General features: G+C 54.1%; 6 protein-coding genes across 16 annotated transcripts; 3 read left to right on the plus strand and 3 right to left on the minus strand.

Annotated features, from left to right (window-relative positions):
* Positions 1-945: 945 nt before the first annotated feature.
* LLGL1 (LLGL scribble cell polarity complex component 1) lies at positions 946-17,476 on the plus strand. Its single transcript, XM_028089549.2, has 23 exons — positions 946-1,074; positions 4,161-4,258; positions 6,418-6,499; positions 6,587-6,717; positions 7,737-7,895; positions 7,975-8,137; positions 8,216-8,351; positions 8,654-8,708; positions 8,872-9,026; positions 9,100-9,323; positions 9,514-9,581; positions 10,615-10,768; positions 10,848-10,952; positions 11,548-11,840; positions 12,095-12,242; positions 12,485-12,638; positions 14,100-14,392; positions 14,826-15,090; positions 15,262-15,376; positions 15,559-15,671; positions 15,938-16,058; positions 16,219-16,298; positions 16,877-17,476. Exons 1-22 carry the CDS (start codon positions 994-996, stop codon positions 16,295-16,297), a joined length of 3,192 nt encoding a protein of 1,063 aa, XP_027945350.2. The 5' UTR covers positions 946-993; the 3' UTR covers position 16,298; positions 16,877-17,476.
* FLII (FLII actin remodeling protein) lies at positions 17,436-30,741 on the minus strand. Of its 4 annotated transcripts, none has more exons than XM_028089508.2 (30): positions 30,633-30,741; positions 28,865-28,975; positions 28,492-28,563; positions 27,240-27,320; positions 26,820-26,905; positions 26,522-26,683; positions 26,193-26,296; positions 25,437-25,612; positions 25,184-25,341; positions 24,427-24,511; positions 23,892-24,036; positions 23,565-23,701; positions 23,151-23,363; positions 22,567-22,746; positions 21,744-21,826; positions 21,540-21,614; positions 21,215-21,298; positions 20,946-21,117; positions 20,319-20,423; positions 20,030-20,221; positions 19,662-19,850; positions 19,399-19,538; positions 19,063-19,309; positions 18,769-18,923; positions 18,619-18,679; positions 18,404-18,532; positions 18,214-18,320; positions 18,020-18,125; positions 17,859-17,924; positions 17,436-17,756 (listed from the first exon to the last, which is right to left on the minus strand). In XM_028089508.2, exons 1-30 carry the CDS (start codon positions 30,693-30,695, stop codon positions 17,622-17,624), a joined length of 3,819 nt encoding a protein of 1,272 aa, XP_027945309.1. In that variant the 5' UTR covers positions 30,696-30,741; the 3' UTR covers positions 17,436-17,621. The 4 variants fall into 4 exon arrangements, with proteins under 4 accessions (XP_027945309.1, XP_027945310.1, XP_027945308.1 ...); XM_028089509.2 differs by lacking the exon at positions 30,633-30,741 and adding an exon at positions 30,010-30,092; XM_028089507.2 differs by lacking the exon at positions 30,633-30,741 and adding an exon at positions 29,806-29,977 and having other exon boundaries at positions 23,565-23,698.
* A 1,216-nt stretch (positions 30,742-31,957) lies between these two features.
* MIEF2 (mitochondrial elongation factor 2) lies at positions 31,958-37,610 on the plus strand. Of its 7 annotated transcripts, none has more exons than XM_088027933.1 (5): positions 31,958-32,201; positions 34,538-34,692; positions 34,889-35,069; positions 35,592-37,002; positions 37,095-37,610. In XM_088027933.1, the coding sequence occupies exons 2-4, from the start codon at positions 34,549-34,551 to the stop codon at positions 36,644-36,646; spliced, it is 1,380 nt and encodes a 459-aa protein (XP_087884059.1). In that variant the 5' UTR covers positions 31,958-32,201; positions 34,538-34,548; the 3' UTR covers positions 36,647-37,002; positions 37,095-37,610. The 7 variants fall into 7 exon arrangements, with proteins under 7 accessions (XP_087884059.1, XP_087884061.1, XP_087884062.1 ...); XM_088027935.1 differs by having other exon boundaries at positions 34,542-34,692; XM_088027936.1 differs by having other exon boundaries at positions 32,125-32,420.
* A 4,844-nt stretch (positions 37,611-42,454) lies between these two features.
* Positions 42,455-69,712, minus strand: TOP3A (DNA topoisomerase III alpha). The gene is made up of 19 exons (XM_028089533.2): positions 69,077-69,712; positions 65,567-65,626; positions 64,580-64,653; positions 63,670-63,745; positions 62,609-62,717; positions 61,438-61,581; positions 61,112-61,282; positions 60,741-60,841; positions 58,810-58,884; positions 57,430-57,512; positions 55,377-55,584; positions 53,978-54,163; positions 53,656-53,785; positions 50,885-50,998; positions 50,617-50,782; positions 48,966-49,109; positions 47,349-47,471; positions 45,249-45,904; positions 42,455-43,855 (listed from the first exon to the last, which is right to left on the minus strand). The coding sequence occupies exons 1-19, from the start codon at positions 69,254-69,256 to the stop codon at positions 43,677-43,679; spliced, it is 2,979 nt and encodes a 992-aa protein (XP_027945334.1). The 5' UTR covers positions 69,257-69,712; the 3' UTR covers positions 42,455-43,676.
* On the plus strand, positions 69,568-83,419 carry SMCR8 (SMCR8-C9orf72 complex subunit). The gene is made up of 2 exons (XM_028089534.2): positions 69,568-72,609; positions 78,120-83,419. Exons 1-2 carry the CDS (start codon positions 70,253-70,255, stop codon positions 78,571-78,573), a joined length of 2,811 nt encoding a protein of 936 aa, XP_027945335.1. The 5' UTR covers positions 69,568-70,252; the 3' UTR covers positions 78,574-83,419.
* SHMT1 (serine hydroxymethyltransferase 1) lies at positions 83,232-107,581 on the minus strand. 2 transcript variants are annotated; one of them, XM_028089536.2, is made up of 12 exons: positions 107,415-107,581; positions 101,412-101,526; positions 99,764-99,909; positions 95,598-95,713; positions 95,094-95,254; positions 91,151-91,232; positions 90,437-90,649; positions 88,920-89,036; positions 87,379-87,501; positions 85,452-85,568; positions 84,830-84,940; positions 83,232-84,272 (listed from the first exon to the last, which is right to left on the minus strand). In XM_028089536.2, exons 2-12 carry the CDS (start codon positions 101,505-101,507, stop codon positions 84,100-84,102), a joined length of 1,455 nt encoding a protein of 484 aa, XP_027945337.1. In that variant the 5' UTR covers positions 101,508-101,526; positions 107,415-107,581; the 3' UTR covers positions 83,232-84,099. The 2 variants fall into 2 exon arrangements, with proteins under 2 accessions (XP_027945337.1, XP_027945338.1); XM_028089537.2 differs by lacking the exon at positions 107,415-107,581 and adding an exon at positions 107,294-107,408.
* Positions 107,582-137,205: the final 29,624 nt, after the last annotated feature.

The raw sequence follows: 137,205 nt of genomic DNA on the forward strand, positions 1-137,205 counted from the left end.
TCAGCCTTGGAAGGAAAGGTTCAGCCTTGAGGCCATCGTCCAGATGAGAAAAGACGGCCTTGGAGGTGGGTGGGGACAGGCCCAATTGTCCCCTGGAGACTGGAGGCGGGGTGCGGCTTTGTTTATACACTGTTCCCTGTGAACGGGTGGCCCTTCCCCCATCTTGGAAGGGCCCGAATCCAATCGCAGAATCGTCCCAAATGCCACTTCCTGAGAAAGGGCCCCTTACCTGTCCCTCTCTTTAGCTGATGGCCCTCCTAAGAATCTCGTGCTGCTTACACAGAGCCTTTTACGGTGGACCCTGAAGAATGTGTAGGAGTTGCTGAGGGGCTTAGGACTGAGGAGGGTACTCCTGACTGACCCACCCAGCCAGGGCAAAGCACGGCAGTGGAAGGTGTTCTGGCACACTGGGGAACAAAGCGGTGTCCCGTGAAACTGTAAATATAACTTGGCAATCACTGGACCATAACGTCGGTGGGGAAACTGAGGCTGAAGGGTCAGGGAGCTAGACCAGTCAGAACTCTCCTCGCCTTCGGGACAGGTCTGCCTCACTACCTGAATAAGCACGCCGCTCCTCGTTGGAGGAAGGAAAAGGCCCCTCCTCCAAGTTGGGGAACACCCGCCCGCCCCCTCCAAAGCTAGTCCCCAGTCGCCCACGCAGGAGGCCTGGCTCATGGACTACAACTCCCGGCAGGCCCCGCGGCGCAGCGCATGCTCGGCGGGAGTACTTTCGCGAGCCCGGCCGAGCCCGGGGGCCCAGTCTTCCCCCATTGTCTGGCCGGCAGGGGCGGGGCGGGCAGCGCACGGGCACACCCATTGGTCGGCCTGCACGTCAGTCGCGCTCTGCGCCCGCCCCCGTTCAGGCCCCGCCCCGCGCGCCCGCGCCCGGGCCGCCTGGCGCCCCGCCCGCGCCTCAGGACCGGCGGGGCCGCGCGGCGCATCCTGCGGGCGGCGGCGGCGGCGGCGGGCGCGGCGCCGGCAGCCGGACGCAAGATGATGAAGTTTCGGTTCCGGCGGCAGGGCGCCGACCCGCAGCGCGAGAAGCTCAAGCAGGAGCTCTTCGCCTTCAACAAGGTGCGGCGGCGGCGGTTCGGACAGAGGGCGGGAGGGGGCGGGAGGGGGCGGGCCGGGGGCCCGAGCCGGGGGCTCGGGGGCCGGAGCCACGTCGGGCCCGGGGGGAGGGGGCGGCCAGCTGGGGCGCGGCGCGGGGGCCGGGCCGCGCGCCCCTCGGCGGGCCCCACTTCTCGTCTCCTCCCCTGCTCCACTCTCGGACTCTGGGTGGGTCTGGGTCCCTTGCAGACTTTCCGAGTCAGCTCCTCCGGGTCCCTGTGGGCCTCACTGGCCCTGGCTCTGCGGGTCTCTGTGTACCTGGGTCTGTGTGTCTCTCTGTCTCTGTGCGACTCTTTGCACGTCTCTGGGTCTTTGCCCCTGTCTCTGTCCGTGATCACCTCCCTATCAGCCTGTGCCTGTGTGTTTGGGGTCTGCCTCTGTCCCTGTGCGCCTCTTGCGTTCCCTTCTCTGTCTTCCTTCATCTCTTTCTGTCTCTTCATCTCTGAGTCTTTGCCTGTCTCTCCCTGCGTGTCTCTCCGCCTACATGTGTCTCTGTGCAGTCTCTGGAACTCTCACTCTGGCTCTCGCTCTCTGTCTCTTTTATCTCTCTTCCTTTGGGGGCCCTCAGAGTCCCTGCTCAGCCCTTGGGGCAGCCCAGGGCCCCAGTTTGTTTTGCTTTCGCACCCAGGCCAGTGGGGAGGGGTGAGGAATGGAGGCAGATGTTGGGGGGTGGGGCTGGGAAATCCCTTCCCATGTTCCTTTCCTCCCCTCCCCTCCCCCAAGGCCCTAGGCTTTGCCTTGGGGGCTCTGACCTGCCCTGCTCTGCTGGGGGTTCCAGGCAACTACCCTTCAACTCCTGGGGCCTCAGTGTCCCTTGCTATGAAATGGGGCCACCTTTTTCCCTGCTGTGGACTCTGGCCACTGTATGGGGCCAGCTGACCTATCCTTTGGGCCAAGGTGGAGGTGGTTGCTCCTTCCTTTCTTTTCCTGGGTAGGGCAAGAGAGGCCACGGGAAAGGGGCTGCCTTCAGCTCCCTCCTTCCCCCAACCTTTGCGCTGATGTGTGGTAGATCCAGGCCCCAGCCTTTCCCTTGCTAACTTCTGGGGTGTTGCTTCTGGCCTCAGTTTTACTCTGAACCTCTGATTGCACAGTCCCTCACTGCTCTTGGGGATTAGAGTTATTATCCCCGTCATATGGGTGAGAAAATTGAGGTTCAGAGAGGGATGACGACTTGCCCAAAGTCACAGAGCACCCTGGGGCACTCTGTCCTTGCGGCCCCTTGTCGATGAGATTTGACTTGAGCCTTGAGGGGCGGGGATTTTCGGAAGGGCTGCTGTGGGCCTGAGCCAGACATGAGGAGACTCTTGTTCAGGAGAAAGCTCTGGGATGGCCGGAGCTGAAGTGGCCCCTCTGGGGCCCAGAAGGGTGGCTGGTGCCCAGGGTCTCCCAGCTGGTCCCCTGCGTGCGCTGGGTGGCTGTGAGCGGGAGCCTCTGTGAGGTTAGAGGAGAAGGGCGGTGGGGGCAGGTGAGTCAGCCAGTGAGTCGGGGTGTGGAGTGGAGACCTGAGATAGATGGTGGGGAGGCCTGGCTCCTCCTGGCTGGCCCTGGGTCGGCAGAAGCCGAGGGCTCCCTGCTCAGGAGAGTGATGGCCCATTCTGAGTGGGCAGCACTGGTGTAGTTTGGGGCAAGGGGCTTGGTCACAACAGGAGATAGGTGATCACTAGAGAACAGATATGTCCCAGATTCCCGAGTGGTGGGAAGGGTCAGGAACAAGCGTGGACTTGGGACTGTCTTGCATCCAGATCCCTGTCCTGCCCACAGCTTGCCCGTGGGCTATCCACTTTATGTCAGTTTAACAGTCCTGAGCTCCTTCTGTGTGAGGGGCCCCTTCTACGCATTGGGGACATCACGGTGACCAAGAGGGACAAACGCCTCTTCACTCGGGGTGCTGATATACTCGTGGGGGAGACAGTGAAAAGCCAAAGCGAAAGAGTGAAATGTGCCGCAGTTTGGATGATGGCCAGTGCTGGGGTTACGATAAACTATGGTGAGGGTAGGGAGTGTGGGGGACAGGGAGACTGCTAGAGCAGAGTGGTTTAGGGAGGGCTTTGAGGACGCCACTCCTGAGCTGAGACCCGAGTGGATGGGGAGGAGTCCTCCTTGAGCAATGCTGGGTGAAGCACGTTTCAGTTAAAGGGACAGATCTAGATGCAAAGGCCCTGAGGCAGGAGCCTGCCTAGTAAATTGGAGGAGAGCAGAAGGCCACTGGGCCTGGAGTCGAGTAAGCTGGGGCAGAGAGGGAGCAGGAGGGCAGAGAGGGGCCAGGTGGTGAGGTGGGAGCTCCGAGAGGGCCCTGAGCAGAGGATGGGACCGGCTAGGCCTGGGCAGCTCTAGTATGGGCACGGCGGGGCTGGTGCGAAACGGACGCTGTCCCCGCCCCCCCCCCCCCAGCCAAATGGGCGGCTCTGTCCTCAGGTGGGCTCACCGCCCCTAGTGCCCACATGGGAAACTGAGGCTTGGAGAATGTTGTGATCAGCCTGAGTCCAAGCAGGCTGCACTGAGGGCTCAGTCCCTGCTGGGACTGGTTGAAGCAGGAGGGAGGCTGCGGCAAGAGGCCCGGGACCAGGGTTTCTTTTGAAATGTGTGTCTTGCAGAGGCACTGGGTCAGGAGATGCTGGGCCCACTTGTGGCGTCCCGCGTTGGTGTGGGGGATGGGGCAGGAGCCCCTCCAGGCCGGCCTCTGGGGATGAGTAGGAGTTCCGTGGTGGATGTGGGAAAATGGACGAAAGCACGAGCCGGTGGAAGGAAGGAGCGAGAACCTGGCAAGCAGGGGTCTGCCCTGGGACTGGCCCTGCCAGGAGGAGAGGCCCTGGGGGAGCGGGAGGGTCAAGAGCCTCCATCGAGCTGATCCTGGGTGTTGCCCTCCGATCTCCACGTGGGGCCTGTGGGGGAGTGCCATGCCCTTCCCGGGATCTCAGACAGAATGGCACCTCACCTCCAGGAGTGGGGTCGACTTCTGTGCCTGCACTCGTCTGGAGGCTGCCCTGGGGTAGGTCTCAGGTGGGCCGGGGACCGCGCGTTGCTGCCAATGCCCTCCCCTTCCCCCACAGACTGTGGAGCATGGCTTCCCCAACCAGCCCAGCGCCCTGGCCTTCGACCCGGAGCTTCGCATCATGGCCATCGGCACCAGGTCTGGGGCCGTCAAGATGTATCCTTTGTGAACCGAGGCGTTCGGGGCCCGTCGGGACGTCCTGCTCGCAGCACTCCCAACCCCCCACCCCCCACCCCTGCCCCCTGTGCGGGCTCTTTGGGCCCGGCCCGGCCCGGGAGGCCACTGTCGGTGCCCCGGTCCTGGTGGAGGTTGGTGCGGCCTCCTGCCCCGGAGACTCTTCCTTACAGAAATGGTTGTGGGGGAGGGGTCAGCTTGCAGTGGTCACAGCTGTCCCTCGCTGCATTTCAGCCAGCCAGTTACCTAGGCGACCCTGCCACCGTTCCAGCAACTGACCGGGGACATGGGGCCGGGAGGCCGGCCAGGCGCGGTACCCAGCGAGGGTGGTGAGTGGGCCAGGGTCGGCCAGCGGGCCTTGCCCTGGTGACCAGGCACACACGAGTGTGTGAATGTGAAGACACATGTGCTTGGCCGAGGGGCCGGGGGCCGTGCCAGGCTCAGCATGGTGAGTGCGGCGCGGCCCCCACCTGGATGCTGGTGGCTGCACAATGGGCCGTGTGAGCCGCACAAAGCGGGCATTTTCCTGCCAGCGCGGGGTGGGGGTGGGGTGGGGGCAAGCAGACAGCTGAATGCCTCCCTGCCTGCCACGGAGAACCCCACCCCTCCTGCTCTCCCTGAAGCCCCTTGGGTGGGGAAACCGAGGTGGAGGGCCCAGTGGAGGCTGCCCACCCCCACCCCTGCTCCCGTGATCCTCTGGCTTCTTAGTACCCTCACTGGGGACGTTGGTTGGCAGAAAAATGAGTCAATGTCTGGAAAGGGGCGGGGTGGGCATGGGGGTCTTCCCACCCCAGGGCCGGGTGGCCAGGCAGGGGTGGGCGTCTGGGCCTGTGGCTTGTGAGTCTGCCTTCTCTAAGGAGTGTGGCTGGGCTGGGGTGCCCCTCCTCTCCCATGGGCTCCTGGGGCACCGTGGGGCAGGGATTGGGGTGGGGAGGGGACAGTAGCTGGTCCCCCTGCCCTGAACCCCCCCCCACAGGCCCTGGGGGCAGTTGTACTTCCTGGCCTGCTCCCGCCCCTTGGGGTGGTGTCCTGCCCCACATGTATATCGTGTTCCTGCAGCCCCTTGCTCAGTGCCCTGCGCCGTGCGACTCCGGTAGCCACTTTCTTGTGCACGGGCTCCGCATGCTCACAAAGAACCTGATACACTGGCAAGGAGACAGCCCCGGAGGAGGCGTCTGGGGCCCTCCTCTTTCTCCTCGTTCCTTCCCCCAAACTACCCTAGCCCGGCACCCTGGGTTGGGAAACTGAGGCTGGCCACGGAAGCCACCCCTCCCCCTCAAGGGCAGCCCGTCTCCTTGGCAACCCTGGTTCCCGCCCAGCAGCTCCTGCCCTCGCTTTTGTCCCCTCTTCTGTGTTCTCCTGGTTCCTGCAGGGAATCCCAGCTCTAGCTCCAAAGCAACGGGCTCCTGTGTTGTTGCTGGGCAACGCTGACCCCTCCCTGGCCCTCCCTCCTGGGGCCCCCTGTCCGACCCCCGTTGAACCTGGAGCTGCTGTGCCTCTGGCACTGACCCCAGGCACTTGAGGCAGCTCACCCAACCTTCCCAAACCTCTGTGCATTGTCTGTGAAATGGGCCGGCTGGGGCCTCTCCCCGCGCAGTGGGGGGCCGCTGGCTGCCGGCCCAAGGGGGAGGTTGGTTTCCTTGCCCGCAGCTGGAGGTCGGTCTGCGGCTGTGGGAAGAGGCAGCCTGGGCTCTCCTCTGCCCCAGGCTTCCGTGCCCAGGCCCGGCCTGGCCTCGCTGCCGGTGTGATCCCAACCTGCGGGGCCCAGCTCTTACGTACACGGACGCACACTGAGGCTGACAGAATGGGCCCGTGGCCACGTGCCAGGCCTGGGCCAAGTGTGCTGGGCGAGTTTGTATTCTCACTTGCCCTGCATCAGCCCTACAAGGAGGGGGTGAGACTCACTAGCCCATCTTACAGATGAGGAAGTAAAGGTCATACAACAGCACCAACTTGCAGGAGCAGAGTGAAGCCTGCACTCTGAGCCTGGGGATATTTTGGGGGGGTACAGGACAGTGCTTCTTCGAGGAGGGCTGTCCCTCCTTGGACCTTAAAGGGCAGGCCTGGCTGGGGCCCGTTGGAAGGGTTCTCGGAAAGGAGGATCTCCCGTGCCTGCTTCTGCCCTTGACCTTTCTATGTAGCTACGGTGCACCCGGTGTGGAGTTCACTGGCCTGCACCGAGACACGGCCACTGTCACCCAGATGCACTTCCTGCCCGGCCAGGTGAGCCTCTCCCCTCCCCGGCTCCCCCGGCCCCCACGCCCTGCCCGGCCCGGACCCGCCCAGTCTCTGTCTCTGCTCATCCACCAGGGCCGCCTCCTGACCCTGTTGGACGACAGCAGCCTGCACCTCTGGGAGATCGTCCACCACAACGGCTGCGCCCATCTGGAGGAGGCACTCAACTTCCAGCCACCGAGTCGGCCGGGCTTTGATGGGGCCGGGTACTGGAGGACTTGTCCGGGGAAAAGCGGCTGGGCCTGGGGCAGGGGGAGCCTGGTGGAGGTGGTGGGAGCCAGTTTTGCCGAGGCGCTGTGGGCATGGGACCCCTGCTCCGGGGTTCAGGGTGGCAGGGTCCACCGAGCTATGCCCGGGTCCTGGAGAGATGTGCCATGTGGATTTTGCGGGTGTTAAATAGGGGGTTCTGGCCGAGTCTGAGCTGAGCAGGTAGTGTCCATGCTCTAGCGACGACTAGGGCCTTTCACGGTTGGGGGTGGGGGGCAGCGGGCCATAAAGTGCATGGATGAAAGGGCAGGTTTGGGGGCAAGGAGGGTCCCACCAGGCTGTGTGAGGTGCCAGCAGCACGCTCTGGGGGGCAACGGAGTGGGCCTGGATCCCCGGTGAGAGTGTAATGGGCCTCTTGGTCCCTGGCCCTGCTGGCCCTTCCCGAAACGGTCAGAGTGGGCAAGTCCTTCACCCTTCAGGGTTCCTGTAGTGCCTCAGTGGGAGGCTTGTCCTGTTCCTGCTGGTGGCTGGGTGATACCCCCACACATCCAGCCCTCACCCAGGGGTGGACTCCCCCAGGGGTGGTCTCCCATATTCTGCAGGCAGGGTCAGTCTGGGGCACCTCCTGCAAAGTCAGGGAGCCATCCATGGGCTGGTGACTGGGGTTCCCGCGTTGGGCTCAGGAGGGTCGTGTGTGTCCTGGAGGCCTTGGTCCTGGCCCAGGCGCTGGCCTGGCTCCTGCCTTCCCCTCCTAGTGAGTGGGAGGGGCTCGGGAGCCTGTCTCCAAGACCTGGGGAGCCTATTTTTATCCCTCTCCTTCCCAACATCCTGATGAATAATTGAGTGAGCTAATTACAATGCCCGTAGCCGCCACTGTCGCCTTCCCGGCACGCCAGCCCACTCGATAATTGGGCCTCTGTGAGCGCAGAGGGGCCGGTAGCAGCCCAGCCCCCTCCACACCCCTCCTCAGCAGGTGTACGGGCTTGCGCCCTCACCTGCCTCCCCTCGTTCTGTGCAGTGGCCCGCTCAGCCTTGCCCGTGTCACGGTGGTCCTGCTGGTGGCAGCTGGTGACATGGCAGCCCTGGGCACCGAGGGCGGCAGCGTCTTCTTCCTGGATGTTCCCACCTTAACACTGCTCGAGGGGCAGACTCTTGCCCCGGACGAGGTTCTGCGAAGGTGAGAGGCAGGCGGACCTCCTGGCAGCCAGTCTGTGCCTGGGTGGTGCCCCCGCCAGCTCACACGTGCCCCTCCGCAGCGTGCCGGACGACTACCGGTGTGGGAAGGCGCTGGGCCCCGTGGAGTCACTCCAGGGACACCTGCGGGACCCCACCAAGATCCTCATCGGCTACAGCCGGGGCCTTCTGGTCATCTGGAACCAGGCGGCGCAGTGTGCAGACCGTGTCTTCCTGGGCAACCAGGTACGTGGGGGAGGTCGGCTCCCGCCGCCGAGGCCCGCGCCTGCGGCCCTGCTCACACTCAGCCGCTCTGGCCTGCAGCAGCTGGAGAGCCTGTGCTGGGAACGCAGCGGCAGCACGCTGGTCAGCTCCCACAGTGACGGCAGCTACGCAGTCTGGGCGGCCGACGCCGGCCACTCCCCAATGACCCAGCCCACGGCAGCCACCACGCCGTATGGTGAGTGCCGGCAGGCTGCCTGAGCATGGGGGGGACCAGTGACCCGAAGCTCAGGCACGTGGGGCCGCCTGGCCTTGGGAGGGGTGTCTGGGAGGACCTGTGCCGAGCGCAGTCCTCCAAGGTGAGACCGCTGTGGGGTGGGGGTCGGTGGGGCAGTGGGCCTTCCCCTCGGGGAGTCCGGAAGCAGCTGCAAGGTGGGGAGTGATGGAGGCAGAATAGGAATGGGAGAAGCTTGGAGAAATGATCTGGGGCCCCTCTGGTCCCGGCGAGCGAGTGAGCCCGACACTGTCCCACCCCTCCAGGCCCCTTCCCCTGCAAAGCCATTAACAAGATTCTGTGGCGAAACTGTGAATCTGGGTAGGTGGGGAGCCGGTTCTCCGATGTGGGTTGGGGGCTGTGTCTGCAGCGGGGAGGGCGGTGGGCTCTGGGGCACAGGGGTGGCCTGCATCGCTCTCCCTGGGTTGGGCAGTGCACACCTGGGGCCCAGGTGGCTCACGTGGCTCCCTCGCCGGCCCTGCAGGGACCACTTCATCATCTTCAGTGGCGGCATGCCCCGTGCCAGCTACGGCGACCGCCATTGTGTGAGTGTGCTCCGGGCCGACACCCTGGTGACGCTGGACTTCACCTCCCGCATCATCGACTTCTTCACGGTGCACAGCACTCGGCCCGAGGACGGTGTGTGCCCTGCCTTCCCCGCCCTGTGCCCCGTGCCCCCTGCCACTGGGCTCACCCAGCCCTGGTCCCACAGAGTTCGACGAGCCCCAGGCCCTGGCAGTGCTGCTCGAGGAGGAGCTGGTGGTGCTTGACCTGCAGACGCCTGGCTGGCCTGCCGTGCCCTCTCCGTACCTGGCCCCACTGCACTCGTCTGCTATCACCTGCTCCGCACACGTCGCCAACGTCCCCGCCAAGCTGTGGGCCCGCATCGTGAGCGCTGGCGAGCAGCAGAGCCCGCAGCCTGCCTCCAGCGCCTTGGTATGTGCCCAGGCCCCCGCCGCAGGGCTGGTGTTTGGGGAGGGAGGGTGTTCCGGGCCCGTGCGGGGGAATGGCAGACATCCACAAGGGGACTCAGAGGCAGTTCGTTTGGGCCCTGGGTGCCAAGCCCAGGGAGAGAAGGCATTTGTCCTGACCTTCCACATCCCGTATGTCTGCCCCCCTCTCCCAGAGCTGGCCCATCACGGGGGGCCGGAACCTGGCCCAGGAGCCATCGCAGCGGGGGCTGCTGCTGACCGGGTAGGCACACACGTGTGTTCGGTGGCCGAGCACAGGTGTGACGTGTGTATGCGTGTGTATGTGGGCAGATGGGGCCTGGTACAGCCCCCGCAGGTACGGGAGAGCCTGTCCAGGGCCTGATGGCTGCTGACCTGCCTGATGAGTCAGGCCCCACCGCTGGTGGGACCAGGCCATCCCCTCTCCTGCAGGGTGGATTGGGATGAAGCCTCCCTAGGCCCTGGTTTAATGCCCCGCCCTGCCCTGCCTTTCGGTCTGGCACTGAGCTCCACCCACCCAGCCTGCCCTGGGACCGGAAAATCTGGGCTGGCCCACGCTGATCTGCCCTGGGCAGGTGCTAGAGAGCCCAGCCTGGGCCTGGCGGGCGCTGACGTGCCCAGTGACTCAGGCCCCAACTTCCTGCCCTGCCCCTGCCGCCCGCCTGTGCTGGGACCCTCGGGCCTCTGGATCCAGGGTCCCCTTCCCTGCCGGAGAACTCCTAATCGTGGCTTTGGAAGTGTCCCAACCAGCCCCAGAGACCCAGGCACCTTTTCACACCCTGGCTCTGGGCTCGCACCACTGCGCAGAGGCCCCTGACCTGGGCCCCTGCAGCTGTGTCCTGAGGCTGCACCCCAGATTTGTCTGCTCCTGCCCCCTGCTTCCTCCCAGCCTCCCCCGGCTTCCTGCTGCTCTGCCTGCATGGCTGCCTCATGGCCCAGCTGATCCTTCTGCCCTGTGCTAACCCCGATCACTTCTCCGGACGCGCCTGTAGTCCTCTCTCTTCTGCATTATCCACTCTGCTGCTCGTCACACTGGTGATTATTTCCACACCTTTTCACCCTGTTGGAGAGGCCTAGGTGCGTGGGGTTTGGCATACAGTAGGCGCTCAGTATGTGTTTGCTCTCTACAGTAGATGTCTCCCGTTTGCTGCGTGCAGTGCGAGTCTGGTCAGTGCTCGGCATCTACAGTAGGTGCTCCGTGAGTGGTCACTGGCTGAGTGGCCGGGGAGATGCAGGGGGACCCGGGGCAGGCCTGACGTCGCCTTCCTTCCCCGCAGCCATGAGGACGGCACCGTGCGGTTCTGGGATGCCTCTGGCGTGGCCCTGCGGCCGCTGTACAAGCTCAGCACGGCTGGCCTCTTCCAGACAGACTGCGAGCACGCCGACAGCCTGGCCCAGGCCGCCGAGGATGACTGGCCCCCCTTTCGCAAGGTGGGCCCCTCTCCCCGAGCCCTGGGGACCTGGTCCCAGCCCTGCAGCGAGTCCTCACTCCATCTTGCCCATTCCCCAGGTGGGCTGCTTCGACCCCTACAGTGATGACCCTCGGCTTGGGGTGCAGAAGGTGGCACTGTGCAAGTACACGGCCCAGATGGTGGTGGCTGGCACCGCAGGCCAGGTGAGGCGGAGCTGCCCTCTGGGTTGCGGTCTCCGAGGGCTTCCTGGAGGAAGTGGGTCTGAGCTAGAGTGGGGCTCCAGGTGGGCATGGCTGCGGTGAGGCCGGCCAGGAGGGTGGAACCCGCTGGGGGCCTTGAGTCTGGATGCTGGCCCCTAGGGAACCACGGAGGGTTGGGGCCGGCGGTGCTCGGTCGCTGCAGCGGCCCCGGCACTCACGCGGCATATCTGTGCTCTGTGGGGACTTCCTGTTAAACGGGAGACCAGCTTAGTGGGGAGGACTTTGCTCCAAAGGCCGGTGGCACCCATGTAGCATACACAGGGTGCTCAGTGTGTGTTTATGACTGAGTGGAGACCGGCTTGTGAGGGGTGGGATATTTGGCTCCTAGAAGGCAAGGCAGTGGATTTTGGTCACCACTGTGTTCCCCCGTGCTCAGTGAAGGCCTTGGTACACAGTAGGCATTCAGTAAGTGCTTATTAAGTAGACAAAACTAGAGACAATACCGGGAGCACTGTGGCAGGGGCTTTGCAGGCTCCCGACGGGGCCAGTCCCATCCTCCTCCATGCTGATCCCTGCCCCACCCCGGCTGTGGGCTCAGGTGCTGGTGCTGGAGCTAAGTGACGTGCCCTCGGAGCAGGCGGTCAGTGTGGCCAGCGTGGACCTCCTCCAGGACCGAGAGGGCTTCACGTGGAAGGGCCATGAGCGGCTGAGTCCGCGCACGGGGCCGCTGCCGTGGCCTGCTGGCTTCCAGCCCCGAGTGCTGGTTCAGTGCCTGCCACCAGCTGCCGTCACCGCTGTCACGCTCCACGCCGAGTGGAGCCTCGTGGCCTTTGGCACCAGTCATGGCTTCGGCCTGTTCGACTATCAGCGCAGGAGCCCGGTGCTGGCCAGGTGTGTTGGGGAGTGGGCCGGCCCGGAGCCCAGGGAGGCAGGCGGGATTCCTGCATTCCCCGCCCCTACCTCCCGGGCCTTGGTTTCCCCTTCTGAGATCTGACCTGGCGAAGGTAGGGTGACCTGAAAGCCCCCAGCTGCTGGATTGGCGCGGCAGCTTCACTGGGCCTCCGGTCCTGAGCCCCGGGGCCAGCGGGAGCAGGGGGCCGCTCCGGGAGTCTGCGGTGGCACAGCTGTCGTCTGCTGGCCCGCAGGTGCACGCTTCACCCCAACGACTCCCTGGCCATGGAGGGGCCGCTGTCCCGGGTGAAGTCCCTCAAGAAGTCTCTGCGCCAGTCTTTCAGGCGCATCCGCAAGAGCCGAGTCTCGGGCAAGAAGCGGGCCACTAATGCCGCCAGCAAGGTGAGCTGGGACTGGGCCGCCTGAGTGCCGCCTGTCTGCCCCTCTGGGCCGGGCCTAGCAACGGAGCCCACCCTGGCCTCGGCCTCGGACCCCAAGCCCGGTGTCTGCTCACCGCAGTCGCCCCGGCCAGGATGATCAGGGCGGGCCAGGGAGGGTGCTGGGCTGTTGGGCGCCAGGCTGGGCGGGGGCGGCACCGGCAGGGTGCGGGGAAGGCGGCGTCCTGGAAGCTGCTGCCCCTCCAGTTGCAGGAGGCCAACGCGCAGCTGGCTGAGCAGGCCTGCCCCCACGACGTGGACATGACCCCGGTGCAGCGCCGCATCGAGCCACGCTCCGCCGACGACTCCCTCTCCGGCGTCGTCCGCTGCCTCTACTTCGCCGACACGTTCCTTCGAGATGGTGAGACCTGGGGCACGGGCCAGGGAGTTGGGCCTCAGTTGGCCATCTAGGCCATGGGAGGGGGCGGGACCGCGCCTTCCGGGAGGTGGGGAAGCCTACTGCATGCCGGACGAGCTGCTCCCCCGAACGGTCCCCTCCTGGAATTCCCGCCTGTGTATGGGGTTGGTGAGTGAGCCAGGCCGGCCTCTGAGGCCTGAACGGGGAGAAGAGAGCCCAAGATCTAGGGGAGGAGGGTGCGGGGGTCGGCCAGTGCTGACAGCTGTGGTGGCACGTGTCTGGGAGGCTGCTGGGCGGCGAGGGGGTGGGGGGGGCCGGGAGCGTCCTCTACAGGGTGACGCGGTTGGCTTTCGGGACTGCTTCACGGATTGATTTGTAACTCGTGTAATGGAGAATTTCAACCGTACACAGAACTAGAGAGGAGTCCGGTCACCCCGACATCCAGCCTGGTGCTACCAGCCATCTGCGGCTGCCACACCCATCCCCACCCCACACTCGTTTAAGTGAGGACTTATGTGTGTGTCCAACGGGTGTAACCCACAGCTGGGGTCCCCGCATCACACCCCGTGGAACCGATGCTGGTCCCGGTCACACTTGGTTCATGGTGCCTTTCTCCACTCGTTTCAAAATCGCCTTCTCTAGTTGATGTCGGGTCAGCACCTAGTCGGGCTGCGCTTGGCATCTCACTGAGGCGACTTCCGGTCCCCGAGTCTGAGAGGGGAGCACCCCCCCCAGTGTCATTTATATGTCGGGGATCCTCTGTCCGGTGGGTCTTCTCAGCATCTGGACATGGTAGCCCCCGTGGCCTTTCCCGTGTTCCTCTGTCCCCATGAGAAGGCTGATGGGGCGCGGCTTCCCAGCCGCTGGGTGTCATGGGTCGGGGCAGCGTGTTGAGTCGCTGACTTTTCCCTGGGGTTTGGCTCCCCCTGACGGTTGCTGCTGAGCCACCCGTTCATCAAGGGCACACAGCAGTGACTGCGGGCTCCTGCGGGCTCCCGCGCGCATTCAGCTCCGATTCTGCACGGAGGGACCGTCCCTAGAGTTTCAGCTCACACGGGGAAAGCTGGCCAGACGGTGGCCCCGGGGGCCTCGGTTCCTTTCTGCCCAGGCCCGAGGGCTCCGCGTGTGGCTTTGAGGCAGAAAGCGCCCCGAAGCGGGTGGGCCATGGCCTGCTGGAGCACGTCTGCAGGCTGAGGGTGGTTGTGAGGCTGTCGGTAGGCCTCGGGGGCCGGGGGTGCGGCGGGACGGGGTTGGAGAGGTCCGGGCGTAGTCGGGGTGCCTGTTGACGTCTTCGAGGCCATTCCCACGCTGCAGGGGGGCTGTATCCCAGGCCCCGCGTTTTGTCAGCAGTGTAGAGAAGGGGCCTTGGGCCCCCCCCCCGGGGGAGGCGGACAGGAGAGAAGCGGTGCTGGGGCCTCGGGAGAGGAGGGCAGGAGCCCGCCTCACCGGCCCGTCGTTCCACAGCGGCCCACCACGGACCCACCATGTGGGCAGGCACCAACTCGGGCTCTGTGTTCGCCTATGCGCTGGAAGTGCCGCCGGCGGCGGGCGGCGAGAAGCGGCCCGAGCGGGCAGTGGAGGCCGTGCTGGGCAAGGAGGTGCAGCTGATGCACCGCGCGCCCGTGGTGGCCATCGCCGTGCTGGATGGGCGCGGCCGCCCGCTGCCCGAGCCCTACGAGGCCTCCCGGGACCTGGCCCAGGCCCCCGACATGCAGGGCGGCCACGCCGTGCTCATCGCGTCTGAGGAGCAGTTCAAGGTAAGCGCCGTGGAGACCCTCCAGGCTCCCGCCCACACACCGCTGGACCCTCTAGAAACTGCCCTCCCCGTCCCTCCGCCCCCCCCCGCCCCAAGACACCCCTTAGCTAGCACAGAGGCTCCCTTGGCTGGCCGCAGCCCCTCAGGACCCTCCCGCCTCCCTGAGTCCCCGCCAGGACGCTCTGAGTGCTCCTCGGGGCTCTGCCGGCGGGGGGTCGTGATCCGAGTGGATCCACCTTGACGCTTACCGCCCGGTGTGGCTGGTTTGGCTGCAGATGGCGGGGCCCCGGGTGGTTTCCGGGAGCGGCGTGAAGCCTGCGTGCAGTGTGAGGAGAGGGCAGCTTGCAGGGGGCGGGCGGGTGCCTGGGCAGAGGCAGCCCTGTGGCCAGGGGTGACAGGCCCTGCTCACCGGCCACCCGCCCGCCCGCCGCCAGGTATTCACGCTACCTAAGGTGAGTGCCAAAACCAAGTTCAAGCTGACGGCCCATGAGGGCTGCCGCGTGCGCAAAGTGGCACTTGCCACATTTGCCAGCGTGGCCTGTGAGGACTACGCGGAGACCTGCCTGGCCTGCCTCACCAACCTGGGCGACGTGCACGTGTTCTCGGTGCCTGGTCTGCGGCCCCAGGTGCATTACTCCTGCATCCGGAAGGAGGACATCAGTGGCATCGCTTCCTGCGTCTTCACGCGCCACGGCCAGGGTAAGGGGAAGGCTTTCTGGGCCGGGCGGCCTGAGTGCGGCTGGGAGGGTCGCTGGGGAGTGGCGGCAGAGGGGGGATCCTGGGGCCGGGGTGGGGGGGGCAGGCCCCTGGGGGGGCTGTGGTCGGAAGTCCCGCCCCTGACCGCACCCCACTCCTCGCCTGCCCACCCAGGTTTTTACCTGATTTCTCCGTCGGAGTTTGAACGCTTCTCTCTGAGCGCCCGGAACATCACAGAGCCGCTCTGCTCTCTGGACATCAGCTGGCCCCGAGATACGACCCGCGCCAGGTGCATGGAGGGCCCAGCCCAGGAGGCCTGTCACCACAGCTGGTCTCATCCCCGTGCCCTGATTCTGCACGGAACAAGGGTGGCCCTCCGTGGTGGCACCCCTCTCTGGTCCTGGGGCCCGGGAGAGGGAGGGCAGGGTCTGGCACTCCCGGGGCCCCCCCATCACGGCTCCGTCTCTGCAGTTGCAGGCTCCGAGAATCACCCAAGTTGAGCCAGGCTAATGGGACTCCGGGCATCGTCCTGGCCTCACGGAGCCGTGATGGAAGCCCCGATCCTGGCCGCAGCAAGGGAGCCGGTAAGGGGGACTGAGTGGGAAATGAAGGTGGCAGGACCCCCGTCCCCACAGCTCGGGCAGGCCTCTGTGGGAGGCGGCAGCCTGGCTGCGGCTGGAAGCCCAGGGTGGAGCAGGCCGGGCAGGAGAGGGCTGGAGGTCAGCCTGCGGTCCCAAGTCTCACTGTGAGCTGGGGCTGGGGCTGGGTCCTCAGGTCCCCAGGGGTGGAAGGTGGAGGGCCACGGGTGTCCAGGGCCCCAGGCACAGGCCTGATCCCTTCCTCCCTGCAGACACCCCAGAGCCGCCTGAGGCCATGCTCTCGCCCATGTCCGTTGACTCGGCCACCAGTGCGGACACCACCCTGGACACGACGGGGGACGTCACAGTGGAGGATGTGAAGGATTTCCTGGGGTGAGGCAGGTGGGCGGGCGGGTCCACGTTGGGAGGGCCTCCCCTGGCTCCCCAGCCTCCCTCGCGCACCCTTCGGCCTCCCTTCTGTCGGAGCTGGGCACGGAGGCCCGAGGAACGGCCGGGTCCCAGGCTCTTCTGATCACCGCCCCCCTCCCCCCAGCTCTTCGGAGGAATCTGAGAAGAACCTGAGGAACCTGGCGGAAGACGAGGCTCGAGCCTGCGCCATCCTGATCAAATGAGGTGCTGCAGGCTCAGGGCCCTGGCTCTACCTGCTCCTTACCGTTTGACAGCCCTGATTTTCATACCGGAGTCTTAGAAAAACACGGCCGGCCTGTCAGCCCCTGGATGTCGCAGGTGGTGTTTGGAACCGGGCCAGAGCAAACCACTTCGGAGCAGTGGCAGCTGGGGGCTCGGGGGCTGGTTCGGCCAGCCCATTTTGCGGCTGAGATGTCCCCAGGCTCACGTGGTCGGGTTAGGCCCGGCCTAGAGCCCGGGGAGCGGGTCCTGGATCTGGGGTCCACATCTGGGACCCATAGGTCTGCCCCACCTATTGGCTGCCTGGTGCTCCCACCCACACAGCCTGGCCTTGTGCCCCAACTCCCTCCTCCTCTGTTGTTGGGGTCACCGCTGCCAACCCTCGCCTCAGTGGGCCGAACGTGGGCTGCGCTCAGGCTCAGCAAGCCCCCCCTCCGGCCGTCACTGCAGGACCCTTGCCCCTGAGTGGGTGGGGAGGCAGCGTGGTGGCCCCCTGCACCGAGGCCATCTGCCCCTCCGGGCCTCCCTGGCTTTCTCTGATCCCTCTTCTCTTCTTTTACCAGGAAGGCCAAAACTGTTTGGCTACCGACTGCCCTGCTCAGAGCTGGGATCCAGGAAGGACCCCCTGGCCCCTTCGCACAGACCCACACCTGCTCACCTGTGGTCTCCAGCTGGGGCCGGGACGGCGCTGTGGGCCTGGGGCAGACTCGCAGCGGCCCCTCCTCTGGGCCGCTGGTGACCTGGGGGCCAGGTGCCACGGGGAGAAGACAGCTGGGGCTGGCAAGCCCCCGCCACCTCCCACTCCACACACCGTCCTTCCCCATTCCCTTTGCAAAGAATATTTTTCTAACGCCTGTGCCAGGCTGGACAGGCATTTCTAAAACTATTTTGGTACTTGCTCCTGGGCCAGCACCCACCCCCACCCCCCAGTCTGTGCACGAGTGCACGTGTGTGTGCGTATGTGACGGGTCCAGTCAGGAGTGTGCGTGTGTGCGTGTGTGTGCGCACGTGTGCGCGTGTTGGGAGGGCCGGTCAGGATGGGTTTTCCTGTAGATTGTACCTTGGGGGTTTTTTCCTGTTATTTTGTTAAGATTAGCGCTGTTTTAATATTAAAAATACTGATTTTTAATATTGAAAATAAAAGCATTTAATATCTCTTAAAAGGCAACCACGCTGCTTTGTCTCCAGTAGGGAGGGGGCGTCACGCGGGAGCTCCCACCGGAGGGACTCCGGCTGCCCAGAGCCCGGTGCTGCTGGGGACTGCGGCGCGGGGCGGGGGGGGGGGTGCTGCAGGCAGGGGACGCCGCCCTAGGCCAGAGCCTTGCGGAAGGTGCTCCAGGCGTGGAAGCAGCGGGTGAAGGCGTGCTGCTCGTTGCCCTTGCGGACCAGGCGCAGGCGGCGCGGCTGCTCGTGCTCTTTGGATCGCATGTGCTGGATGTACACCTGGTGGCCGACGGGTCAGGGTGTGAGCTGTGGGTGGTCCTCGTGGCCCACCCCCCCACCCCGGCCCGGCCCGGCCTTGGCCCTCCCCACCACCTGGCGCACCTGGCAGGCCTTCAGACTCAGTTTGATCTCCACCTGGCTTGTCTGGGTCCCCACCCACATGTAGACCTGTGGGCACAGTAGGGTAGGGGGTCTCAGCTTCCCATCTAGCGGTGGGTGGGCTCCCCGAGGGGGCAGGGTCCGCGGGAGGGGAGGGGCTGCACCTCATGGCCATTGTCCAGCAGCATGATGTCGTCATCAGCCAGGTCATCCTGGCAGAAGTCCGAGCACTTCTCCGTCACTGCGAAGTAGCCCTTCTCGTTGGAGCACCTGGGGGTCGGGGAGGGACTGTGAGGTGAGGGTGGCAGGCGCAGGCCCCGGGAGGAAGCTGGGGAGGGGTCTGGGCCCCCGGCCTCACCGGAAGAGCCTGGTGTGCTTCATATATTCGGCGTCATCATCGTAAGGCTTCTGGGCCCCGATGCCCACCCAAAAGAAGTTCTCGGGCTCCTCGCCTTCGTTGATGACCTGTGGGAAGGGGTCTGTCTGGCCCAGGGGCTCCGCTCTGCTCCCACGCCACTGCCCACCCGCCCACCACCTGCCCTTGTCACCTGCTTGCTGTAGGCCGTGTCAAACATGGTGTTCAGGATATCTTCCGAGAGCTTGGCCTCGTCTGGGTCCGACGCCCGGCCCACCCACGCATATACGATGCCCTGGTTGTCCTCGCTCTCAAAGGGAACCTGAGGAGTGTGCAGGGGGTTCAAGTCCCGGCCAGCCCACAGCCCATCACCCTGCTCCACAGTCCCAGCCACACCCGCGACCCCACCTTGAGGATGAAGCAGAACTCGGAGTTGAGGAGGCTGGAGTCAGTGTTGATCTGGATGCACCTGGGGGGTGGGAGGTGTCAGCAAGGGGTCCCTGCTGGCCACTGACCCCCCGCCTGCCCACCACACGCTCCCTCTCCACAGGCGGGCACCGGGTGCAGAGGGCGCTGCCATTGGTGCGAATCTGGTAGAGGCTGGGTTGCTGGGCACCCTGAGCTGCCTTCCTCTTGCCCCGATGGATGATGAACTTTCTCTTGAAATGAGACAGGAACTTGGGGTTCTCCTGCTGCTGTGTCATGCGTACCACCTGGGGGTATTATGGAAGCGTTAGGGGCAGCTCCCGCCCCCGCCCCCCCCTCCCGCCCCCGCACCACACCTCCCCCGGTCTGTGCCCTTCTCCAGAGGCTACGGGGGCGTGGCCTGGGGCGGGGGCGCGGCAGGCACACCTCTAGCTTGCCAGGGAAGAGGCTCTCGAACTTCTTCTGCAGGCTGAAGGTGAAGGTGAGCCAGCCCATGTTGGAGGCTTCCCGGCCCTGCCAGAAGTACACGATGCACTGGAAGTCCTCCTCGGGCTGCTTCTCCTCTGCCTCGGCCGCTGCCTCCTCGCCTTCTTTGCTTTCCGCTCCCGCTTTTTCCTCTTCCTTCTCTTCCTTCTTCTCCTCCTCCTCTTCGTACTCCACGGGGACCCAGTACCTGGGGGGTCAGAGGGTGATGAGCGGGGGGGTTCGAGCCCCCAAGCCTCAGGAGAGGGGCCGGGCGACGGAGGCGCATCGCGGTGGCACCTGCAGAGGAAGACGTAGCAGTCCTGCGTGTAGAAGTGGCCGAACTCCTCCTCGGGCAGCCTCGCGAACTTCTTGCCCTCGAGCACAAAGCCCTCCATGCCGTCCAGGTCCTCATTCCACTCCTCCATCAGCTGCTCCGCCTGCATGCGACAGCCGCCAGTCACAGGGCACGGTCCCGCCCGGAGCCCCCGCCCCCCCCGCAGCCCCTCCCACTGCCGCGGGGACTCCCGCCGAGCCCTCCCTGCCCCGGGCCCCGCCCCCACCTCCGCCAACGCCATGGGCGGTTGCCGTGGCAGGAACAGCGCGGTGAGATCAGCCTTCATCTGATCTTTCTTCTCCGCATCACGCTTCACTTTCCCGGTGAGTCCCGGGCCCTGCAGCACGGCCTCTGCGTTGCGCGTGTAGTCCACTGTCAGCACGTCGTCCCAGTTCTTGAACTTGGCCTTGAACACCTGCCGAGAGGGCGAAAAGACCAGCTGGAGTGGGTGGGGGTCTGGTCGCGCGAAGCTGGGGGGGCGGGGTCCAGAATGAGGGAGGGAGGAGCCTCGTTGTGGAGGGGGCGTGGCCTGTCGGGTCGTGGGGAGGAGCCAGGGGCGTGGCCTGCGCGGGCCGGCCGGGCTGCACTCCGCACCTGTGCCTCGGTGCCCTCCAGGCTGCGGCTGACCGTGGCGTGGCGCGGCCTATGCAACATCCCGCACAGCTCCTGGCCCAGCTTGAGGGCGGCGGCGCGCACCAGGCGCGGGGATTTGCGGCCCAGCCAGATGAACACGTCGGACCAACAGTCCAGAATGTATACGCAGCGCGTGTCCAGCAGGCTCTGCAGCTGCAGGGCAAAAGCTGGAGGTCAACGCCGATGCTGGGCCGCCAGCGAGGGATCCCGGGCCCCGGGCCCCGCGCCCTCCTCCCTCCGTGTGTCTCACCAGCCGCATCCTGGGCAACAGTTCCACCTTGGGCCGGGTCTTATGTTCCACAGAGAGCTTGTAGTTGATCTGCGGCAGCTCCAGATAGCCCAGGCCCAGGCCCACCTGGCAGCAGGAAGGGGTGGGCATGGCAGAGGCGGGGTCTGGGGCATAGGAGCCTCCCCCCACCCCGGCCAGCAGCCCCCTGCTTTGGAGTCTGGCCCCTGCTCACTCCTCTCTGGACCTCAGCTTCCTCCCTCCACCGATGTCTGAAGGACATTCTATCAGTGGAAGGGCTTTCAAATGATGCCTTCCCTGCCTGCCCTTTCCAGGTCCTTACTGTCACTCCTAATTCTCTGTCCTCTTCTTGCCTGGCACCTAGAGAATTAAGGCCAGGCTCTCAGGCCCGGCACCCAGGCACGCTGCAGCCTCCCTCTCCGGCCCCACCTTCCTGGAAAGGCACACTCCAGCACTACTGCTCAGGGCCTCACTCAGAGCCAGCCTCTAGACCTTTGCTCCGGTTCTTTCCTGTCCAGAAGGTGGCACCCTCTCCCCACCAAAGTCCAGATGAAAACCAGAGCCACCACAGTGGTGCCGGGCTGACAAAGTCAGGCCAGCACTGCCCCCTCCCCCCGCACCAGGGCTCACCTTATACAGCTTGGGCTGAGGTGGCCAGAAGTCATCGGGCACATGCTTCTTGATCTCAGAGGGCTCCCCGCCCAGTGCCTCCCAGAACTCTGGAGGCTCCTGACCTTGCACCAGCAGTGTGATCTCTGCCTTCCCTTTCCGCTCGTTCTTGTTAATTTTCTCCGCAAAGAGTCTGGGGGGGGGGAGTGTGCAAAGCCCTTAGTGAGTCCCATGCCCCTTCTTAGGTGACAATCTGTCTTTGCAGAAAATACCCCACCATGTCCTCATACCTGGCCTTGGTAGTGCTACTCAGTGTGGCCTGGGCCCCCCGCCACACGTAAATGTCCAGCCCTCGATCCAGCAGGAAAACAAACCTGGATAGGAGGGGCAGAAGGGGCAGTGATGGACAGGGGCAGCAACTGCCCTCATGCCCTTGACCCTGCCCCAAATCCCTTGTGGTGGGGTTTAGCACCCTTACTGGTCCAGCCAAGCTCAATGAGACAGGGGTTAAAAGGGTTGCTGGAAGGTCTTTTTTTTCTAGAACCCAAAACTGTGCCCCACTAGTGGGGGGGAGGATGGGCTCAAGCACTCCCCCCTGGAGGCATGGGGGCCTACCTTGGGTCCAGAGAGACCCCCTTGAGAGGCACAGGCTCCAACTTGATGTTCTTTTTCCCGTATACGCGGTACATCCTGGGGGCGGGAGCAAGAGTGACTGGGGAGGGGAGGGGCCCGGAGGGGCCGATTCGGCCCTAACCCCCTCTCCTCCGATCCTTCTCAGCCGGGTCCAGGTCAGCGCCAGCCGCCCCCACACCCCCTCACCTGGTGACATAGTGTGTGTCCTCCACAGTGTAGAAGCCACTGGCCGTTCCACCCTCAATGTAGGAGATGTCGTTGTCAAACACCTGTGTGTGTGAGGGTGCAGGCCTTCATCACTGAGCCACCCCCTTCCCCCACCAGACACCACCTGTCAGGAGGACGGACTTGTGTGCAGGTGCATCAAGTGCTACACGTCCGTCACAAAGGTATGAAAAAATAAAAAAAAAAGAGTAAGACCTGTGTCTATAAACGAACACACAAGAGCATCGGGATATACGGAAACACGTGTTCACTCCTGTTAAGGTTTAGATACACACAGCATGAGCTCTGCGCAGTGGCAGTACCTGGCCACTGAGGCTTATCCAAGACACGATTATTGCTAACAGATACACACAGCATGTTTAGATATGCGTGTATCAGGGCACAGGACCAAGCAGGTTGATGCAAGAGGGCAAGGGGTGAATCAGGGTAAAATCTGGTGTGGATGGGTGTCTACACATAACCAGTTGGCCGCGGGGACAGCACAGCTTTGCTCACCGGGCTCTCGGACTCAGGGGCCCGCCCTGGGCCCCACCTCCTTGGTTCCCAGCCCGCAGCCCCACCCCCTCCCCTAAGGGCTATTGGTCCCAGCTCCCCACCTTGGGCCTCACCTAGCTCTCCTGCCCCTGCTGTCTGCCTGAGGTCTCAACAAGCCCCCAGCCCCCCACCTCTGGTCTCAGCAGCGGGAGCCAGAGGTCTTCGCCCCGCCCACCAACCCCGCCCCAGCCACTGGCCACGCCCACCGCCCGGCCCCGCCCCACCCCAGGCCCTCCCCTCCGGCCGGCACCTGCAGGAACTCCTCGCTCTCTTCGCCCATCTCCTCCCGCGCAGTGCGGCACTCGGCACCCAGGTAGTTACGCAGGTTCACGGCATGAATGGCAGAGCAAGCCTTCTTGTCCAGTGTGGCCTCCCCGCCGATCCAGTAGTAGATCTCCCAGTTCAGAGAGCCACTGTCATCCAGAAAGGTCTGGGGGCGGGGCACAGGCCATGTCAGGCCTTGCCAGGGCGTCCTGCACTGATGCACCTCTGCCTGGGCCACCGTCATCCGGCCCCCTTTGCAAAGTCCTCCCCCTCCCACTTTCCCTCAATGAACAAAACTGGAGTTGCAGGGTCCCTGGGTGGCTCAGACGGTTAAGCGTCTGTCTTCGGCTCAGGTCATGATCTCCAGGTCCTGGGATGGAGCCCCATGTCCTCAGCGGGGAGTCTGCTCCTCCCTCTCCCTCTGCCTCTCCCCCTGCTTGTGCGCTCTCTCCCTCTCTCAAATGAATATTAAAAAAAAAAAAAAAAAAAAACTGGAGTTGCAAATTCTGAGCCATCTGAGATAAGGTTCCTGGGGGTCACGTAGCCCCCAGCAACATGCCCAACCCTCACCTTGAGCACAATGTAGCAGTCAGCCTCATAGAACTTGCCGTGGAAGGCTTCCTCCACCAGCACAGGCACGAAGTTCTCGATCTGCCAGATGGTCAGACCAGGCAGCTGGCCCACGTCCTCCGTGAAGAACTCGGAGTAGTCAAGGCGTGGCTTCTCCAGGCCCTGGTCCCAGCGCCGTGCCTTGCCCCCAGGGGCTCGGGTGTCAGTACTTTCCTGGGGTCACAGTCAAAGGCATGGCTTGCCTCTGCACAGCCACTCAGTCTGGCCTCTTTATTTGCTACCCACCTCAGGGCCTTAGCACGGGCTGTCCTCACTACCCAGGACCCACTCTCCCTCTTGGCCAGGGTCACACAGTCTGTCTTAAGCAGAGCCCGGGGTCACCTTGCCCCTGTCGCAGCCCCTGGCCTGGCTTACCTCCTGCTTTTTGTTCTTCTCCTGGGCCACATCGGACATGCCTTTCAGCACCTGCTTAGCCTGGTCATCCTGGGCTGAGTCCTTGCGCCTCCGGAGCCGCATCTTGCGAGCCAGGGGGTCCTTGGGCCCGCTTCCTGCTTGGGGGAGGGGGGAAGTAAACAGCTGGACCCTGGCTGGGCCCGCCCCCTTGGGCATCCAGTCAATCAGGGGCCAACCCAATGCCCCAGGATCCACAAACTGTGTGTATCCCACCCAAGGTACACATAGGTTAAGTCGAGGCCCGGAGAAGCACCCCCTCGGCACCCCGGCCAGGCCTGCTCCGCTTACCAGCTGCTGCAGCTACTGTGGCAGGCGAGGCTCCTGCCAGCCGCAGCTGGTTCTGCAGCGAGAAGTCGATGTTGTACCACTCGGCGGTGCGGTCCGCGGGCTTGGGGGGCATGACCAGGCTGGGATTCTCCCGCACGTCCAGGACCTGCCTCGTGGGGTGAGCAGACGTGGCACTGAGCCTGAAATCTACCTTCCAGTCACCGTGCGCCAGCTTTCTGGCTCTTGGCAACCAGGGGCCTGGGCTCGCATCCCAGCTCTGCAGCTGCACGTCGGGGCTCCGCTTTTCCTGAAATCTGTGGAGTGTGACCTTGCGGGCTAGTAGTGGGGCTTAGAGGATGCTGTCGAGCATGGTATGGACATGGGTGTGGCTCGCCCCTCTCCCTTCCGTGGCACTGGCACCCCTCCAGGGGCCTCTGCCGGGTCCCCCCACTCCAGTGACACCGCCTTGTCCAGTTTTTCCTGCGGGGCTGTCGCACCTCCGGCCTCCCCGTTGGGCCCCTCCTCCCCCTCCGCACCGGCCCCGGCCTGCCCGGACCTCGATCTCCGTCAAGAAGTGGATGGCCTCCGGGAGGGTCACCAGGCGGTTCTTGTTCAGGACGAGCTTCCTCAGCTTTGTGCACCTGTGAGGGCAGAGCCGGAGCCTCAGGGAGGTGACAGATGAGGTGTGGGGGGAGGTGACAGACGAGGTGTGGGGGGAGGAAGGGAAACTTCCGGTCCCGGAGATGGGGAGCCGAGCAGCCCAGCCAGTTAAGACACCAGCGGGTTTAAACAGGCCAAGAACGGTGGGAGAGGCTGAAGCAGCTGAACAGGAGTCTCCTCACAGCTAAGAAACTGGGAAGGACTTTCGGTGACCTCTACAGAACGGCATTTTTCAGAGTCGCCTTCTGCAGAAATGAGGGCCCCTGGATATGAACCACAGGACACTGAAACACGTATTCTGCCCTCATGTTCACTTGGAAGGCACTGAGGGGCCCTCTGTTCTCTCCGAGTCCTGAGGAGGCCATGCTAGTGGACACTGTGACCTCCACAGGGAAATGCAGATGGTGCCGTGTCCCAAACTCACGTGGCAGGGGAACCCGTCCAGCCTCATCCCTGTCAGTGTCCTCCGACACTGTGCCGTGGGGCACCCACATCGGGAATCGCTCACCCAGGACTGGGTGGGCTTTCTCCACAAAGCCGAAATAACCCATCCACTCTGCACGATGCTCAGAGGGCACAGGGTAGGTAGGTTCTGGCTACGATGCTGGGGTCTTCTGTGCCGTAAAGCCCCCCACCCCCACTCGCCCCAGCACCTGCACAGGCTCTCAGGGATCAGCTCCAGGTTGTTGTTGGCAGCCATGAACTCCTCTAGGCTGGTCAGCTTGCCGATGCCCGAGGGCAGGCCGTCAAAATCCAGCTTGTTGGAGTTCAGGTACAGCTTCTTCAGCTTGATGAGCTTGCAAATGGCAGACTGCAGGGGGAGACACGGGTGCGGGCGCAGGAGTCAGGGGCAGGAACCAGGACAGCTCAGCAGCCTTCCCTCTCCCAACCTGGGCCTGCACGTACAGGGAGCGAGGTGAGCTGGTTGCGGGACAGGTTCAAGGTCTCCACGTGCACCCACTGGTCGATGCACAGGGAGAGCTCCGTGATCTGGTTGCTGCTGAGGTTGAGGCGGCGCAGGCTGGGGAGGGTGTACAGGCACTCGGGCACCCGCGTCAGGTCGTTGCAGGACAGGTCCACATCTGGGGTGTGGGGGTGGGGTGGGGGCGCATCAGTGGGGGCCCCCACGGTCAGCTCCAGGGCTAGGAGCCTAATGTGAGCCTCACCTCCACTCCCTCCAGGCTCTGTGGTCTTAAGCAAGTGACTTAATCTCTCTGAGCCCCGGTTTCTCCATTTGGAAAAACCTCACACCGGTGGACCTAGGCATCAAGCCAGTGCTCGTAACTTGGAGTTAGCACTAGTCGTCACAGTAACAAAAAGAAGAATCGTGGGCGCCTGGGTGGCTCAGTTGGTTAAGCGACTGCCTTCGGCTCAGGTCGTGATCCTGGAGTCCCGGGATCGAGTCCCGCATCGCGCTCCCTGCTCGACGAGGGGCCTGCTTCTCCCTCTGACCCTCCCCACTCTCAGGTACTCTTTCTCTCTCTCTCAAACATAAATAAATAAATCTTTAAAAAAAAAAAAAAAAGAAGAATCATGACATCATTGTACCCTTTTCCCTCTGGGAGGTGGCCAGGAAACCAGGATCAATCCCGTTCTCCTACATAAGGAAGTCAGGGACCGGAAGGGACCAGAGCCCACGGGGACCACCCAGGGACTGCCCACCTGCGAGGTTGCTCAGGCCCTCCAGGCTAGTGGGGAGGTTGCTCTGGGTGCGCTGCGTGTTCCTGAGGTGCAGGGTCTGCAGGGCTGTCAGAGCCGGGAGCTGCCTGCAGGGAGAACCAAGAGCACGGGGCTGAGAGGGGCTGAGAAGCCCAGGTCAGGGGTGGCTGTGGCATGGGGGAGACAGAACACGGGACTGAGGTAGGGCCTGATGCTTCGGAAGGACGGGGCCTGAGGGCCCAGCCCCCACAGGAGGGGTGGAGTTGTGGTGGGCCTGGGGCCAGATGGCCCAGGAAGGGCGCTGGAGGGGTGTGGTGTGCGGAGGTGCCCACCGGAGCTGTGCATGCAGCAGTGGGTTCCCGTTGAGCACGAGCGTCTGCAGGTGCACCAGGCGGCGCATCTGTGGGGGCAAGCTCTCCAGGCGGTTCTCACTGAGGTCCAGGTACAGCAGGTCGGTGAGGTTGATGAAGAGCTGGTTGGGGATGGTGTCGATGCTGTGGGCAGGGGGGAGTGAGGCAGGCCGGGGGCCGTCAGTGCCAGACGCATGCCTCCCGGGCCCAGCGCACCCACTGTGTTGCAATCCCACCCCAGAACCCGCCTCCCCCCCGCCCCGCCCCAGCTGGCAGGTACCTGTTGTGGCTGAGGTTCAGCACCAGCATGTTCTTGGCGTTCTCCAGCTCCCGTGGGCACTCCGTCAACTGGTTGTAGCTCAAGTCCTGGGGAGAAGCGGGGCAGCCAAGGCAGGGGTCTCAGGGCCAGTGCCAGGCTGCCGGGCCTCTGCCAGCCTTGAGGATCAGGGGGCGGGGGGCACTGAGGAAGGAGTGGATGAGGGGGTTTCAGAGCCAAAGGGAGAGAGTTGGGACCCTGTGAGAAAGCGTGCCTAAGTTAGGGCTCTGACGCCATGAGTGAGCTCAGATAAGGCACTCTGCGCCTCAGTTTCTCCGTGGGTAAACCCACGTGGGTTTACCAGTGGCTGCAGGGGCCACTCTTAATAGATGAGGACTGACTGGGGGGCCAGCACAGAGGCCAGGTGGGTGGGGAACCACTGACCAGAACCGAGAGGTCATCCAGCTTGAAGATGTCATCAGGGACTCCGGAATTCTTCAGGCTGTTGGCTCGAGCCACGATGGCCTGGGGAGAAACCATGAGAGTCCGTGATTTCCAGCTTCTACCCCCAGGAACCAGCAGAGATCAGGGAAGGACAGCGCCTTGGGAAACCCACCAGGGGCCCAAGTGCTGTCCTAGCCTGGCCTTTGCTCACAGTCCCTTCACCTGGTGAGCTCTTCCTGGCCTCCTGATGAGCTCCTATTCACACCTCAAAGCCCAGCTCATATGTGCCCCAGAGCCCAGCACGGGGTCCTCAGGGAACCCGAGGAAGAGCGTCCCCATTGCAGAGAGCAAGATAAGGGGGGAGCTCTGAGGTAGAGTTTCCAGGACAGAGAGAGAGGGCTGAACCAGAGCAAACTCAGAGTGAGGACCGAGAGCAAGTCTGTTTTCTATCCTCTCAGGGCTGAAACCTCAGAAGGTCTGAGGAGGAGAGAGAACAGGCCAAAGGATGGTGCCATGACTACGAGCACCCACAGGGCTGCTGCCACCTTTCCTTCAGCCCTAGTGTCTGCGCAGGGCCACACTGTGGCTTCGTAGCTGTCACCCGCTGAACCCTCCCCGGAATGCGGAAGGGACTTGTCCAAGGTCGTGCAGCCAGGAAGCGGTGGGGCCCAGATCTGAACTCAGGCCGCCCAGGTCCAGATGCTGTGCTCTTAATATCTGGCCTTGGATGGGAACAACCCTCACTGAGGCCCGAAGGGTCTAGCTAGGGGCCTGAAGTTCTGGGATGTCAGAGGCTCCGTGGAGAGCAGAGGGGCGACAGGACCACCCTGACCACCTTTCTTCAGGGCCAAACCCATTTTCCCACTGCCTGGCCACGTTGACTTCAGCCTCAGGCAAGGGACCGTGGGCAAGTGACTTGGCTCTCTGTGTGTTCGTTCATCTGTGAACTTGGTGAGGGTCAGGATTATATGGAAAAATCCACGAGGAAGAGTTGGAACAGTGCTTGGCTGGTATCAGGTATTTTTATGGTACTTGTCTAAAAATGGGTGGGAGTTTGGGTTTTTTATTTTTTCTCCCCATGTGGTACTGCCTGCAGGGCATTATGGTAACCCTTTGCCTTTAGGAACAGGTCTCTGAGTCTGACACGGGACAGGCAGTGGTGCTGGTCCCCCTGGGGGCTGGCCCCGCCCTCAGTGCACTGGCTGGGCTCCGGCCCCCACCCCCGAGCTCCACGGCCTGTAGCAGCACTCACCCGCAGGGACGGCAGGCTGGACAGCTCCCCGTGAAGCGTGGTCAGGTTGTTGTGGCTCACGGACAAGTGCTCCTGGGCCAGAACAAGGCAGCAGAGGCTCAGCAGTGTGGGTACGGCGCCTACAGAGTCCCCATCCGCCACCAAAACCTTGCACCATCCAGGGGGCCCTCAGCCACACAGGCTCAGGCCACCTCTTGCAGCCTCCCTCCCTCACACAGCCCATCTTTACTTGCACACCTCCTGGGACAGGGTGCTCACTCCCTCCCTGCTGGCTCTGTTCGTGGCTGTCAGCATCTTCCATTCTGCACCGGCTCTGCCTGCCTGGCCCAGCCCCATCCACAGGGACCCTCGGTCACTGCCCAAAGCCCCTTACCAGCTTCTGCAGGGCGGCCAACTCCTCCGGCAGGTAGCAGAGGCCCGTGCGGTTCAGCTTCAGCCAGCGCAGACTGGTCATGGCCTTGACATTCTCAGGGAAGTAGCCGCCCTGGGCGGGGGGTGGGGGGGGTGGGGGGTCATGGTGAGACTGGTCTGGGCCACCCTGCTCTACCACCCTCGGTGGCGCCCCACGCCCATGGGAGCCTTTGGAGAGCAACGGAGGCACCTCTCACCAGCTGTGCAATCCTGAACAGGTCACCTCGCCACTCTGTGCCTCAACTTCTCAATGGAACAGGACGTTTAAAAGGCCCCCATGACAAAAGGACAGACTAATAATCACGGTGGCTGTTGGCCTAAAATCTCTTGTTGGATTCTGAGCCCTGAGCAGGCCACGATGGAACTGGCTTGTCCCCAGTGCAGTTAGCTCGGCTCAAATTCCTCTGCCCGCCATTCCAGGCCCTCGCTAGGCTGCCAGAGATGGGGGTACCCCTGAGCCTCCACCAATGCCCCGCCTATGCCCCCACCCGGCCATCAGCATACAAGCCGTTCTTGGCAAGGTCCAACCCCCTGTGTAAGGCCCCAGGTCCCCATCCGCAGAGGCACAGCCTTGTTCCTGCCTTCGGGAACACTTTAGGGCAGGCAGTCTGAGGCAGCATGTGCCTTCAGGGCCCCTGGCTGGTGTCCCCGGCCCCCTACACCCCCATTCGCGGCTGGTGACTCAGACTCTCCTAGTCTGGAGAGATCAATGAGACCCCAGGTGAGGATGGTGGGGATGGGGGCAGAGGAAAGTGGTGTGTGCACGTGTGGGTAAATGCAGCAAGGCCCCGCTCGCCTCCTCAGCAGTGGCCCAACCCAACCCCAGGGAAAGCCTGGGCCCCCCCACCCCCTGCAGACCCAGGCTGACACAACACTCACCCCAGCCTGAGTCCACTCACTTACCCGCCCTGCCACCCAGGGTGACCCTCCTTGTGCTGGGCCAGCTCTCATTTCCACTCCTGACCAGCCTCCTCTGGTCACCAGTACTGCCCACCTCATTCCTGAGCCTCTAGAACCGCCTCCCCGACCAGGGGCTGGAAGGCGGGGCTCCAGCTCCCTTTGGCTCTAGTCTATCAGTCCTCACCGCCCCCACCCGAGGCCTCACACCTGCCTGAGTGTCTCCACACCAACTAATCCACCGCCCCAAGATGGCTACTTGATTGCCCCTTCGCCGGATGAGAAAACCCAGGCTCTGAGAGGGGAAGTGACTTGCCCAAGACCACACAGGATGGGGTGGCGGTGGCAGGGACAGGGCAGTGATCGGTGTGCTCGGGACCCGCCCCCGACAGCTCGGTAGCAAAGCCGGCCATTAGTCAGGGCCTGGCTTGGGCGTGTGACCTCAGAGGGGCGGGGACCGAGGGCCGGGGAGGCGGGAGCAGGAGCTCACAGACCCCCAGGCCCCTCTCCGGCCCGGGCGGGGCCCAGACCCCCGGACTGGGACACGGGGTGGGGGCCCCCAGCCCAGCCCACCTCCTGGCGTGACTCGGCGTTCCAGTGTCCGCCCGGCCCCGGCCAGTCCTGGGCCTCCCGTGCGGGCCCTGAGCGGAGGCACCGGGGGTCCGTTCCGGGCGGGGTCGCGAGCGCCGGGGGGGAGCCCCACCCTGCGTCATCCGCGCGGTCCCGGACGGCACAGGGCCCGGGGGCGGGCGGGACAGGAAGCGGAGACCGGCGCGGGCCCGAGCGGAAGAGACGGCCTGGAGGGAGGTCGGCCCCACGCCCGGCCGGCTCACCTTGAAGTCGTTGCCGCTGAGGTCCACACCGCGCACGAACGGCAGCACCCCGGTGGCCTCCATGGCGCCGCTCTCGCTGCCGGGCCGGGCCGGGCGCAGGGGGCGGCGGGGCGAGCCGCGGGCTGGGCCAACTCCGGCCCCGCCCCTTTAACCCGCCCCCGCCCGGGCCGGCGGGCAGGCGGAGCCCGGGCCGCGCCCCTAGCCAGCCCGCCCGCCCGCTCGCCGCGAGGAGGCGCCGGGCCCGTCGGGCGCTTTGGGACTCCCTGGGCCTCAGTTTCCCCGTCTGTTCGCTGACCAGAGGGGCCTCGAAAAGTCCGGGCCCCCCCGTGCTTCCGAAGCCTTCGTAGGCTAAGTTCCAGCGACCTATGGGGGGGGGTGTGTATCACAGACCCTGCAGGTCCAAGCACTGTCCCCTGGGCTGCTGCAGCAATGGCCATGACCTCTGGAGAGATTATGGACCGAGGCCTGGGGGCGCACGGACCCGGGAGTCTCTATCCCCTCACTGGGCGCTGCATGGCGGCCAATGGTAGCAGGATGCCTGGGTCCTTGGGTCCTGGGGCTCTGGGAAAACCCCAGGTCTGCTCCTGGCCTCAGTTTCCTCATTTGTGAAATGCTTCCTAAGGTTGTGGCCAAAAACAAACGCAAGTGTAAGTCGCAGCATACAGCAGGCGCTCAATAAGTGGCACGTTATTATTATTCCCGCTTAAAGTCAACATCCACCCTTGTCTCTGCTTATTTCCTTGCTCCCCCACCAGCCGGCACATAGTAGGTCCCCAGTAAATAAATGCCGAGTGAGCCACAGATTATATGCACAATCATCCTTCGTAGGGGAGGAGGGGGCCTTGTGATACCCATTTCATAGGAGAGAAAACTGAGGCCAGAATGGAGAAGTGGCCCGCAAACGGTCACACGGAGCAGGTGGCAGGGGTGACCTCCTGAGTCACGCTGTGTGCCCGGCGTGCCAACAGATAAAATAACGAAGCCCCCTCCTCCCCCCCTCGGCACACTCAGGGTGACGTAAAAGGTCAGGCAAGCGGGCCTTCGGGCCAGGTACCACCTGTTTGCCAGGTCCCGGAAACAATGTAAGCCCAGGCAGCTTTCTCTACACCGCCGCCTCACACGCAAGCACACACGCCTTCACAACCAGCCCTAGGGACCCGCTTCTGAACCCGGTCACCGCCCCGACACCGGCCGGAATGCAGCCCTGCGCCTTTAAATCTGGAGTGCGTCCTAGAGTCCCGCCCCTGAGGGACCGGGTTGCCGACGAGGGGGCGTGGCCTGCTCATCATTGGCTGAGCCCCTCAGTATTTTGGAACGTGGGCGCGGCCTCGGGCGCTCCGATTGGAGCTTGTCTGCGTGCGTCGGGGGTCAGCGGCCACCCCCGGGGCCTCGGTGTTCGGTTCCCGGGTCCTCCGAGTTCCATTCCGAGGCGGGTCTGGGCTCGGGGGCCCAAGCAGACCCGCCGTGTCCTCCGGTCGCTGTGCTGAAGCCGCGACGCACGTACAGCCGGAGTGTGGCTGGGCGGCCCTGGTCACCCAGGCCCGGGCGTGGAGCGTGCGTCGGACGCAGGTCGGGGGCGTGGTCTCCGCCGGGGCCCGCGGTCAAGGCCCGGGAAGGAGGGAAGGGCTTTGGGCCCCAGGCTGGAGTTCGAATGTCTAGCCTGCCGCTTCACGTCTTGGGCGCATCACTGCATTTCTCGGGGCCGGGGTGCCCTCCCCGTGAACCGGGCCCTCACAGGCCCACCAGGGGTTGCTGCGCAGCCCGCTCAGCCCCGGCCGCGGGCAGCAGGTGTGGCGGAGGAGGGGAAGGACGGGAGGCATCTCAGGGCGCTGAGTCGGGTTATTTTTAACCACCCGCGCCCTCTCGCCCTTCCCCGAGTTGGAAGGCTTCGGTTTGGGGCCTGTGCGACCCCGCCAGGGGTTGGGCTGAGTCCAGTTTAGGCAGGAGGTTATTTAAAGTGGTTTACAGTTTGCAAGTGGATTCTTGGTCCCGCCGGAGATGGCTGGCAGTATTGATCAGCGCTGAGGAAACTAAAAGTGGCTGCGGGGCCTTGGTGGGTCGCCCCCCCCGCCTCCTAGCCTTTGACCAACCCAGGCCCCAGAGTCGTCTTGTCCTATTTTTAGTCTGGGCAAATTGGGAGCGGGGGTTGGGGCTGACTCCCGCGGTGATTCAGGCTTCAACTGCTCTAGGCATCTTGTCACCTGGCAACTGAGCCCTGGGCACCCACAGCAGAGCAGAGAGGGCACAAGTCCTTGGTGCCTGAGCTAGTCTGAGCCCGTGGTCATCTGTTCAGGTCATCTGCTCAGGCATCCGCAGACAGACAGTTCTGCCTGGTATCTGACTGGTTCCCTGAGTTTGCATCTGGGAGACACACACAACACACACACACCCCCCACACACCCAAGCTCGCTCACACACACACACACACACACACACACCCCACACACCCAAGCTCGCTCACACACACACACACACACACACACACACACACACACACACACCTAAGCTCTCAGGGCCTGAGGCTAGAACCTGAACCTGGAGCTTGGTGGCCTGGGCCTGGGAAAGATCTCTGCCTCTCCAAGCGCCCAGCCGTACCCAGCCTTACAGTTCTGGGCTCCCCACTTGTAAACCCGTCTTCTCCACAGCTGTGCCATTTTACAGGTGAACAAACAGCTTCGGGCCCTCACCCCTTCTCTGTTGCTTGGGCTTCCAGTCTCTGAGGACACCTGCTCCCCTATCCCCAGTGCCCCTGCCATTGTCCCAAACCTGAGGGACCCAGAGAGGCCCCTGTCCAGAGGCACTGGGCCAGTTCTCTGTTTGGGGAGCGGGGGGAGGGTCCTTTATTATTTATTTTTAAATAATCTCTACACTGAATGTGGGGTTGGAACTCACAACCCCGAGATCAAGAGTCGCATGCTCCACCGACTGAGCCAGCCACGCACCCCTTTTGGGGTCTTTAGAGTTACCTTGCTTGCTGCCCCCACAGCCAGGCTTTCAGCCTTGACTGACGTTTGCCTCCCTGGGAGGCCTGGGCCACCTCGCTCATCCTGTCTTTTGACGTGATTGCTTTCCCTCGGGGGGGGCTACGCTGTTGAGCTCTGGGGGGGAATTGTGGCTCCCTGAGCTTCACTGAAGTCCTCTCAAAGGCCTGAGGGGCCCTCCAGGGCAGGCTGTGTCTTCTTTAGGCCTTGGCTTCCTCCTGGCCATGCCCAGCCCTGGTTAGGAAGCAGGATGAAGCAGCCTTAAGGAGCTGGCTGCAGGCCCCCGGAGACTGATTGGACTCTGGGAGTGGGCCAGAGTCAGGACGCTTTGCACTCATGGGTCTGGGTCCCTAAAATGGGGGTAGCAACGATAAGACTCACCTCACGGTCTTAGGGGATGTCCGGGGTCCTTGAGGGTGGGATGGAGAAGATGGGCCTCCTTTTCTGACCTGCCACAAGTCTCAGGGCCTTTCTACAGGAGCTCCCCTGTCTGGGGCATGGGTGAGCTGTTTGCAGGTTTGGGGGAGGGGGCTTGGGCAGCTCCCCATCTCCTCCCAAGAAACCCCTTCTCCTGAGAAATTCCCAGGAACGCCCCTCACGGGCTCTACTCGTGGCAGCCCCAGCCTGATGGGGTCTGCCCCACTGGGCAGCCTGGCCGCCTGGCCGCCCCCACAGACCTGTCTCTACCCATGGGCTCCTTTTTTCTTTTTTTTAAGATCTTATTTTATTTATTTGACAGAGAGAGACAGTGAGAGAGGGAACACAAGCAGGGGGAGTGGTTGAGGGAGAAGCAGGCTTCCGCAGAGCAGGGAGCCCGATGCGGGGCTTGATCCCGGGACCCTGGGATCATGACCCGAGCCGAAGGCAGTCGCTTAACGACTGAGCCACCCAGGCACCCCGCCCCCCCATGGGCTCTCTTAACAGGCAGACGGACCATGGCAGAGTTCTCCCAGAAGCGGGGGAAGCAGCGTGATGAGGTGCTGGGCGGCACTGTGGACTTCCTCCTGGCCAATGCCCGCCTCGTGCTGGGCGTGGGCGGGGCCGCCGTGCTGGGGATTGCTACCCTGGCTGTGAAGCGGGTAAGGCCAGGCTGAGCCGCTTACACCTGGGGCTCCCAGAGGAGGACAGCAGGGCTGGGCCTGCTGCCGGGGGCAGGGGGTACTGCCCAAGGTGGGCGCCGGCTTCTCTACCCCAGCAACCTGCTTGGTGTTGTCCCTGCCTTTGGCATGGCCACCCAGGCCTCACATGCTCTGATCTGTGTCGCTGTGCCTGCAGCTCATCGACAGGGCCACCAGCCCTCGAGATGAGGATGATGCCAAGGGGGACAGCACATGCCTGGAGGAGAGCTGGAAGGAACTGAGTCTCCTCAAGGCCACGCCACGTCAACAGCCCCGGACCCCACCTGCTGCGCTCAGCCAGCCCCTGTCACTCCCCGGCCCCTCGCCGGCTTCCCCAGGTGAGTGGCACCCCTTCCCCTCTGACCTGGGTGGGTCCCCCTCTGCTGGTCCCATTTGGGAGCTGGAACCCAGGCTCTACGTTGACTAACTGTGTGACCTAAGCAAGTCCCTGCTCCTCCAAGACGGCGGCCTCCCGGCATGTTCAACAGGGACCTGTTTCTCCACCCTGCTAACCTCCTGGGTCTGCCAAGGCTCCTGCCTCCGAGACATGGACTTGGAGGGGGGTCCCAGAGCGTGGCAGCAGTGTTATGGCGGTGAGGGGCCCCGGATGGGGAAACTGGGGCCCAGAACCTGCCTTCCCACTGTACATGAGGCTGTTTGAGGGCACCGGGCATCTGGGGCAATGAGAATTTGTCATCATGTGCTCACTGTATGTGAGAACTTGCGCTAAGCGCTCTCTCAGGTGGTCCTTGCACGGCTGAGAAGAAAGGAGGCCCGGGGTGTCGCGCAGCTTGGGTGGAGTTCTCTTGGCTCCTGACGGGGGTTCTTCTGACATGGTCCCTGACCCGTTCATTCTGCAGAGGGACCCACAGACACCGGTCCTCAGATGTCGCCGCCACCTAGCTCCCCGGCACCGCTGTGCCTGACGTTCCAGGAGAAGCTGCTGGCGTTCGAGCAGGACCATGTGACCATCCCGGCGGCCCAGGTGGCTCTGGCCAAGCAGCTGGCCGCTGACATCGCCCTCCAGCTGCAGGCCTACTTGCGGAACAAGTTCCCGGAACTGCCCTTCGGGGCGCTGGTGCCCAGCGGGCCGCTCTACGACGGGCTGCAGGCGGGGGCGGCCGACCATGTGCGCCTGCTCGTTCCCCTGGCGCTCGAGGGGGGCCTGTGGGACCTGGTGCCCGGGCTGGACACTGTGGCCAGGGACCCTCGCTGCTGGGCCGTGCGCAGGACTCAGCTGGAGTTCCGTCCCCGCGGGAGCAGCCCCTGGGACCGCTTCCTGGTGGGTGGCTACCTGTCTCCGCGCGTCCCGCTGGAGCTGCTCCGCAAGGCCCTGGCCTCCTCCGTCAACTGGCCGGCCATCGGCGGCCTCCTCGGGTGCCTGATCCGGCCCAGCGTGGCCTCGGAGGAGCCGCTGCTCGAGGTGCAGCACGAGTGCCTGGAGCTCACGGTCGTGGTGCTGCTGGCCGTCACGGGCGCCGCCGCCGAAGATCCCGTCCTCCTGGCCTGGCCCCTGGAGGGCCTGGCCGGGAGCCTGTGGCTGCAGGACTGGTACCCCGCGGAGGCCGCCAGGCTGCGGGCCCTGGATGCGCGCGACGCCGGGGCCCGCCGGCGGCTGCTGCGGCTGCTGTGCGGGGTGTGCCGCAGCCACCCGGCCCTGGCGCGGCTGGACCGGTGCCACCTGAGCCAGGTGGTGCTGCGCCTGGGGGAGGCCGAGGCCGACTGGGCTGAGGCGGCCCTGGGGCAGCGCTTCCTGCAGGCCCTGGAGGCGCTCGTCCACAGCCTGGAGCGGGCCAGCCTGCCGTGCCACTTCAACCCCGGCGTGAACCTCTTCGGCGGTCTGCGCGCGGAGGAGATCGACGCGCTGGGCTTCGCGCTGTACCGCGGCCTGCGGGCCCCTGAGCGGCTGCTCTAGCTGGGAGGGGGCGGGGCGGCCGGCGCGGTTCTCACGCGGGGGAGCGGGGAGCGCCCCCCCCCGCCCCCCGCCCCCTGGTCTTTGGAGAGCACTTTTTCTCTTGCTTTAGCCAGAAGGAAAGAGGGCGCTGCGCTCTGTAAGCCCACGGGGCTAGCATGTACGTGGGCAGCTATCACGGGAGCCCCCCCCCACCCCCAGGCCCGGACAGCTCGGAGCGCTGGCCACGCACATGTGCCCCGGCCGCCCCCCGGACCCTGGGCTCGGGACATCGTCACCTGCACTGACCGCGCTGACAGGACACGCCTGCTGCTGTCCTAGGCGGGGGATAAAGGCAGCTCCGTTTTTCTGTCGAGAGGGTGAGTTGGCGCTTTCCTCGGGTGCCAGCTCCAGGCATCTGGAGGCTTCTGGTGCTGGGTGGTAAATACCGTGTGTTTGTTTCATCCCTCAGGGGCCAGAGTCACCCGCTACTCCCCGCACCCCCCTCCCCCCCCCCAGGGATTGCAGCTCTGGGGCGGACTTGAAGGCTGCATCCCCCCGTGTCACCTGCGTGTCTAGTTGGCTTGTCAAGCTCTCCCCTCGAGCCTGGAGCAGGAGTTCAGTGTGACCTGCTGCCCACCTCAGACCTCAGAAGGCCCCTTTCTGTCCACCTGCGCCATTTTCCCTTCGGGATGCAGAGTCCCCTGCGCTGCCCACCTTGCCTGGAGCCAAGGATGCCCCGCTAGCTGCTGCTGGGCCCGGAGAGCAGAGGCCGTTCCCCCCCCGACCCCCGGCCGGCAGAGCAGGCCTGGCCTCCACAGAGCCACTGTGAACTCCCCGCGGCCGCCTGAGTTCTCACTGAAGCCAGCCCCGGTGGGGAGGGGGTTCTGCCTCACCTCCCAGGCATCCCTCCTGGCTTTGGTATCTTTCTTGCTGAAGCAAAGCTGTGCCTCAAAGAACGTGAATAAGAATAAAAGGGAAAACTCAAGACATCTGTGTGATTTGGGCTGGGCTCTTACACAAAGTTCTGGAAGCTTGGCCAGGGGTCTTGGGATCAGCCTGGAGGAGTTAGGGTTTAACTGGAAAAGTAGAGCATGTGGGGAGAATATTACAGGATTCCCAGTGTGATGTTTCACTTTAGTGACGGGAACCGACGAGTGAGGGGCCTCCCCCCCCACCCCGGGGTCTCAACTGTCAAGCCCCCACCGTGCTTTCTGGGGTGGGTAGGGCTGACCCCGAGCCCCTCGGCCAGCACGTCAGTGTTCAGAGAACTGTGATGTCTCTACCCCCCTTGCCTCCTGGTGGCTCCACAAGTGCGGGACAGCCCCCCTCCCCCCGCCTCCCCGGACGGGGAAGTGAGAGCATGTCAGGGTCCCCACAGGAGCCATGGCTGGGGCTCACTTCCTCTGTCACCACAGATGACAAGTGGGGCCTGGGGAGGGCCCTGGGTCATGAGTGTCACTACAGCCGCCGTTGCCATCCCGTTCTATTTCCTGAGGCAACCCTCACGCCTTTGACCAGTGAGTCCGGGACAAGGAGCAGGATCAGTGTCCTCCCTCGTTTGAGGGCCTGCACCTGGGACCCATGAGCTGCGTATGTGCGCCTCTGGAGGCAGGACCGGGGGCTGCCCCTGGAGGTCATGAGGGCTCTGCCTCGGGGGCATTCAGACAGCTGGGTGGCTCCACAGAGAGGCTGTGGTGAGGGTCAGAGGGCGCGGAACTGGCTTAGCCGAGGTCCGTTCGGATCACTTGGCTTGGGGACTGGTGCATGGGGAGCTCTGAGCACCTGTCGTGGTGGTGGCCGAGTGTGGGCAAGGGAACGGCCTGGAGGCAGACTAGGCGGGGCCTTGGTGGTGGTGTCAGGAAAATGGGGGATTGTGTAATAGCAACCTCTCAGGCAGCTGAATGGGATAAATGCGGGTGTGCAGTGTTAGCTCAGCGCCTGGCACAAAGGAAACCACCCCCGAGCCCCACTGTGGGCCCCTGCTGCCTCCCCCACTGACCAGCGTCGCTCATGAAGCCCGAGCTTGGCAAGGGGCGCCCGGTGCCAGGCCTGCGTCTGTCCAAGGTCCGGCTCCTCGGGACCCCTGCTGAAGGGCTGGCTGGGCACGGCCGGGGGGCAGCAGTCTGGAAGCCAGCTGGGTCCACAGCCCCTCTTCTTAGATGACCAAACCCCAACACGCGGTCCCCTCTGTGGAGGCTGCGTGCTTCAGGTGGCTCCGAAGTTCTCACACCACCATTTCGGTAAGACAAAATCAGGATGAATTAAAAGGGAGAGAAAGGAGGCGCTCCTGGTTACGTCATCTACCCAAGGTTAACATCTGGGACTCCAGTTTCTAGCCAGAGAATTGGAAACAAATCATTATTCTGCTAGGAGGCTTTTCGGGGCCTTGTGTGCTGGGCTGGCCCATTCAGCGCCCAGAGTAGCTGCTCTTCAGTTTCATTTGCCCCTTTAATGCAAGGACAGTTCCAAGTCACTTGTATCAGCCCGGGGCCTAAATGTCTTCATACTCGGACTCGGGGCACGGTGGCAGAAGCAGGCCGTGTCCTCGGTTTAGCTTCACCAAGTGACCCAAAGCCAGGAGTTCAGATGACTGTGGTATGGCAGAGATGTCCCCCGCTCAGAACAAAGGGATCGCCGGTGCAGATAAAAGACACCCCTCCCCCCCATGGCAAATAGAAACTTACTGATATAAAATATCCACCGCTATCACTTCTACCCTAACATAACTAATCTTACCATATATAAAACGCTTCCTTTCTGTAAACCCACTTGTAGGCCCTTCTCTTCAGGGACACTTAGCTGTAGGATAATCTCTCAAGTGGGGGTACCGTTCACTCCCTAGAGCCGGCCTGCCCAGTTGTCCAGTCCTTGCTATGATGGCAGTCCCCCTTATCTGCGGTTTCAGTTTATTTTTATTTTTATTTATTTGAGAGAGAGAGAATGAGAGAGAGCACGAGAGGGAAGAGGGTCAGAGGGAGAAGCAGACTCCCCGCCGAGCAGGGAGCCCGATGCGGGACTTGATCCCGGGACTCCAGGATCATGACCTGAGCCGAAGGCAGTCGCTTAACCAACTGAGCCACCCAGGCGCCCTAGTTCCTTTTTTTTTTTTTTTAATGTTTTATTTATTTATTCATGAGAGTCAGAAAGAGAGAGAGGCAGAGGCAGAGGGAGAAGCAGGCTCCCCGCCGAGCAGGGAGCCCGATGCAGGGCTCGATCCCAGGGCCCTGGGATCATGACCTGAGCCGAAGGCAGACGCTTACCCATCCGAGCCACCCAGGCGCCCCTGCGGTTTCAGTTCTGCATGGCCAACTGCAGACCAGAAGCAGATGATCCTCTCATGCCCACAGCAGCCTCACGCTGGGTCACAACGCTCACGTCATTCTCCTGATGTCATCCCATAGGCATTGAACCACCTCACGTCCCCACAAGAAGGGCGGGTACAATAAGGTAGTTTTGAGAGGCAGAGACCACATTTATGTACGTTTTATGACAATATATTGTTACGGTTCTATTAGTTATTGTGAATTTCTTACTGTGCCTAATTTAGAAATTAAACTCTCTCATTCATATGTAGGTATAGGAAAAGACAGAGTAAAACAGTGTATGTAGGGTTCGGTACTATCTGTGGTTTTAGGCATCCACTGGGGATCTCGGGACGTATCCCCCAAAGATAAGCAGGGGGAAAACTACTTAAGCCAACACACCCTGAAGAAAAGTCTTTGCGCATGCACACTGTGGCACAGAACATTCCTGGGAGTGGAAAGTATTCAGTGTTCCGACCCTGAAGGAGCCTGCCAAACTGCATTCTGGAAGGACTTTGGTTAGCAGGCCAGAAAACCGGCCCAGAGCCCCGGGTGGGCAGGAAGGGACAAGCAGGTGCGCCTGGGAAGCGGGAGCCCAGGGGGGCGCACATACACCCCCACCCCGGCCCCACTGCCCCACGGCTGCGGGCTCCTAACCCCCTTTCCGCAGACTTTATGATTTGGAGCGGATAGTGGAAACTGAGGCACACTCCCGGGAGCTGTGCCTGCTGTCTCGGGCTCGCCCAGAGCGCGCCCCGACGGGCTGACTCCCTGGAGTCAGCCGAGGAGCCACCTGGTTGCCTCAGGGGCCAGACTCTACCAGGAGAATAGGTGCCTCTGAGCTGGTGTCTGAGGCGGATGAGGAAAGGACTTCCTGAGTTTTGGCCCTTCCCCTTCAGATGGAGACTTAGGTGGCTGGCCATTTATGTGGCTGCCGGGGCCCAGGAGGGCGCAGGGCCCAGGGGCCAGGGCGGGGACTGGAAGCCTCACCCAGCAGCCTGCAGTCCAAGGCCACTGCTCTACCTCTGTCCTGTTCTCCTTAAAACGAGGGCCCTCAACCTGGTCCATCACCGATGGCTTACACATTGGCATTTTTCAGAAGTATACTTTTGTAATCAGAAAAATAAAGATATTACAATAAAAACAACCCAGCACCATTACAATTTGGAGGCACTCGATCACGGAGGAAGCTAATAAGGCTGCAGCGGACGAGGCCCAGGGTGTATTCCAGAGACCAACAGGAATGGCTCCGGGGAGGCTGTTTGGGGCCCTTTCGGCACGGCTGCCGATTTCCTGAGACGACTTAGTTCATGGGGCCGGGCCTTCAGGCTGGTGGGAAGGCCAGACTCTCGAGCGCGTTCGATTGGGCTCTCACCTCAGCGTGGATACTCCCAGAGCTTCGAGGTGTAGGCTTGGCGGCAGACTCCAATTCCAGCTTGGCCGCTTATAGGGGAAAGCATTTCCCTGTCTGAGCCTCGGTCTCCGCTAGCAGACGGGTCGCAGGCGCTGCCTTGTGGGGAGGCTGGATGAGAAAAGTGGATGACCCACCTGGCCTAGTGCTCAGTAAGTTGGGGTCGTTTTCACCTCGGTCCTGCACTGCACAAGCTGCAGATGGGGGTCATTTCAGGGGTTCACACCTTTCCAGTCACAGTTAGGTGGGGAAAGTTCAATTTCTCATCACCTGAACGCTGCTAGTCTTGAGTGGGCCATCGAGACACCTGGAAAACTCCCTCACGGGTTCTGCTCGGGAAGTTCTCACTGCCATCGGCCTGGCCGTAACCTTCCGCCAAAGAGCCTGTTACAAATGGGGCCGCTCAGGCTCAGCGGTTAAGGCGCAAACCCAGGGAGAGCCAGGACCCGAGCCAGGTCTGACCTTGGTACAATCCACCCGAGTAGCTTTTGGTCTTGGCACACACGGGAGCTACCTGTGGAAAGATTAAAATCCACAAATTCGTCTAAAATCCAGAAACTCTAAGGAGCTCCTATAACTCAACAACGAAACCCACTTGAAAAATGGGCTAAAGACTCAGATATTTCTCCAAAGGTATGCAAGTGGTCCACAGGCACGTGAAAAGATGCTCGGCATCCATTGTCATTAGGAAAATGCGAGTCATGGGGCGCCTGGGTGGCTCAATTGTTGGGCGTCTGCCTTTGGCTCGGGTTGTGATCCCAGGGTCCGGGGATCGAGCCCCACATCAGGCTCCCTGCTCAGTGGGGAGCCTGCTTCTCCCTCTCCCCTGCCTGCCACTCCCCCCGCTTCTGCTCTCTCTCTCATAAATAAAATCTTAAAAAAAAGGAAAATGCGAATCAGAACCACAATGAGAGAACACTTCACACCCCTTAGGATGGCCATTAATAAAAATAAATAAAGGAAAATACGCATGGGCGAGGAGGTGGAGAGCCCTCACGAGTTGCCGGTGGGAACGAGAAATAGGGCAGCTGCTGGGGAAAACAGGTCACCCAGAATTCCCATAAGAGCCGGCAGCCCTGGTCCCAGGTATGTACCCCAAAGAATTGAAGACAGGTGTTCAAATCTTGTACGTGTTTCTATGAGCACCGTTCCCAACAGCCAAAATGTGGGAACAACACAAATGCCCATCAGCTGACCGGATGGACATGATGTGGTTCATCCACGGGATGGAGTATCGGTCACACGGACGAGTCACATGCTGACGCACGCTCGTGCGTGAGCCTTGCAGACGATATGCGAAGGCAGAGAAGCCAGACGGTAGGTCACAGGCTCTGTGATTCCATTTACATGGACTGTTCCAAAGAGGTAAAGCCACCAAGACAGAAAGTAGACTGGTGGTTGCCAAGGGCTGGGGGGCTGGGGATGAAAACACAAAGGCAGGGCCGTGACCCACCCCACCGTTCAGATGCTCCAAGAGCAACTGGTGTAACTGGAGGGTGTGGAGCCAGGAGTCCAAGAGTGAGGACTGTTCGTTTCTTCACCAGCCAACAATGCAACTCCTGGCAACTCACACCCGTTCCTGCTTATCTCCTAAATAAAGGCACGTGGTTACGTATCATTCACAGGGTTTTGTAAAGACACAAGGGACGAGGCCACCCCCACGCAGAGCGGAAGCATTCTGCATCTCGTATGGTCTCTCTGCTCTGCTCTGCGGGGCAAGCTGCTCGTGGGGCTGCGAGGAGAGGCCAAGAGGGCCAGAGGTCAGCGAGAGGTCCCTCGAGCCCTGGCTGGGGTCCGAGCCCGCCGCTTCTGCCACCGGTCACCAGTGCACCACACCCCCCAGAGCAGAGGGACAGGGTTCTTTATGAAGGCACACGAGCCGTGGGGTGTCCCGGCCACAGTGGCGTCTCGATAAAGACAAACAAAGCTTCTTCGATAGACACAATTTTAGAACAAGAGCCACGTTCTTGCATTACAACCTCTTTTCTCAGAATGTCCGCGAGCAGAGCCCCGTCCAGGCTGCCGGGAGCCTGGACCAGGAACGCCGGTCCCTCGAGGGGACTTTCAGAAGCCCCGGACGCCACAGCGCAGGCTGCGCCCACCCCGCTACTAAATGCTCCGTAGCACCAGCAGCGAGAAGCCCCAGGCCGGGGGCACCCGAGATGGCCTTCTCCTGAGAGCAGTGTGGATCCTGACTCCTGAGCCCAGCTAGGCCAGGCGCCAAACGCCACCGCTTTCCTCAAGGCCTCCAGGGCAGGGTAGGTCCTAGTGAAAACAGCTTATTCCCGAGAAGAAAGGGGCAGGTCCGAGGAAGCGGTCCTCCCTCCCCTCCCCTGCCTCATCTGTTCTGGGGACAGAAGGGACGGGTGTGTCCAGGCTGGTGGCAAAGGCTGCATTTCCGGGGTTTCTTGGGCATGGACCCCGTGTCCGTGGAACTGGCCCGGGCTCTTTTGCTTCTGGCCTCTGGCCCCTGGGTTATTTCTTTGCCTCTTGGCCAGGTCAGGGCTCCGAAAGTCCCTGTGGGAAGAATTAGGGAAAGGCTGAGTTCGGAACAGACACACCGAAGAGGCAGGAAGTCCAGGTCCGAGTGTTTGGTGGAGGGTGTCCCCCCAGCCCAGCACGGCCGCGTCCACTGCCAGGCCAGCCTCCCTTCCCTCCTGTCATCTTCCGTGGCCCCAAGGCCACTCCCTGAAGAACCCAGAGCCCTTGAAGGCCTGGGCCCACAATCACTATCCTGATGAAAAGGCCACTGTGGTCACTTCACGCATGTCCTCCTTCCGGAAGCAGAGGTCCAGCCAACGGGCCGGAGGCTGCTGGAGAAGCAGCGAAACCCGGCAGGCCCGTGACCAACCACCTGCTCCCCACCTCCCATGCAAGTTAACTGAGTTCTGGATTCTTCCAGGCCTCAAACAGGCCTCTTAATTCTGACTTCCCTGGCACCCAGGACAAGAGATCAGCTGGCCTGGAGGTCAGACACCGCTTCCTTCCAACAGGGCGACAAGGGGCCTGTGCACGCCTGAAGCGTGTGCAGGGCTGGACCACCGCTCCTCACACACTTCCAGCGTGAGCCTGTTGCTGTAGTGGCTGTCTCCGGCCCCCCTCCGCCACCGGTAGCCAGCCCGGTGCCTTACCGAGCCTTCTGGGTTCTTCCTGTACGTGCGAGCTGGCAACCCCGTGTATCAGAATCATAGGCTGAGACTACCTAACTCTTTTTACAAGACAGGAACCCCAAGAAAGGAGAGCAAGTGCCCATGTTACTGAGGAAACCATGAGGCTGTGAGGCCAAGCCCTCTGCTCAAGGTTCCACAGGCAGGCTCGGGGCCTGGCTCTGCCCGACAACAGAGCTCCCACCAGGCCTTTCGGCCATGCTCGCACATGAGCTAAGCTTCTGCTGTGCACTGGGGCGGCAGGGGCTGTTTCCAGGGGCCTCCGGGGGCATTATCCACCTGGCTCCAATGTCTGGGGGGCAATTCTCAACACACCCGGTTTTGGGGCACCGGGCCCAAGCCGTGTAAGCCTAAGCGGGTTCCTAGACATCCCCGGGGCCAGGCTCCGCGTTTGAAGGAAGGCGGCCAACGACGAGGACCTCGCGAGCCTACGGAGGCTAGAGGAGCCCAGGGCTGTGGGGTCAGGCCGACCTCGGGCCGCGTGGCTGTGTGACCCCGAGCAGGGGCAGCTCCTTTAACCTGGGCCTCCGCGGCCTCACAGGGCTCAGCCGACAGACGCGAAGACAGACGGTGTACTTGGCACAGCGCCGGGCACGCGGCGGGCTGCTCTGAGAGCCGCACCAGCCTTTCCTCTGGAACCTCCAGGCCCCACCACTGCCCTCCTCCCTCCCTCTGCTGCCCGGGTCTCCGAGGTGGAGACCACCCCACAAACCCGAGCCCGGGGCCCGGGTGCCCTGCCTCACCTGGGGCCACGTTCTCGTCCACCCACTGGAAGAAGCCACACTGCTGCTCTCTGGGCTTGGCGCACGTGTGGAACTGGCGGCCCTTGTTGGGCCCGTCCTTCTGCACGGTGCGGGTGACAGCGGGCTGGCTGCAAAGGCAGGACATGCCCCCGCCGCCATCCTCATCTCCGGGTCGGCCGGACCCGCCCCGGTGGTCCCCCGTGGCAGGCGGGCGGCCCAGTGAGCCGCCGGTGGGTCTCGACGTGGAGGAGGGCGGCCCCCCGGCTGCCGAGGGGCTGCTGTCGGCCCACAGGAAGAAGCTGCAGCCGTTGCCGTTGCACTTATAGAACTGGCGGCCCTGGTTGGGGCCCTCCTTCCGCACGGTGAGCAGCACGGCCTCCTGGCCGCAGTTGCAGGTCACCGAGTTGCTGCCCCCGGCGGCGGCGGCGGCAGCGGGTGGGGGAAGCATCTGGGGGGCGCTGGCCATTCTATTCAGGGACTGGCTAGCCTGCAGGTAGTTAGAGGGCTGACTGGCTGGCTGGGAAGGTCTGGGGGGCCCCCGTGAGAACCTCAGGTCCAAGATCTCCCGCAGCATCTCGTCGCATCCACCGATGCAGCCGACAAACTCCAAGGGCATGGTCGGGGGAAGGCTGCCACGTTTAAACTTTAACTTCAACCTAGCGAGGCCAGAAGATGAGAGAAAGCCTTACTACTAGCTGCAAGCATCTCCTCCTCGTCTGCAGAGGGCTACACCCACCCTGGGCCTCCCCTCGGCACCCCCGCACCTCAGGAGCCCGTGCCAGGCACCTGCCAGCCACAAGCCCCTCTGGGTGTCATGAGAGCTCAGAGTGGCAGACAGAAGAAATCTGAAACCCCGATTAATCTCCCAAACACAGAAGCTGCATGGTGCCTGGGTGGCTCAATCGCTTAAGCGTCTGCCTTCCGCTCAGGTCACGATCCCAGGGTCCTGGGATCGAACCCGATGTCGGGCTCCCTGCTCAGTGGGGACCCTGCTTCTCCCTCTTCCTCTGCCCCTCCCCTCTGCTCATGCTCTTGCTCCCTCTCAAATAAATAAATAAAACCTTAAAAAACAAAAACACAGAAACCTCGGAAAGGTTCACCTCTTTTTTTTTTTTTAAGATTTATTTATTTATTTGAGACAGAGAGAATGAGAGAGAGAGAGCACATGAGAGGGGGGAGGGTCAGAGGGAGAAGCAGACTCCCTGCTGAGTGGGGAGCCCGATGCGGGACTCGATCCAGGGACTCCAGGATCATGACCTGAGCCGAAGGCAGTCGCTTAACCAACTGTGCCACCCAGGCGCCCAAGGTTCACCTCTTATAACCAGTGGTTCTTGGGCCCCTGGACGCTGCTGGTGAGGTCAGAACTATTTCGTAACAAGGCTAGGAAGTTACGTCTGTTGTGCTCTCATCCTCCCACGTCGTGTGCGTGAGTTTGCCAGCGGCTACAGCCCACACAACCAGCCCAGCAGATTGACTGGGAGCAGACACCAGAGTCCAGCTCTATCGAGCCGGACGTTAGACTCACAAAAATGGAAAACAACGCGTTTTCTTTCTGTTTTCTGCTTTGCAAATAGGCATTTTCTTCTTACCTTTTTGCTTTACAAATATGTAAAAATATGCTATTTATCTTAGCATGCAGTGTATCTACTGTAAAATTAACAAGTACATTTTTAAAACGTCTCCACTTCAATTCAGAATATGGTAATACTGATAAACTTAACCCACAATGAAAGCTCTTTGGGTGCCTTCCTCAATGATTTTTAAGAGTGTAGGGGTCCTCTGACCAAAAGGTTTGAGGACCAGTTCTACCCAAGGGCTCTGGGCTTTTGGGAGGAGCTTGGAAACGCTATCCGACACTGGAATATTCACTTCCCCACACTCTGCTGGGCAGCAATCTAGTGGGAATGGGAAGGGAAAGGGTGCCTTCATGGTTCTTCAGGTGCATGGAGGGCTCCTCCCAAGCTGCCCCGGAACCTGCCCTCAGGCCCGTGGCTTCTACACCACAAAGGCAAGGGTGGGACACAAGCCGATTCAGGACCACCAACCCAGCTGCTGCTGAGCAGGGCGAGCACGCCCCAGCCTCGCAGGGGCCCAGCTCACCTGTAAACAGGGTGCGGCTGACACACTGGACACACACTCTCGTCCCTGCTGGCCTCCAGCACAGAGTCCGGGAACCACACGGCCGATCGGCATTCTGGGAAGCCCGTGCAGCTGAGGTAGAACCTGGAGAGGGAGCACAGGGAGCAGGGTCGGGCAGAAGCTACCAGACTGCAGGAAATACACATTCCTGGGCTGTCGTCCATCTGGCAAAGAAGATTTTCTCCGGCTGATTAAAGGAGACATTCACTTTTCTGGAGGACACATAAATGGATACACAGTCGCTGGTACTGAATGACTGAGAAAAACTGGCCTGCATTTATTTCTCATCTCCCTAAGAAAAAGAAACTGCTACTGCCGACTCTGCTTTCTACTTAGAAACCACCAACCCACTGACCAACTCCTGGGCCACGGCAAGGACCAGTCCCGAGGGCTCTGCTCAGCCTCCGCTCAGGCTCCGCTCAGGCTCCAGGCTGTGTGCTCTCAGATGCTCCCTGACTTCTCCACACAACAACCCTGATGGGGACAAGCAGCAGCCTCGGTTCACAGTGGGGCAAACAGGCAGGGGGTGGTCTGGAAACCTGCCCAAGGATGCACGTGCAGTGAGTGGGGGTGCTGGGAAGAGAACCCTAGCTGTCTGATGAAAGAGTCTTTACTCCTGACACCTGCACCACGTCGTCGGCCAACAGTTCTTTACGGCTTCCAGTCACGGAACTTTAGAGCCAGAAAAGCCAATGGGAACACAATTTACAACGTCCTCTGAGCATGCCTGGGTATGACTGGATCAGGGGAAAGCCAACCAACCAAACCTCAAACCCCAATTATTCAAATAGCAAATCCACAAACTCAGAAATGGAAACTGTCAGATAACCCTTGGAGTGGTAAATTCCACAGGACGATCTCTAGACCTCCCCGGGTGACCCAAGCACTTGGAGCATTTGAGAGTATCCTGCACTGGGCTAAGCCCACCCTGGCACTGGCTTCTGTGTTTGTGGGCAACCCAAGTCCCAGATCAGGCCCATTAACCTCTGGTTTCTGAGAGCCAGGCTGGCCTTCTCTGTGCCCGGGCCAGGGATGGGTCAGTAGTCGGGGAACCCACGGGGGTCGGAGGAATGAAGGACCTGGGATCAAATTCTGCTTTTCCTGACCCCAGGGCTGGACTTTGGAGACATTTCACCAAATCCTCACCCTTCCCACGGTAGATACCACTGATCTAGGCTTATGGAAAAGAAAACTAGGGCTCAGTAGCTAATGTAACCTGTTTTGGGGCACAAAACTTGTGTATGTGGCAGAAGTGGGATTTGAACTCAGACCCAGCTGGTTCCTCAGCACCTGCTTCTCCACCATCATCCACACGGTGGGTGGGCGATGTCCTATCCACAAGGGACATGGCAGCGCCATCATCCCCCACCTCCTCTGAATCCCAGAGCACTTCACATCTCCAAGGCCAGGTCCCTGTCAGCTACCATTCTATCTCCAATACCTAGTCCAGGGGTCGGCAACAGTAGGACCGCCTTTAAATAATGATGCAGAAATGCAATGACAGGGCCTTGCAGAGAGTGTCCAGCTAACCCAGCAAGTGCTGGGTAAGCAGATGTATGGTGCAAGTAGGGCACTGACCCGCCATTCTTCTTGGTCTTGAGGACCATGTCCTTGTTGCACTGTGGACACTTCTTGATGGGCTCTGGCATGCTCGGGTAGATGGCTTCTTGCTGGGCCACCTCTGCCCCTTCCCCAAAGTACTGGGCTAACGCCTCATCCAATCTGAAGAAAGAGCAAAACATTCACAATATTCTTTGTTGTTTTTTTTTTTTTTTTAAGATTTTATTTATTGGGACGCCTGGGTGGCTCAGTCGGTTAAGCGTCTGCCTTCGGCTCAGGTCACGATCTCAGGGTCCTGGGATTATGACCTGAGGCGAAGGCAGACGCTTAACCGACTAAGCCACCCAGGTATCCCTACAATATTTTAATTTAATTTAATTTATTTATTTGACACAGAGCAAGAGAGACAGAGAGCAAGCACAAGCAGGGGGAACGGCAGGCAGGGGAGAAGCAGGCTCCCTGCTGAGCAAGGAGCCCGATGCGGGATTTGATCCCAGGACCCCGGGATCATGACCCAAGCCGAAGGCAGCCGCCCAACTGACTGAGCCACCCAGGCGCCACCCCCCTACAATATTCTTACGTGCACACAAGGTGAATGTGACCGGGGCACAGGGGGCTGCTCCCCACAGGCCTGATGCAGAGAACAGAGGTTGGCCAAGCAGCCCTGGCTCCTCTCTGGCTCCCAGCAGCTCCCAGGAGGGATCCAGCTACAGGCAGGTACTTCTGCCTTGTCGCTGGCCTCACATCAAACTGCACAGGGTCCCTGCACACACTCCAGAAGTGTCTGTCTGGGTTTGCATTTAAACTAGCTCATCCGTTCCCCTCCCCGGCCTTTTTTTAAAGATTTGGGCACACCTGGGTGGCTCAGTCGGTTGAGCGTCTGACTCTTGATTTCGGCTCAGGTCATGATCTCAGGGTTGTGGGATTGAGCCCCATGTCAGGTTCTGCGCTCAGCATGGAGTCTGCTTAAAATTCTCTCTCTCCTTCTGTCCCTCCCCCAACTTGCATGCACGCTTGAGCACACTCTCTCTCTCTCTAAAAATAAATTTAAGTAATCTCTACACCCAACACGGGGCTTGAACTCAATCCCGAGATCTAGAGTTACATGTTCTACCGACTAAAGCCGGCCAGGCGCCCCAGCTCATCCATTTCTTTCCCGAGTTGGCATGAGGCAGAAAAGGTGTATTTTCCTAACAACATGCCCACACACTGCTTGCTACGTGACCACCTCCAAATACTCCATAGAACAAATGTGTCAGACAGCAGCACTGAATTTACGGACACGGGATTGTGTGCCTGTTAACTTGAGACAGAATTAAAATCCAGAGAATGGCATCTCTAAAGCCAACAGCCTGGAATAACTGGCCCAGATTTTTCTGCTTACTGTTTCCAGGCTGACAAAGCTCTACAGAAGGAACAGAACTCAGGAGGAAAACCCGAAGGGGGAGGAGCTGCATGTGAACATCCCTGCCAAGCACGACACCCCTGCAGAAGGCGAACTGGCCTGGGGGACGTTTAAGCACCCGCGGGCACACGTTACAAGGAACAAGGAGGCACACCCCCTGCTTTCTGCTGAATCTTCCCCCGCTCTCACTGCTCAGGGAAAGGTCACAGCGCAGGAGGCAGAACTAAATGACCTCACATGCAGGCAAGCAGGGTCTGGACTCACTTCTTAGCCTTGGCCACTGCTTCAATGAAAACCTGCTTGTATTTCTGGACTTGCTGCCTTAGAACCACCCACTTGTCCTTCTTGCCTTCACAGATCAGCTTCAGGTCAGCTTCCAGCTCGGCCCGGAGGTCAGGCTTGGACATCTCATAGCCCATGGAGTCATAACCTGCAGGGAGAAGAGCAGTGTTCCGAGGGGCCCCACACGGCACCCCCGGGGGCTTCAGCCGCTCGGCTCTGCAACCACCCACCTCGAACTCCTCCCGCTTACCTTCCACGAGCCCCATGCCCAGATGCCCTGGGAGAAACCGCTTGTCTGCCGTGAGCCCGACATACATCCGGGCTTTGATTGTCTCGATGTGCTCCGCGTGAGTGGCATCGGTCCCTGAAAGCCACTTCCGGTTACTCAGCGTGATGCAGACATCCCCCCGCTCTCCCACAGGCACCTTCCCCTGCCTGGACTCCTCATTCTCGGTAAGACACCTGCACTTGCATCAGGCCCACACCAGCTTTGAGACCCCTCCAAGTCTTTCTCCTCTGCTCCACGTGGCAGAGCCACAGCTGGAGCCCACATCACAAACTCTGCATCAGGGCAAAGTGCTCAGTCTCCACCTTTCTGGTCGCGTCCTCCACCCAACCCATTTCTCATGCTGTGGCCAAAGGGATCTTTGCAAATGGAGCTCTGTCATCAAGGAGATGCAACTCAAAACCACAAAGAAATACCACACTTCACACCCACTTGGTGTGAAGCATCACCAAAAAGCAAAGAACAAATGTTGGTGAGAACTCGGAGAAACCTGAACCCTCACACGTGGCCGGTGGAACGTGAAATGCGGCAGCCGCCGTGGAGATCAGTCCGGAGGTTCCTCAAAAGGTAAACACAAGAGTGACCACAGGACCCAGCAATTCTCCTAGGTATCTACGCAGGGGAACCGCAAACCCGTCCGCCCACAAACCTGTGTACAAATGTGCGCTGCAACATTATTCACAATTGCCCCAAACCAGAAATGCCCTGAATTCCACCAACTGATGAATGGATAAACTGTGGTCTCTGCACACAATGGAACAGTACAGGGAACGGAAAGGACGCAAGTACTGACTCGCGCTACAATGTGGACGAGCCTTGAGAACTCGCGAAGTGACAGAATCCGTTACAAAAGGCCACTCGCTTTATCATTCTACGTATTCAAACTGTGTAAAACATGCCAATCTACTGAGTCAGAGAGGTTAGTGAGTGCCCAGGGCTGGAGGGATGGAGGGGAGCGGGAATGGGGTGAGACTGCTAAGGGGTATGGCATTTCTTTCTGAGGCGGTGAAAACGTTCTAGAATTGAGTAAGGTGATAGCTGCGTGATTTTGTGACTATACTAAACATCTTAAATCAGTTCGTGAATTATGTCTCAACAGTGCCGCTAACGTTTTTAAGAAATGCAGCTCTTTGCTCCTTTCCTCAGAAATCTTAAATGGCTCTCTGCGAGCCACAGGCCCACACCCAAGCCCCTCAGGCCAGCGTGCCAGGCCCTGCAGTTGGGCTCCAATCACCTTTCCGGCCTCACCTTCCGTGACCACCCCGTCTGCTCCCCGCCACAGGGCCACGTGCTTCCCAGGCGCTTTGTGCTCCCTCATGCTCCGCCTGTGCTAGCCTTGTCTCGCTCCCTGGGAACTCTTACTGTAAGGTTTTAAGGCCCCTGCCCGATCTCTGCAGAACCAGCAGGCTGTGTTTATGTGTTGCTTTGATTTGTTTCTCCTGCTAGATGAGCCCTCGACGGGCACGATGGATGCCTAGGCCTTATTCCTCGCTGTGTCCCCAGGGCCAAGACCGAGGTCTGGCTCCCGTGAGCGTCACATTTGTAATGAGTACATCCTGAGCGGTGCACAAACTCTAATTTGACTTAAGCCGACAGGCTTTCTGGATAGCACGACAACGGCCAGTGGACTCCAGGAGGGGCCCTTCTTCAGAAGTCACGGAACTACAAAAGCCACTGGGTAGTGAGGTGGCCGTCCGTGCCCCCCGGGGAATGGCCTGCTGCTGGAACACGCCCAGGGAGCTCTACTTCTTCTTCCTGCCACTTCTCTCTCCATCACGCCACTGCCCTTCTGAACTGGGTTTGCCAGAGACGATCCTCAGAGTCGTGATGAAATGGACGAGGGGGCAGCAGACCTGCCTGTAAACCCAGGGCCACGGAACCTATCGGGAAAACCAATTCTGGCCCAATCTCTTGTTTAAACTCATTTCGGTGCCTAAACAATTAGGGGAAACGCTGTAACGAAAACTCAGAGCACGGCCACCTGTGGCTGGCTGCAGGGTGGCCAACCCAGATGCCGCCGGGGCCTGGCATGGAATGAGTGGTGAGCAAAGCCAAATGAGAAGAGACAGCTGCCTCCCAGTTCAAACGACTGCTTCGTTTGAAGCAGGGAAGGCTTGGGCTGCTAGACCGCCCGACACTTCGCAAGACGAAGACACAGACGTTCATGTGGAATCTCTCAAGTTTTGAATGTTGGTACCTTATTCAAAATAAAAACAAACCCCTGTGTGGGCCAAAAATCCTGAGTCCACGGCCAGGACCTGGCCAGGGTGCTCCCAGTCTAGACGCCCCTGAGTTCTGGGACACATCTATGTCCTGATCCGGCTGGGGTGGAGCAGAGGTTAAGAGCCTAAGTGTGGACTTATTCAGACCAAGGCTTTAATCACTCGCGCAATGGAGCACCTGGGTGGCTCAGTGGGTTGTCCGACTCTTGATTTTGGCTCAGGTCATGATCTCTGGGTCATGGGATAGAGCCCCACGTCGGGCTCCGCGCTGAGTGGAGTCTGCTTGGGATTCTCTCCCTCTGCCCCCTGCCCCCACTCTCTCTAAAATACATAAAGTAAATCTTAAAAAAAAAAAACAAAAAAAACCTCACACACCTCATGGCCTCGGGCAAGTTCTGAACTTCTCTATGCCTCCCTTCAGCTATACAGGGGGTCAGGAGGACACCCACGGCACAGCTGTCCCGAGACCAGAAGAGGTACGAGAGCTGGTTACCACGACGACAGGCTACTGACCAATGCCGTGCTTTTCCATGAGGGCGATGAGGTCGGCTTCAGTGAGCAGCTGGGGTGGGCTGGTCTCCCCGTCCACCATCTCCACAGTGCTGGGCTGGAAGCAGGCGCCTCTCTCGTAGACAGGGAGGGTCTACACGGAGAAGCAGAGGCACTGGTCCGATCATTCCGCGCGGCACTGGGGCAAAAGACAACTGCCATTTTGAAGCGCGTGGCCCTGTTCCGGCGGGTGGCATGAGGTTCGGGAACATGACTGTCTTCCCCTCTCCCCAAGGCCCACGGAGAACGTGAACTCTGACCTCTGACTGGGCCTGCGCTTTATTACCTTGTCACTCCAGTGGTCATACGGGTACACGTCCAGATAGTTTCGGGCCAAAATCATGAGGCCGTGGGCCACGAAGCGTTCCTGAGCAATGTCGATCTCCACGGTGGTCTCCTGCCCCTGAGCATCCTGGGAGCAGCAAGCCAGGAAATGCCGCACGATGAACTCATATAGTCGCTGCTCATCTCCCTAGGAAGACAAGAGAAGAGTCTGCAACTCCCTGCAGAATATTACTGCCCAAGGACCACAGCCTCACCGGAAGTCTGACCTGGTTTAGGCCACCTTTCAGCCTCGAGTTCTGCACAGAAGAGGGCACGTGGCTCCTGTAGGTTCTGCACCCACACGGAGTGCCAGGCAAACATGTTTTTTGACGTAAACCCAGGCAAAGGAGAAAACGAGGTAAAAGCATAACAGCTAACAAGAGACCCCTTGTATACAAGACACAGGGAAGTTGTAGCCGGCAGCCCCGGCTCCCAGGGTTTGTGGTGATTTTCTACCAAGTAAGTAATCAAGGATCTAGTGAGCCTCGATCTGTCAAAAGCCCCTAAGACACTCATACTCATAGCCAGTAATTCTCCTTCTAAGAACGGATCCCAAGGAAATAGTGGGAGGCGCACACAAACACTGACACAAACGTTAACTGTCATCATGTGTCAGAAAGTTGGGGGCAATTTATTCTTAAAAAACACATTTGGCAAAATAAATTATGGTATATCTACGCAGTCATTAGGTGTCGTACTTGAAAATATTTCAGCATATGGGGAAACGGCAAATGTTTCTTCCTTATAATCTTTTGAATTTCCTAAATTGCCTGAAACGAACATATATCACATTTAAATCCAGAGAAGAACAGTATGTATTAATAAAAGAAGGAAACAAAGACCAGGCAGGATTTAGCTTTGCAATAAGCCTGCAAACAAGCCCAACCAGCTTGGCCTCACAGAGTGCATCCCCCAGCTGAGGAAGGCTGGCACCAGGTGAGATGCCTGAGCTTTCTCAGGGCTGCCTCAAAGCCCTGCCGCCCCTAGACCACGACAGGAGGCCAGTGTCAGGGTGTCACCGCCTCAGGATGGCAATGGAACCCGGTCCAGTCTGGGGAGGCCCCATGGGGGCTGTGCAAAGGCACAGGGAAGGTGAACTGCCCAGCCAAGTGTGGAGGGTCTGACAGAGCGGGAAGTGGGGCTGGACAGAGTGGAGCCCAACCTGGGGGGAGGGAGGGGGCTCATGGAAGCCAAGCAAGATGGTGAAGCAAGAGAATTTTGACATGACATCTCTTTGCTAAAATGGAAGAGCTATTTCAAAATCAATCAGTTCCTAAAGTAAGAGCTCGCAGAGTACATTCAAGTGCTACTAACCCCTTGCTTCCCCCTGGGTTCCAGGAGGCAGGGTTAGGGAAACCGACCTGCAAGCTGTCGGTGTATTTGGTGGGGTGGATGGGAGGGTGAGCTTGGTCAGACTTGTTCCCGTTGCGTGGAGTGGGGCCACCCCGCTCTAGAATGCTCTGGGCGAAGGCCCCCCAGCGTGGATCCAGGGTCTGCTGTTCCACCAGCACGGTCAGGTTCAAGTCTTTGGGGAAGATGTTTGTTTCAGTACGAGGATAGCTGATGTACCTAGAACAAAGGCAAACAAAGAGAAAAAGAAACTGTTATAATTGCTCTAGAAACAGCTGAATTAGACTGGAAACCCCCGGAAACACCTGTCATGCCCCATTGGCCTTTGCCGGCTCAACGGAAGGCAACCTAGCTTCCCTCTGCTGAGGAAGGTTCTCACATGGGACCCACAATGGGGTGAGCAACAGTAGTCTCGCTGGCTGAGACGCTCCGAGAAGCCAGAGCGTAAGTGAGGGGGCAGCACCGGGCGGGACACACTCCCACTAGGCCTGCCAGCACCTGTGTGGCCGGGGACACAGCCCCGGCCCGATCCCTCATCACTCTGCCAGTGACCCCCACAGCCTTGACAGCGGCAACAGAGCATGCTTCTACGACTTCGCTTCGAGCACAGAAAGAATAATGCTGGGGGGGAGCGCCTGGGTGGCTCCATCAGTTAAGCATCTGCCTTTGGCTCAGGTCATGATCTCAGGGCCCTGGGATCAAGTTCCAGGTCGGGCTCCCTGCTCAGCAGGGAATCTGCTTCTTCCTCTGCCCCTCCGCTCGCCCCCCTCTCTCTCAAATAATAAAATCTTGAAAAAAAATTAAAAAATAAATGCTAAAAAAAAACAAAGAAAGAATAATGCTGCCTAATAAACCATAATGTGGACCCTCCATGTAATTTAACATTTTTTTTTTTTTGGCCGCTTAAACAGCATGAATGAGATAATTTACATTCCTGTTTCCGTACAAGTCTTCAAAACCCACTGCATATTTTACACTTATAGCACGTCCCAAATTTCAAGTGTTCAACAGTCCCCTGTGGTGAGCGGCTGCCAGCCACACTGGTTGTGTGGACCACAACTGTCCCTAGATGGTTTACGATGGCAAACGACTCCCAAAGGTGCTGTGTGCCACCTGCCAAGGCCCTGGGGGCAGCTGCTGAGAGGCCAACAGTGGGATGTGAATTCACTCTATGGGCTCTTATTTTAGGAAGTGATTTCGAAATGCCTTTTCCATATCAGAAAAGTCAGTGTCGGGGCGCCTGGGTGGCTCAGTCGTTGAGCATCTGCCTTCGACTTGGGTCATGATCGCAGGGTCCTGGGATCGAGCCCCGCAGCGGGCTCCCTGCTCGGCGGGAAGCCTGCTTCTCCCACTCCCCCTCCCTCTTCTTGTGTTCCCTCTCGCTGTGTCTCTCTCTGTCAAATAAATAAATAGAATCTTAAAAAAAGAAAAGAAAAGAAAAGTGTCAAAATTCTTCTACTTCAGAGTTCAGGTGATGTCTAGACAGTCTGTGTTTTCCCGTAAGATCTAAAATGTTTTGCCCTGGGGCCCCTGGCTGGCTCAGTGGGTGACTGTGTGACTCTTGATCTTGGGGTTGTAAGTTCGGGCCCCACGTTGGGTGTAGAGATTCCTTAAATAAAATAAAATGGGGCTCCTGGTGGCTCAGTCAGTTAAGTGTCTGACTCTTGATTTTGGCTCAGATCATCATCTCAGGGGTGTGAGATCGAGCCCCGTGTTGGGCTCCATGCTGAGTGTGGAGCCTGTTTAAGATTCTCGCTCTCCTGGGGTGCCTGGGTGGCTCAGTTGTTAAGTGTCTGCCTTCGGCTCAGGTCATGATCCCAGGGTCCTGGGATCGAGCCCCATATCAGACTCCCTGCTCTTCGAGAAGCCTCCTTCTCCCTCTCCCACTCCCTTTGCCCGTGTTCCCTCTCTTGCTATGTCTCTGTCAACTAATAAAATCTTAAAAAAAAAAAAAAGATTCTCGCTCTCCCTCTACGTCCCCTCTCTCAAAATAAATAAATAAAATAAAGTATTTCACCCTGACAAAGATGCACTGAATTCTATTCCCAAATGTGGAATATTTACCCTTGAGTGTAGAGCTTTTCGGCAATCCTCATGGTTTCTTTAGCATTTATTCTCAACTTCCGAGAAGCCAGCTTCTCAAGCTCCTGTTAAATGTGTCACAGGCAAGTTAGGGTGTAGTGCAGGAGTCAGAGGGCACAACACGGCCACACAACTCATCTTCACAAATGTCTGGCCCCTGTCACTCCAGCTGCTGTCACACAGAGGGGAAAAGGCTGTGCTGAGGAAAGCTTTCTGGGCCTGCCGGGCAGGGACAGGGGTAGATCTGATGGGCAGAAGCAAGAATCACCTGGGGAGGCAACAGATTCCCGGACCCTGAGCACTGGGGTTTTTCTGACAGAAGAGGGCTGGGATAGAGGCCAGAAATCTGCATTTTTCAACAAGCCAGCTAATACACAGATTCTAATACAGGCAGTCTGGGAACCGTACTTTGGGAACACCACCCGGGCCCTAGTAACTTCTCCTGGATGATGAATACCATTCTTCAAGAACTCCTGGGAGATAATTGGCTGTCCTTCCCCTTGGTGACATTCCACCAATGCTGATGGCTGGATGTCAAAGCATCCTTAACCAGTGAGGAATAATACACTTATGTCTGTTATAGGAAATCAATCCATAACTCTCCCCTTGTCAATCCAACCACACGCGCACGCGCACACACACACACACACACACACACACACACACACGCCACACCACAGATAAAGGATATACTGCCCGCCAGTCCCTGCATGTTTCTCTTAGCCTGCTTGCTGTGTATGTTCAATCTCCAGAGTGAATCCTGACAGAAACTATACTCTGAATTTTCCTGCGAAGTGGTCTTTGGGAAGGGGCACCCCCACCCCAAGGTAGTTAATTCCAAGTTATGTCCAACAGGGGTGGCTCTTCCTGGGTCTAAAAATTTGAAAAACTCTGTTCCCTTTAAGGTAGGCTATTAATGCAGATCTTTAAAAGTGATGTGTACACAGATTATGCAGAAACATTAACAAAAAAATGCTTGGGCGGAAAAAACAACCTATTCCAATTACAACAATGTAAAATACATGCGTATGAAAAAAATAGGAAGACACTCCGATTGTACCAGAGATTGCGTAAGGCTGGCAAGGTGAGGGGTGATGTGTCTTCCTCTTTTTGCTTCCCAAACCCCACACAAGCAGCTATACTGCATTTATTAACTTAAAAAACAAACCAAAAAAACAAACCCCAGCATTAGAAGACTAAGCAGGCCCTGTTTCGGGGCTTTTTTCTTCCCAAGCACTTTCCTACATGGCCCCGTAAAGGGTGATGTTTCCCGCCACTGGGCCACCATCTGCCACAGAAACCGGGTCCCCACCATGGGAAGTCAGAGCTCCTGAGCACCTGGCGCACTCTTCTGGAACATACCACAGTGTCCAACGCTTGAGGCCTCCACTTGCTCTTTGCCTTAGACCTGACCTCCACCACGGTTGCCCTGGGATCCTAGAAAGCCAGAAAAAGCAGAGGCCATATTAACCCGTTGGTGCACCTTCTCCAGCATTCCTGCGGCAGCCTCGGCTCACCATTCTGGACGACACCACCAGCAGAGGTCCCTGCTCCGGCCGTGAGAGGACCTCGAGTGAGGTCGGCTTGTAGCCCACAGTGTGGTGGAGATATCACCACCTTCCCGCTCAAACCAAGGCTTTGAGGGGCAACTTCATAAGCCCTCACAACAGTCTGTGCATCTCTGAAGAACTGTTTCCTATCTACAGGTGCAGTGTACATTTTTTTTTTTAAAATTCAGGATAATACCAAGTCAGAAATAGGAGAAATTACACACTACAAGCTGGAGAACTCAATCTTAAGACTGACTTCACACTTTTTTTCTTTTTTTAAGAGAGACAGCAGGGTGGGGGGGGCAGAGGGAGACAGAGAGAATCTTAAGCAGGCTCCATGTCCAGCGTGGACCCCGACGTGGGGCTCGATCTCACAACCCGGAGATTATGACCTGAGCTGAAATCAAGAGCCGGATGCTTAACTGACTGAGCCTCCCAGGCACCCTGCCCAACTTCACACTTTTAAGAGACTATAAATGGACAAAGAACTCAGTCCAACTGATTTGCTGATGAGGACGTATTTCAAAATCCACATTTCTCTCCGCAAATGGGAGTTGGCTCCAGGTGCTCTTTGCAAGGAACTCAAAAGTATCCAGCTTGCCAGGTTTTCCTGCACTTTCTAGTGAAGTAGAAAAAGGACAGCTCTCTTTTATTGACAGATAAACGTGCAGTGTTACAGACATGCCCCGTGGTTGCGTGACCTCCAGGGTCAAAGGGCGGAGCAGTGGGGAGAGTGACTCCTGGGAGGCAGTGTGGTCTGCAGAAGGGGCTGGAGAGTCACATACACTGGGATCCAGCCGTGCTCTGCTCCTTATTAACTCCAGAGAGTCTGTGCACAACTTACTTAACTTCCTCCCACATCACCTGTAAGGCGGGGACAGCATCGCCACCCTCACAGGCACCAGGAGGACTGAATAAAATCACGTAACACTGTCAGGCACTGTAGCAGGTACTCACAAGTTACCATTCCCCTTCCCAAATCACTAATAAACCTGCCTGGGGGCTTCGGCCAGGGGCATACATGACTCATCAAAGTAGAGATCTCTGAGCTTTCCTTGAGCACCACACAGGTTGCAGCTCGGCCACCAACCGCCCGTGGCCCTCTGACGTGCTGCGCTCTCCTGACCCGTGCTTCCCCCAGGCTCTCTTGTGGCTGGCTGCCTCCTGCTAATCACCCTGACCTTCACTCAGAGGTCACTGTGAGAGGCCTTCCCTGACCATCACACCTAGTACATTCCCGTTCCCTGCCCCCCGCCCCCAAGGCAGGTCTCTGTTCCTCTACCCTTTTACTTCCTGGCATCAGTCCCCATATGAAATTGACTTGTTCATTTGTGACTTTCTTCTCTCTAGATCTCCTCATCTGACCAGTGGAAGAGGAGGCTGGACCAGATGCTGTCTAAACTCCTTCCAGCTCTAGGAGTCTATTGTTCTAGACTGGTCCAGAAGATCCCGAGTTATCTCTGGTGACAGCATTCTGCTGCAGGGAGAGAGTGAAGCTATACAGTTCTTACGGTTTCTGACTTCATCTAAAAGGTCTACAGATCCTTTACTTTCAGATTGTTGAGCATTGTTTTCATGGAGTTCCGGTCTTATTGGTTCCCCAAAAATGCTACTGAGATGCAAGCGGAAAACTATGGTTCAGCAGGAAAATAGAGCAGGATCACCTCCCCTAACAGAGAAAGACTGGCTTGGGAACTTACAGAACAGTTTTCCCAGATCATCAAAATTCCAAATATTTCTTACCTCCATGCACAGCTGGTAGAGGACAAGACAAGCTGTGTGGTTAAAGAGACGATGCCTTTTCCAGTTGAAATCTACGACTCCATCTTTGTGGTCATGAGTTACTGTATTGGGGACAAATGGGAAGGCCGTGACTCACGGAAGCCATATGATAAGACAGAGAGGAGAAAGTATATTGCAGTGGAAGTCCAAAGGGATACGAAACATTGCTTTGGGAATATTTTGGGTCCCTAAGAAAACTAAGTGGATTCTGAACCTTGTAATGGGGTGGGAGGAAGGACAGCAAGGCTGAAAAAGTTAATTAGTGCCATTTACGCTCCTGGTTCTTCCCGGGCCCTTGGGCTCCACACCATAAACAACTCCCCCAGCCTTACCTTTAATTTTGTGGAAGATTTCTGGCACAAAAGCCTGAATGGCTTTGAACCTCTCCACCACGAACCCCAGGGTCGGGAACTGGCAGCTGCCGTAACTGATCAGCTGCTCTGCCAACACTTCTGGAAAAATCCTCTGAAGCCTCAGGGTTTGGAACCTAGTGAAGGCAGCTCCTAGAAAGTGAGGGAGGAACGAAGAAGGAAGGAGAAAGTGGTGGACCGTAAGATCAAAGCTAGGGGCACGTACTTACACACAAACCTCATTCTCAGTTCTGTAACCCAACACCCAGTGTGCCACGTGGGCGCCTAGGAGTCCGCCGGTGGCTCACCAATCCTCAGGTCCAGCTCCTGCCTCACGTCCACAGCATCACTCACTCTCTGATCGGGCTCGGTCAGGTTTTCACAGGCCACCCGGACAGCTCGGGGGGTGATCTCAGAGAAACGGGCTCTCAGCACCGGCAGATTGGGCTTCACTGTGCAAGAATCACCAAGGTCAAAGTCAAATCACCTTGCCGTCCCAGCATAAAGGGTCCATTTTTCTTAAACCACCCTGAATGGAAGGAAAACCATCTCAAGACGCTGTGAGGCACCCAATTTTCTGATTAGATTAAATAAAAGCATGCCTCGCCACCTACAAGGAAAACTTCACTATAACCGCTAAATTTAGTGCTGTCAGAAATAACAGTGGTATGAATTTTAGGGATTCAAGTGAATTTCAGCTATTCTCTTGGCAAGACTCTCGAGATCCTAATCTCACTTGCTCTCTTAGACACTTACGGAAAATAAAAAGGTCGTCAATGAAAAGATCCTACGGGGGAATTTCACGTCCTGGCATGGAAATAACCCAGGACACGTACACTGTCCCTGAAAGTTAATGTACTTAAATTCCCAGGAGTCATTACAGCCCTCCAAAGTACACAAACACACTTTGGGAAAACGGAAGCCGTCCACTCTCTGAAGCCTGAGAATGGGCTGCGCATCACTTCCTCTAAGTTACCTGAAATCATTAGCCCTGTTCGAGTCATTTAAATTCATTTCAACAAGCACGTATTAACATCCCGGCATTGTACAAAGGACACAGCAGACAAACAAACACGACATTCTAGAATTATTCTTCATACTGCACATATGTCATATATACGTTCTCTTAGAAATATTCAGTACGTAAAGAAATAGGATATACAAAGTCCTTGCTCTCGAGGAGCTGGCCATGTACTTGGACCTAACACGTCACAAGCCCTAGGCTACATGGTCTGTGCCACTGGTTAACTCATTTAGTCCTTATGCAGCCCTAACAGCTGTGTCAGACTGGCCTGACTTTCCAGAAAGATGCGGCACCCGAGGGTTTAGTAACTTGCTCCAGGACACATAGTTGGGGAGAACTGATGGATCCAGGGGGGAGACTCTCTGGGGAGGAACTCAGCCACAGCCCACTCACACAGAGGAACCATCTACTTCTGTGGTCCCAAACTACAGAAACTCAGAAGCCACAGCACTTACCGGCCCTGCACACGTGGATAATTTCAAACCCGATATTTTCACCTTCTCTATCACAGTCGGTCCAGATCACCAGGGCTTGGCACTGCTGAGTCTCTCGTTCCAGAGTTTTCTGAAATTCCCAGCGGGGAAAGAGCAGGGAGAGCACAACTGCAATCACTTGACACCTCTCTGCTAAAGAGATTTGACTGAAGACTAGTGATGTTCTTGGAATATGGCAACTTGGCGAGAAGGAGAGATCTGGGAAACTGCTCTTACCACCTCGAAGGATGCCAAGGCCACTAGTACAATCCTCCAGCTTAGAATCACAGACCTGTAAGTGAGCTTCTAGAAGCCTGAGGGTTTAATACAACTACCCGAGTCTGATGAAACCTAAAACTCAGTTCTAACGCATACTTATAACTCTCATGGCTCTGATAATGAACTGGTCCAAAAAAAAAAAAAATCCCTAAATTGAGTTTTACCCCAAGGCTTCCCAGTTCGCAGTGAACTAATTATAGGTGCTCTGACTGCTTGACTTGCTGTCAAATGACCCTTTACACTTTGTGGTCTCTCCATGTTAATTAGGGCTGAATCTAGGATTAATAACTTAACACTATTATTCCCAGGATTTAAACAACCACTACTTACAAAAAGGCTTACTTTAGTTCCTTGGCTACTTAGTTTAAATGGCCTCATTTATATGAGTACGAGTAATTTTTAAAAGTATGGTACTGGGACACCTGGGTGGCTCAGTCGGTTGAGCGTACGACTCTTGGTTCAGGCTGTGATCTCAGGGTTGTGGGATCAAGCCCTGAGCTGGACTCCACGCTTATCGTGGAGTCTGCTTGGAGTTCTCTGTCTTCCTCTACCTCTACCCCTCCCCCCACTCACATTCTCTCTCTCTAAAAGAAATAAAATCTTTAAAAAGTATATTAAAAAATAAATAAAATCATGGTACTAAGTGTGGTGGGAAACTTGATCTCTAGATTCTAATGCATTCAGAACACAGGAATCACAGTTCAATTATTTTGCACTCGGAAGCTGCTCGACTCCAGTGCCACATGTCTTCCAAAACATCCTACCTTGATGTCTACAAAATTCTCTGGGCAGTACTTTTCAATTTCTGCTTCAAAGAGGACAAGGGGATTGCAGCTCTGCCTAGAAGAGAAATGAAAACACAACATATCCAACCTCAGCACAGGATGCAAAGTCCCCCATTTTAATGAGAAAAAATTGCTCCAGTGTGCTCACAGGTGGATCCCCAACAGAAAAAGTCCCACATGAAAACGCCAGAGAATTAAAAGCAAGGCTATGACCCTCTGTACAAAGCACTTCCTACTTTCTGTGACAACAGGAGTGGCCAAGAAGAAATTCTGGAACTCTTTCATGCATGTCTGCAACAGGATAAATGTAATCCAAGGACTATGTGAAATAGGTCTAGCTATTTTAAGGGAAATACACTTCAGAGTGGTTGTTCATTCTAAACATATGGCAGAAATTCACAATGGTTGAGTTGATCTTAGGTCACTGCTGTGGTCTCTATGGTTTTCATCCCCTCAAAATGCACATGTTGGAATCCTAACACCAGTGTGATGGTGTTAGCAGGGAGAGACTCACAGGTGACTGTGTCACAAGGGTGGTGGTACCTCATGAATGGGATTAGTGCTCTTATAAAAGAGGCCCCAAGAGCTCCCTAAGTCCTGCCACAAGATGAGGACACAAGATGAGGTCAGCAGAGTACAATGGGGAAGAGAGCTCTTCACCTGACTGTGTTGGCACCCTGAGCTCCTACTTCCAGCAGCCAGAACTGGGAGAAATAGATTTCTGTCATTTATGAGCCCCTCGAGTTGATGACATTTTGTTACAGCAGCCCGAATGGACTGAGACAGTATTGTAAGCTCTACAGTGAGATCAACATGCCTCAAAATTCCTGTAGCATTTCACAACTTACTGTAATAATCAGAAAGTTCTTCCCCCAGGAATTGTACTGACCATTTGCGAAACTGCATCTGGAAATCATGGGCCAGCAAGTGTCCAGAAACTGAAGTCATTATCATGGTAACATTCTGAATGATAACAAAATTCACATTAGTCTTCTAGAAATTATATTTTGCCAGATCATCCAAATAAAAGGGAGAAACTTCTATTAAGGAAAAAAAAAAGGGGGTTGCCAGGGGCTTGGGGGCAGGTGGGGAGGAATGAACAGATGGAACACAGAGGACTTTAGGGGCAGTGGGAATACTCCACATGGTGTTAGAAGGATGAATACATGTTATACTTTTGTCCAAACCCGTAGAACATACAATACCAAGAGGTAACCCTAATATAAAGTATGGACTTTGGCTGCTTATGATGTGCCAGTGTAGGTTCGACTATACAAATTTATCACTCTGGTGAGTGATGTTGATCATGGGGTGGGGGTGGGGGTGGGCGGTGTGTATATGTGTGTGGGGGGGGCAGGGGTTCTATAGGAAATCTCTCTACCACCCTCTCAATTTTGCTCTAAAAATCTGAAAAGGGTCTAAAAAAAAAGTCTGTAAAAAAATAAAACTAAACCTAGTTGATCAGGAAGAAATGAACATAAATATGTCTCCTTGAAGCCAAATGCCATAGTAATACAATCACCATTCTGATTCTAGCACCATGATGCCTTTGATGGGATTTAAAGTTTCCTCAAACTCTTATGTATTAGCTCCTTTCTTGTTATAAAGAGATGGGACCACATTTAATTAAAAAGTGACTTCCTTATAAATTATAAAATGGTTGCCTGTCATCAGGGATCTTTAGGTCTTAACAATCGTTATTCTTAAAAGATTGTGACTTATTCTACAGTGGACAGGCTCATTCTTCTCAATCGAATAACTCAAGATACAAGGAATTTAGGGACGACCTGTAGTAAACAGCTGCTCTTTTTATAGCCATAACGAAAAACTCCAGGAACGTACCCCAAAATGGCACACGGATCTAAAAGCCACCTACCTGGCCATATAGATGATAATCAAATTCATAGACCTTGTTGAATTTTGAAAATCCTTCCCTCTATAATAAAACAAAAATACAATAGATCAATTACGTTGAAAACAAAGGATTCCTCAGCCTAAAGATGAAGCAGGACCCTGGCAAGCGATAATATTGAAAAGTAACAGTATTTCCTAAAGATAAAAACTAGGCTATATTACTAAGACCATTTATCAAATGGCTCCTTGAAATAGTTACAAGCACACAATTGGTAGAGTCCATGGAGTTTTTACGCTGGAAGGTAACCCGGAGGTCAGCTAATATAACATCTTTTCATGGATGAGAATGGATGTGTCCAAGGTCACATCACAAATTAAAGGCAGAAGAACGGTTAGGACATAACTCTCTTGACAATTTTCTCCTTCTTCCCCATATGCTTTTACTACTCTCTGGCTGTACAATTGTACCTGTCAACTGTGAACACAGGCGAGTCGTTCACTTTTCTGATCAATTTATTTTTGAATAAATTTACCTCTGGGGTCTCCTGTGGCTCTAAAATCCAGTAACACTATGAGCCCCAGTCAGAACTGGAAGCCCGTCTATAAGCAATTCTTCAGCTTGTAATCGTGGATGAATAAGACCCTCTCTGAGTAGATCCCACTTTTCTCCACAGGGACATTAAAAGTAGTTACACACGTGAGTTTTGCACCAACACTACACAGAAGACAAGAAAATGGCCAACTGGGAACTGGAGAAATGTTCAAGTGCCGAGAGAAGGGTCAGTGTCGAGAAGAGTCTTCCTCCATCTCACAAAGACAATTTTTCTGAGTGGAATAGTAAATGAGTTTCTCTTTGAGGCATATGGATGATTTTTTTTTTTTTAAAAGATTTTATCTGAGAGAGAACAAATGAGCAGGGGAAGGGGCACAGGGAGAGAGAATCCTCAAGCAGACTCCCCACTGAGCACAGAGCCAGACACAGGGCTCGATCCGAGGACCCCGAGATCACCATCTGAGCCGAAGGCAGATGCCCAACTGACTGAGCCACCCAGGCGCCCCCATAACGACAAATTTTAAGAGGGATTTTATTTTAGTATCTGATACTTAAGAGTTTACTGGTTGCCAATATCACCAAGAAAAGAAATTCCTCCGTACAAACTCCAATTGCTAGTTAAGTCCTTCTAGTAATAGAGTAGAAATTGTCTAATCAGTAGTTTCTGACTTTTTTTCATGAGCAGTGTCACAACTTTTTTTTCGAGAAAATGGTTTCTGACTTTTTAAGAAAGCTCTGAAGCCTTCCCAAACAAACACTAATATGGACCCCGATATATAACAAGGTTGAAGTCGGCTTACTCAACCTCTCCCCAGCCCAGCCCCAAGTGACTCCTGAGGTGCACATCCACTGTCCCTTGGGTCTCTTGGGAACGCAGTCTGAAAACCACTGTTTCAGATATACTTTTCAAGATAAATAACTTGTCCGATAACATGGCGTGTGACCCCACAACAGGGCTCTTCCAGGTGGTCTCCTCTGCCAGTGGTAGCCTCGAGGATGTGAAATGTTTTTCCTGACATTTCAAACTTGCCCCCCTACAAGTCCCATCTAAGGATGGCGCACAATTTTGTATGATTCCCCATTTGCGTGAGGTGCTCAGGGAAAGTGGATGCTCCCAAATTACAGTAGTTCTGGAGTCTGGAGAAAGAAAAACAAAAACAAAAGCAAGCTGGTAGACCAAGAATGAAACTTTCGTGATCCCTTCTGCAGTGTTGTCCACTCTATTAAAAACAAAACAAGCTCCTTCTCTAAGCACTCTGTAGGGACTTTCACACTGCTGTCACTAAATGTACAGCAGGATTCATTAAGATTTCTTTCCGAAGGTAAAAAATAAAACCATGAAAAGACTGTACACACGTAGAAGGTTGTAGTTTTCAATGTGCTTCTGAATGCCACTGTAAATGGAACTGTTTTCTTAATTTTCTTTCCGATTGTTCATTGCTACTAATTTGTGTGCGTTGATCTTGTATCCTGCAACTTTGCCGAATTTATTAGCACCAATGGTCTTTTGTGACCTCTTTAGGATTTCTATTCTATAAGATCATGTTGTCTGCAAATAGACATTTTTTTTTAAAGATTTTATTTATTTGAGAGAAAGAGAGAGCACATGAGAAGGGAGGAGGGGCAGTGGGGAAGGGACAAGCAGACTCCCCGCGGAGCAGAGAGCCGATGTGGGACACCATCCCAGGACCGTGGCGTCATGACCTGGGCTGAAGGCAGATGCTTAACCGACTGAGCCACCCAGGCGTCCTGCAGATGGACATATTTTTAATTCTTCTTTCCACTTTAGATGTATTTTTCTTGCCTAACTGCTTTAGCTAGAACTTCTAGTAATTTGGGATAGCAATGGGGAAAACAGGCAATCTTGTCTCATTCCTGATCTCAGAGGAAAAGCTTTCAGTCTTTCATCCTCCAGCTAAGGTTAGTAATGGGATTTTCAAAAAATGCTTTTTATCATGAAGGGGATTAAATTTTTATCAATTTTGTTTTCAGCATCAATTGAGGTAAACAATGTAGGTTTTAGGTGGGGGATTACTGGGGTCATATCTGTGTTTTATAAAGTCACTTTGGCAATGGAGAATTTCAGGAGTGAAAGGCCAGGGAGAAAGCGACCAGAGTTTTCCACGTGAGGGGTCAGAGGCCTGCACTCTACAACACATCAGCTCTTGCTCCCACTATCCAGGAGCTAGAAATGGAGGTCTAAGGACCTTGGGAACCTTTAAAGAAAAAAGGGCAGAGAACTTCTTCCCCATACTCTTAGAAATGGCCTCCAGAAAACCATTTCACGATCCACTTCAATTTGACAGATTTTCCTGAACAGTTCTTGCTGCCTCCGTGCCAACTCTTATACAAAATCTTTTACCTTCCCTTCCTTTGCACCTCCAGCGTGTCTAGGACACATTCTCATCCCTTACTTGCCTGTTTTTTGGAGTTTGTACCAATAGGAATAGGGCTGATGTTCGCTCTAATCCCAAACCCTAGGCAGTACTGCCCCACCAATATGCGTTCACAGACTGCGAAGTCAGTGCGGCTGCAGAACGCAGGGGATGCGACAGAGATGCGGAGAGCTAGTCAGCTGGGAACGCTCGGACAGAGCCTGACTACCAAGTCAAAGGACTCTGGTTAGTGGTTCCCAACAAATGAGTTTTCGAATCACAGGGACTAATGTTAAAAGACAGACTTCTCTGATCTCACCCCAGACCCACAGAATAGCCGGTGCCCCAGCTGGTTCCGATCATCAGACAAGTTTGGGGACCGCTGCTGTGGACGAGGAGGAGCCAAGGTTTTCAAGTACACGGGTGAAACGTCTGACTATACTTTTGCATGCCTATGTTTCGGAAAAGACAGGAAGCCAATGCAATGACCCAGAAGCGGGAGAAGTGGCCTCCGTGCGTGCTCCCAGCGCGCGCCTCGCCGTCCCGCTGGGTGATCGGGACGGCTCCCTCACCCGCACAGCTGATCGGAAATACGCCTCCTTACCCGCCTCATGCGACCGTTGGACAGCAGGTCGGCGATCCCCTTGGCCGCGTCGTTTTTCTCGGCCACACAGAGAATTTTCCGCACGCCTCGGAAGGCCACCTCCATGGCAGCGCGGGACAGGGTCCGGGCTCCCGGCCGTTTCAGCCAGCGGAGCGCGCAGCGGGCGACCGGGAAGATCATCCCTAGGCCCCGCGCCCGCAGCCGCCCCCCGGGTGCCCACGCATGCTGGAGAAGCCAGAGGTGAGGTCCACCTGGCCCCCGTCCTAGGGGAACTGGGGCCTCCGGGAGCCGCCAGCGCCACCTCCCGCGGCCCGTCACCTCCCCTCAGCCCCGCGGGGCTTTGCACCCGCTGCCTCTGCCGGGAATCCCGCACCGCAAGCGTTCCGCTTCCGCCCGCCTTCTCGGGCTACATCCGCCCCGCGCGAGCGCCACAGGACCGCGAACTACAACTCCCAGACGGCCCCGCGCTCCTGGACCCCTAGCACATTTCCGCTCCTCCGCCCCACTTCCTTCGCTTCCCGACAGCGGTTTGTAGTCGATTCGTCCTTGGGAGAGGCCGCCGGGCAGTTCTGCCCAAACCCGTCGCTAGCTCGCAATTTTTCTGTCCCGCTCGGAAGTCTATGCGGACGCTTCCGGGTCACGCGGCTCAGACCCCACGAGTCATGTGACACCAAGATGGCGGCGCCGCGGTAGCTGGCCCCGGGTTGTGGCGTCCGCGGAGCCGCGACGGTTTCTGTCCTCGGGCCGTGGGGGCGGCAACGCTTGACTGGCCCCTGCGGCGGCCCGTCGCCCCGCGTTAGGCACCCGTTCAGGGCTCGGCTGTTGCTGTCGCGGTGGGTTCGGGGGAGTGCCGGTGACCTCGCTGCAGGTGTCCTGCGCCGGACGCTCTCGCCGGAGGAGGAGGAGGAGGAGGAGGAAGAGGAGGGCAACCGGCCTGCCGGGTCTCCTGGACCTGCGGAGTCCATGGGCTTCTGAGGGCTCTGGAGGAGCTATACCTCTGAGGGGACTGTGGGAGTTCCAGTCTTCGACAGTGTGAGGGGCAGCCTAGTACCCCTGAGGGCGCAAAGAAGGCCGCAGGGACTTTGCTTCCTCTTCCTGAGGCCTTGCTTCCCTGCGTTGATTACCCCCTCATTCTTTCTCCCTTCCTCTCAATGTTCTCTCCGTATATCTAAAAATATGATCAGCGCCCCTGACGTGGTGGCCTTCACCAAAGAGGAGGAGTACGAGGAGGAGCCTTACAATGAGCCCGCCTTGCCCGAGGAGTACTCGGTGCCACTCTTCCCCTTCGCCAGCCAGGGAGCCAACCCATGGTCCAAACTGTCCGGGGCCAAGTTCTCGCGGGACTTCATCCTTATTTCCGAGTTCTCCGAGCAGGTGGGACCCCAACCCTTGCTGACCATCCCCAATGACACCAAAGTTTTTGGTACTTTCGATCTCAATTACTTCTCCTTGCGGATCATGTCTGTGGATTACCAGGCCTCCTTTGTGGGCCATCCCCCTGGTTCTGCCTACCCCAAGCTGAACTTTGTGGAGGACTCCAAGGTGGTGCTGGGAGACTCCAAGGAGGGAGCCTTTGCGTATGTGCACCACCTTACCCTGTACGACCTGGAGGCCCGGGGCTTTGTGAGGCCCTTTTGCATGGCTTATATCTCAGCGGACCAGCACAAAATCATGCAGCAGTTTCAGGAGCTCTCAGCTGAATTTTCCAAAGCTTCCGAGTGCCTGAAGACAGGCAACAGGAAAGCATTTGCGGGAGAACTTGAAAAAAAACTGAAAGACTTGGATTACACCAGGACAGTGCTGCACACGGAAACGGAGATCCAGAAGAAGGCCAATGACAAAGGCTTTTACTCATCTCAGGCAATTGAGAAAGCCAATGAATTGGCTAGTGTGGAGAAGTCTATCATTGAACATCAAGACCTGCTGAAGCAGATCCGCTCGTACCCTCATCGGAAGTTGAAGGGGTCTCCTTTGTGTTCTGGGGAGACGGAGCACACCCAGGATCAGGCCAGCCAGGCAGCCACTACCTCTAACCCTGATGAGTCTGCTGACCCAGACCTTTACACCTGCAGACCTGCTTATACCCCAAAACTCATCAAAGCAAAGTCCACCAAGTGTTTTGACAAGAAGTTGAAGACCCTGGAAGAGCTCTGTGACACTGAGTATTTCACCCAGACCTTGGCTCAGCTCAGCCACATAGAGCACATGTTCAGAGGAGACCTGTGCTACCTCCTGACCAGCCAGATTGACAGAGCACTTCTAAAACAACAGCATATAACAAACTTCCTCTTTGAAGATTTTGCGGAGGTCGATGACAGGGTGGCAGAGAAAGAAGAGAGCGCACCCCCTAGGCCCGTTCCCGGCAGGCCGCCTTCTAGGTCTCTGGAAGAATGTCCGATTCCTCAAGTGTTAATTAGCGTTGGTTCCTACAAGTCCAGTGTGGAGTCCGTGCCGATCAAGATGGAGCAGGAACTTGGAGATGAGTACAGGGAAGCGGAGGTGACAGAAGTGAGCAGTTTTGACCCCCAGGAAAACTTGGATTTCCTGGATACGGATATGAAAGGGAGCATCAGCAGTGGCGAAAGCATCGAGGTTCTGGGCACGGAGAAGTCCACCCCTGTGCTGCCTAAGTCTGACAGCCAGACCAGCCTCACGGTGCCATTGAGCCCCCAGGTGGTCCGGAGCAAAGCGGTCAGCCACAGGACCATCAGCGAGGACAGTATTGAAGTCCTCAGCACCTGCCCCTCGGAGGCCCTCATCCCTGACGATTTTAAGGCCAGCTACCCAAGTGCCATTAACGAAGAAGAATCGTATGCAGATGATAGTGAGGGAGCCATCCACTTCCAGGCAAGCGTCAGCCCGCCGGAGCTGGGTGAAGCAGAGGAGGGCAGCTTAGAAAATCCCCTGTCACAAATAGACTCCTCCTGCTGCATTGGGAAGGAGAGTGACAGTCTGCGGGTGCCCCTCTCCACTCCAGCCCACACCCCCTCGGAGCAGGACGGAGTAGTGAGCATCCCTCCGCAGCGCTGTATGCAGAAGGACCAGGGGTTCCGCGTGGACTTTGCCGTGGAAAATGCCAGCCCTTCCCGAGACAACAGTTCCGAAGGCTTCCCTGCTGATGAGCTGGATCCGAACCGCCTGCTGGCGAGCCGGGATGCCAGTAAGACCAGCCTGGACAACTGCTCAGACACTACCAGCAACATGAGCAGTGTAGCCTCCACCAGCTCGGACAGGACTCCCTCTTCTGCTCACCCCACCGGCCCCTCTTCCGAGAGGCATAAAAAGAGGGCTGGCCAGAACGCCTTAAAATTCATCCGTCAGTACCCCTTTGCCCACCCGGCCATCTACTCCTTGCTCAGCGGGAGGACACTTGTCGTCCTAGGGGAGGATGAGGCCATAGTGAGAAAGCTGGTGACAGCGCTGTCCATCTTTGTCCCCAGCCACAGCCGTTTCGCCAAGCCGGTGAAGCACTGGGTCTCCTCTCCTTTGCATATCATGGATTTTCAGAAGTGGAAGCTTATTGGCCTGCAGAGGTAACTGGTTACCCGCGGTGGGGAAGGGCCCTGTCCCGTTAGAGACGAGGCTTCAGACGTACATTTCTCTGGGGGAGGTGCACAGGGTCGCGAGGTGGGCCCGGAATTGGGCGACCTGGCTTCCACACTGGGCCCTCAACACTAACCAGCTTACTCTGTAACTTTTGGCAGATCATTTCCTTTCTCTGGCCTTCTGTTTCCTCGTTCCTTGCATGAGGGGTTGCCGTTCCGAGGTGGTGGTTGCCAACCCTGGTCTGCGATCTGCCGTGTCAGAATTATTTAGGAGAGTTTTTTTAGATCATGGACTTCCGGGTCCCACCCCCCAGAGATTCTGGTTCACTTGGTCTGGGGTGAGACCTGGAGTTTATCTGGTGTCCAGCAGGGTTTGGGGAACAGCCGAACTTGGAGATCTCAGGTTCTCGCTGATTCTCAAATTCACACTATGGTGTAAAGGACTGAAGAGACATTGGCTTCTGAGAAAGGGCCGTGGTTGTCTCAGAAGGTGGCAGCCATCACTGGTGACAGGGACATCAGGGGGCGCCGGTGGCTTTCACTCCACTGTCCTATTTGCCTTAGGAGGCTGTCTTTTTTTTTTTTTTCCCTAGAAGTGTGTGTTCATAAGGAGACAGAAGAGCCAATTCCTCTTTTCTCTGTTTGATTGCTTTCTATCTCATTTTCCCACAATACTTGTGTTGCAGTAGACTCCTTTTCTTTTTTCCAGATACTGCTTGGCAAGTTGTTGGGCCCAAGGGTCTCTTTCCCTCGGGGTATGCACGGTGTTCAGTTTCCACGTTTCCTTCTCTGCACCCCACTTGGCACATCTGTAAAACAGAGGTGCTGACACAGCCAGTCTGTGCTTCCCGTGCTGCACGGGAAGAGAGAACACTGCAATCAGGAACTGTTTGTTCCAATTTTCCGACTCTCCTTTTGCATCGGTCCCTAGTATCAGTGAGGTCCCTGCCACCCGAGTTGCCTGGCGTTTGCCCCTCTTGCAGAAGCCACCCGGCCCTCGCTCTGACCCTTGCTGCGTGTTCAAACTAAACAGTAAATTAAAAGGATAAAAAAGCTTTCCCCGGGGTTGTGGTGGTGGCATTTAATAAGCAAGCGGCACCTCCACGGCCTGCCTCGGCTCACTGGCCATGCTGGTGGGGTGCTGGGGTGCCGTCTGCAGGTACCTGGGCAAGGCCACTGCCCTGGAAGAATTCACAGCTGAGGAGGGGAGACAGGTGCCAGAGAGGAGAGTGCCAACAGCGGGTGCGTCGCGCGTTCTAAGAAAACAAAGGGGGGGCGACTGAGTGACGGGTGGGAAGCGAGGGAGAGGGGCACCTGGGGAAGGCTTGGGGTCTTTCGCTGGAGGCACCAGGAGGGCGAGCTTGCCAGTGTGGGGGAAGAGTGATGACATGGGGACTTGGTGTGACGTGGCCCAGACCCCTGGACCAGCCCCTTCCCCGGGCCGCACAGGAGACCACCGAGCGGGGTCCTCGCTTATGGGTGCAGAACCAGGCTCGGGAGTGAGAGGCTGCACGGGGCGCCCTTGCGGACTTTGTCCTTCCTCCCGGGATCCGGTCCCTCTGCTGATGCCAGCTCTGTGCTCGGGTGTAACCCGTCTGTCCCAGCAAGGCAAGGGCTTTTCAGGGATTGCTTTTGCCCCGGATCTTGGTGGAAGAATGGGTCCGTGCCCCTTGCAGACACATACCTCTTCTCCGAGTCACTCCCCTCGCTCCAACCCTTGACCTTTTTCCCTTTTCCTCCCCCAGAGATGGAGAATGTAAAACGCACATGGGTCTGTTGTCAGCTGGCTTATCCAGGACCTGGCTCAGGACAGTCTTGCCCTTCCCAGAGGGCTTTCCCCAAAATTCCCTCCTTAGAATGTGCCAGGATGGCAGAAGAAGTTCATCTCTTACGCCAGCTCTGTGCCGTTGGGTACGTGGCTGGAGGGCTGCGTTGAGGATTCTGAGGCCTGGGCGGGGCTGCCTTGGGCAGCCTGCTGTGATCAGTTCATGAAGTCTGTGGCTGCAGGAGAGGGTAGCTGGTGGGCGGGCTCCCTGAGGTGGAGGAGGTGTGAGGTGGTCTGAGTCCCTGGCTGGCCCTACCAGTATTCATCCACCGTGGGCACCTGAGCACGTCACTCCTCCTCTCGAGGCTTTGTTCCCTCCTAGGAAAATGAGAGGGTTGGATCACTGAATGATCGTTTGCCGAATATTTATAGAGGACTATGAAGTGCTAGCCACTCGGCCCACTGCCAGAATCATAAGGCGAGTCAGCCGTGGTGCGTCCCTGTGACAGGGCAAGCACGGTCTTCAAAGGCCGGTCCTTCACGCCGGTCCCAGCTCTGTCACCACACTGTCAGCCTGACCTCTGAGGCTGTTCGCATCTGCAGATGGAGTTGCCAAGACCTGTCTCGTGAGAGCGGGTGTGGAAAGGCCCATTGCATCTGGTCTGTGCCTGATCAGTGTGAGTGCGTCTCTGCTAACCTAGCGGGGATGCGTGCAGAGTCAAGGGAGGCAGGCCGAGGCAGTAGACGCTGAGTGTGGCCCTCACCAGCCCGGCTTTGGAGCCTTTAAGCATCCCTCTGTGAAGCCGAGAGGCCCATCAGAAGCGACAGACGAGAGCGTTGCAAACAGCCCCGAGTGGGGAAGTGTCTCCTGTTGCTCATGTTCTCAAACCTTCTGGGCGTGCACGGATGTTGGGTATTAGCCAGGTCTGCCTCCAGAGGTCCTACTCTGGTGTGAGATACAGTGGTGGGGGTTGGAGGCCTTTTTCCCTAGGGGCCGTGTCACTGCAGTGGGGACTGGATTTGCCACAGCTCTCCCAAGGAAATCCTGGGAGGTGAGCAGCAGACACCATCTGAACGTGTCTTGAGATGAAAAGCCGTGGAGTCGTGGCCTGGGGTGGGTAGAGAGGGGCGCTGTGGGTGCTGTGACCTCAGGTCCTGATGCTTCCCCTATCAGCCGTGTGGATTTGGACCAAGCCTCTCCTCTCTCTCATTGATTCAACAAGGCTTGTTGCACACGCCTGTGAGAGGGCTTCTGGGGCTCCCTGTGTGGAGCTGCAGGAAAGGGTCACATCTGGAAAGAACGTAACGCCCTTTGCTGTGCTTGCCCTTTGAAGTGCTCAGAGCTGTGGGTATCGGCGGTGAGTCAGCCCAGCAGGCAGCGCCAGTGTTGAAACTGGGAGGCCAGAGGAGGCCCATCTGAGGATCAGCATTAAAGAGTAGTAGTAGAAGAGGGGCCTTTGTGTGGCCGTGAACTTTCTTGCCCCGGGGGAGCTCCGCTCTAGAGGGGGTTGAGCCCGTGTGCTGGGTTAATCTGGAATCCGAGAACTGTGACCCAGGAGAGTCTCTCCCCAGTCAGGTACTTCGACTCCAGCTAAAACCAGCTGAGATGATGAACTGACTCTCACCCCCACAACTGCCAGTTTCATTAGCCCTTGATGTTTTTTCTCCCTAAAGTAGGCCTCCTGCCTGGAGATGCTCGTGAGTTGGCTCCATCACTTGTGGGTACGAGATGGGCAGATAATCACGTTGGTTTCCTATTATTTTAAATCAAAATGAAGGATCAGTGTATTGCTACCAAGTCGCAGGAACAGGCCCCGGACAGAGCTCAGTACCGACGGGAAGAAGTGCTAGTTGCGGGGGGGGGGGGGGGGGAGGCGGTCAGAGGCCTCGGTCGAGTCCCGGCTCAACCACTTTGTAGCTGGCGGACCTTGTGTGAGCCACGGCCCCTCTCTGGGCCTCCATGTTCATGCCCGCCCAGAGCCTACCCCCGGCGTTGGGACGGACCGTAAGGAATCTAAGACAGGTGTGGGAGGTGAAGCGTGGGGCTCTCAGTGCCGCCGAGGACCAGAGGTGTGGGCTCACCTCTTTCCATGTTGCCTCGGCCCCTGGTGAGGAGCGCTGTGGGGAAACACATGGAGGAAGAGTCAGACGGAGCAGCATCTTCTGAAAAAGCAGTGCTCTGTGGGTGGGGGTAGGTGTGGGATGCCAGAGCTCCCCGGGAATGGCCGGGCCTGAGGCAAGGTGTTCAGCACGACCAGTGGCTAGAATGGAGCAGCAGGAGGACGGGGTGAGGCCTGGCTTCGCTGCCGTGCAGAACCTCGGGGGGCTGGATGTGCCCAGCTCGAGGAGGCCTTTGGCTTACGGACTGGGCCCCTCCTGGGGTGGGGGTTGCGGGGCAAGGGTGCCTCGGGAACTGCCTGAGCACATTGGTAGTGTGACTGAGGAGGCCCGTGTCCCCGAGAAGCCAGTGAGCCGCCTATACGTCCTGCTTCCTCGTCGCCCACGTGATGGGGGCCACAGCCCACTGCTTGCCTCATGGTCTTCGGGACGCACGGCCAATGTGGCTGTTTTCTCATCTCTGCGACCCTGCTCTTGTGTAGTCCCAGGTTCTCGAAGCCCACCTTTGTTGTAAGGTCCAGCTCCGAGGCTGTTCCTCCAGAACCTTCCTGGCCCAGCCTCCCCCTTTCACTCCAGGTCCTGTGTGCATGTCTTTTCTTCCCGGCTGACCAGGCTCATGCCTCACTCCCTTCTTCCGCCCCCAGGTCACCGCCTGGTGTATAGTAGGTGCTACTAACTGTACAAGGACGTGACACCACCCAGGAAGGAAAAAATATAACGAGATTGCCTTAGTCCCCCAAGTGCCTGTCAGTCCTCTGTACAAAATAACCTGAGGCCTAACGCAAGCTCTCAAATCCAGACGTGGGTCAGTCCGTGAAATCTCTGGTCAGCTAGACCTTTGCCAGACTGCAAGGCTGGCAGACTCTGGCTGCTCTGGGAAGACTGATGCTAGAGGGTTTTAAAGAGCTGCTTCCTAGGGCGGGTCACCCTGACCCCTTCCCTCGTTGAGCAAGCCCTCTGCTTGCCTCTGCTCCGTGGGCGCCATAGCGGGCAGTGGGCCAGGAGGCCAAATCAGCTAGTCCCGGGCCCGCAGAAGCTCCGTGCGGTGGGAGAGACGGGGGATAGGTGGCCGGCACCACCCTGCTCGGTGCCAGGCTGATGAGACTGAGGGCCAGGCGCTGTCCTAAACACGACCAGTTTTGTCTCTGCAGTGACCGTGTGAGGCAGGACCGGTTATCTCTGTCGTACAGATGGGGCTCAGAAGGCTTAGGGAACTTGGCCGAGGTCACAAAGCAAAAGAGTAGAGAAGCAAAGGAGGGAATCACAGGTGGCCAGGTAAGGTTTGAGTTGGTATAGAAGCAAGTACAAATGGAAGGGAAGGGTGTTCCGGGTGGAGCATTCAGGCCCGTGATTCTGAGGCCCTACCGAAAGCGTGGCATGGCTGCAAGGAAGTCATTGTGAAAGTAACAGGCGGGGACTGGGTCACGCGGGGCCTGTGGGCCACGCCCAGGCACTTGAACTTGGTCCCGAGGGGGGTGAGGAGCCCTTTGAAGAGCATCATGATCAGATTTGCTGCCCAGAAAGAGCCAGTGGGCGTTGGCTGGCGGGAGCCGGCCCCGGAGCCGGGAGGCCCAGCCGCAAGCCTTTCCCCCTGACGTTGGCCTGTGTGTTTCAGAGTGGCGTCCCCTGCCGGCGCCGGCACCCTCCACGCCCTGAGCCGCTACAGCCGCTACACCAGCGTCCTGGACCTGGACAACAAAGCCCTCCGCTGCCCCCTCTACAGAGGCACCCTGGTGCCCCGGCTGGCCGACCACCGCACTCAGATCAAGCGGGGCAGCACCTACTATCTGCACGTCCAGAGCATGCTCACCCAGCTCTGCTCCAAGGCCTTCCTCTACGCCTTCTGCCACCACCTGCACCTGCCCGCCCACGACAAGGAGACCGAGGAAGTGGTTGCCAGCCGCCAGGCGAGCTTCCTGAAGCTGAACCTGGGCCTGGTGAACGAAGATGTGAAGGTGGTCCAGTACCTGGCCGAGCTGCTGAAGCTGCACTACACGCAGGAGGCTCCCGGGACCAGCCACCCCACACTCAGGTTCGACTACGTCCCCAGCTTCTTGTACAAGATCTGAGGTCCCGCCCCAGCCACTGTGACCGAGACCTATGACTCAGGGTACGGGGAGGGGAGGGGTTGGCGTGAGCAAGCGGTCCTCTGAGCTGTTGAGACTTCTGGTGTCATCGGGGGAGGGAACGCAAGGTGGCAGCCCTGGTTCCTGGGTGGCGTCCGGCGGTCTGGGAGGTGGACTCGGGCAGAGGCGGGCACCTGGCTCTTCACCGGCGTCAGTAAGGACAGTGACAGGCCGCTCTGCCAGGCGAGGAGTGGCCCCTGGGGTTGGGAGGGGGCCGCTTGGCTGCTTCCTGAGCCCTGGGAGGCAGGCCGGGAGAGAGCCAGCACTCTCTCGATGCGGCGGGATGAGGGGCAGAAAGGTGAAGCCCGGACGGGAGGGGCGTGCTGGCACGGTCAGCTCCCATACACTTGGGCGGCGAGATCAAGGGAAGCACCGCGTTCACTGGAACGGTCTAGTGGGAAACAGGACGACAGAACGTCCATTGCCTCATTCAGATCCCAGCTGGGGTCCTTCACTCGGGCCCCTTCGAGCCCGTCATCCCCGAGGAGGCCCCCCAAATGAGTGAGGTGGAGGGAGGCATCTCTGCTTCCGCTGGGTGGTGGCAGACATGGAACCTTCTGGGCCCCAGGCCTGCAGGGAGAGCGAGCAGCACCCTGTCTGGGTCCTGGCTTCCTCACTAGGCACGGAAGTGCCTGTGGGTGGACTTTGCAGCTGCTCCTCCTGGGGCAGCAGGATTGGCTCGAGTCGGGCGCTCGTCCCTGCTCGTGAGTGAGAACCACTCTGGCAGCTGGAGGGCCCAGGAGACAGGCGGGGCCTCTGGGCCATGAGGCCATCAGCACGGTGCAAGGGATGAGGGGCCAGCAGGCCTCCGGGGCGTAGCCCACCGGCCTTTCTGGCGGCATTGAGTGTACACTGTGCTCTTGGGGAAGGTCTGCAGACATGCTGGGACTCGGCAGAGGTCACCCCCCCGCCCCAGTCCTCCACCCGCAGCAAACCTTTGCAACCACTTCACTACCTCTTGCAGGGTCTCGTGGGCACGGCGACAGCGGGGTTCTGCTCAGCTGCGTGGTCTGGGGGGGCAGCCCAGCTGGCGAGAACCCAGGGCCAGGGTCTCCTCCGGGAAGGAGGAAAGCCTCCTTATGTGGCTGTCTTCATGGATCTGCCCCACGTGGGCCTCACCCTTGCTCAGTCCTGCCCCCACGCCGTGCCCTCAAATACATGCACCTCACCGCTGTCCACTCCCGCCCCACGCAGGCCCCCCAAATATGGTTACCTCACCAGTGCTCACTCCTGCCCCATGCAGGTAACCCCAGGTCCACTCACCTCACAGCAGCTCACTCCCAGCCCCATGTGAGTCCTCCCTTCGGGGAAGGAGACAACCCCTGCTTCACCCGCCGTGACCTCCCTGACGCTCCTTACAGTTGCCATTGGTTTGTACAAGGAGGGTTTCTTGCAACCTTGAAATTTTTATACTTTTTTTTTTCTTTTTTATGGCTGCTTTTTTCTTCCAAGTAGGGAGAACTCTTAGTATGACTGCTTTTTAACGTGTCCTGAGACAGTTGTGCCGCCGGACCAGCCACAGTGCGGTTGCTCCTGAGCATGCACGTGCGCATCTCTGGGCGCCGTGTTCTCTAGTTGGGGTCTCGCTGTCGAGACCTGCCCACCTGTCGGCTCTGTGGCGCACCGTGGAGGCCATGTAGGGGAGGCAGGACCCCGAGGGGCGTTGGTGTCACGTCACTCCTGCGGCCCTTTCCTGGCCCGGCTCCTCTTCACGCACGGGGGTGCGGCCCGTCAGCCCCTGGCCATTGGCTTCTGGTCAGGGCCCACGGCCCTGGCAGAGGGTGTGTGATTTTGCTTCTGAGGCTGTGACTGAGAAAGAACCTACTGAGGCAGATGGTCTGTCTACATCCCACGGGTTTTCTTTGTACCTGTGCCCATTGCATATGTTCACACACAGAAGAGTCGCCAGGAATGGCTTGGCAGCTTCGAGATGCGAAGTGTGTGTTTGCACGTGGGGAGGGCTGCGTAGAAAGCCTGTTTCTCTCCATGGGCTGCCCCCCTTGTTGCTGCCTCCAGTGTCCCTCGTGTTCAAGATGCCGCTTTGCTAACTGGGTGGCTCGCTGCTCTCTGCTTACGCCCCCAGGGACGTGACCTTACAGCATTTTATCTCCAAGGCGGGAGAGGTCTCTGGGGTCCGGATGACAAGACTGAAAGTGATCATCGGCACCACCGTTGCTTTTCATTCCTGTTTCACACCATTGTGGACTCTATACAGTTTAACCGTACCGTCACCTGGGAAACTGATCAAGGCAGGAGGTCAGGCATATGGGGCCTTCTAGAAGCTAAAGCCATCGCTACCATGGTGTGAAGTAGATGTCACTTTGGAGGGGGTTTGCTCTGTGGAAGCTCTGTCTCAGGGATGGTTCTGGAGGCCCCAGGATTCTGAGGCAAGGGATCAGGCGGGTGTGAACAGAACAGGTATGTCCCATCCTGGGGCCGGCCTCAGAAAGAGCAAGTGAGGAAGGCGTGTCTCCCTTGAGTCGTCCTTTCATGGTTTCATGGACCAGTAGGTAGACTCCAGGTTGGAAATTTTGGTTAAAGTCTAACTTTCCATTGTGGCAGTTTCAGAGGGTTGCTGGATGCCAAGTGTTTCTTTCCAGGGGGATTTCAAAGTGGTCCTGGGACGGAGCCACTTTGGGCAGGCACTTGAGACAGTGGAGCTGCCCTTCCCAGATCCCTTCCACTTTGGAGAACTGGAACCCACTAGAAGTCCCACATCTGTAAATCTTAAGGTGTGGGGAGCCCTATGCAGTGGGACTGAGCTCTTTAGGAATTTTCATTTGAGGTTTGTCTCAAATAAAACGTTTTTAAAACACTTCACAGAAAATAGAGGACATCCGTGCCTCTTACTTTGTCAGTCCTGAACTCACTTTGAAGGCCCAGGTACCAAAAGTGTCTCTCTGGGGTTTATTTCAACTTTAGTTCCAACCCATTACCGCTTCCCCGCCTCCAACTACCCCTTTTTCAAGCAGGTCCAGGTTGAGAGCAGGCTGATCAGGCTAGCAGTCCGGCGGTAGTGATTTCCAGAAGCTCTGTGTGAGAGGAGTCAAAGCCTTTGTAGCACCGCGGCCCTCGGGGTGCTCCGACCTGGGCTGCTGCCTCACACCTCCCCATTTCCCTAGGGATCTTGCTTCCCTGGTGGAATCTTCAGATTTTAGAATTGGTGACTTGTCCATGATTTACTGCAGTGGCTGAAGTTACAGGATGAATGGCACCAGAATTTGGAAATGGACCGTGATAGGCCCCCTGTCATTTCCCATCTAGCTTTTAACTTCTTTGTTGCTATATTCAAGGGATTGTAGGTTTCCACCTCCAACAAACAACACAGCCCAGTTCAAATCCTAGGGAGGCCAACAGATTGTACCCCAAGTGCCAGGGTAGCTACAGTTTAGCAACGTGTTTCTGGAGGCTGAGGGCAGCCTTAAAGAACTTGCCTGCACACCGACCACCCACTTCCACCAGTGCCGGACGTGTGCCCCCACCTCCCCGGACCTGGTGTTGCAAGGCAGGTCAGCATCTCATGCTGCTGCCCAGCTGGTAACACTCAGCTGCTGGGGAACCCATCGGCGAGTATGAACCACCTTCACAGGAACTGATCTCCCAAGCCAGCAATCCGGTTTTGCTTCCCATCTCCTTAAAAGCTCAGAAGCTCAGAAGAAAGTGCCTTGGTTTGTGCTCTGAAGCCAACCAGCCAGCTCTCTGGCTTTTCCCCAATACTGTGATAGAAAGTGACAAAACTGGAATCTTTCAGAGATACGGTATTAACAGACTGCAAAAAAGAGAAAGCATCAAGTTTCTACTTCTGGCTGGAAAGACAACCAGTCCCAGCTGAAAAGGTCTGAGCACACACCAAGTGTCCCTGAGCCCTCAAAGGAGAAAGCTGTGAGCCCTGACCTAATCTGGTCTTACCTGTTAAGGTTTGGTTACGGCCATGGGGAAGAGGGGGTGGGGGAGGGGGGCGGCGGCCCGAGCACTTTGCGATGAATTAAGCTGCTGCTAGGGATCCCCAGCTTCGTGGGATTAATTGTTCAGTTCCAAAATGGAGGCCACATGGGGGGGTTGGGGGGGGCCTTGGAGATGGCCTTTTGTCTTTCAGTTGGGGGAGGAGCCGAGCCCCTGAACTTAAGACCGGCTTGGCAGCATCACGGCTCCCAAAGATAAGGCAGAGATGTGGGGACTGGTGTGTCACCCACGGCCCATGGAGTCTGCAGCAGCCCGTCCCCACCCATGCTGGAGTGAATGCCAAGAATGTGCTGGACCCCAGGCCCCAGGGGCACCCTCCAGGCAGGACCATGGGGTGCCTCGCCCACCGACTGCCCAATGCTGGCTGGCTATACAGGTTGGGTTGAAAAAAAAAAAAATGCCTTTTAAGGCTGCAGTGAAAAGCATAGTCTGTGATGAATTTGTATCTGTTATTTTTGGAAAGCTATTTTATTACTGCATGTTCCTCTGTCCACTCGTGTGAACGCCAAGTCCTCCCACCACGTGAGCTGCGCGCGTCACAGCGTCCGCACCTCGGATGCATGCGCGACAGCACCTCCTGGGTGTGGCTGCACCAGAGTTTAACCAGAGTAAATGCCAAACAAATAGTATGAGAAGTGTACTTTTTAAGAAATTAATTTATTTGAGTTCAGATATTTTTGAAATATAAAAATTGGTTGTATTTTTTAAAGCTATAATTCTTGTAGACATTCTGTGGTTAAAAATTTGATTGTGCTTATTATTAAAAACGGTCATCTATGTTTCGCACTTCAGCTTTGTGAAAAATAAAGTTTCTCTGGGAAGGTGACATTTGGTTTCCTGATTACAGGAGGGAGTTGGTTATCTGGCACAGGGCAGGACCCCCCCCCCCCACTGGTTCTCACCCCTGATGGGACCTGGCACTCCCCAGGGATGGGGGGGGTGACGGAGGTCATTCCTATGATGTCCTAAGCTGCTGTGGAGAAAGCCCACGGCACCTTGTATAGAACTCACCAGAAGCTTCAAAATTTCCCTCCTCAGTTGTGACAGCCCTAAGTCAGTCCTCCTTTGGCAGCCCTCCGCGTAACAAGGTATTAAGAAGGGGCAGCTGGTGGCAGCTCCGAACTCGGGTGGTTGTCTATCTCAGAGTGTGGGGGAAGCCCAGGAACTCAGAGAAGGGCGAGTACACCTACCGGGGTCTTTCCAGTCGTCTGCCCTGAAGCCAGTCTAAGTATTTCATTTTTCCAGAAGAACTGTTTATACAGCTGAGAGAAAGGGTCACATGTGAACCCCCTGATAACTTGTCCCAGAATTACTAAATTACTAACAGTGGGTCTTAAAAACAAATTTTGATTCGTGAAGGAGGTAATTTGAGCAAAGTCCCAAAAGAATACCCCTCAGAGGGCACAGAGACGTTGACACAGCCGGGTACTGCGTGGGGCCGCTCGTCTCTTCTCAGAAGGGCACTGGGTCCTTGAGCAAGTGGTTCCCGGGCAGGTGCGGGTTCCTCTAGAAGTCAGGCAGGCCAGGCAGAGGGAAGAGAGATGCGAAGCTCTCCACCTCCTCCCTGAGAGCCCGGACGGCCCTTTGGTGCTTCTCGTCCCCTGCCAGTTTCTCTCTGAACTCCTTCAGGGTGGCCCTGGCCCCAACGTCATTCTGAATCTGCAGAGTCAGTTCTATCCCTGTGCCGGCAAGAGACGAAATGAGTCCTCTGTGGGCCGTGAGAGAGCCATGATTTTGCCCCCATGTATGTACCCCTCCAGAATCTCCTCATGTCTGTCCCCAGAGCCCAACTACCCTCAGCTAGAACTTTGGCCAAAAGAAATGTGACACGGGAGAGGTACGGAAGGAAAGAGCAGTGAGGATTCTTAACCTGGACAGGTGGTCTTATCACAGGCAATAGAACAGGCTTCTAGAACTGTGCCGTGCTGCGGCTCAGTGGGGCCCAGAGACACACCCGAGCCTCGGCTGTCAGTGTGCGCCCAGCAGTGGGGACATGACAGCCGCAGGTGTCAAAGTGGACCTCAGAAATGATTCCTGTGTGCCCCCTTCCTGGGGCAGGATGAGTTTACCGACCTCTCACAGACTAGATGGTTTGCTAAGGTGACTTCTCTCTCTTGTCCCCCCGCACTCCACCTGGACATGGAAAGTCCTTCAGCGGCTGGGTCTCAACTGCTCGGTCCCAATCAGAAACTCCATCCACAGTTCAGAGTGGCCGACTTCCAAACCTTGTCCTTACCTCTGTGAATAAACTGGGCTACTTTCTGGAACTCTTTTTCCAAAAGTCCTCGGGATGTCAGGGCTGGAGTCCCCAGACGCAGTCCGCTGGGCCGCAGCGCGCTTTTGTCACCTTTGAGACAAACAGGCTCTGTCCCTCGGCCGCCCCCAACTCACCACTGACCGCTGTGCGTTCAAGACTCTTGGCCAAAAGAAGTGGACTTGGATGGTGGCTCTTTCTAGGAAGCAGAGTGCTGCTGACTGAAATGCCAGAGGCAGGAACAAAGGCCCAGGGAGACAGCAGCCCCTCTGGGCCACTGTATTGAAACAGGAAGGGGGTTGCTCCTCCACAAAGCGAGGCTAGCATCTGTGTTAGACGCATCTCCCACATTCTTACAACCCCGAGAAAGCCAGCCTATTCCAGAGGCCCCTGCTTCCCTTATCCAAATGCCCATGGCACCTGCGAGCAGCCCGCCTCAGTCCCTCCCTCTCTGCCCCTGGCAGGGTTAGAGCTATGTCGGAAGGAGCAGGCTGGGAGAGAGCCACGATTTTGCCCCCATGTATATACCTCTCCAGAATCCCTTCAGGTCTGTCCCCAGAGCCCAACTACCATCAGCTAGAACTTTGGCCAAAAGGATTCTTACCTGGACAGGTGTTCTTATTACAGGCAATAGAACAGGCTTCTAGAACCTTCTCAGCCCTTCCACCGTCCGTGCCTTTGGAACGGAGATCCACGAGGATCAAATGGTTGTCAGAACCACCTGGAAAACCAAGTTGAACATGTAGGAATAGAGAAACTTGATTCCATGCCAAGTGACGGAGTCCTCTCTTCCTTCTTTTTCTTAAGAAATATTTTATTTGGGCGCCTGGGTGGCTCAGTTGGTTAAAGCGACTGCCTTCGACTCAGGTCACGATCCTGGAGTCCCTGGATCGAGTCGCGCATCGGGCTCCCTGCTTGGCAGGGAGTCTGCTTCTCCCTCTGACCCTCCCCCCCCTCGTGCTTTCTCTCTCTCATTCTCTCTCAGATAAATAAAAATCTTAAAAAAAATAATTCTTTTATTTTTTTTTAAGATTTTTTATTTATTTATCTGAGAGAGAGAAAGCACGAGAGGGAAGAGGGTCAGAGGGAGAAGCAGACTCCCTGCCAAGCAGGGAGCCCGATGCGCGACTCGATCCAGGGACTCCAGGATCGTGACCTGAGTCGAAGGCAGTGGCCTAACCAACTGAGCCACCCAGGCGCCCCTCCTCTCTTCCTTCTTAAGAAACGAGGGTAACGGGAGGCCTGGGTGGCTCAGTCGGTTAAGCGTCTGCCTTCGGCTCAGGTCGTGATCTCAGGGTCCTGGGATCGAGCCCCGCATAGGGCTCCCTGCTCAGCGGGGAGTCTGTTTCTGCCTCTTCCTCTGCCCACGCCCCTGAATTGTGCACACTCTCTCCCTCTCTCGCGTAAATGAATAAAATCCTTAAAAAAATAATAAAAATTTAAAAAGAGCAATAATTCACAAGGCTGTTGTGAAGTTTCAGTACGGTGCCGTCTGCAGCGCTCCGCCCGTACCACGCACGAAGCAGGTTATCACAGACGCCGCCTTACGGTCACCATTCTCTGCTTCCGCCATCTGCGCTGTGCCCTCAGAGCAGAGTGAACCAGGGGTGCGGGCAGGCCTGGGAGCTCAGGGAGGTGGAGGCTTCTCTCCTGAGACTCCCGTGAGGCCTTGGGCAGCGCCGGGCTGCCATGTGCTATCTGCAGCCAGAGGGAGTCTGGTCTAACTCCTCCCAATGCCAAGTGCGGTTCCCACGCCCGCGTCACCTGGGGGCCAGCTGGAATGCAGACCCCAACCCAGACCTGCCGAGTCAGACCTGCACTTAACAGGGTTGCCTGGGGGATTGTGTGCACATCCAAGTTTGACAACGAGTGACCCAAGGGACCTTGAAAGTCACAGTCCCCACCGAGGTTTCCAGGGCTTTCTTACTGACAGATGCGCAGGACGAAGGAGAAAGGGAAGAAAGGAAGTGGAGGGAACCAGAGAAAAGTGCTCCCCAGGACTGCAGAGGAGCCAGTTTTTGTCCCAGCTCTGCTGCTCACCAAGTTTGGTGGGGAGCCCACTCCTCAGCCAGGGGCCTGAGGTCCCTGAAAAGGGCGGCGGGCAGGGAGTGGGCACCCGAGTCTGCGGAATACCAGGACGCCTCTCCCTAGACCACCCCACTGGCAGCATAGACGGCAGCCTTGAGAGCAGAAGAACGACGCTGTCCTTCAAGATCACAAAGTCTGCCAGAAAGCTGCCGTCCTAACTGTGCGAGCCCGCAGGGACGCAAGCGGACGGCACCCCTGAGCGGGCCCTCGCCTGAAAAGCCCACCCCCCCGGGAGCTTACTCAGCACCATCTTTTGTATTAAAGCACACATGGACACGGCACACTCCCCGGGCCTTGGGTCCGCCTTCCACAAAGCTCTCCGGAGGACCCGTGGTCTCCTGCGCCAGTGAGACTCAGCCCACGGCTGCAGCCGCAGGGCCCAGGGCCCGGCCTCAATGCCACCCCAAGGAGCAGGGGTGCCTCCCCGGGGATTTGGTTGGTACCTGTCACCACTTTGTAGCCCAGCTCCATCAGGGTCTCAGCCAGAACCCGGCAGTTGGCCACCACCTGGCGCTGGTAAAGTCTGAATTCCGGAGTCATCGCTTGCTTCAGGGCCACAGCGACCCCTGGCGGGAGGAGAGAAAGGGTCAGGAAGGCAGGACGGGACCAGCCGGCCGACCAGGAGTCACAGAATGCCCCTTGTTTCCACGCAGGCCTCCCTGCGTTTCACTGCCACCCGAGAGAGGGTGGATTATACTTCTCGCCCCAAATGAGATCTATTTTTTTTTAAAAGATTTTATTTATTTGACAGAGATAGCTAGAGAGGGAACACAAGCAGGGGGAGTGGGAGAGGGAGAAGCAGGCTTCCCGCCGGGCAGGGAGCCCAATGCGGGGCTCGATCCCAGGACCCTGGGATCATGACCTGAGCTGAAGGCAGATGCTTAACGCCTGAGCCACCCAGGCGCCCCAAATGAGATCTATTTTTAACCCTACAATTACCTGGCTAACCCTACAGACCTCTCCTTTTTGAGGAGCTTGGGAGTTTCGTGCTAACATCGTTATCACAGGGAAGCTATTCTCCCGCAAGATGGATTTTACGGTCCTTTTTAGGCTCAGTGTGTGGACACACAGCTGCCCCGAAACGCTTCCGCTCTGGTGCCAAATTGTACAAATCTCTCCGACCAGAGGCCAGGAGAGAGGTGCAGGCCTGTTTGACCTGTGCGTCCAGACTCCTCCCGTCCCTCACTCAATCCCAAGGGCCACTGAAGGGAGCACAGAAAGTGAAGGAGAAAGCAAAGTAGGCATTGCCTACGTGCGGGCACCGAAGCTGCTCGTCGGTGTTGGTGGAAGTGACTGGAAAAGGCCCAGAGTGGCTGGAGAGCGAGTGATCCCATCACCCAGGGGTTGAAGGAACCGCAGACTTGGAGTCTGGAGGTGTAAAGGGGGGACTGGGAAAACTGCCCGTGGAAACCCGCCCCCTCCCTCCCCTCCTTAGAAACACCAGCGCGTCTCTGGATGGAGGCCGTATGCCTTCGTCCTGGGCTCCTCTACCAAACCGCTTTGTTCCACAGAAGCCTCTGGAACGACTCTGAGGTCATCACATCTCCTAAGCCATTTGTACAGAGAAGGAGTAAGTCACTGGCAGCCTGCTGGGTGATCTCAGCGGCGCGAGGGGCAGGATGTCAGGACGAGGCGACTTGTCTCCTCAGGGTTTGGATGCTAACCGCTCACCCCCCCCCCCCCCCCCGCTGTGTCGCCTCCTAATTGTTGAATTCCTTCCCTGAAGCGGAGTGGTCATCGCTCCCCCCCGCCCCCCGCCCCCGCCTGACACCAGTTACCAGTTTCCCTCTTCTTCCTGGTTAGCACCTCCCGGACAGAGATCTCACTCTGGTTTCTCCCCAGCGGGCAGGCCCTGCCACCCATTTGGTGGACGGGTGAGATGGGCATTAGGCGCCACCGAGGAGCGAAGGGGTGGCCATGGATGAGGGTGCCCCCCCCCCAAGCGCCACCCGAGGCCTCGGGGTTGGCTCTGGTGACGTCTTACCAGCAATGGCGTGGTTGTGGGGGCCGCCCTGCAGGCCTGGGAACACGGCCGAGTTGATAAGCGACTCCAGGTTGTACAGAGTCTCTTTGCCCGTCTTGGGATCCACGCTGCACACTCCTGGATGAAGGAAAACGGTAGAATGGGAACATCAGCCAGGCGGTCCCCTCTGTTTTCTCTAACCCAGACTGGCTCCAGGGCGCTAAGCACAAGCCTGGCCTCTAGTCCTGGGGGAGGAGACCTGGTCCATCACACTGCGGAGGCCCGGAGCCCCCTGCTTGCAGAGCAGGGGCAGACCACCCTTTCATAGATGAAATCAAAGCATAATAATTTCCCTCCGCCGAGACTGTAACAAAGACTATGCCTTGGGCATATTTCCTCAAAGACCTGTCCAAGACAGCAGTCTTCCAAGATGATTACTTTGAAGGAGAGAAGACTCATTTGTATAATGATATATATTAATTATATAATAAGGCTCTAATGACGACTAGGATTCCTTTCTGAAAAAAAGGTTAATAATCCGTTGTAGTAACTAATGTCTCTACAGAGCTCCTTGTGAGCGAGGAACTGCTCGAGGCACTTTACGTGAATGAATGAATGCTCCCAACACTAGTCTGAAGGGACGGGTGCTTTTATAACGATTCCTGCTCCGGAGGCGTGGAAATGAGGCACAGAGAGGCTGCACAACTAGCCCAGGATCACACAGCATGGACGTGGCCAATGCAGGAGTAGCTCAGTCTAGCCACACAGCAGCACTCCGTGGACATTTCCCAGGCAGGTGGCAATGGCCACCTGCCTCAGGACTGTCGATACAACTGAACAAGGTCCTCAGGGACAACAGGGCACTGAGAAGGCTCGTGGGCATGTGGGTGTGTCCAGCCCTGGCCAGGGGGCCCGACAACGAGACTGCAGGGGAGAGAGACCCAGTTGCCAAGAGGGCCGGTTTCTCTGTGGGTGGGCGTGCATCTGGTCTCACCATGGGCTGAATGATCTGATCATTGCATCTGACTTTCCCAGGTGTGGGGATCCCAAAATAAAGGGAGTGCTTGGACGTGTGGGTTGCAGGCATTCAATAGAGAATCCTCACTAAAACGACTACACTGGTAACTATGGTTTATACATCAGTGTCTTATGGTTTGATTACTGTGAATCATCCTCTTCGAGAGGCATGCTGGGCCAGAGTAAGTTCACCAAAGTAAGGCTGCACCGTGAGGCCTCTGGTAGCCCCTGGCCAGCCACGCACCTCCATTCAGCTCTTGTAGGGAGGACTAGGTGACCCACGGCACAATACCCTTCCTCCTTTCCCAAGACCCGGACACCCAAGGAGTGAGGCAAGAGCTGTGCTCAAAGCTTTTTTCCAGATCTCTTCAGCAGCCTGCCATTGCCCCCTCGTAAGTAGCTCTTGCAGGGACACATCAAGGGACCCGGTTTTTCCCAGCTCCCCAAACGGAACATGAACCCCAGAGGAGAAAGGCCAACGCCAGCACCCCGCCAGTACCCCCACACCCTGGAAAGCGCACCTCTCCTGTAGAAGATCATGCCGGCTCGGCAGCCTCTCAGGGTTTTGTGGGTGGTGGTGGACACCACGTGGCAGTGCTCAAAGGGGGAGGGCACCACGCCAGCCGCCACCAGCCCGCTGATGTGCGCCATGTCGGCCATGAGATACGCCCCGTTGTCATCCGCGATCTTCCTCAGTCGAGCGTAGTCCAGGTTTCGGGAGTAGCAGCTGGTTCCTAAGATGGCAGAGGTGACACAGTCAAGTCAGAGATACCCATAGCCAGCTGAGAGTCGCGGGAAGTGCAAACCTGCAAAGCGGCCCCCGGATAGGCATATTCGACAGCTTGGAAATTTCTCCCTCCAACATCCCTGAGAACGGAAATGAAAACTACCCCCCCAAAACACCTTGGTGCCAAAGGCAACCACTCTGACCTGCCTCTTCAGGTCAGGTGCCTCTTCACGGTGGTTGGGACGGCCCCTAACTATTATCAACTCCACCAATTAGGGGTTAACATTTCTAGATGCTTCTCTGAGAACAGCCTCAGATCTTACTCCGCCTAGTACTAACGGTGGCAAACAGTTATTTGTCCTGAAAGGAAAGAATATCCTGAGACCCCAGAAGGCCAGCCTTTCAAGGCAGAGACTAGCAGTGAGCTGGGGGACATGTCCACGTCCTCATTTTGTAACAGGAATGGGAGCTGCTAACAAAGGCGGTTCCTTTACCCCCGGCTCATCACCTGCGATAATCAGCTTCGGGTGGAAGAGGCGGGCATTTTCCTCCAGTTGGTCGTAGTTGATGTAGCCAGTGTCTGGGTTCACCTGTGGGATGTCACGGAGACAGCAGGCTCGGGCGGCGTCCTCCACCACGCTGGGCCTGCCCTCCCGCCCGACCCTGCGCTAGCTATCAAGGTAAGATGACTTTCTGTACCTGCCCGAAACCTGTTCGCTCCCCTCCACCGCGAATGCAGGAAGGCTGTCCCAGGGCACGACTTGAGGGCAAGATGGGTGCCAGTGTATTTGGCCTGCACTAGTGGTGTGGACAACCAAGCATCGCTCACGGAGGCAGGATGCCCTGAGGGGTCCCCAGAGGAAAAGTCATCCCCTGCCCCAGGGCTCTCCCAGGAAAGACAAGGACCCAAACAGCCATCGGGAATGAAACAGGAACAACAAACATGCACCACGCAATGCGGGTGCTGAGACGCCGTTACCTTTGGGAAAGAGACAAGCTGCTGCTAACAGCTCTTCTAGTCCAAGTACAAAGAGGCCAGAAAAAGAAATAAAGACACAGGATCAGAAGACGTAAAAAGCTGACATTACTCACAGACACCATGACAGTGTACCCGGAAAATCCAAGTCTCTGGTGGCAAGCTATTAGATTAGTAACTGAATTTAGCAAGGTCACTGGATGCAGGGTCAAAACCCAAAATCTGCTACATTCATGCAGATAAGCAGCAAAAAATAGGAAGTGAAATGTTAATAATAATGTTACATTAGTTTCAAAAGCCATAAAATATCCAACCAAAGATATACAAGACCTCCACACAAAACTTTTTTTTTCAAAGATTTATTTATTTGGGCGCCTGGGTGGCTCAGTCATTAAGCATCTGCCTTCGGCTCAGGTCATGATCCCAGGGTCCTGGGATCGAGTCCCGCATCGGGCTCCCTGCTCCGCGGGGAGCCTGCTTCTCCCTCTCCCACTCCCCCTGCTTGTGTTCCTGCTCTTGCGGTCTCTCTCTCTGTCAAATAAATAAATAAAATCTTTAAAAAAAAAAAATAAAAGATTTATTTATTTTAGAGACAGAGTGCGTGAATAAGGGGAGGGGAGGGGCGGGGCGGGGCAGGGGGAGAGAGAAAGAGAGAGAAGCAGACTCCCTGCTGAGCGCAGAGCCCCATGCGGGGCCTGATCTCACGACCCTGAGATGGTGACCTGAGCCGAAATCAAGAGTCAGACGCTTAACCGACTCAGCCACCCAGGCGCCCCACACAAAACATTATTGAGAGAAATTTAAAAACACAAAGAGCTACACTGATTAAGCTAGCATGTTTGTGGAAGGACAAGAACAGAAGAGAGCCCAGAAATGGGACCCCTAGGGACAGAGGGTCACCTGATCGAGGACAACCGTGACACCGCAGGGAAAGGCTGTTCCTCCAGTACGTGGCACTAGGTCCACTGGATGTCCACATGGAAAAATGTCACCTGGATGCCCACCTCACCGCCCCCCACAGAAATCGATTCCAGATACACTGTGGATCCATCTACATGTGAAACGTCAAACAATTTTTCCCCCTTTTTGGCAACACGTGTCTTAGTAAAATCAGTGTATTAAAGTTGTGTTAAAGTGTATTAAAGATTCCTAAAGCATTTGTGCCAAGCGGAAGTAAAAAAGGGAAAGATTTTAGGGGTGTGGGGCACAGGAGCTCTCCGGGGAGGAGGTGGTGGGAGGAGCCCCTGCCCCCCGGGGGCAAGGCTCGGGTCTGGTGGCCACCCCTTTCCAATTCAACACGAAGCTTGTGTGCAGCCGAGACCTCATCTGGAAAGGCACGTGGAAGGACCAGTTGTGGTTCTGTTTCAAAGGGAATGAACTGGTTCTTTCTAGTCACCTGAACTTGGCAGAGAAACTGTTACCTTGAAGAAAATCAACAGCTGACCCGCAGTAGAAAAATGGACGTAATTCTAAAAAAGTTTTTAAAGACATAATTACCCACCCACCCCCAAAAATGTGTTGCTATTCTCCCTTCCACATTCTGCTTTTTAAACTTAGAGGATTTTTTTTAAGTTTTTTCTTTTTAAAAAAACGCTAAACATTGGACTAAAAAAAAAAAAACCCGCTCCTGGAGAATTCACGGGCATTTGTCAGAAACCGCAGAGGGGCCAGAGTGGTGTGGAGGGACAGGAAAGGAGCCTCCCCTCTGTCACCTAGGACCTTCGGGGAGGAGACTCCTTGGACACAGGAGAGACGAGGGGACAGAAGGTTCGAGTTGCTGTTTCCCCACGGAGATGGAATGCTTGGCCCTGTATGGGGCGGCCACCTAGAGGGTGAGAAAGAGCCCCATGGAGAGGGCAGGGAGGCAGGGTCGGAGGCAGAGGAGGGGCGTGGCGTCTAATGCTGGAGGCCAGGCAGGTCTGTGTCTCCTCTCTGCACAGGGCCGGTGCCCACAGGCACCCCTTTGGCGGGTGAGCTGTGCCTCCTGCTGCCCAAGCTGGCCAAGCTCCCAGGTCCTGCCACTCCACACCCCTGCTGGCCCACCACCACTCTTGCGGGGAGGGAGGCTGGGTGGCTCAGTCGGTTAAGCGTCTGACTCTTGATCTCTGCTCAGGTCTTGATCTCAGGGTCGTGAGTTCAAGCCCCACACGGGGCTCCATGCTGGGCGTGGAGCCTACTTTAATTAATTAATTAATTAATTGAGACTCTTGAGTAATGGAGGACATTGGGCTAAAGAGTAAGGCTGCCCAAGGCCTCATCTAAGAGCAAAAGCAAGTCTGTGATTCCTCTCTGCCACTATTCTTTCCGTAGTGAAAGAAACTGAGGAAACCAGCTTGTGTGGGGCACCTGGGTGGCTCAGTCGGTTAAGTGTCTGCCTCTGGCTCAGGTCATGATCCCAGGGTCCTGGGATCAAGCCCCGCAACAGGCTCCCTGCTCGGCGGGGATAAAAAAATAAAATCTTAAAAAAAAAAAAAGACAGAAATTGGCTTTTGTGTTCTACGTGCAAAGGCTGAGCATTGTCTCATTACGCTCATGTTTCAAAATCCATCTTCAAGGTCAGTGTTGGCCAACAAGGATACCTGTGGCCAGAAATGACTGCACTTTCCACGAAAACAAGTGAACTGTCATTTGCACACAAAAAGCACACAAGGTTACTAAGAGAGAGCCAAAGGCTAACAAACGGCGAACAGTCAAGGGCACTCAGGAAAGACCACGGAATGCCAAGATGGAAGGAACGCTGGCTTGACTTTCCTAAAAGATTAAAACCCCGTGTCTGACACTCAGCTAAGCACAAGGCTGCCCTGGGACCTTTGCTCGTGGTGGGACCCGTGGACTAATGGGGACCAGCCCACGGGACAATAAACAGCAGGAGGAAACGGTTTCTGGATGAGAGGGAGAGTCACCACATGCACGGGCTGCCCCATAACCCAGCGTGCAGGTTACTGCCTTTGTCCCCATCATCGGCATCCAGTTTACGCATCAGCCACCACGCCCCCCGTGAGCCCACGCATCGTCCGTGCATTGTTCCGACCCAACTGTTTATAATGACGAGGGCCCCTCATGACTACGTGCCAGTCACATGCCGGGCCCGTGGCTCATATAGGCTGTGGCTTGCTGACCGGTCTGTGAGGGGCAGCGGGGTGCAGGGGCCGGCTCTTCCAGAACATCATGGGCTGGGGCGCATGTATGCGGTGCTGGCCCCAGCCTCCCACTTGTAGGGGCTCCTCCAGATGGCGGGGGGGTTCTGAGCAGGGCCACACCCAGTACCCAGGAGACCCATCTCCCTGTGCTCTAGCTGCCCGACGTGCCCCGAATGCCTGAGGAGTCCCCAGGGCAGGGAGGTGACAGATGGCCAAAGGTGGGGACATCCTGTAGCACCTCGGGAACAGGACCACCTATTCCTACAGGTACAGCCAAACACTGAGGCTTTCTGAGGAAAAGGCCTGCAGAGCCCCAGAGAGAGACCCACTCTTACCTTATAGGGCATAGATTCAAAAAAGATGGATGTGGCAGAGATTTTCTTCTTGTCTGTCATGAACCCGTGGGTCAGGTGGCCACCATCGGGCAGGTCCAGGCCCATGATGCGCCCATGGGGCTCCACCAGGGCGGTGTACACCGCGAAGTTGGCAGGGGAGCCTGGAACACGAGGCCAGGGGAAGGTCCCATGAGGCCCCGAGCAGGACCCCAGAACTTGGCCACTAGGCTATCAAGCAGGAGTGGACAGAACAGGCCTGGCCACCACTGTGCAGCCCCCCAGCTCCCTGGAGGTTCCCCTGTAGCAAACCCCGAGAATAAGGGACAGGAGTGTTCAGGAGGGGGGAGTCAGGAGGGAGTCAAGGTTGATGGACAGAGATGCACAGACCCAGGAGGGCCTTAGCCTATTTTTCACTTCGGTTTACAGGCAGTCCTTCTTGGGACTGCCCTCGGTGAACGCCAGCAGGCAGGGGGCAGGCCAGGCCCGTCTGGATGTGGCAGTTACCTGAGTAGGGCTGGACATTGACCCCCCAGCACTTGGGGTCCAGACCATAGACCTGCAGCGCTCGCTTTTGACAGAGGATCTCCAGCTCGTCGATGAACTCGGTCCCGCCATAATACCTGCGGGAGAAAGCCAACTTAGGCCCCCTCTGGCCCCGAACCTCTGCGCTTTGTACAGAGGCCAAAGAAGCTTCAGGCTGGGACAGAAGAAAAAAAAGTGGAGGAGCAGTGAGAACGAGTCCCCCGAGCCCCATGCCACTCATCTTCCACCCATGCCAAGTCAGCCACGAGACTGAGCGAATACCTCTGCATCTACAAGAAATTCTGACAGGCTGTGCGGATGAACCCTGAGGACCTTGTCAATATGCTGCGTGACGTCAGCCAGTTACGACCGTGTGTTCGCCCTTGGATCAGGTTCCGAGAGCAGCAAAGTCCTAGAGCCAGAATGTGGAATGGGGGTTCCTCAGGGCTGGTGGGGATGGAGAGCTGGAAAGTTTTTCTGTCTTTTGTTTTTACAGTTCTAATAAAACTTTACGTGTTGTTTAATAATTACATATGCAAATTTGTTTTTTATCTGTATATTAATAATCGTATTAACTCGATTCAGTAGACATTTTTAACACCTATGCCTTGTGATCAGAGAAAACCTTCAAATTTTATTTAATTTTTTTTAATGTTTATTTTTTTAAAGATTTTATTTATTTGACGGAGAGAGACACAGTGAGAGAGGGAACACAAGCAGGGGGAGTGGGAGAGGGAGAGGGAGAAGCAGGCTTCCCGTGGAGCAGGGAACCCGATGCGGGGCTCGATCCCAGGACCCTGGGATCATGACCCAAGCCGAAGGCAGTTCGCCCAATGACTGAGCCACCCAGGTGCCCCAAACTTTCAAAATTTTAAATTAAATATATATACTCTTTTTGGGGCGCCTGGGTGCCTCAGTCGGTTGAGTGCCCGCCTCTTGACTGTGGCTCAGGTCATGGGGTCTTGGGGTCGTGGGATTGAGCCCCACAATGGGCTCCCTGGTCAGCAGGGAGTCTGCTTCTCCCTCTCCCTCTGCCCCTCCCCCCCACCCCGTGCTCACTCACACTGGCTCACTCTCTCAAAATAAATTATATATTCTTTTTATCCTAGTAAAGAACACATAGTAGAGAACTGACATCTTAACCTTTTTTAAGCGTATAGTTTAGTGGTATTAAGTACTTCACACTGCTAAGTAGATTCTCATTGCTGTGCAACAGACCTCTAGAACTTTCTCATTCTGCAAAACTGAAACTCTACACCCATGCAGGAGCAGCTCCCCACAGCTGCCAGCAACCATCATTCTCCTTTTTGCTATGATCCTGACAATTCTAGATAGCCCACAGCGGCGTGACACGCTATCCGCGTTTTGGAGACTGGGTTATTGCACGTAGCACAACGTCCTCACGGTTCATCTTCGATGTAGCGTGTGACGGGAATTCTTTTTTAAGGCTGAAGGGCGTTTGATTATGTGGCTCGGCCACATTTTGCTTATCCATTCATCCATCCACCGACACCTGGGTTGCTCCCAGCTCTTGGCTCTTGTGAATAATGCAGCCGTGAACAAGTCTGGGAACCGGAAGGGGCTTCACTGAGTGATCTGGAAGGGCCCTTCCAGCGTCACATGCTCTGCTTTGTCACCAAAGAAAGATGTGGGCTCCCTGAGCTTGAAGGAGAGCAGCCCATGACTGGGGAAGAGTGCTAGACCTTTAGGAAGGTCAGGGCTTAGCAATTAGCCATTTTCCAGGGGAGCAAACATAGGACGGTGACTGACGGTCATGGCGAGGCCCCAGTGCCCCTGCCTGCCTTGCGTCAGACAGAGGTGCCAAACCACCTGCAGAGGTGGCAGGGAGCTGTGGAAAGAACGTGCACCGCACAGACCCAGATCTAGAGGCTGCACCCCTGGTTCTGCTCTTTACCATGAGACTTGGAGTAGCCGCCTTCACCTGCCCAAGTCCCACTCCTTATCTGGAAGCGGGGTGAGAGTGCCGACCTGGCAGTCAGGCTGCGGGATGCATGAACGTGACCGTGGTCACGCTCAGCCCGATGCCTAGAACACAGCACTGCGTTTCACCCTCAATTACAAGGGCACTGTATTCTCACCAATTGCAGAGAAAGACAAAGGTGTTTTCGATGAAATAATGGCTTGGTGTCAGTCAGGTCCATCCCCAGTTCAGAGATGTTAAAATGTGAAAAAGTGGGTGCTCAGGGTTGATGAAAGTCAGCAAGTACTCAGTAAACGTCCCCGCGGTTCCCCACTGCTCTCCCAAGCCTGGAAATTCAGCTCGGGGCAAGGGGTTCAGAAGCCCGATTTGGGCCTGGGATCCAAGCCATGTTCTTCTAATAAACTGCACATACAAGAAAGTGGATCCTCTTCATTCGTATCTATTTTCATTTGGGACAAGACTCACAGAGGAGAAATGCCTACCAGGGATTAACGGGTGCCCTCGAACCACAGCAGTAAACACAGTGGAACTCTTAACCACCTCAGGGGGCTGGGTATCACCTGTTTCACCTCTCTAAAGGGACAGGTGTCCCTTTGTCCACTGTGTGGCGACAGAAACCCCTGGGATCCATCAGAGTCTCTTCTACAAGGTCAACTCAGAAATGTTGGAACCCCTGAGACAGCCTGGGATTTGGAGTATGTGTGTTGTTGTTTTTTTTTCCAACACCAACAACCAAATCTTGGACACGAGCTGGGTGTCCCAAAAATTCCACTCCATTCTGACTTGAAGTGCCCAGGGTTAGAGCAGATGCCACAGGTTAAGGACTCAGTTTCCCGAGTCTGCCCCCACTTCACACACCAGCCACAAGTCCTGGGCCCCCAGGCTACTTACGCCACTGTCCCGCTTGGCCACAAATTTGGGGGTCCCCACAACCTCCTCTCAGGCTCACTCATTTCACCAGAACAAGTCACAAAACTCAGGAAAGTGCTTTCTGTATGATTACTGGTCTATTATGAAAGATTCAATTCAAGAACAGGCCAAGGGAAGAGGCGCCTAGGGCATTACGGGAGGGTGCGCCACCCTCCCAGCACCTCGACGGGTACAGCCCCACCGAGTCCAGCCTCCCCTGGTGCCCTGGTGCCTTGGAGGCTTGAGGAGAGGGCCAAAAGCTCTGACCTTCTAATCTCCTATCTGGTCTTTCTGTATCTAGGCGCCCCACCCTCAGTCACCTCACTGTAAACTCAAGCCTGGTCAACAAACGGTCATTGTCATTGAGAATAACAAAAGACACGCCTAAAACCAGCAAATTCCAAGGGCTTTAGGAGCTCAGTGCCAGGAACCAGCAAGAAAGACCTGATGTTCATTTTTTACGAGACCACAGCGTGGAAACATCCAGCTGTGTGCGACCCTGAGCAGTCACTGAATCTCATCGAGTCTCGGCTTCCTCATCTGTCACATGTGGAAAACGGCCCCCCTTGCCCTGCAGGGCGGCCCCGAGGATCAAATGAGCTACTGGTTGTGAAAACACCAGGTGAACCCTTGAAGGCGCAGAGGGGAAGGTAGTTATTCAGGGCAGGAGAAAGACTATGCCTTCAACTTGATTCTCGGCCCTTCTCCAGAGACCTCCAGGGGCATCTCGGTGTAGAGTGGCAGACAGCGGGTCGAGGGGGGACCCTTCTTTTTCCCTGTCCTTTGGGACACAAATACACAAATCTGCAAAAACCATAGGTCAAATTCTGTAGTTGTCATCTTTGCTGATGACTGTAAAAAACCAAAATGAACAGAACTTCTTGTGGTTCTCTGGGTGAAGGAGTTGACCAAATCTAACATTTCTAATGCAGCCACAATGGAGTCAGTAGTTGCTTCTGGATCACTCTTGACACCGACTCCATTACTCACAGAGCAACAACCACCTTCCACGGTGTCACTCAGAGTGCTGACCTTTTTCTAGAAGCTCCACAATGGCCCAGCAGCTCCAGACTCCTTAGGGACTGGCCTGTTATTCTAGAAAAGCCCCCAAAGGGACTGCTAAAGACCACGAGGACAGCTGTTCCAAGAACATCGGCACTGCCACATGCTGGGAATCGCAACTGAGTTACGGAGAGGACAGGAGCGGAAGAGAAATCCCCAGGTCGTGTAGACCCTAGACTGACTTGGCAGCTCCCATCCCTATGTCAGAAGCAGGCCTTTGATGGCACTCACATACCTCTGGCCTGGGTACCCCTCGGAGTACTTGTTATTTAAGCAAGAGCCCAGAGCCTCCAAAACTGCTCGGCTGGCGAAATTCTCTGACGCGATCAGCTCCAGCCCAACCCTCTGCCGGTTACTCTCCTTCTTGATGATGTTGTAAACCTGATGAAAAGAAAAGGGATGGTGACCGATGAACATCGGGCCGATTTAGGCTGGCGTTTTGCTCGGATCAAAGCCATAATCTATTAAAGAGATGAGACGCTAGGAGAGAGTCCTATTTTGCCCGCAGAAGCTGACCATAACCCAAATAACCCGATAAAGACTCCCATAGCACGAAGAGAATAGCCAAAATCTTCCTCAGATTTTAGCATTTAGGGAGGAATTCATAGAAGACAATGAATTAAGGGAAACAAAAGAACTGAAGAGAAAATGATCTTTCAAATAAGCATCCCACCTAATTTTTAATTTTGCACCATCTTGTTATTTTCATCCCTATGTTTCACCAAGTTTCTCCCTCCTGGACTTTATTCCTTGCTCTTTGTCCTTAAAATAAAAGTTGCTTTGGTAAACCCACAGAGGCAGGAAGTAGGCCAGGAGTGTCTGCGGGCTGGGGAGTTTGGGGAAGGGTACAGGGGTGACTGCTCATGCGTTTGAGGTTTCTCTTTGGGGGAGATAAAAATGTTCTAAAATTGGGGGGGTGCCTGGTTGGTTGAGTCAGTTGAGTGTCTGACTTCGGCTCAGGTCATGATCTCGGGGTCCTGGGACTAAGCCTGCATCGGGCTCCCTGCTCAGCGGGCAGTCTGCTTCTCTCTCTCCCTCTGCACCTCCCCCCTGCTCCTGTTCTCTCTCTCGTATGAATAAATAAAATCTTTAAAAAATAAAATAAAACGGGCACCTGGGTGGCTCAGTTGGCTAAGTGTCTGCCTTCGGCTCAGGTCATGATCCCAGGGTCCTGGGATGGAGCCCCATGTCGGCCTCCCTGCTCAGCGGGAAGCCTGCTTCTCCCTCTCCCTCTACTCATGCTTTCTCTCTCTCAAATAAATAAATAAATAAAATCTTTAAAAAAAAAAAATGGCTGTGAACATACTAAAACCACTGACGCATGCACTTTAAGTGGGTAACTTATGTGGTAAGTGAATGATCTCTCACGTATACAGCTGTTATAAAAACACATAAATAAGAGATGCTTCTCAGTGTCTAGATATCTGAACGTGAAGAAAAAGGTCAGATCTCAGTGGCCCCTCCAGTGCCCCTTCTCTCCAGAGCAGGCAGAACAGTACTCTGCACTCTGTGGAAACCCAGAAATATCCCTCTTTCCCTCCCCACAGCGGGCTTTTCTTGTTATTTATTTTAGAGAGAGTGTGAGTGAGCAGGGGGAGGAGCAGAGGGAGAGGGAGAGAGAATCTGAAGCAGACTCCATGCTCAGCGCCGAACCCTGACTCGGGGCTCGATCCCACGACCCTGAGATCATGAGCTAAGCTGAAACCAAGCGTCAAGACGCTTAACCAACTGAGCCACCCAGGCGCCTTCCACCGAGGACTTTTAGCCGCTTTGTCAGCCACCACCTCTAAATCTGGCACTCTTCTGCTAACTGCAAGGATGTCCCGAGGAAGGTTTATTTAGGAATAGACCAGGTGATTTAAACAAGACTCTCCGCGCCTCACCTCAGTGTCACCGTCTTTCAGGGGTTGTGCCAGCATTTTATCATGCGACGACCACAGGTCAGCATCCTTGTGAGCCCCGTTGACTTGAGTCATCATTGCACTGGTTTAAATTTGCCTAAAATTGGAAACACTCTCAGCATTAAATTTAGTTAAAGCTCATGGCAACCTGTTGGTTCTCCCAAGTTGCTGAAGGACGGACGTGTCCTACGGTCCTTCCCTCACAACTGCTGGGTAAACATGACGGCCTTCTATTGCAAAACCACCATGTCAGGAACTTCTGGTTCCTTTTGGAACTCTGGAGGTCAGCTCGTGATCCTGTTAGTGGAGAGAACTCCCAGCCCTCCCTCTGAGGCCTGCCCCGGCCTAGAGAGAACCTGGTACCCCTCTTCCCAACTATACCATTCCTGGTCACAGGGTAGCTCCCCAACTAAACCAGGTGCCTTGAAGGCAAGAACTCAGTGTTACTTTTTTCTTTTTTTTTTTAATCCCACACAGAACCCCTGCATGGCCAGATATATTTGCCAAATGGCTGAACAAACCAACTGCTGACTTCAGAGCTATTCTTCCCATTTTTCAAGTAACGAAATGAGGCTCAGAACAGAAAAAGTATCTCAGCCCAGGGCTGAACGGCAGGTTGGCCATGAAGGATGTGCTCAAAACCCCCAAACACACATTCTGAGTGCCCCACAGACGTCCTACTGTAGGAGCTACGAGTTAAGGCATGCGCTCTTTGCTTAAATAGAAACCCTCCAGTAAAAACCACAGGTCAGATTTGCACGTCTGTCTTTTTCAACAGAAAACCGCATCCCGTTAAAATAGAGCTGAGCGGAAAACGCAAGCTTTTTAACCTAGGTTCCTGCAGAGAATGACAATTTATCCACCAGTGAGAAAGTTTAAATATTGACAGGAACCAACCCCCTTTAATCAGTAGTTGGCAGCTTTTCAGGACTTTTCCATCAATTTCATTTCAGGACACTCATTTGGCAGCTATTTATCAGGGACCTTCCCCGTGGCAGCCACAGGGTTGGTACTGGGCACACGGAGGTGACCGAAACAGACGGGAGCCCTGCCCAGCAGCGAGCAAAACAGGTGACTTCACGCAGCTAGATAAAACAGGAAAGTGGCTCAAGAAAACAGCCCAATAGTCCCAAATCCAGTGATTCATCCTCCTTATCCTCCGGTAGAGCTAGCAAGAAGAAACTGTCAGTAATAGGTAACTGGGAAACTCCTCACTGAGGCTTTCAAAGCAGCCATGATTAGAGGGTTAGGAATAAGCCACGTCAGCAAGCACTTGGGCTTCACGCTTCTGCAGCAAGGCAGGCAGGCAGCCTTGGAGGTGGCTGGCCATGTCCACGTTGCTGTGACAGGTGGAGAGAGAGAGAGATGGGAAAATGGTTTGGGCACTACGCCCACAGCTTTTTTCCGTGCTCATCCCCGCACTCAAGAAAGGCCAATATAACCCAAGGCTCTCTGCATAAACCCACACACTTGCCCTCGACAGGTGGTAAACCCCCCCCCCAAAAAAAAGCACAAGAGCCAAAACAGGCGCTCTGGTTCTAGAATTTCGAAGACCAAGCTTCTTTTAAATATTGATTACTCAAAAAGGATGTGAAGGTGGCAAGCAACACAGAGAAGATACTGCTCAAACGGCAATCTGTTTGGAGCCCTTCTCCTCCTCCAAGGCAGGCCAGATCTACCATCATTCTGGGAAAGGCACTCCGTTGCAGTCGGCCTCAGGACAAGGAATAAAGTCCCCACCTGCATCTCCACGCTCACTGGCTTCCCTTCCGCAGAAGACCTGGGGCCTTGTGTCCTGGCTGCAAACCCTTTCCTTAGGGAAAGGTGCTAATTCTGTCAGTTACCTCTGGCCCCAGGGGAGATCTGCGTGCGGGGCCAGGACCTCCTGCTCTCAGGGCCCACCCACGGGGAGGAGCTTTCTACCTTGTATCCTATAACTACACGCAGGATCAAGCCTTCTTCCCCGACATGGGGTACTTAATCCACACTCTTATTAAGCCCATATACCCTTCTTCTTCTTCTTCTTCTTCTTTTAAGAGTGCACTTATTTATTTCAGGCAGGGCAGAGGCAGAAGCAGGCTCCCCGCAGAGCAGGGAGCCCAATGCAGGACTGAGTCACCCAGGTGCCCCAAACCCATACCCTTCTTGAGTCCAGATGAAGCTTTTTGTTTTAACTGCGAAAAAGTTTCAATTCTTTATTCAAACAGAGAGTTCAGGGGCGCCTGGGTGGCTCAGTCATTAAGCGTCTGCCTTCCGCTCAGGTCATGATCCCAGGGTCCTGGGATCGAGCCCCGCATCAGGCTCCCTGCTCCGCGGGGAGCCTGCTTCTCCCTCTGACCCTCTTCTCTCTCGTGCTATCTCTCATTCTCTCTCAAATAAATAAATAAAATCTTTAAAAAAAAAAAGCAGCGAGTTCAAGATTCTTTGTCTTGTTTCAATTGAGGCAATTGTACCTACTATAGATATAATCTATTGTCTCTACTAAGTCAAATAGATCTATTATATCCCGGGGCAATCGGAATTACAGTAACACAAAGACCTGGAATATAAATAGCTAATTTATGTGTCAACTTGACCAGATTTATGGATGACCAGCGAGCTGATAAAACAAGAAAGAGATCCTGACACTGTGTACCTTTTAAGAAGCCGAGGGAAGATCATCATTTTTAGCTAATATATTTGGGGAAGACATACTTCACATCTTTTCTTGAGGTCTGGAGTTTGGCTGAAAAATAACATACCTTGAACTTTGTCCTCATTTTTTTTGAACTCTGATAAAATATACATAAGGTTTACCATTTTAACCATTTTTAAATTAAAAAATGGTTTGTTAAAAAAAAATTTTTTTTTTCTATTTCACACATCCACCTCCCCTCTGGCAACCACCAGTTTGTTCTGTATTTAAGAGTCTGTTTTTTTATTTTTTTCTTTGCTTGTTCCTTTTGTATCTTAAATTCCATATATAAGTGAAACCGCTATGGTATTTGTCATTCTCTGCCATTTTGACCATTTTTTAAGTGCAATTCAGTAGCATTAAATACATGCACATTGTTGTGCAACCATCACCACCATCAGTCTCCAGAACTTTCTCATCACCCCAAATCGCAATTCTGGGCCCCCATTAAACACCTCTCCATTCTCTTCTCTCCAAGCTGGGGGTAACAACCATTCTACTTTCCATGAATCTGACTATGGCAGGTGCCTCAGTAAATGAAATCACACAACAGTCGCCCTTTTGTGTTTGGCTTATTTCACGTAGCATGAGGTCTTCAAAGTTCATTCGTGTTGTAGCACGTGTCCCAACTTCCCTCCCTTTTAGGTCTGGAAAATATTCCACTGTATGTAGGCGCCACACAGTACTTTGTTTATCCATTTTTCCATCACTGACATTGGGTTGCTTCCCCCTTTTGGCTACTGTCAGTAACGCTGCCATGAACATGAACAAATACCAAGTCCCTGCTTTCAAGCCTTCTGGGTATAGACCCAAAGAGGACTTGCTGGATCATACGGTAATTCTGTATTTCGTTCAAGCTTTTGATATTTAAGAGATCCATACTCTACTACTATTAGCCTATAGTAAATTCACTCATTCCTGCAACAAATATTTATTGAGCAACTCCTATGTCCCAGGCGCTGAGTGAGGAACTAAGAATGTGGGTCGAAAGAACAGAGGCCCTGCTTTTCTGAGGAGAAGACAGACAAAAAGGTAAGAAATTCACAAGATAATTTCAGGTGGTAGTGATTGCCCTGAGGACAGTAAGTGGGGGGAGGGCTTCTTTAGGCCAGGCCGTGAAAGGTGCCCAAGCTGCGATCTGAAGTGGGAAGGAGCCCAGCTTCTGAGATCTGGGGTAAGAGCAAACACACCTTACCCTCCTAAATCGCTCTTCACCTTATCACACTTAGTGCAAAGGCCCTAAAATGGGAAGAAGTTTGACTTGTTAAGGGCCAGAAATCAGGCCCGCATGGCTAAAGCTTGCGGAACAAAGCAGAGGCACAAAAGATGATACTTGGAAGGACCAAGGGTGAGAACAGGGATGGGAGAAGAGATTCTTCACCTTGACCGAACATAGTCGACAAGTTTTAAACCGTGTTCTAGAAACCTTGGTCTTAAAACCATTTCTCAATCCATCTGTGAAATCTGAAACTTACAACTAGAGAAACCCAACTGAGGGAGATCAGGGTTCCCGATGTCAAAAAGCAGGTGGGGTACTGCACTCCCAAGCTGGACCCCTCCAATCCTCCCACGCCCCAACAGTGTAAGACCACACCCAAAGAATCTGCTAAAGCCGGCCTGCTAGGTTCAAATCCTGCTCTCCACTTCTTAATGTGCAACCCCAGTTACTGACACCTCTGTTTCTCAGTCCCCTCATATAAAACCCAGAAGTGAAGATAGTTCTGAGCAGGCAGGGAGAGTTAAATGAGCCACTGGACATACACAGAGCACTCAGAACAGTGCCAGGCACAGAGTAAGTACTTAAAAACTACCAGCTACTACTTTTTTTTTTTTTTTTTTTTTAAGATTTTATTTATTCATTTGCGAAAGAGACAGAGAGAGAACAAGCAGGGGGAGAGGCAGGGGAGAGGGAGAAGCCGACTCCCTGCTGAGCAAGGAGCCCGATGTGGGACTCGATCCCAGGACCCTGGGATCATGACCTGAGCCGAAGGCAGACGCTTTAACCATCGGAGCCACCCAGGCGCCCCCAGCTACTACTCTTATCAAAGGAACGGAGGGACCTTCGGGCCATCTTTGTTACCACTCAGTAATCTGGGCTGAGGACACAGCCCACTGCAGCCGTTACTATCATTTTAGTGCTGGATATTTCTGTTGGGGAAATGTCATTCACGTGTGGCATCATCCTCACCTCAACCCCAGGGAAACAGACCTGGTAAGTGAATTTACTTGCCAAGGTCATCAGCCTCCCCGTGGCCCCAAATCTTCCCCGGGGCCTTTGTCACACAGGTGGAACCGGCCAGAAGTCTCCTGAGGGAACGACCCTGTTGAATGCCATCTGTGTGTCCCACACACAGATTCTGTGTTGCCTAGTATACAGAGGAGGAAACCGGGGCTCAGAGAGCTAAGTGGTCTAAGGTCCTACCACAAGGAGTCAGAATCTGAACTCCGATTTACCTTTAATTCCAAAGCCACGTTCCCATGACACTGCGCTAAATAAAAGCACAGGATGCCCACCTCCAGCGCATGTTCCTTCAAGTAAGAAATTTAAAATATGATTCCATAAGAACCTGAACTGGTATTTCCACTCCGGCAACTGCCTGACTAAAGACACATGTTTTGCTCTGGCTTCATCTGATCAAGGGTCACTTAACTTCCAGGACCTCGAAGCACAGGGCACGGGGCCAAGAACCCCACAGTGCAACGTTTGTCTCCTAGCACGGGGTGGGGGGTGGGGGGTGACAGATTGCAGACAACAGGCGGAGCTCCTCCCCCGCAGGGATCTGCTCGCACTCCAAAAGCAGCGCGACCATATATGCAATGCTTGAGAACGCAGGCTTTGAGAGCTTCCGTTTGATTCCGGGCCCTGCCATTTTGCTATCCGCAGGGTCGCGCCTAAACCGGCTCTTCTAGTCGAGCCTCACCTTCCTCGTCTGTAAAATGGGCTACGTGATAGCCCTCCACCTGCAGCACAGGGGATTCTGTAGCCAGGTGAAGGGTGCACTTAAATTGAACATGCTCTGCGAGAAACGTGCTCAGTGGGGAGCGGCTACTTTATCAGCTGTAAGCATTCGCATCTGTGTCAAAGGCTGAGCCTACCACCCCTACTGCACCGACCGGTGACCAGGGACCGGGCATCGGGGCTCGCCGCCCTCCCGCCCCTCCCGTCGGCCACAAACAAAGCGCCCCTCACCTTTTCCGGCTTCTCAGAGCTGCCGGGGAAGCGCGGCGGCAAGGCGCACACCACAAAGAGTGCGCACACCCCGAGAGCGCCGGGGACACCAAGGTCCTGGCACCCGAAGCTGCCCACCTACCGGAACAGAGTCCCGCGACCCCGAGGCCCCACGCTGCCGCCGCCGCGGCCACAGTCCGAGACCTGCCGACCCGCGCCCGACTGTGTGCCCGCCTCGTGACAACTGCCGCGCGAGTCCGGAACCCAGAACTTGGCGCGCGGCGGTTCGCGCTCCACTCGGTGCCGGGTGCTCGCTGCCCGGCCCCGCCCCCGGAGGTGCCCAATCAGAGGGGCAGCCCCGCCCCTGTGGCGCAGGCGCTATTGGCTGCAGCGGGGTGGTGGGCGGGGCTGCCCCTCCCCGCCCGGCCCGGGAACCGCCATAGTGCAGCTGCTTACCTAGTCCTTGGCTGCGGGCTAAGGGCGGGGGTTTCCGGGTTGTCTGCAGAGGGCCTGTCCCAGTGAATTTGGGTAGGCCGCGGAAACAGGGGTGAATTTTGTTGCTTATATTTGACATTTGCATTGTCCTATTTACAGTTTACCACAGTGATCATTTAAATAGGACACACGTGGGTTCGAACTCTGACACTACTACTATGTATGGCGTCCTAGACCAGTCAGTTTATGTGAGTTTCATATTTCTCAACTTTGAATTAGAGATAATTTTATCTGCCTGACAGGACTCCCGGGAGGATTAACAGACATATCTGAAACACTTAACGTCGTACCTGACACATTATAAGGGCTTAATAAATATTAGCCATTGTTAAGAATAATAAAAACCATGGGGCTGCACAGTATAGGGAAAGGAGCTGACAAAGGTTCTCTCGTTGGCTGAATTCTAGTCACGCTCTCCTGAATTCTTTTTCAACTAAGGCTTTTGGATTTCTGTGTTTGCCCAATTTTAGAAAGAATTCAGCTAAGTCAGTTTAACCAGAACCCACAACCCTGTGTATCTGGATTCCTTGTCCTCCACCATCCTTGGTGATGTCGGATCCCCCTGGCCTGGTCAGTTTATCCAGAATCCCCCTTACCCCTGGTGTTTGCTCTTAGTAATTGTCCACGCACTGACACCCCCTGCTCCTTGGCTGTAGATTCCTATTTGCCCATGCTATATTCAGAGTTCAGCTCCATCTCTCTCCCCCACTGCAATCGACCATCCAGCAAATTTAGTTTCTGGTAAGGACTCTCCTCTTGGCTTGTATAGGGCTGCCTTCTCAGTATGTCCTCACATGGCCTTTCCTTGGTGTGTGGGTGCTCAAGGAGAGAGAGCAAGCAAGATCTCCTGTACGGACACTCTCTTATAGGTCTCTTCTTATGGGGACGCTAATCCTGCCAGATCAAGGCCCCAACCCTGTGTCTTCACTTAACCTTAATTACGTCCTAAAGACCCGATCTCCAAATACAGTCCAATTGGGGTTTAGGCCTCCAGCATAAGAATGGGGGGGGGGGAGAGGATGACGCAATTCATTCCCTAGCAATCAGAATGGCTAAAATTAAAAGATTATGCTAATGCCAAATGCTGGGGAAGAAGTTAAGAAACTGGATCTCTCATCCCATCGCTGGTAGAGATGTAAAATGGTACAGCCACTCTGGAAAACAGTTTGTCAGTGTCTTACCAAACTAAACCTACACTTTCCATGTTACCTAGCAATCATACTCCTGGGCATTTACCCAGATAAACAAAAATTGTAGTCTACACGACCTATCCATAAGCGTTCATAGCAGCTGTATTTGCAATATGCCCCAACTGGAAACAACTCATGTGTCCTTCATTAGATGAATGGTTAAACCAACTGTTATGGGAACTTTTTATTTTTCCATTCCCTATTTACAGAAGTCAAGATTCTAAAACCAACAGGCAGATCCAAAATCGATGTGCCTTTCAGAGCGTGAAATGATAACCTAAAAAGCAGCTTCAGAAAGATGAATAGGGTCAGGAGGAAGGAGATAACCAAGAGAAGAGCGAGACAAACAAGAGAGAAACACAAAAGTTGAATCAAAAGGGAACATTTCAACTAACACAAGGGTCCCATCAGCCTCTGATTCTAAAGAAGAAGATGATCAAGAAGGCAAAAAAAAAAAAAGAGGGGCGCCTGGGTGGCTCAGTTGGTTGGGCATCTGACTCTTGGTTTCAGCTCAGGTCATGATCTCATGGGTCTTGGGATCAAGCCCCGCCCTGAGGCCCATGCTGAGCGGGGAGCCTACTTAAAAAACAAAAACAAAAAAACCAACCAAACAAAAAAACTGAGCACTAAACAACATGTTATCTACTGTAATGAAAATAAATCTTTTGGGCTCAAAGCACTAATTCAGTGGCCAGAAAGAGAATACAAATAGAGCAAACAAGAGATGGAGATCTTGAGACAGATTCATTGACTGAATATTCCGATTCTAAATTGAAGACTTCATTGTCAATAGTATTATTCCTGTGTTATAATTGTTGTAAAAATTTCCTGCAAGGTACATACTACATACTGAGTCAGGCCATCATCCTGTTAAAAGTTTTTTTTACCAACCTTAAGATGAAGCTATGCATTTGAAAGTTTTAAGTTCAGAGGAAGATAGCAATTGTACATTATTTCACTTGGAAAAAATAAAAATTCATTTTGTCTGGAAGCTAGATGTTAAGCTGGAATAACGAATGTGCCCCTGGAGAATGGTGCCATTTTGCCTGTCTCTTGACATTCCTTTGTTGTGTAATTCTTTGGAATCCTAATACTTGTTTTTTTGTTTGTTTGTTTGTTTTGTTTTGTTTTTATTCTGAGGAATTAAATGGTAGACTTGGAAGAAAAAGAAAACTATACTGGAATACCAGCCAGCAATAGAAAGTACTGAACTGTTGATACACATAACAGTTTGGATGGATCTCTATAGTTATGGAAGATGTGGCCATGAGAGAAACTGTGTAAAGGGTACATAGGCCCTCTTTGTACTATCTTTGAAATTTCATGTGAATTACAATTATTTTGAAATTAAAAAAAAAAAAACTTCTAGGAAAAGTCTCAAAGGGATCAAACAGATCCACAAGTAACATTAACTATCTTCCAGAACAAAATCCGACATGTTTAAAAAAAAAGACAACATGTAAAAATTTCACCCATTTATGAAAAAAAAACTTTCAGCAAACTAGAAATAAGGAAACCTTCTCAGCCTGATAAAGGGTATCCATGAAAAACCTACAGGTAACATAGCACTTAATGGTAAAAGACTGAATGCTTTTCCCCCAAGATAGGGAGGAAGGCAGGGGTCATACTCTCACCACTTTTATAAAACTAATACCATTTAAAACAGTGTCCAAAACCATGAAATACTTAGGGGTAAATTTAACCAAATATGTTTATTAAATGTACAATGAAAACTCTAAGGGGCCTTGTTGGAAAAGTAAAAAAAAGACTTAAATAAATGGAGAGATACACCAGCATACCATGCTCATGGACTGGAAGCTTCAATATTTTATGACAGCAATTCTCCTTAAATTGATGTGTAGGTTTAATGCAATCAAATAAAAATCCCAGCAGGCTTTCTTATTTTTGCAGGAATTACAAGCTGATTTTTAAAGTTTATACAGAAATGTAAAAGCCAAATCAACTTTGAAAAATAACAAAGTTACATTACCTGATTTCAAGACTTAGAATGGAAATCAAGTCAGTGTGGTATTGGGATAAGGATAGATATATATAAGTGGGAAGCAAGTCCGGAAATAGAACCATGAGTATATGATCAATTGATTTTCAACACAGGGGTCATTGTAATCCAGTGAGGAAAGGATATTCTTTTCAAGAAATGGTGGTGAACAATTGACTATACACACGGGCAAAAATAAACTTTGACCCTGACCTCACACCATATAAAAACATTTACTTTAAATAGATTAGAGAACTACACATAAAGGCTAAACCTATGACAGTATCTAAGAAAAATGCATAGAAGAACACTTTCACAGTCTGGAATGGCAAAGATTTCTAAGTAACACAAGCATTGTGAACTACAAAAGAAAAAAGTGTAACTTAGACTTTATCAAATTTTAAAATCTGCTTTTTGAAAGATCCCTTTAAGAAAATGAAATGATAAACCGGGGAATGGGAGAAAATATTTACAATACCTATATTTGCAAAAGACTTGTATCTAGAAGATATAAAGATCTTTCACAAATCAACAACAACAAAAAACAACCCACTTAGAAAATGGGCAAAAGATTTGGATAGACATTTCTCCAAAGAAGATATACCAATGGACAATAAGCACATGAGAAGATGCTCAACGTCATTAGTCATTTGAGAAATGAAAATTCAATCCACAGGGGGATAAGAAACTCACAAACTGGTTTCCAGTGTTTTGTACCATTTCAAATTCCCCTACATAACTTAGGAGAGTTCTAGTTGCTCCACATCCTCACCAACACTTGGTATGGTCACGGGGAACATAAAAAAAACTGGGATTTTTATAATGTAGGAATGTTGTCCATACTGAGTCCATTTTTGACCCACCATCTTGTTGTTGTTTGCTTAATGACCTCCTCAAGCCTCCTAATGATTGATGTATAAACTCCATGCTCACATCCCAAGACCAGAATGTTTAGGGAGCCTGTTCTGGATTTCAGTGGGCTCATAACATGCTTTTCTCCTCCAGAGGCAAAGATGGCGTCAGGTCTGTTAAATATTAGTTGTCAGTCATGTATATGCGAACACTCCCCTATGCATCCCCCCCCTTCTTCTTTTTTTAAAAGATTTTATTTATTTGACAGAGACCCAGCGAAGAGAGGGAACACAAGCAGGGGGAGTGGGAGAGGGAGAAGCAGGCTTCCCGCTGAGCAGAGAGCCCGATGTGGGGCTTGATCCCAGGACCCTGGGATCATGACCTGAGCCGAAGGCAGACGCTTAACGACTGAGCCACTCAGGCGCCCCTCTTTGTTTTTTAAAAGAACACATTTATACTGCTGATTATGTATCTGAAACTGTTCTAAACACTGTACATATATTAGCTCATTGAAACTTAGAACAACTTTAGGAGGTAGGCCTATTTTTTATTCACTATTTACAGATGAGGAAATTGAAATAGAGAGATTGTAACTAACTTAGCCAAGGTCAGTAGCTAGTAAATGTTACAGCTGCATCCTGAACCTAGTCAGTTTGGCCATGGCATTCTTGCTCTTAACCATGACAACGATCTGAGTGTAATACCCTGGTCTCCAGAGGCAGACCCCGAATTACGCATTTGATACAGTTGTTTATTTGGGAGATGATGTTAAGAAACATCAGTAAGGGAGTGCCTGGGTGGCGCAGTCAGTGAAATGACCAACTCTGTTTCTGCTCAGGTCGTGATCTCAGGGTCGTGAGATCCAGCCCTGCGTCAGGCTCCATGCTCAGCGTGGAGTCCGCTTGAGACTCTCTCTCCCTCTCCCTCTGCTCTTCCCACTCACTCGTGCTCTCTCTCAAACAAATAAATTGATCTTAAATAAAAAAAAGAAACATCAATAAGTACAGAAGAGAAAATATCCAACAAAGCCCATGGATCAAGGGAATTACTGCTGTGGATGATCGGGTCTTAATCCTTTCGAAGAACTCTAGCACGGAACACTTACGTTCTGATCACCTATTCTTGCAGAGCAAACCGCCCCAAACTTAATGCCCTAAGGCAACAAATACAATTGATTGTTTATTGTATCTCATGGTCCTGGTGGTTGCCTGGGCTCAGCTAGCAGGTTCTTGCTTGAGGTCTTTGGTGTGGTTACAATCAGAGGAGGCTGGGGCTGCAGGCTTCTTCACTCACTTGTCTGATGGTCTTTGCTGGTTGAGCCGAGACCTCTGTGGGGGCATTCAGACAGAGCATGGACACGTGGCCTCTGCATATGGCCTGGCCTTGCTCACAGCATGGTGGCAGGGTTCTAAGAGTGAGCTTCCCACCAAGAGGGCCGGGCACCTTTTACAACCTAGCCTCGAGACTCACACAGCATCACTTCTGTTGCATTCCGTGCGGTAGAAGTGTGTCACTAAGGTCAACCCAGACTCAGAGATTGTGGAATCAGATTCTACCTCTGGATAGGAGGAGGGTCAAAAGCCAGAACCTGTCCTGGAGTGCCTACCCCTACGTGAGAGAGAAATAAGCTCTTCTATGGTATCTTTTTCTCTTATGGGTAGTGGATTCCGTCTGTCTGGGGCAAGCTTTGGCTCCTCCTCTTTATACACCTTGTCCCTGTCCTTGCTGCCTAATGTGGCTTACATCAGAATTTGTATAGATGCGGGCGCCTGGGTGGCTCAGTTGGTTGAGCGGCTGCCTTCGGCTCAGGTCATGATCCTGGAGTCCCGGGATCGAGTCCTGCATCGGGCTCCCTGCTCAGCGGGGAGTCTGCTTCTCCCTCTGACCCTCCTCCCTCTCGTGCTCTCTATCTCTCATTCTCTCTCTCTCAAATAAATAAATAAAATCTTTAAAAAAAAAAGAAGAATTTGTATAGATGCTGGAAGATTTTCTTTCCCAGTGCTTTCAGCCCAGCAGCCCTAAACCATGAGCAGAAGATAAAAGACTAGCTTCTTGCTTTGAGAGGCCAGGGTGGGACAAATATAGCAAGAAGAAAATCAAGCTAAGAGCCACACGCGTACCATAATTCCACGGAGACACTTAGGTACCTAATGTGGGGTCAACATTCGCTGAGGCGTGAGACTCCTCCAGGAACTGGGACTGCTCAGTGGGATCCTTAGCACCTGACGCGGGGCCTGGCACACTCGGTACCTACTGTAGGAGTGTGGGATGGACAAATGACCCAAGCTATGTCAGTGTGCAAAGAGAATTTTAAAATATTTTATTTGTAATGGAACTGGAGGGTGTTATGCTGAGTGAAATAAGTCAATCAGAGAAAGACATAGGATTCATATGATTTTCTTTTCCCAGTGCTCTTTCCCAGAGGTCATATGACCTTGCTGATAGGAGGAATTTTTAACCTCAGGAAACACACTGAGGGTTGCTGGAGTGGTGGGGGGTGGGAGGGAGGGGGTGGCTGGGTGATAGACATTGGGGAGGGTATGTGCTATGGTGAGCGCTATGAATTGTGCAAGACTGTTGAGTCGCAGATCTGTACTTCTGCGACAAATAATGCAACATATGTTAAGAAAAAAAGAAAAGAAGAAGAAGATAGCAGGAGGGGAAGAATGAAGGGGAGTAAGTCGGAGGGGGAGACGAACCATGAGAGACGATGGACTCTGAAAAACAAACTGAGGGTTCTAGAGGGGAGGGGGTGGGGGGATGGGTTAGCCTGGTGATGGGTATTAAAGAGGGCACAGTCTGCGTGGAGCACTGGGTGTTATGCACAAACAATGAATCATGGAACACTACATCAAAAACTAATGTTGTAATGTATGGTGATTAACATAACAATAAAAAATTTTAAAAAATTTTATTTGTAGGAGGCACCTGGCTGGCTCAGTAGAGCATGCAACTCTTGAACTCAGGATGGTGACTTCGAGCCCCGTGTTGGGGGTAGAGTTTACTTAAAACTAAGTAAATAAATAATTAAAATAAAAATATTTTATTTTTAAATAATTTCGAATTTACAGAAAATTTCCAAGAATCAGAATAATAGAACATTTGTGTGCCTTTTCCTTTCTGCATAGGTCTCATATTGCTAACATTTTGTCCCATTAGCTTTAATATATAACAATATATCTACAGTAAATAATATTATATATGCTAACATGACATATGATAACATATAATCATTATTATAAATATATATAATTATATACTATAGCTTTAACATATAGCTATTATGTATAATTATATATTAAAGCTATAAAATATATGTACTAATATAATAATATATTCTAATATATAATCATTTTTAAATAAATACAGTACTATAAGTGTATTTTCTCTTCCTTATGATTTTCTTTTTTTTAAGATTTTATTTATTTATTTGAAAGGGAGCATGAGAGAGAGATCATGAGCAGAGGGGAGGGGTAGAGGGAGAAGCAGAATCCCCACTGAGCAAGGAGCCCAGCATGGGGCTCGATCCCAGGACCCTGGGATCATGATCTAAGCTGAAGGCAGACGCCTAACCGACTGAGCCACCCAGGTGCCCTCTTCCTTATGATTTTCTTAATAACATTTCTTTTTCTTTAGCTTCCTTTAAGAATACAATACATATGACATGCAAAACATGTGTTAATCGACTGTTTATGTTATCAGTAAGGCTTCCTGTCAATAGTAGGCTATTAGTGGTTAAATTTGGGGGGAGTCAAAAGTTATACATCAATTTTCAACTGCCCATGAGGTTGGTGCCCTTAACCCTTGCATTGTGCAAGGGTCAACTGTACATTTTTACTGAATCATTGGAGTGTAAGGTCACCATGTATCAAGCCCTTTATCCTTAAATATTCAATATATTTCCTTAAGAAATTATCTTACAAACTATAGTTAGTACATATCAACTTCAGTAAATTTTACACTGATAAAACATTCTAAAATTTGAATCTTTCGTTCACATTTCAGTGATGCAAAATGACACCAAAAATGTCCTTTCAGCATTTATTTCCCCCACCCCAGACCAGGATCCAGTCCAGGTCAGGAATTGTGTTTAGTTGTAGGGGGGGTGTCTTTAGCCTCCCTCACCCTGAGCATTTCCAGAGCCTTTTTTGTATGCGCAACATTGACATTTTGAAGTATATGGCTCTTTAAAAAAACAACAACTGTATTTGAGAATAATTTTAGATTTAAAAAAATGTACAAAGATAGTATAGGAACTCCTGTATACTCCATAGAGGTGCCCCCACTGGTAACATCCTACATTATGGTCGTATATTTGTAACATCAAAGAAACTAACATTGATATGCTCTTCTTAATGAAACTCGGCACTTGATTTGGATTTTATATTTCCTATAATGTCCTTTTCCTGTTCCAGGACCCATTGAGGGTATCATATTACATTTAGTTGTCACATCTCCTAAGCTGCTCTGATCTGTGATAATTTCTCAGATTTTCCTTATTGTCAATGACTTGGCTTTAAAAAAAAAGATTTATTTATTTATTTGAGAGAGAGAACGTGTGGGTGGGGGGAGGGGCAAAGAGAGAGGGGAGACAGAATCCACGGTGAGCATGGAGCCCAACACAGGGCTCGATCTCATGACCCTGAGATCATGACCCCAGCTGAAACCAAGAGTCAGACGCTTAACTGACTGAGCCACCCAGGTGCCCCATCAGTGACTTGACAGTTTTGAGGAGTACTGGTCAGTTATTTTGTAAAAACTCCCTCAACTTGGGTTTGTCTGATGATTGTCTCATGGCAAGGCTAGGTGAGACCATTCTCATCATATCATTCAAGGGGTCCGTGACCTCAGGATGACTTATCACAGTTGATGTTGACCTTGACCGCCTGGCTGAGGGAGGTTTCTACACTGTGACGTCACTCCCTCCTTCCCCTGACTCCCTAACTTGTCTGTCCTCCCTTCTTTCTCTTTTTATTTTTTATTTTTTTAAGGATTTTATTCATTTATTTGACAGAGAGAGACACAGCAAGAGAGGGAACACAAGCAGGGGGAGTGGGAGAGGGAGAAGCAGGCTTCCCACGGAGCAGGGAGCCCGATGTGGGGCTCGATCCCAGGACCCTGGGATCGTGACCTGAGCCGAAGGCAGACGCTTAACGACTGAGCCACCCACGTGCCCCTTGATGTTCTAATTGTTGTAGCTGAGGCTGAGGATCTACCTAAGGTGTATACATACAGCCTTTTCTGGTGTTTTTTTTGAGTCTGCATCTATCCCTCACATTCACAATGACTTTCTAATTTCCTCTGCATTGCAGTTGCTTTTGAATGTCTTATACTTCAATGTCTGGCTCTTAAAATGGGAAAAGAGAAAAATAAAGGACGGGGAAAAAAAAGTCCTGATCCTTTAAATCTCCTGGAAATCATTTCGGCCAGAGGGGGATGTGCTTGCAACACTAGGTGGAGGAGCAACAAAGAATAGACACTCTTTTTGTCCGAACCTCTGTGGTCAGAAGCAACAATCAGTGATTAGAGTGCAGATCACAGATCTCCAATGTCGGAAGCATGGTCCTTTTTGCCCACCCTAGCCCCTGTTAGCTGTGCAAAAGCTGTTTCTGGAGCAGGTACACGGCTGCCTGCCTTGGTGCTGAGGGGCAAGTGTCGGGTACTACTACTCTGCTAAGACCTAAAATTGACCGAGAATAATCACTCTTTTCTGTCCAAGCCTTTCCTTGGAAGTTACAAGCATTCAGTAGACTCCAGAGTTCCAAAATAGTTACACAAAACAGATTCTTTTTTTTTTATGATTTTATTTATTTATTTGAGAGAGAGCATGAGAGAGAGAGAGATCATGAGCAGAGGGGAGGGTAGAGGGAGAAGCAAACTCCCCACTGAGCAGGAAGCCAGACTTGGGACTCGATCCCAGGACCCCGAGATCATGACCTGGGCTGAAGGCAGGCGCTTAACTGATTGAGCCACCCAGGCAGTCCCACAAAACAGAATCTGCTAGTGCAATTCTTATCTAGGTGGGGAGACAGTTTTGATGCTTGCTACTTCACTCTCTTTCCAAAATCCTCCCCTTTGTGTTTGATTTTTGAAAATTTGCTTGTAAAGTCTTTTTGTGGATCTTTTTGGATTTTTCATACTTGCAGTTGAGTTTTTGACTATGTAGATTCATGATTTCACAAAATGTTGGAAGTGTTTGGCCTTAACTTCTTCAATTATTCTTTTGCCTCTTCCTTTCTCTTCCTGTCAGGGTTCTCATAATGCATATATTGATACATTTGATGATGTCCTACATATCCCTTAAGCTCTATTTTTCATTGTTTTTTCTCTGTGCTCCTTAGATTGGATAATTTCAATTGTTCTATCTTTTAAGTTTATGGATTCTTTCTTTTGCCTGATCAAATCTGCTTCTGAATCCCCCTAGTGAATATTTTCTTTCAAGTATTGTACTCTTTAGCTCCAGTATTTGATATGGTCCCTTTTTATAGTTTCTATCTTTTTATTAATATCCTCTATTTTTTCATTGTTCTCCTCAATTTCTTTAGATTTTTGAGCATATTTAAGACAGTTGGTTTAAAGTATTTGTCTAATAAGTTCAATATCCATGCTCTGTCAAGGACAGTCCCCTCCCTGTGAATGGGATACATATTTTTGTTTCTTTGCATTCCTTGTTATTTTTTGTTGAAAACTGAATATTTTGAATATTTTAATATAGTAACTCTGAAAATCAGATTTCCCCCTTTCTCCAGAGTTTATTGTTCTTGATTGTTGAGGGCTGTTTATTGTTCTTGATTGTTGAGGGCTATTTTCTCTCTCTCTCTCCCTCTCTCTCTCTCTCTGTGTGAGAGAGATTTTTTCCAAAATATTTCGCCAAAACGGTATTCCTTGTTGTGTATCATCACTGAACGTGTTCTGTTATCTCGGTAGACAAAGATTTCCATAACTGTAACTGCCTGGAGCCAAAAAGAAGAAGAAAAAGGCCTTTCTCCTAATCTTCACAGATTGGATCTGACCTGGGGTGCTCCTACATTGATTAGCCAGGCCCCCTAGAACTCTGCTTTAGCTTTCATCTGCTGCTTGTGCAGAGCCCAAAGATCAGCTAAACATGCAAGCCTAGAACCTTCTAAGCTCTTTCCTATGTATGCATCTGGCCCTGGGCATTCCCTTTGTAGTTCAAATAGCCTGCTATATGCTATAGTCCCTCAAAGCCCTTATTCCTCCCAGTATCTTCCTTCTTTCCCAGGCCTTTGAGTCCACCTGCTGCTGTCCTTGTCTACGGTCCCTTGTCCAGATGGCTAAGGGTATTCAACATCTTTAAATGCTTTTGAAAGGGCACCTGGGTGGCTCCGATGGTTAAGCGTCTGCCTTCGGCTCAGGTCGTGATCCCAGGGTCCTGGGGTCGAGTCCCACATCGGGCTCCCTGCTCCTTGGGAGCCTGCTTCTCCCTCTGCCTCTCTCTCTCTCTCTCTCTCTGTCTCTCATGAATAAATAAATAAAATCTTTAAAAATAAATAAATAAATGCTTTTGAAAATCACTACCTGGGAGGCTGACTCAGCCTGAGGGGGCAAGACCAAGGCAAATCCTTGCACCAGTACCTTAGGTAACTGACAGATTGGTCCAAAACATACAAGCACAGTATTTGGAACAAAGCTGCTGGTCTAGCAAGTTACATCAGGAACATGGGCTGCCATCCTCACAGCCAGAGAAATGGGTGTTGGTTGGTGGGAAGGAAAAAAAAACACACACACAATCTTTTATTTATTTATTTGTTTATTTATTTATTTTAATTTTGCCCATCCCCCCCCCACATCCCCTCTGGTAACCATCAGTTTTTCTCTATAGTTAAGAGTCTGTTTCTTGGTTGGTCTCTTCCCCTCCCCCCCGCCGTTTGCTCATTTGTTTTGTTTCTTAAATTCTGCCTATGAGTGAGATCATATGGTATTCATCTCCGACTGACTTATTTCAAGTAGCGTAATTCTGTCTAGTTCATCCATATTGTTGCAAATGGCAAGATTTCATCTTTTCTTTTTTTAAAATATTTTATTTATTTATTTGACAGAGAGATAGAGAGAGAGAACAAGTAGACAGAGAGGCAGGCAGAGGGAGAGGGAGAAGCAGCCTCCTTGCTGAGCAGGGAGCCTGATGCGGGGCTCGATCCCAGGACCCTGGGATCATGACCTGAGCCGAAGGCAGACACTTAACCGACTGAGCCACCCAGGTGCACCAGGATTTCATCTTTTTTTAAGGCTGGATAATATTCCATTGTATATATATATCACATCTTCTTTATCCATTCATCTATCAATGGACACAATCGTTTCTTACTAAAACTTAATAATTTTTTTTCCTTCACTTAGCACTTTCTGGTGGCTGTAAGCTCTTGATTGGATTCCAGAGCTCCAGAAAAAGTTGATTCTGTCAGTTTTTGCTTAATGGTTGCTCCAGTGGAGGGACTGACCATTTGACTTCTTACACTTCCATTTTCTTTTGCTATTTTTCTCTCTTCCTCTGCTTTTTCAAGATTTTCTTTTCTTTTCTTTCTTCCTTCCTTCCTTTCTTTCTTTCTTTCTTTCTTTTTTTCTTTCTTTCTTTCTTTCTTTCTTTCTTTCTTTCTTTCTTTCTTTCTTTCTCTTTCTTTCTTTCCTTCTTTCCTTCTTTCTTTCTTTCTTTCTTTCTTTCTTTCCTTCTTTCTTTCTTTCTTTCTTTCTTTCTTTCTTTCTTTCTTTCTTTCTTTCTTTCTCTTTTCTTTTTTTTGAGAGAGAGAGAGAGTGCATGAGTGGGGGGAAGAGGGGCAAAGGGAGAGGGAAGAGAGAGAACCTTAAGCAGGCTCTATGCTCAGTACGGAGCTCACAACACTGAGATCATGACCTGAGTCAAAATTAAGAGTGGGCGCTTAACCAACTGAGCCACCCAGGTGCCCCTCAAGATTTTCTTTCTTATTAGTCAGTTGTTTTGTTTCCAATTACTTCTTACCATGGATAGTGCTATTAAAACATCTGCAGAGAAATTACATGTTTTCTCTTTGTGAATGGATTTCCTTGGAATTCATTCCCAGATGGGGAAATTCGAGCCAAAGACAATAACAGTTGTACAGCTCTGGTTTAAATATTACTAATCACTCTAGAAAGATTGGCTTGACTTAACCAACACAAACACACACACACACACACACACAAACACACACACACACTCCTCCAATCTTTGTTTTTCTCTTCAATCTGTCAGCAACTGTATTATTTTTTATTTTTTTAATACCTATCTTTACTGAGTATCTAATACATGCCAAATGCTTTGTCTGGTATTTCTTAATGCATCTTCTTTTTTTCTTTTTAAGATATGAGGGTTTTTTTAAAAAAGATTTATTTATTTATTGAGAGAGAGAAAGAGAGTGTGAGTGGGGGGAGGAGCAGAGGGAGAGAGAATCTCAAGCAGACTCCAAGCTGAGCATAGCCCAACGTGGGGCTCCATCCCACGACCCTGAGATCATGACCTGGGCTGAAACCAGGAGATAGACACTTAACCTACTGGGCCACCCAGGTGCCCACTTAATGCGTCTTCTCAAAGTGAGTGTTTGCATTTACTAATGAAGAAACTTGGCAAGTTCCAGTCATTTGAGGTTACACAGGTGAGGGCTGACTGGCCAGAACATTCCTACAGTTTCTATGAGCCCTGCGGGTCCCATACTGGCTCATGACCTGTATCACCTCAGGAATGAAGAAACTATACAGATCCAAATTAAAACCCAGAGGGCAGAGTCTTGGATGATAGTGGTGGTGATGGTGATATAGTTATTTCAAAATCTCCAAATTCCTACATAAAAACAGTTGAACCAGGAGAGCACAGCAAAATCTCACTGACTAGATCCACAACAAACCAGCTGACAAGGACTCAAACTACCACGAAGGTGCAAACATTCAGGGTGCAGTGTGTGTCAATGAGCCCTTCCTGGGGTGTCCGTCAGAACCTTTTTGGAGGATTAAAACAGCCCCCAAATCTTTTAAAAATCCATCTCATTGAGGGTTATGTTATCCTCCCTTGAATTAGAGTGGGCTCTGTGGTTGCTTTCTTTTTTTAAAAAAAGACTTTATGTATTTATTTGACAGCAAGAGAGGGAACACAAGCAGGGGGAGTGGGAGAGGGAGAAGCAGGCTTCCCGCTGAGCAGGGAGCCCGATGCAGGACTAGATCCTAGGACTCCGGGATCATGACCTGAGCCGAAGGCAGACGCTTAACCATCTGAGCCACCCAGGGGACCCTAAAATTTTATTTATTTGAGAGAGAGCATGAGCAGGGGAAGGGGCAGAGGGAGGAGAGGGAGAAGCAGACTCCCTGCTGAGCAAGGAGTCTGACGACGTGGGGCTCGATCCCAGGACCCCGAGATCATGACCTGAGCTGAAGGCAGATGCTTAACTGACTGAGCCACCCAGGCGCCCCTCAAGGCTAATGTTCATTTCAATACATAGTTTACCAAACCTTAGCTGCTGTATTTTTAGCTCCATTCTTCCCCTCTATTCTGCTGTGATTGTCCCCAAATAAATATACGTTGTGTGCCCATCCACATAGATTTAAAAGTCTTGCTTTATGTAGTTCTCTTTTAAGTTTATTTATTTACTTTTTACTAATCTCGACACCCAACGTGGGTCTTGAACTCATGACCCTGAGATCAAGAGTCCCACGCTCTTCCGACCGAGCCAGCTGGGCACCCCAGTGTAGTTGTCTTTTTTTTATTTTTATTTTTATTTTATTTTAAAAAATTTTTTAAGATTTTATTTATTTAAAAACAAACAGGGTTCTATAGGGGAGGAGGGTAGGGGGATGGGTTAGCCTGGGGATGGGTATTAAAGAAGGCACATTCTGCGTGGAGCACTGGGTGTTATGAACAAACAATGAATCATGGAACACTACACCAAAACAAATGATGTAATATATGGTGATTAACATAAAAATAAAAAATTTTTTAAAAAAAAGAAAAAAATGGCAAAAAAAAAGATTTTATTTATTTGACAGAGAGAGAGAAACAGCGAGAGAGGGAACACAAGCAGGGGGAGTGGGAGAGGGAGAAGCAGGCTTCCCACTGGGCAGGGAGCCCGATGCGGGGCTCGATCCCAGGACCCTGGGATCATGACCTGAGCCGAAGGCAGACGCTTAACCGACTGAGCCACCCAGGCGCCCCTGTAGTTGTCTTTTAAATCAATATAAAAAGAAGAGGAGTTACAAACCAAAACTGTGATCTCACTAGCGTCTGTATTTACCTATGTCATAACCAGGATTTGGAACAATGCAGAGAGGAGAAGAGTGGAGAATGACGGGGGCAGTGGAGGGGAGGGCATGGCAAACAGAAATAGCTTTCATGATGATTTGGGGGTAGCCCACTTGATGCTAAGCTCGGAATGGTTGCCCATGGTTGCAGAAACACCTTCCCATCCTGGACTGAATAAGGAAGGTTGTTTCCCTGGTGACTGCTGGCTGGCAGGGAGGAAGTCATTCCAAGGAAGAAGCTGACACATGAGGAAGGGCAGAGCAGATGGAACAGCAGAGCCTTATCAAACCACTCCTGAAACTCATGTCACTGGAGCCCATAAGTCCCCTCTCTTCTTAGGATTTCTCTTGCCTGAGCCTGACCGTACCCTGACTGCACCTTCTTCTTTCCCCTTCTTCTCATATTTCCAGGCCTTTGGATTTGGCCTCTCTCCACTTCGAATGCCCTTCCCTCATGCCCACCTGGTGCAAACCTAGTTATCCTTCAATATTCCTTCTCCGTGAAGCTTCTCCTGAGTTCCCAGGTGGGGTTGGCTCATCCTCAGTGCAACCAGAGGTCCCAGGGCACACTGGTATTGTGCATACACTGGGCTGTCATGATTAGTTCTTGGTCTGTGTCCATCACTGGACTGAGGACTCCTATGACGAAGGACTGACTCCAATTTTTCTCTTGACCCCCAACCTCCAGCACAGAGCTCAGTATATACTGCTGCAGCTGATTTATCCATGTTGCTAAATGTAGCAGGAGCTCATTCATCTTCATTGCTGTGTAAGATCCCATGACATCATGCCATAGTTTGTCCATTCTCCTTTATCAACTGATCATTGAGGTCATTTCCATCTTTTTTGCTATAACAAATAACGGTGCCCAGAACACTCCTTTATGTGCCTCCTTTTCTTTTTACTAGGATTTTGTTTCACTGCTAAGTGATAGGGATGTGAATAACCGTGCCATAGTAGTCTGGACAATGGCCTCCGGAGGATACCGAGTCTTAATCCCTGGAACCTGTAAATATTCCCTTATTTGGAAAAAGGGTCTTCATAGATGTGATGAAGCTAAGGATCTTGAGATGAGATTTTACTGGATTATCTGGGTGGACCCTAAATGCAGTTGTATATATCCTTGACGGAGAAGGCAGAGGGAGAGTCGATGCACACACAGAGAAGGCAGTGTGAAGATGGAGGCAGAGATTGGAGTGATCTAGCCACAATCCCGGTAGCCACCAGAGGCTGGAAGAGGCAAGGAGCAAATTCTCCTCTAAAGTTTCTGGAGGTGGGGGCTCCTTGGTGGCTCAGTGGGTTAAGCCTCTGACTCTCGGTTTCTGCTCAAGTCATGATCTCAGGGTCTTGATCCCAGGACTCCGGGATCATAACCTGAGCCGAAGGCAGACGTTTAACCCAGGCGGCCCCTGAAACGTTTAAGTAAAAAACAACAACAATTTTTTTTAGTGTATAAAAAATCACCATGCATTATTTGTATATTTTTTTAAATGTTTGAAATAAAAAAGAGAGGGAAGCTGGGATACAGTAACTTACTGTGTCCAGGGCCGTGCCCTCTGTGGGGGGCTTGTCTGGAAGCACCCATGGGGGGCTGATTCTAGGAGAAGACAGACTGAACACCCAGGAAGCCATTTTGAGCAGGGGCTATGGTCTAACAGACGTCATGCAACAGCCGCCTCCCAACCCATGATAATGGCTGTCATACCAGAGCCAGCAACAGGCTCCAAAGCTGGCAGACAGGCAGTCACTTTCCAGAAAACTTCTGTCGAGTGCTCTATTGGATTGAATAATGTTCCCTCCCCCTCCACACACACACACATGTGCACAGAATTCATGTCCACCTGGACCCTCAGAACATGACTCTATTTAGAAATGGTGTGTCTTCCATCCAAATGGCCAACAGACACATGAAAAAGTGCTCAACATCGCTCGGCATCAGGGAAATCCAAATCAAAACCTCAATGAGATACCACCTCACACCCGTCAGAATGGCTAAAATTAACAAGTCAGGAAATGACAGATGTTGGCGGGGATGTGCAGAAAGGGGAACCCTCCTACACTGTTGGTGGGAATGCAAGCTGGTGCAACCACTCTGGAAAACAGTATGGAGGTTCCTCAAACAGTTGAAAACAGAGCTACCCTACGATCCAGCAATTGCACTACTGGGTATTTACCCCAAAGATACAAATGTAGGGATCCGAAGGGGTACGTGCACCCCAATGTTTCTAGCAGCAATGTCCACAATAGCCAAACTGTGGAAAGAGCCAAGATGTCCATCGACAGACAAATGGATAAAGAAGCAGTGGTATATATACACAATGGAATATTATACAGCCATCAAAAGGAACGAGATCTTGCCATTTGCGACGACGTGGATGGAACTGGAGGGTGTTATGCTGAACGAAATAAGTCAACCAGAGAAAGACATGTATCATATGACCTCGCTGATATGAGGAATTCTTAAACTCAGGAAACAAACTGAGTGTTGCTGGAGTGGTGGGGGGTGGGAGGGAGGGGGTGGCTGGGTGATAGACATTGGGGAGGGTATGTGCTATGGTGAGCGCTGTGAATTGTGCAAGACTGTTGAATCACAGATCTGTACTTCTGCGACAAATAATGCAACATATGTTAAGAAAAAAGAGAAAGAAGAAAATAGCAGGAGGGGAAGAATGAGGGGGAGTAAGTCAGAGGGGGAGACGAACCATGAGAGAGGATGGACTCTGAAAAACGAACTGAGGGTTCTAGAGGGGAGGGGGTGGGGGGATGGGTTAGCCTGGTGATGGGTATTAAAGAGGGCACGTTCTGCGTGGAGCACTGGGTGTTATGCACAAACAATGAATCATGGAACACTACATCAAAAACTAATGATGTAATGTATGGTGATTAACAATACATTATATATTGTTATATATACATTATATATATTGTTATATAACAATAAAAAAAAGGAAAAAAAAAGAAATGGTGTGTGTTCACAGGTATTCTTAGTGAAGATGAATCATACTGAGGTAGTGTGAGCCCTAAATTCAACATGATTGGAGGAGAAGAGTCACAAAGACACAAACATGAATATGCCCCGTGAGGACCAGGCAGAGATTGGGGAGATGTAGTGGAAGCCAAGGGTAAGGATGGATTGCCAGCAATCATCAGAAGCCTGAAGGGGCAACGGAGGATCCTGCGCTGGAGGCTTCATAGGGAGAGGGACCCTGCCCACACTTTCACTTCTGACTTCGAGTCTCCAGAACCGTGAAAGAATCAATTTCTGCTGCTGTACGCCCTCCAGTTTATAGCGTTTTGTCATGACAGCCCGTGAAGCGAATACAAGCACCTACTGTGTGCTAGACACTGTGTCAAACCCTGGAGACACAGTGAAAAAGTGGGCCAAGACCCTTGTCCTTAAGAGATCTCAGTCCAACGGGGGAGGCAGATGTGTGCTGGAGTCCAGGAAGTTCTGGGTATAAAGGGCGGAGACCCCTAATCAAGCCCCTGGTTGAAAAGTTCTCCAAGCAAGGCCTGGAAATCTGAGCTCATCTTTGGAGGGACATTTTCCCCCAGGTGGTGGCCAAGCCGATTCTCCTTCCCTTCATCCCCCCTGTGGGCAATTAAAGCTTCGGAAACCCTCAACCCTTTCAGGGTCACCACACATGCCACGCTGCTCTGTGTCTCCCCTGAATCACAGCAGTTGGATTACCTGTCTGTCTCTCTCTTGGCTGCAAGGACCAGGTGTTACTGAACTTTTTTTAAAGATTTTATTTATTTACATGAGAGAGAGAGAGTGTGTGTGTGAGCGGGAGGGAGAGGGAGAGAATCTGAAGCAGACTCCACGCTGAGTGCAGAGCCCGGCACCGGGCTTGATCTCGACACCATGAGATCATGACCTGAGCCGAAACCAAGAGTCAGATGCCCAACCAACTGAGCCACCCAAGCACCCCTTTCCGATTTTTAAAATCACTGATATTGCTTAGCAAAGTGCCTGGCACCAAGGAAGTCCCTAAAGCCTATTGAAAACAATGAAGTTAAAACCCAATCAAAAATGGGCATGAGAGATCTTTCTGGAGTGATGGAAATTTTCTATAATTGGTTCATGGTGGTGGTTGCACAACTCCATAAATTTACCAAAAATTGTTGAATTGGACACATAAAAACAGGTGAATTTTACAGTATGTAAACTATACTTAATAAAGCTGTTAAAAAAAGAAAAAAGCCTAGGGATGCCTGGCTGGCTCAGTTGGAGGCGCATGCAACTCTTGATCTTGGGGTTGTGAGTTCGAGCCCCACGTTTGGTGTAAAGATTACTAAAATAACCAACTAATGTAGAGACTACTAAAACAAACAAACAAACTTAAAAAAAAAAAAAAGCCTAACCTATTTGAATGGCTAAAATGGAAGAGACAGAAAACACCCAGTACGATCAGAATCCTGTTGCACCACCACCGGGAGTATATATCAGCTCAACTAGGTTGGAAGCAGCCTGGCAGGAGCTGCTTATGCTAAACCAATATATATAACCTATGTCCCACCAATCTCATTCACAGGCATACACCCAACAAAAATATATATAATCTCCACCAAAAGATAAGTGAAAGATTCATAACAGAGCTATTCATAATGGCCCCAAACCAGAAATCACCCAAATGCCCATCCACAACAGAAGGAAACTACAGAACCAGAATGAGCTGTGTTCATTCAAAAATACAACTACAGGGGCGCCTGGGTGGCTCAGTCAGTAGCGCATGCAACTCTTGAGCTCTGGCTTGTGACTTCAAGCCTCACCTTGGGGGTAGCGTTTATTTAATAATAATAATAATAATAATAATAATAATAATAAATAATAGTAATACAACTACCCACGACAGCATGGATAAAGCTCAAAAACGGATGTTGAGTGAAAAGGCCAGACCCATGGGGCGCCTGGGTGGCTCAGTCATCAAGCGTCTGCCTTTGGCTCAGGTCATGATCCCAGGGTCCTGGGACCGGGCTCCCCGCTCAGCGGGGAGTCTGACTCTCTCCCAGCTCATGCTCTCTCTCTCTCTCTCTCTCAAATAAATAAATACAATCTTAAAAAAAAAAAAAGGCCAGACCCAAAGAAGCACATACTGTATGATTCCATGGATATAAATGACAAAACAAGGAAGATTAATCTAGGGCTCTGTTAATGAGGACAGGGGTGATCTTCGCAGGGGGGGAGGGGAGAGTGGGTGGAAGAGGGCATCTATATTCTGTCCCTTGAGATGAATGAATGCTGGTCACACAGGTTTGTTCAGTTTGTGAGAATTCATTGAACGGAACCCTTAAGATGCACTTTTCTGTATATATTTTATATTTCCCTAAAAAGTAAACAAACAAAACCCAAAGACTGGTTTCTCACCTCTCCATCTCGTGGTCACTTTGTGAACTACTACACCCAGCCCGTGCGGGCTCCTGACGGGGGCTGGGCTGAGCGTGAGGGGGACACGTTAAGCAACACTTCCCGGAAGAAAAAACAAAACAAAACAAAACAAAAATCCAACCAACCAGCCAAGCCCTTACAGCGTCCAAAAAAAAAAAAAAAAAAAAAAAATCACTGTGGGGACCCAAAGGTTGGGAAAAGCCTCTCAGAACCAACTAAGATCCAAACGTCCTCTGAAGTGGGTTGGGACCAGGTCACCAACCAAGTCACCTCCCTCTCTGCTCTCAACCCTGACCGCGGCTGCTAACCTTCCAGAATCCAGCCCCTCCAAGCTCCCGCGCCTTTTCCCAGGGCTCTCCGCCCACGGGGACCCCACCCGTTATCCAGGTGTGGAGCGTGTGACGCAGGGTAGGCCAATCAGGGCTAATATTCCCTGGCTTAAGTGATTGGCTCGGGCTGGGGGTGGGGGGTGGGAGTGTGACTCAGCCCGTCCAATCAGAGCGAGCCGAGACTTTTTGCTGAGAACGCTGGGGCCAAGGCTGCGGAGTGCTCTTCTGGAGGGAGACTGGCCCGGAAGCTGTTAACCGCGGTCTAATGATCTACCAGTGGAAGCAACACTGACGATAAAAAGCCAGTGATGGGGAGAGAGAGATGGGGGGGCTGGCCTCATCCTCTGGTCTTTGGCACAAAACTTGGCTGAAGTGAAATCTAGGACTATTTGGTTATGTGGGAAAGTTGCCTTTTTTGTTTTGGTTTTTTGGTTTTTGGTTTAAGGCAATTTGTGTGTGTGTGTGTGTTGTTGTTGTTTTGTGTGCCCTGCCACAGAAGGAAGCCAACAGAGTCTGAAGGCTTGTGCTTCCAGAAGAATTAGCCACTTGCATTGGAGGGAGGGAGGGAGGGAAGCCTAGGCTCCAATCAGCGGTCAGGAGCTCGGGGACTGCGTAAAACCGGAGAGATCGGTCCTGGGACGTGAGAACAGGAAGGTCTGAACAGGCAGAGTTGACTAGTAAACCACACAGGAAATAAAAGCAAGGGGTGCATTCCTCCGTTTTAGATTTTATTTTTTCGATTTCCTGTACAGAAAATTTTCAACCACAGCAGCATTGGAAGAATAGCTTGGTAAACATTTTCTCATTTCCTAGATTCAACAGTTCGCATTTGGTCCTATTCAACCTTTTCTTTCTTTTTTTAATCAAAGCGCTTCAAAAGAAGTTGCAGAGAGCGAAAGCCCTCAGGGCTGAACTTGAACTCCCTCCTCTAGCCTCAAGAATGGATTTTCAATTTGCATTTAGATGGGGTTCTTGCAGGACCTGTCCTGTGCTGTTAAACGGACCCAAGAATGCTCCTCGATTGCTGTACTTGACTTATAGGGTTTTTCCTGGTATAACTTCTAATTTATGGACTATAGCTTTACTGAAGAATGGGAACCTTTACAGTGCAACTCACCTAGCAGGGGACCCCAGAGCCAGTGGCATCCCTTTGTTGAAATTGCCTGCAGCTAGAACATGCCCCACGTGCAGAAATTAGAGAAGAAAAGCCATATGGAAGTTCTCTATGAAGCTGCTGCTGTGTTTCCTGCTCCATATCCTTTCTAAGAAAATGAGGTGCTGGGTGAGCCATTGCGTGTCATGAGTTCGATTGTCAGTCCTAACGTGAGACCCACTCCTGTGGTCTTGGGCTAACTTCTCACCTCTAAATACTTAAGCACGCACCCCTTAAAAACAAATATCCTACATAACCCAAGGATACTACCACGTGCAAGAAAATTTAATTTTGGTATGTGTGCTGTCAAAGCAAGCACAAGAACATTTAGAGTTTTAGAATACTGTTTCACGTCAAGTCCCTTTTCAAGTTTCCTCAACTGTCCCCCAAATATTCTTTAGAGCTGGTGTTTAAACATTAGGATCAATGGAGGGTTGTTGGCGAAAGTTCTCTCCTTGACCAAACTTGACCAAACTCTTCTGAGCCTAACTTGGCCCTGTCCTTGGGCACATCCTCTAAGAGTTTTAGCAAGAATCCTGCTAAATCATTTTAGCCAGAATCTCCCACCCTGGATATCTGAGGAAATTCCTCATCCCCTACCATCCCTCAAGTGATGTCTGATCACCCTGGCCTGCCTTTAGCCAGAATCCCCCCCTTAGCCCTGATATTTCCTCTTAATAATTTTCCATCCATTGACCCGCCCACACTGTCCTTGGCTGTGAATTCTGATTTTTCCTTGTTGTGTTCAGAGTTGAGCCCATTCCTGTACTGAGGGGTCTCTTTTTCCCTTGTTAAAAAGAAAACCCAGGGATGTCTGGGTGGCTCAGTCAGTTAAGCGGCTGCCTTCGACCCGGGTCATGATCCCAGGGTCCTGGGATCGAGTCCCACATCAGGCTCCTTGCTCAGCAGGGAGCCTGCTTCTCCCTCTCTCTCTCTCTGCTTGTGCTCTGTCAAATAAATAAAATCTTTAAGAAAAAAAGAAAGAAAGAAAGAAAGAAAACCCAGGCCCCAAATGGCATCACTTGGGCCAGGCCAACTCACCAAACTGGGGCTTACTACCTAACCTAATTGCAGTTTCAACCTTCCCCAGAAATGTAAGGATGTGTCTTAACCTGTCAATCAGGAATTTTCTGATAAGCACCAGTGAGGTCACAAGGGCTCTCTCCATCCCCCAAAGGAAGATGGGGTAATTCACCTAATAAGACCCCCTGACCCCTCTGGGCGCCTGGGTGGCTCAGTCGTTAAGCGTCTGCCTTCAGCTCAGGTCATGATCCCAGGGTCCTGGGATCGAGCCCCGCATCGAGCCCCGCATCGAGCCCCGCATCGAGCCCCGCATCGAGCCCCGCATCGAGCCCCGCATCGAGCCCCGCATCAGGCTCCCTACTCGGCAGGAAGCCTGTTTCTCCCTCTCCCACTCCCCCTGCTTGTGTTCCCTCTCTTGCCGTGTCTCTCTCTGTCAAATAAATAAATAAATCTTTAAAAAAAAAAAAAAAAGTCCCCCTGACCCCTCACCTTATCTTGCCTGGAACATTCCTTTCTTTTGCTAATAACTTTCTTGCCCCACCCTTCTTGCTATAAAAACCTTTCATTCTGTGGAACTCCTCCTCAGAGCTCCCCTCTACTTGCTAGATGGGATGCTGCCCCAGTTATGAATCCTTTAACAAACCCAATTAGATCTTCAAATGTACTCAGCCAAATTTTATTTCGAACACCCTATTGCAATAGTTCCCGAGTAAAACCTGTTTTTATACTTTACTTGCAGGCTCTGGTTTTCTCTGGCATTTTGAGATTGCGAGATTTTTATGGGTCAAGCCTCAAAGCAGTGTAAGTCATGTCTGCTCACATTTCGTGTCCAAAACACAGTTACATGGCCCCACTGCAAGGCAACTGGGAAATGTAATTTACCTGCGTGCCCACGAGGACACTTTTATTATTAAAAACCGGGCATTATTTTTACTGTAGGAAGAGCGTGTGACAGTGGTGAATGTTGATGGCTATTGCTGGTCACTTCCCTGGTACCCATTGCTCCCCACCTAACATGATCTCAATTTTTATACCCCAGAGGGAAATTGACGCGGGCTCTCTGTACAGCTGGGAGAGGGGACAGTGAGTTCAGATCAGATCTCCTAGGTTGGAAGTTGGAAGCCACTGAAGTTTCCTTTACAAATAAATGACATGGTAAAAATGATTTTTCAAAAAGGAACTAATCAAGGTAAATCACACATAAAATGCCTTATGAATCTGAGACTGGGTACCTTCAGCCTACAAACAGCCTGCACCGGGTGCCTGGGTGGCTCAGTTGGTTAAGCGACTGCCTTCGGCTCAGGTCATGATCCTGGGGTCCCGGGATCGAGTCCCGCATCAGGCTCCCTGCTCAGCAGGGAGTCTGCTTCTCCCTCTGACCTTCCTCCATCTCATGCTCTCTCTCTACCATTCTCTCTCTCTTTCAATAAATAAATAAAAATCTTTAAAAAAAAAAGATGTTAAAAAAAAAAAACAGCCTGCACCCACGGAGGTTTTGTGACTTCCACACCCCAAGCCCAGCTGAGTCAGAGTCAGATGACCTTCTACACCGGCTTGAGGGGCAGGGATGTAAATCAGAGATGACCATACACCTGCATCCCCTTTAGGAACATGGAGGAAGAGATTAAAGGGGGGAGGGGGAAGGGAGAAGGGTCTTCTGATGCTCTGCCACTTTCTGGCTCTGTGACCTTGGCAATGACGTTTCCTCCTTCTCTCCAGTGCATAGTTGCGTGAAACCTAATGGACAAGACCACCGTTCTGCGTGGGGTCTGCTTTACAGATGGTTGCCCCAGGTTTCCCTCTCAAAGGAAAGTGGTGGAGGATGGCATTATTCTTCACAAGCACCACGCAGTGCCACTTGCTGGAGCACTCTCTTCCCCTGCTCCGCACACCAGGCTTGCCCGCATGACTTCCTCTGGCCAATGGGTGTGTTAAAGAGAGAATGACTCATTCTGACAAACCCCTTAAAGAATATTAAGGCAGGCTTTATTCAAGAGGGTCAATCAGGGTAAGTGCCAGGACCACTGTAGTGGGGTTTTGTAGTGGGGGAGAGAAACTGGGCTCAACTCGGAACACACAGAAAAGTGGGAATTTATAACCAAGGAGTAGGGTGGGGGCTGGTGGATGAAAAATTACCAAAAGGAAACGTCAAGAGGGATTCTGGCCAAAGGAGATTTTGGCAGAAGGCAGGCCGGGGTGATGAGACACCACCAGGGGGACGGCGGAGGGTGAGGATCTCCATTAGGTATGGAGGGTGATCGCATATGGAGGATGGGGGATTCTGGCTAACCGGACTTAGCAACGTTCTTACCTCAACTGGACAATGCAAATATGAGCACAGAAGTCCAAAAGTTGAGGCCTAGTTGAAAAAGAACTTAGAGGAGCCTGAGTAGAGTTCAGCCAAGGAGAGACTCTTTGTCTGACATGAGCAAAAATGACACATGTCATTTCCCAGCAGGAGCTGTTCCTGTTGATGCATAATTAGCAATAGGTGTCTTTTTTCTCTCTGCTGGGAGATGGACAGTGGCCCGAAAAGGGGTTGTTCCTTCAGGCTGGGGCATTGAGTGTGGACCATGTGGGTTAGAGCTGCCAGAGGACCCACAATGGACACATAGTGTTAGAAAGAATTCTTTGGCGGTGCCTGGGTGGCTCAGTCGGTTAAGCATCTGCCTTTGGCTCAGGTCATGACCCCAAGGTCCTGGGATTGAGCCTGGTGTTGGGCTCCCTGCTCAGGGGGGAGCTCCCTGCTCTGTTTCTTCCTCTCCTTCTGACCCTCGCCCTTCCCCTGCTTGTGCTTTCTCGTACTCTCTCACTCTCTCTCAAATAAATAAATAAAATCTTAAAAAAAAAAAAAGAACAAATTCTTTGCTGTTATAACCAACAGCCATCTGGGGCTCATTTGTTACTGCAGCAAAACCCAGCCCAGCCTGATCCACAGAGACCTCCTTATTGCCATTCACAGTGGTGCCTCCCCGGACAGGACAGGCCTTCTAGTGGCAGCTCTGACCAGCTTCCTGAGGCCGAGACGAAAGCTGTTTCCTGGCAGCCTCTGCCCTGGCCCCAGTTCCGGCCTCAGTGAGGAACAGGGCCCAGCTGCTCCCTCCCATGGGACAGGCCTGCAGTGATTTATAGGCAGAGAAGCGTCTCCAGGATCCATGTTCAGACACTTCAGGAAGAGCTTCCACTTTATTTTGCAAGCTTTTTAGGCACCAAGCCCAGGACTTAGGACTATTTCAAGGGCCTTCATTTATATTTGAGACCTAAATTTTTTTTTATTACATCCAAAAAATGTTTTAAACCCCTGCAAAGCCAGTATTAATCAGTATTTAATTAAAGGCCCACACAATATAACATTAGACTCCATCTCCTCATCACTGAATCTAATGTTCATACATTTTTCAGGACAGCGGAAAACATGTGGCTTAGATTTTCTCACTTTGTAAAAATTTCCCATAAAGTAAGATGAATGCTAATTGCTTAGATATCACAGACAGTCGGAAGTTGAGTGAATCCCTTGCGGCCAAATGACTTCAGAAACGAAATCATATAAAATCCTTCCAAGTTTTATTTTACGGCAAAGAGTTTCATATTTTCTGTGATATGTGGGCACATTTTTGTATTTTTGATGGAGGACGTGGAGTGAGCATCCAAAGACAAAGCCTTGGAAGAAGGTCTTAATACTGTTAGCGGTCCTTTGCGGGACATGACTTGGGGCCCCTTCCCGTCTGTGATGTAGATGGCTAGTAGCTCACCAACATCACTCTTCTCCTTCATCCTCAGAGCTCCCAGACAGTGGTCCTCAAAGTATGGCTGCTGGGCAGCATCGACATCCCATGGGAACCTGGGATGAATGTCATATATGGTGATATAATATCATTTATGTATTTACAAAATTTATATTCTATATTTATTTACAAAGGTCCCACTTGTATAGTATCGTTTCCTGGGTGCTAGAGCAGGCACTTGCCAACCACTTAGCATGCAGGGGCTTACCTACCCCTTGGTCATCTCGTAAGGCAGGTGCTTTGTCATTCTCTGCTGTGGCCCAGCTCTCTAACTGGGACTGGCATGTGGTCGGTACTCAATCAATATTTGTTGAGTGAATGAATGGAGCTGAAGTTCAGCTGGCAAGGTGGCCAGGGAGCTACAGGCGGCTTGATATGGACAAGTAATTTTAAAAGCCCAGGAAACATTGACCATCCACTGGGCCAATTAAAAAAAAAAAAGGACTGTGCTTGGTGTGGGTGGGGATGAGGAGAGAAAATGGACACTCTTCATGTTTTTGGCAAGAATATAAATTAATACAAAATTTCTTGGGGACAAAATTTGAAAAGTGCATATCCTTTGATCAACAAGCTTACCTGGAGAAATTTAACGTGAAAAAATACTTGGGCAAAAGTGCAAAGATAGGTTGCGTAGATTAGTAAAAAGTGCTCAGAATTAGAGGTGGTTTAAAAACATCATGGCCCATCCATATTACCGTAGTTCATAGTAAGTGCGGCCAATAGAAAGTGGTTGGCAACTGTGTGCCAGATAATAAGTCACTTGGTCGTCATGACAACCTACTGAGGTAGACGTGATCATTCCCCTCCTATAGCTGAGGAAGCAGGGACAGAAAGGTAAAGGTCACATGGCCAGTGAGTAGGGGATTAGGAATTTGGACAGAGGTCATCTCATTCCCAAGTCTATGCTGTTTAGTCCATGGTACACAGGACGGTGACCTTGACTTAAGTTCATTAACGTGAACTGTCTGCAATCAATTGGTAAGTGGAAAAGGGAGGTTAAAAAATATCAGGAGTGGGGTGCCTGGGTGGCGTAGTCAGTTAAGTGACAGACTCTTGATTTTGGCTCAGGTCGTGATCTCATGGGTGGTGGGATCAAGCCCCGTGTTGGGCTCCGTGCTCAGCAGGGAGTCTGCTTGAAGATTCTCTCCCTCTGCTCCTCTCCCCACCCCTCTCTCTCTCAAATAAATAAATAAATATTTGAAAAAAAAAAGTATCAGGAGGGCGCCCGGGTGGCTCAGATGGTTAAGCGTCTGCCTTCGGCTCAGGTCGTGATCCCAGGGTCCTGGGATCGAGTCCCTCATCGGGCTCCCTGCTCCTTGGGAGCCTGCTTCTCCCTCTGCCTCTCTCTCTCTCTCTGTCTCTCATGAATAAATAAAAAAAAAAATCTTAAAAAAAAAAACGTATCAGGAGTGAGCATCTCTCCATGGTAAGATAATGGTAAATATCTTTTTACTTTCTTCTCTTTGTATGTTTCAATTTTTTTACATGTAAGTATTAATAGTCATGAAAGACTATGAAGCTTTTTTCATTTTTGGGGGGGGAATAGAAAAAAAATCCAAAGGATAAGGGAAAGGGCTTGATGATGGAAGCTTCCAAGGTCCCCTTGACTACTGACCAGGCCACTGGTCTCTGTTGCCTCCCACAGTCGGACCAGCTGCCACCCTCCTCCATCTGAAGAAACAAAGCCGTTGATTCCTGATGGCCAGAGATGGCGAGGGTGGGCCAGCTTCCCCTGGTGGACTTTTACTCCTGGACTCCACGGAAAGGTCATTCCCTACCCCGAATCCCCATACAGCTGCTAATCTGAGTACCCATTTTTCAGGTGAGGAAACTGAAGCTCAGGGTGGTGCCCTCACTGCTCTGTCTGAGGTCATTTCTGCAATGAGGAGGCAGGATGCAGACTCTGGTCCTAGTGGCTGACAGTCAAGTCCCTGAATTTTCATTCTAATATTTATTTGAAGGAGAAGTCTGTGTTTTCTGTTCTACCACCCTGCTGACAAACTTCCAAAAAACTATAGCAAAGATTCTCTTCCTTTAAAAAGAAAAGGTTGGAGGGGAATGTCTTAGGCTTGGGTGTCTTGACTCATATTTTATGTGCAAAAGTTTGGCCCTTGAATGTGGTCAATGAAGTGATGTAGGCAGGTTGATCACTTCCATAATATATAAAGACTTGTAAACCTCCAAGTGTGCAAGGGATTCTCAAGCTTAGCAATAGACTAGCCCAAAACTGCATTCAAGTGAAACTGACCACGTCTTTAAATTCTGGTTCTGCTCCTTTCTTGCTCATTACCCATCGCTGTGTAACAGGACATCTCCAACCTCAGTGACCTAATCCAAAAGTGTATTATTATCTCTCAATGTTCTGTGGTTTGACTGGGCTCAGCTGGGTGATTCTCACTTGGGGTCTCTCCTACAGTTGCAGTCAGGTGGTGACTGGGGCTGCGGTCATCGCTGGGTCA

Source organism: Eumetopias jubatus, unplaced genomic scaffold, assembly GCF_037043125.1.
Source record: "Eumetopias jubatus isolate StellerSeaLion01/CBP00866 unplaced genomic scaffold, mEumJub1_p1.0 scaffold_10, whole genome shotgun sequence".
Classification (NCBI taxonomy): Eukaryota; Metazoa; Chordata; class Mammalia; order Carnivora; family Otariidae; genus Eumetopias; species Eumetopias jubatus.

Excerpts from the sequence above, each read along its gene's own strand:
- SHMT1 (XM_028089536.2), bottom strand. The coding sequence starts at position 101,507 with ATGATGACTCAAGTCAACGGGGCTCACAAGGATGCTGACCTGTGGTCG. Across the intron at positions 95,714-99,763 it reads GAGGGGTACCCAGGCCAGAG|GTATTATGGCGGGACCGAGT; the intron begins GTATGTGAGTGC and ends TTTCTCCCGCAG. Across the intron at positions 95,255-95,597 it reads CAATGTCCAGCCCTACTCAG|GCTCCCCTGCCAACTTCGCG; the intron begins GTAACTGCCACA and ends CTCGTGTTCCAG.
- SMCR8 (XM_028089534.2), top strand. The coding sequence starts at position 70,253 with ATGATCAGCGCCCCTGACGTGGTGGCCTTCACCAAAGAGGAGGAGTAC. Across the intron at positions 72,610-78,119 it reads AAGCTTATTGGCCTGCAGAG|AGTGGCGTCCCCTGCCGGCG; the intron begins GTAACTGGTTAC and ends TGTGTGTTTCAG.
- LLGL1 (XM_028089549.2), top strand. The coding sequence starts at position 994 with ATGATGAAGTTTCGGTTCCGGCGGCAGGGCGCCGACCCGCAGCGCGAG. Across the intron at positions 9,027-9,099 it reads CAGCACTCGGCCCGAGGACG|AGTTCGACGAGCCCCAGGCC; the intron begins GTGTGTGCCCTG and ends CTGGTCCCACAG. Across the intron at positions 15,091-15,261 it reads CTTCACGCGCCACGGCCAGG|GTTTTTACCTGATTTCTCCG; the intron begins GTAAGGGGAAGG and ends CTGCCCACCCAG.
- MIEF2 (XM_028089567.2), top strand. The coding sequence starts at position 32,284 with ATGTCTAGCCTGCCGCTTCACGTCTTGGGCGCATCACTGCATTTCTCG. Across the intron at positions 32,421-34,541 it reads GCCCCGGCCGCGGGCAGCAG|ACGGACCATGGCAGAGTTCT; the intron begins GTGTGGCGGAGG and ends CTTAACAGGCAG. Across the intron at positions 34,693-34,888 it reads CTACCCTGGCTGTGAAGCGG|CTCATCGACAGGGCCACCAG; the intron begins GTAAGGCCAGGC and ends CTGTGCCTGCAG.
- FLII (XM_028089506.2), bottom strand. The coding sequence starts at position 29,901 with ATGAGGTGGGCAGTACTGGTGACCAGAGGAGGCTGGTCAGGAGTGGAA. Across the intron at positions 26,906-27,239 it reads TGGATGACCTCTCGGTTCTG|GACTTGAGCTACAACCAGTT; the intron begins GTCAGTGGTTCC and ends GCTTCTCCCCAG. Across the intron at positions 18,680-18,768 it reads GGCAGCGCCCTCTGCACCCG|GTGCATCCAGATCAACACTG; the intron begins GTGCCCGCCTGT and ends CCCACCCCCCAG.
- TOP3A (XM_028089533.2), bottom strand. The coding sequence starts at position 69,256 with ATGATCTTCCCGGTCGCCCGCTGCGCGCTCCGCTGGCTGAAACGGCCG. Across the intron at positions 64,654-65,566 it reads ATTATCATCTATATGGCCAG|AATGTTACCATGATAATGAC; the intron begins GTAGGTGGCTTT and ends GTTATCATTCAG. Across the intron at positions 50,783-50,884 it reads GGGCATGGGGCTCGTGGAAG|GTTATGACTCCATGGGCTAT; the intron begins GTAAGCGGGAGG and ends TTCTCCCTGCAG.